The 144179-nt window shown below is 46.3% G+C and overlaps 1 protein-coding gene across 1 annotated transcript; it reads left to right on the forward strand.

The window, feature by feature from the left end:
* Nucleotides 1–25652: 25652 nt before the first annotated feature.
* Nucleotides 25653–106883, forward strand: DOHH (deoxyhypusine hydroxylase). The gene is made up of 4 exons (XM_069649450.1): nucleotides 25653–26018; nucleotides 46607–46683; nucleotides 71003–71240; nucleotides 106328–106883. The coding sequence occupies exons 1-4, from the start codon at nucleotides 25739–25741 to the stop codon at nucleotides 106633–106635; spliced, it is 903 nt and encodes a 300-aa protein (XP_069505551.1). The 5' UTR covers nucleotides 25653–25738; the 3' UTR covers nucleotides 106636–106883.
* The last annotated feature ends 37296 nt before the right edge of the window (nucleotides 106884–144179 follow it).

Consider the following 144179-nt stretch of genomic DNA (forward strand, 5'->3'; position numbering starts at 1 on the left):
GAATGCCCCAATCACGGAAAATGATATAATGAATGCCATTGCAGCACTACCCACCTCAAAAGTCCTCGTATCGGATGGCCAACCATCAAATGGAAATAAGGCAGTCCTAGTGGGATTGTGTCAAATGAAAAAGGGCCTATACTAAGAAACTTATTGCCAAGCCTTCCTACTAATAGAAAAAGGGTGTGATAGTTTTCAAAAAAAGAAAGAAGTTTTCACAAATAATATGTCAAGATATGGTAGCATGGGTCTTCCTTCCCAACGTTTTGAGTACAGGGTATGGTGTGATCTTGGAGCACAGCACACTCTCGAGCTCTCCCAGCACGAGACGACAGTTCTGTTTTAGCTTATCAGGAGCCTCGATGACCAAGTCTCTTTTATCTTCAAAAAGTCTCTTGCCTTCTAGGGTGAGTAAAATAACAAGCACAAAGTTCCTTTTCAGGTACCAATCGCTTTCCACAAATCATATATACAGTCCCCTTTCAGTGAGTCTTGGTGGATGACTTCCACCCCGGGAACCCCATCTTCTGGGCTTGGATCCTAAAACAGTTCCTATCGATAGTTGAGTCTTCTGTTTCCGAGGACCTGATAGGTTTACAAAAATGACTAACAAATGCAAAGTTCTGTTCTACGTATTCCTCGGGGGATGGCTTCACTCCTGGGTCCCCCTCTTCCGGGCGCAGACCCCTATTTGCTTTCAGCCTCCCTCCACCGGGTTCACTATGGCTTTCTCTTGGTTCCCAAATCTTAATATCTTTTCTAACAGTTCATAGTGGACATCCCTCTACCAGGTTCACGTTTGTCAAAGCACTGTTTCTTGGGACTTTAGACTTTGTCCCCTTTTAGTCAGCATCACTCTTCCGGGTTCACTCTGGCCAACTTCACATTCACATTTACTTTCAATGTTTGCAGGATTTCTCCAGCATGGGGTCTGGCATGGATTCTTTTTTTCTTGCTTTCTTATAGTCCTTAGGTCAAAGGCTTTCGACTGTACAGGGATTTTGCTTGACCTCCTGTATGATCACTTTGAGCTATTTCGACGGCTCTCCTACGGCCTTCTGGTATCTGTAGTTTCACTCAGACGGGGATCAATCTGAGTCGACCAGCGTTTCTCGAAGCAGCACCCACGTGCTGCTGGTCCCCTTCTGCAGTTGGTCTCTCCTTTACAATTTTTCTTTGAACTTCTTTTACTTTGCCACTTTGCAACTTTCATTCCCCACAGCCCGGTTCTTATCAGTTTTCCCTTCGACTCACTGGCTGTGATGAACCGCTTGGTTTTCTTCGCAACTGGAGTCAAGGCAGGTACCATGGTAGCAGGAGTCTCCCTCGACCCAGCTTATCAGTGTCAATACGCTCGGTGTACCTTTGACATCTGCTGCAGGACACTTGGTCTATTGTCCTCGGTTTTACGATTCCTTTTGCAGAGGTTTCACTGGGTTTTGTCAAGAAGGGCAGGGTCGTGTATCTCCTCATCTGCCTCTCGATGTTTGTCGCCTTTCTCCTCCTCTTGAACTGCTTGGTCTTGATAGCTGTCTCATTGTGTGGTCTGCCTCGCTCGTACTGTGCTCTCTGTGCTCTCTTGCTCCCCTTTTTTATCCGTCTGGGGAAGGGAAAGGGCCGTAGGTGTGTGTGATTCTGATAAATTGCCTGACCCTGGTATTTGGCCAAGTCAGGTAAACGGCTCTGGTGTTAGTCCATTGTCTTTTATGTTGTGCAAAAGTGTTTGTGTCGGAAAAGGGGGGGGCAGTGTTTATGAATGTCCTACGGAAGAGGATGGGGAAAAGGTGTTGAAGGAAGGGGGATACCACGTCTCACCCGTCAGTGTCCCACTCCCCGAGGACACCCCATCCAGGTGATCCTCCCTCACTAGTCCACCCACAGGTCCAATAGCGATGGCCATGTCCTGGCCACCTGGATGACAGATCTCCGGGATTTAGCCAGGGTGACACCTTCAGGTTTCTCGCAGCGGGTAAACAGGCATAGGGTAGGGTGCAAGCTTTAATCGGCCACTGAGTGACTACTGTATGTTTTTTATGTTGAAGGGAAAGTGTGAAAGGGAATTGTATCTGGGCAATCACAAACAATGGAGGCTCTGCCAAAACTAGGGTGAGTTGGCAGTTAGTTGACAAGTTGTCCCACTGAGCTTGATCATAACTCTGGGGAGTGGCTTCCTCTGAGGGTTTGACAGCTGAGAACTAGGCCTGCCTCCCATCACAGTCTTCAGCTACAACCCAAACAGACTCGTTTTTGGGACACTGAGAATGCTAGGATCCCTCGCGATTGTTTCAATGTGTCCCTCCTCAGCACTCGAGTGAAGCGACTACATACCCCATGCACAGCCCCCACCCACTCACACAAATACTAGAGCAGCGATTTCTGATTCTAGAATAGGTCTGTGAAGTACAGGCAAGTTCCAGTTCGGTCCAGAACCTTGCTACGTCCCACCTCAGCAAGCTCTACCCCATGAGGCAGATGGGCGGCTGTAAGCCCGGTCTGCCGCAGGGCGTCCCTCTGTATATTGTGGGTGATAGGGCACTGCTGCCATACCTGCTCAGGGAAGCCTTCCGGAAGCTACCCTGTACTGGTGTAGCAGCAACGTCCTATTTAAATGAAAAGTTCCAAGCTGCTGTGTAGGAGCGGAGAGCTTATCACTTAAATAGTGCACCACTGCCACACCAGCATGGGCAGTCTTTCAAAGCTTGTCCCATTCTAGTGTAGCAGCAGTGCCCTATATAAATGAAAAAAGTCCCGCTCACGTGCTGGAGCACCCAGAAGAAGGGACATTTGTTTTTATGAGGAGCAAATCATGATATATTTTTCAGTTTTTCAGGGGTGGGCTGCAGGGGCCACAGTTCTTCCATTGTTTAGAATGGTAGGTATGTGCAGTGCATGTAACAGACAAACGGGCCGATTCATGAAATAAATGTGCACCGAAAAGGGGAGCGGAAGCGTGAAAATCGCAGCGCACGCGTGTCAAAGCTGCGCACATCGATTCATGGAATTCAGTGCGTGTGTAAATCCTGGGATGTGCGCTAAAATTGTGGGTGGCGCACGCGGGCGCACACGTCATTAAACGGCGTGCGCTACGCGCACAGAGAAAGCACACATAGTGCAGCGCACACAACAAAAGTGGGTGGAACACGGGGCGTAACACGCGGAATGGGGAACAACACGTGAAAATGTGGGCGTTACGGGGGGAAGTACAGGAGGTAAATGCTCGCAACGCCCACACGCGTGCCAACAACACATATTCATGGAATCGAACAAGGGAAAGGCGTGCGCCAAAAAAGACGCGCTAATCCGGAAACACGTACGCCAGCAGGAAGCAGGTGTAAGCGGCCCCGCGCAGCATAAAAGTGTGCGCAAACAACAAACAAGATCAAACGCTACGATGAATATACCGTTCCACGCAGCAGTGGTTGTGGGACACCGCAGGAGGAGGATAGCCAGGCCCTGCATTTTCTTTCACCCAGGACCGGCCTTTTTGGGATGCCTGATGACCAGGTGTATGGGAGGTACAGGTTTCCACCACACATAATCCTAGACCTGGTGAGGGAGTGGGAGGATGACCTCACATCACCCACCCTGTGCTCGCAAGCACTGAGCCCCTTGGAAAAGGTGGTCAATGTACTGCACTTCTTGGCTACTGGTTCATTTCAGCGGACAAGTGCCATGGTGGGGGTTGGGGGGGGGTGTCACAGGCCATGCAGCCACGCTGTCTACACCAGGTGTTGGCCATCATGACTGCACGCCCCTAAGTCCGCAGGCACATATACATGCCCAGAACACCTGCAGAAAGGCAGGCTGTTGTCCAGCAATTTTACGGGGTGGCACACTTCCCCAAAGTCCTAGGTGCCATTGATTGCACCCATGTGGCTCTATGTCCACCCAGGGCCACTGAGCACATCTATCGGAACCGCAAGCACTGGCATTTCATCAACGTGCAGGTTTTATGTGATGCCAAGGGAATCATCACCTCAGTATTTGCCAACTATCCAGCCATGATAGTTTCATATTCAGTATGTCACCCCTAAACCGGGACCTGGAAGTTGGCCGGCATGGCGACACATGGCTAATTGGTGAGTATAAATGCCTCTGCACATGCATGCATGTCAGAAACTGAGAAATGGGAAATCCCCACTAATGACAACCATTATCACCTCCCCAGGGGACAGTGCCTACCTTCCTAGCACCTACATGATGACGCCAATTCGGAACCCCACCACACCACCCGAGGTAAGATACAACACAGCCCATATTGCAACCCGGGGCATAGTGGAGCGCACATTCGGAGTGCTCAAGTCGCGTTTTCCCTCCCTTGACCGCTCTGGTGGCAGCTGCTATACGCTCCCCCAGTATAGTGTGCAGGATCATAGTGGCAGCATGTGTCCTGCACAACGTTGCAACGTGCCGGTGGACATGGTGGTGCCCCCACATCCCCAACCACATGCACGGCCGCTGCGCATGGGAGGTGAAAGGGCACGTGGTGAGGCAGCCCGTACCCAGCTTGTGGCAAATTACTTCACCTAAAATCCCACCCCTGCGGAGTGCACACAGGCCTGGCACATACCAGCTGACAATCAATGGTGATGACAAAAGGGACAGTCAACTGTCACAACCATACCGGCCTGAGATTGTTCACCTGGAAGTGTTACATTGTGTGCATCCCTACCTACTTAAAAACACCCCTTCCAAAATACCACATCAAAATAGTACTATGTCACCCAACCCCTCCCCAACTCAGCTACCCAACACACCATGGCATGGCATGCAATGTGAAAGCAACCAAATGAATGCACAACACATGACACAAGTGCACTGTCCCTAATGTAAACAGGCCACAGACAATATGCGCTCAGCAATCAATAAGAAACAGCACACATGAACAAATACTTACCAGCAACACAAAACATCAGTTCAGGATGAAACTGTGTCAATATATGACAGTAAAAAATTGAAGTACTGCAAGTCTCACTACCTGACCAAGGCAGCACATCGACCCCCTCCAACTGCAGAGTGTTGCTGTCAGGAAAATGTCTCAGTGTACTGCATACACCATGAACTGCATCTGCAAAGGAGACAGCCTTGTGAAGACATGAAGAACCTACATGTATATAAGGAGAAAGTCATGGATGCACAAGCACATATCAATACACCATGCAGTGTACAATCCAACAACAATCCCCACTAGGGATGTACACACAGTTTTGACTACGGACTGCCCACACAACTCATGGGATCCCAATGTCACTGTGTAAGTTACTGTCACTTGGTCACACCCTTTGCAAGCCCATGGAAAGGGGAAGCAGGAGAGGTGTGTGTGTCAGGAAACCAAGCATCTAACCCAAAGACAGGACAAGCCCGCATGTGCCCAGCTAGAATACATAGTGGATGCCCACGCGGGAGCCACACAAAGCAACACACTGTAAAAAAAAATATATTAAAAGAAAAATCAAAAATGGCCTTGTGTGGACCGGAGAGGGGGAGGCCACCCAGGAGGTTCGAGGTACAGGGTGCACCCCAATACCCACATGCGTGGATGTTGAGAAAAAAAATACCTCCATAGGCTCATGGCCTGCACGGCTACGCTACAGTGGGAGAACTGCCGTTACTCTCTTCACCCTCTGCTGCTACATCAAGAGGTGGCCGTGATATGGGAGGCAGCCCACGCAAAGCCCTGGTATGGTCCTCCATGGCAGCAAGCATGCAGGTCTGGAAGGTTTGGTTCTGCAGGATGATGGTACGGAAATCCCCATGCAGCACCTCACGGGTTGCCCGCATTTCTGCCTGCATGGCCTCGCGTGATGCCCGGATCTCTGCACGGGTTGCCTGGAGCTCAGCTGAGAGTGAACGTGTGAGCTGCTCCAGCTGCTGTTCTGACCTAAAATTCCGGGAAGCCTCAAGTTCACCCAGAGTATCTCTGAGGAACCCGTGTTCTAACCGCAGGGCTTCCCTGTGGGCCTGTGATTCTACAGATATGGCTTTGCCCAGATGCTCCAGTTCAGCGCGTCGGTCCCTGTTGGACGCCAACATGTCCTCCCTGTGTGAGTGGCAAATGGAGTCTGTTCCCTGCTGCTGGAGCTCCATCTGCCTTTCAGGGCGGAGAATGGAAGTGGCCACCCTATCCATTGCCTGAGCCATCATTTCACATGATGCTCCCTGTTGTGCTGCAATACTGTACATGGAGTTCTCCCACACTGTATTGCCTGGTGGCGCACGGCCACCGCATTGACGGGCACCACACCTGTTTGGGGCAAGGCGATCTGCACCTTGCTGTGCTGGCACTGCCTGAGGCTGCAGGACCGCATTCCTCCTTTTATCTGCTGGCCCAGGAACAGGAGCAAATATTGTGGAGTGTGACCCTGCATCCGTAACCGCCAAGGGCGGACTTACGAACACTAAAATCCCCATAGAGGGGTCTACCCCCGGTGCAGGTGGGTTGGACAGAACAGCATCCCTGCCAGAAACACACACCTGCGACGGCACATATGTCTCACTGTCCGATTCAGCACCTGATTCATAGAGGTCTGCAGAGGTGTACCCAGAGACACCCCTGGACAGCATGGTTTGTAGGACAAATGGGTTTTCACCCACCACCCCACGTCCTCCAGTGGTGCCCGGTTGTGGCTGTGATTCCTCCTGGGTCTGCACCATCTCCTCCTCCTCAACAGCATCAAGTGCCACATCACCTGCAAAAACATGAAAGATAACAAATGGAAACAGGCCTGACAAGGAAGAGATACAGTACATAAATTACACATGCCCCACATGACTATAACCATGGCATGCATGCACTGTCAATGAGTTGGAAGGGGAGGCAAGAAGCAGACACTGAGGACTCCAAGATGGAAAAGCAACACATGTGCTGCATGCTGGATAGCACTGGCATCACACATTAGCCTGTGAGTGGCATGTCCAATACAGATACATGACACATGCCAGCACACAGATGGCACGTAGCATAGCCATTGTACATTTGACAAGTACAGCCATATGGTAGGAAATAAGTACTGTCACCCATCCATGTGAGATGGACATCATGAGATACAACATGCAAAATAGTGCGACAAAACACGCATGTGTCACACGCTGCAACAGATCCAGTGTTCAATTATACAGTGATGGCAGGCAGATGGATCAATCAGCCTGAATGGTTAAATCATTCCCATAACAAGGTAATAAATGTGGCCCATTGTGGGGTGTAATCTATGACAGACGCATGTCACATTTGTGGCAGTAGGGCAGAAAAATGCGTCGTAAAAATGGCAAGGATTGAAACAATCAGGCTGAAGGAACAGGAAAGCATTATGAACAATGTTGTTGCAAGATGACAGTTGAAGGGCAACTGCAGTAATCTGGTGCAAATTGGCTACTGTGGTCAGAAGGGATACTGTCATACCCAAACCTAAGGCCGGGGAATGGTTTCGAGGAACCACATGGGTGACCCATACCAGTCATGACTACACAGCCTCACCTGGCACTCAATCAGAACACATCACCCAAGCAACATACACATGGATTGCACACACATGCATGGGCACTCACTGGACAATGCTTCAAGATCTGGTAGGTCTCCCACGCCTCAGATCTGTTCCTCTGTGACGAAGGTTCCAGCGACGGACTCATGTTCAGTGAGTTGGTCGTCCTCTGGTGGAGACCCACCGCCAGTCACCAGAGTAGAGGCATGATTCGAAGCCAGCTTGTTCTTTGCTCTGCGTTTCAGGTCATTCCACCGCTTGTAGCAATCATCAGCTGTGCGCCTCACAAATCCAAAGGCACTAATGTGGTCCGCGATGGTCTGCCAGTTGGCCCTACGTTGAGCAGGCATAGTCTTGCACCCTGCAGTCACCACCATTTTGCGGCTATGTGCCAACACATAGGCCACAAGTGCATCTAGTTCGGCGTCATTGAAGCTAGGCTTCCTTGACGTGCCGGAGTGTGTAGCCGTGTCTGGGGTCCCAGCCTGTAGTGCAAGAGCTTCTTCTTGGAAGGTGGTGCGGATCCTGAGTGGCTTACGCCGCTCTAGTTGGTAGGAGCAGAAGCGCAGGTGGACTGGGTACTGTAAGTTTGCGAAGGCACAATGACCAAAGGTCTCGGTGCAGGCATTGGCTGCAGGGTGATGTTGGCAGGACCAACCTCGGTGTGATGGACTTGGACCGACACTGTCCCGGCTGGGAGACTCGGAGCTGGGGTGGATTGAGCTGCAGCTGCCCCGGCAGCCTCCTCACCCTGGCTACTTGGGGGAGCAGATGACATTGCTGCCCCAGATCCACGTGGCCTGGTGACAGCAACTTTCACCGTCACACGTGGCTTAGACTTGGTGACCTGGAAGTCAGCCTGGGAGTCATCCTGTGCCGGTTCAGTTGACAATATGGCCCAGTTTAACAAGGGCTGAGCTGGGATGGTGTCAGCTACATTTCCCACAACCATTTGGAGGGGATGGGGGCATAGGTGGCCCCGATTGGTCCTCCACACACTGCCCGCTTGGGCCACCCTGCCCATCCTGGCCACGTCCCCTACCGCGCACACCTTTTGGAGGTCAGTGTCACACCGCTTCCTACTAAGTCAAGGACACGCCCCTCTGCGTCTACCTCTATCCGCACTCCCCGGCACACACGCTCAGATTCATGTACTTCGTTTCCCACTCACGTTTCACACAACAGGGCACGACATGGCATGTTTGGCGGAGCTGGCGTTTATCGCCCTTCACGGCTGTGGCAAACCAAGTGGAGACTCCTTCACTCCAGGAACTCGCATCCTTCGCGGAGACCGGCGCTGCCCGGCGCGTCACGGATCACGTGACTCTTAGTCGCCTAGCAACGCTACAACGCTTTCGGTTCACTTCTCACGTGATACTGTCACGTGCGTCCCTTCCAGGGTAAAAGGAGTTCGAAAACCGAAGGCGTTGCTTCCCAGCTGTTTCAACTAGGATCACTTGACGCTCTCTCTTCGTTCAAGGACCTGTTCTATTCTGACCTACGCTTGCTCCACGGATCGTCTTTGCTTAACCCTTCACTGACTCTGGAACTTTGGATTGCCTATTGCCGACTTACGCTTGCTCCACGGATCGTTTTTGCTTAACCCTTCACTGACTCTGGAACTTGGATTGCCTATTGCCGACTTACGCTTGTTACACGGATTGTCCTTGCTTAACCCTTCATTGGCTCTGGAACATTGAATCATCTGTTTTCTGACCTCGGACTGCCTGGAGTTCTCTACGGATCACGTGTTTCATTAGGACCTCGGTCCTACAATAGGTGGTTACCTGCTCTACCTTACAGCCTTGTCCAGCCACAGTCTGGAGGTTCACGCCTCTTTCAGCCTTGGGAAAGACACAAGTCCTCACAGGTATTCCAGTGTTTTGGTATTTGCATTTGGGAAGATTGTGTCCTGCTTTCCTACTTACATAACCATTGTACCTTGCCTTACAGCGCTCAAGGGGTTCTTCCGGCTGTCCCGCGTCCTGGCTTGGGGACTTCCACCTGTGGCCTTAATAATCACGCTGACAGTATTTCTGGTGTTGTCAGGGTGTTTCTTGGGGACAGAGGGGTTGTTCATACTCTACACGACCAACGAACTTCGTAACAGACTGTGAAGCCTTTTTGGTCGTCCAGAGTATGAATCCCTCCGCCGGGGATCCAGTGACCGCTTTGTTGCAGGCAGTGGCGGCCCTCAGGACCGACATGGCTACCGCCACGACAGCCATACATCACCGTCTGGACGCCCTATAAAGCACACGTTTCCCATTACCCACGGATGCCGATTTCGAGGACACAGTTCCCCCAGCCCAACCAGCACCTGTCACGGCCCCTGCACCCACTCCTGTATTGCTTCCTACACCTGTCCCTCTTGCTGCGCCAGAACGCTACCAGGGGGACCCTCGGAAGTATTGTACTTTCGTTAATCAATGCAAATTACATTTCTTGTGCAGGCCCTTAGCGTTTCCCGATTCTGTTACAAAGGCCGCGTTTCTTCTGTCCCATTTGTCTGGGGTGGCAGCCACCTGGGCGAACCCAATGCTGGAGAACGATCATCCCGCTCTATATGATTTTGATCTTCTTGTATCAGAAATGGCCAAAGTCTTCGATACACGCTATAAGGCCCAATCAAGGGATCTCGAACTCCTGGATCTAACACAAGGTAAACAATCATTGATAGAATACATTACTAGGTATAACCAACTCGCTGCTGAAACATCCTGGCCAGAGGAGAAAAAGGCAATCGTATTCTATCGTGGTCTATGCAACACCATGAAGGATGCACTCTCAGTGGTTCCTGCCCTTCCCTCGGTATTTTCGGATCTGGTGGATCTTGCTTTACAAGTTGACGCAAGGAGATCCGAGAGAAGGGCCGAAACAACGTTCACTAGTCAATCTGGACATTCCGTTTCTACCACCCCTGCTGAACCCATGCAAGTAGGCGGTATCCGTAGTCCGATAACACCATCCGAACGAGAACGTCGGAGAAACGATAATGCCCGTTTTTATTGCGGGTTAAACGGACACTTTGTAAGGGAATGCCCCCGACGCCCCAAGAACAAAACCTCGGGTTTTCAGAAGGCTCGCCTATGATACAGGGGGCACCGGCGAGCCTGTCTATGACCCCCTCTGAACCCGCCTTCGGGCCTGTCAGACCAGTGGTAGTTCATGCCCTACTGAAGCCCACTAGGGAGATCGCACACATAGTTCATATTGTATTTCATTCTGGGGCCACTGGTTGTTTCATCGATATTCCCTTGGCCCATCGTCTCAATCTGCCCCTGGTCAGGAAAGAACACCCGGAACCTGTACACGCCGTGGACGGCACTTCCCTGTCTTCCGGCCAAATCAGGTTCCAGACTGCTCCGATGGAAGTGGTGATACAAAACATCCATAGGGAAACCATGTCGTTTGATCTTATCAATACACCACAGTTCGGCATCATATTGGGAATACCCTGGTTACGGCAACATAACCCGTTGATCAATTGGGGAAACTGACAAGTCACGTTCGAATCCGAGGTGTGTCAACAGTTTTGTCTCATCGAAGCTGACCCGCTGTCCACTCCTGCCACGATCCTTGGTGCCATGGCTGCCACCCATATCGATGACATTGTTCCAGACCCTGTGCTTTCGCACGCCGTGGGGGCCGTTACAGCTAACATACCCGTTGCCTACCACGATTTCCATATGGTTTTTGATAAAGCCACTGCTGAGGGTCTACCCCCACATAGACCATACGATTGTCCGATTGACCTGGTTCCGGAGGCTCCCATTCCCAGGGGTAGGGTCTATTCGTTGTCACAGTCAGAGGAGCAAGCCCTTAAGGAATACATACATCGGGCTTTGAAGTTGGGTCACATACGGCCTTCTTGTTCTCCAGCTGCCAGTCCGATCTTCTTTGTGCCAAAGAAGGAGGGCGATCTTCGTCCATGTGTGGACTACAAACGGTTAAATTCCATCACCGTAAAAAACAGGTACCCGCTTCCGCTCATATCCACGCTGCTGGACAGGTTGACTAAGGCTTCTGTCTTCACCAAGCTGGACCTAAGAGGAGCGTACAACCTGATTCGTATGCGGCTTGGGGATGAGTGGAAGACGGCGTTCTGCTCCCGACAGGGTTTATTCGAATATACAGTAATGCCCTTTGGGCTTTGTAATGCTCCCGCGACGTTCCAACGATTCATCAACGACGTATTCTCGGACATCCTGGATACGTTCGTGGTGGTATATCTGGATGATATTTTGATCTACTCATCCTCCCTGGAGGAACACGTCGGTCATGTTAGAGAGGTACTCTCTCGCCTCAAGGCAAACGCCTTGTTCGCCAAACCTGAAAAATGTTTATTCCATTCAAAGGAAGTGGAGTTTCTGGGTTTTCACATCTCCCCTGGGGGCTTGTCCATGAACCTGTCTAAGGTTCATGCTGTCACTGAATGGCCAACTCCCGTTAACATCAAACAACTCCTGTTCTTTCTCGGCTTCGCTAATTTTTACCGGCGATTCATCACCGGCTTCTCTTCTATCGTTTCTCCTCTGACCGCTTTGACCAGCCCTCTTGTCCCGTTCTCTTGGACCCCTACACATCAGAAGGCTTTCGAGGCACTCAAGGCCAGGTTCGATTCTGTCCCTGTTTTGCAACACCCCGATCCCGATCTCCCCTACATTCTGGAGGCAGATGCCTCCTCGTTTGCTCTAGGTGCGGTACTGTCTCAGCCTTGCCCAACCACGGGTTGTTTGCATCCGGTAGCCTATCACTCACGAAAATTCTCGGCAGCCGAATCACACTATACTGTAACCGAGAAAGAGTTATTGGCCATCAAGGACGCTCTACAAGCGTGGCGACATCATCTCATGGGGGCAAAGTATCAGACGGTGGTATATACAGGCCACAAAAACTTACAAGACTTGGCCTCCCTGAAATGTGCAAACAGCAGGCAGGTGCGTTGGCATTTGTTCTTTGCCGCCTTTGATTTTGTAGTCAAACACAGACCAGGTCGCATCCATGGCAAGGCTGATGCTTTATCCCGTTCTCTTCCCCGACACACTATTAGGAAAAGGCCATATCGTCTGTATGTGTACGCCATCTCCCACCATGCTTACCGACATTAGACAATGGGTTTCCCAAAATCCTCATGCACTCACCGAATGGGACGTTGCCCTTCACGAGGGGTTACCATTCATCCAAGGCAAATTGTTCCTCCCTACATGCGATGTACGCAACCAGGCACTAGCCTGGTCACATGATGCTGCTATAAACGGCCATCCAGGGCAACAACGCACTTTAGACTTGTTACAACGTTGGTGCTGGTGGCCCTCCATGAGGAAAGACATTGAACATTATGTTAACACGTGCTCCATATGTGCTCAATGCAAACCACGCAGGGGACGGCCTTTAGGGCTACTCTTACCGTTACCGGTACCTCCCAGGCCTTGGCACACCATCTCTATGGATCTCACCACCGACCTGCCCCGCAGACAAGGCTACGATACCATATGGGTTATCGTCGATTCGTACACCAAAATGGCCCGCTTTATCCCCTGCACAGGCATACCGTCTGCCCCAACCCTGGCTCGCTTGTTCTTTATAACTATCTTCTGTCTCTTTGGTTTACCGCAGGTCATCATCTCAGACCGTGGATCGCAGTTCACGTCCTGTTTCTGGCGCGCTCTCACCAAACTCCTGGGTATAGATGCTCGCTTCTCTTCGGCTTATCACCCTGAAAGCGACGGGCAGACCGAGAGGGTGAATCAGGCTCTAGAGCAGTACTTGCGGTGCCTGTCCCTTCAGTACCAAGACTCCTGGTCCAAACTTTTATACCTCGCTGAATTTGCGTATAACAACTCCCATCATTCGACCACTGGTTCCTCCCCCTTTTATGCTCTGTATGGACAACATCCGCGCACCCTGATTTCCCCTCTGCCACTCCTGCTGCTAATGCCTGTGTGCGCGATCTGGCCGGTGTGCATGCCCAGACACTGGTCCATCTCCGTGAAGCCCAAGCGGTGATGAAGACTAAGGCTGACCGCAAGCGGGCGAAGGCTCCGGAGTATCAGGTGGGCGACCGGGTGTGGCTGTCGACCAGACATTTGCGGATCCCTGGTTGTCGCAAACTGTTGCCCCGTTTTGTGGGCCCTTACCGGATTACCAAGGTCTTGAATCCCGTGGCTCTCAAACTCTCTGTTCCCCTTTCCTGGCGGATCCACCCGGTGTTCCATACCTCTCTCCTCAAACCGTACCTTGCTCCCACTCGTGTCCTTGTCCCGCCTGCCCCTGTGTCTTCCCAGGATGTTTTTGAGGTTAGTGCTATCCTTGGTTCCCGTTACCATCGGGGTCGCCTTCAATATCTGGTGGACTGGCTGGGCTATGGTCCCGAGGATCGTTCCTGGGTTCCCTCCCGGGATGTCCGGGCTCCGCTTCTGGTGTCGCGGTTTAATAGGGACAACCCTGCTAGCCCACGTGGTCATGGGCCTTTGAGGGGGGATTCTGTCACACCGCTTCCTACTAAGTCAAGGACACGCCCCTCCGCGTCTACCTCTATCTGCGCTCCCCGGCACACACGCTCAGATTCATGTACTTCGTTTCCCACTCACGTTTCACACAACAGGGCACGACATGGCATGTTTGGCGGAGCTGGCGTTTATCGCCCTTCACGGCTGTGGCAAACCACCAAGTGGAGACTCCTTCACTCCAGGAACTCACATCCTTCGCGGAGACCGGCGCTGCCCGGCGCGTCACGGATCACGTGACTCTTAGTCACCTAGCAACGCTACAACGCTTTCGGTTCACTTCTCACGCGATACTGTCACGTGCGTCCCTTCCAGGGATAAAAGGAGTTCGAAAACCAAAGGCGTTGCTTCACAGCTGTTTCAACTAGGATCACGTGACGCTATTCTGACCTACGCTTGCTCCACGGATCGTCTTTGCTTAACCCTTCACTGACTCTGGAACTTTGGATTGCCTATTGCCGACTTACGCTTGCTCCACGGATCGTTTTTGCTTAACCCTTCACTGACTCTGGAACATTGAATCATCTGTTTTCTGACCTCTGACTGCCTGGAGTTCTCTACGGATCACGTGTTTCATTAGGACCTCGGTCCTACAATAGGTGGTTACCTGCTCTACCTTACAGCCTTGTCCAGCCACAGTCTGGAGGTTCACGCCTCTTTCAGCCTTGGGAAAGACACAAGTCCTCACAGGTATTCCAGTGTTTTGGTATTTGCATTTGGGAAGATTGTGTCCTGCTTTCCTACTTACATAACCATTGTACCTTGCCTTACAGCGCTCAAGGGGTTCTTCCGGCTGTCCCGCGTCCTGGCTTGGGGACTTCCACCTGTGGCCTTAATAATCACGCTGACAGTATTTCTGGTGTTGTCAGGGTGTTTCTTGGGGACAGAGGGGTTGTTCATACTCTACACGACCAACGAACTTCGTAACAGTCAGCCACCTTTGTCTCCCTTACTGCTTGGTCACCTCCAACTATGGCACTGATGTTGTTGTGCGTATGGGAGTTGCAGTAAACAATTGTCCTGGACAATTGGGGTGAAAGGGGTAGGGTACTAGATGGTATTCATACTCTAGTGCTCTAGCAAGGCTGTCTGTGACCCCTGGGGGAGGATGACGGGTCACGCAATGCACAGGCACCCCGAAAACAATATCAAACGTGCACGCAACCCCTGATAGACAACGTGCGTGGAAAAATGAACCCGCACTACACTGTGGCACCCAGAAACACAAAAATAAGCGTACGTGTGATACACGCAGCCTACAATGACCTCTGAAGGGGTACGCGACACAAGGGGGCAACCACAGTTGGAAAATACATGCGCGACTCACCGTCTGCCTGGAAAAAGAATGTGAAAGACGCGTGTGTGCGCGTTGGCAACACCCCCGCCAAAAGAAGAAATGAACGCAGTTGAGGAAACAGGGAGTACGAACTGGAACCGTTGTGAAGCAATCGCGTGTGAACCGCCAAGAAGTACAAAAATCACCACTCGCTCTCCACAAAAAGCACGTACAAGAAAATGACGTCCTACACGTGCCTTTTAAGCCAGCCCACATGTGCGACGTCACTTAGGCACCTATGCGCTAAGGGCCTTTCCTCCAATCACACGCAGTGACACCCGGACATGCAGTTTTTTCAGGTGTACAATAAACATGCACCCGTGTTGTGGGAAACGCCCGCGTGCGTAACATCACAGCCGCGCTAAGGGCCTTTCCTCGTATTTCACGCTGACGTGCACTTTTTTCATGTGCCAAATTACCTCGTATCAAGCTGGCCACGCGACAACACACGGAAGACCGCGCTCCTGCCCAGAAGGCCATTTACCCCCAGAGCCCCGAGCAGGCTCCCACCTGCCATCTGCTGCTGCCTGCTGGCCACGTGCCCTGCTATTTGGTTCCTGCACGTCAGCCATCTGCAGGGGTGCAGTTGCTGTGACCACCCCTGCTGGAACCGAAGACTCCCCACTGGGATACCATCGCTCCACAGCCCAGCCCCAGGACCCAGTTGCCCACCCACACCTGCCTCTGGGGTTGCCATGTCGGACACAACACCATCAGGCACCACTGGCAACCCCCAGCCAGAGAGGTAGAGGGCTACCAGCTTCAGTGCCAGTGAAGTTGGTATCCTGGTGGAGCAAGTCCTGGGGCAGTATGATGCCCTCTTTGGAAGTTCGCGCGCCGACAATGAAGGACGGAAGAGGATCTGGATGGACATCGTGACTGCCATCAACGAGGAGGGGGTGGCAGTCCGCGACATTCAACACGTCGGGAGGACTTCAGGTCCAGGACCCTGAACAAGGCCCAGCGCCTCTTGAAGGCAGCGGATGCCAAGGGGTGCTGGGTCCGCCTAACCAAGAACCAAATGAGGGTCCTGGAACGTATACACCCAGCGCTCCACGTCCAGGTCCTTGAGAGGCAGACCCGTCTGGAGTCGAGCGGTACTGATTGGACACTGTGCGTGTGGCAGGAGTGTGCAGGTTGCACATATGTCATTGTAGGGCCATGTATGGATGCGTATGTACAGGGACATGAACCATGTGATTCCTCTCATGTGTGAGACACATCGATGGTGTATGTGTTGGTAAGCATGCTGGCCAAATGCATGTGTGGGTGCACACATGTAAAAAATGTATGTGTATGTACTGTGGCATGGTTGTGGTGTCACACATGGATGCTGGTTCCTGCTGCATGTATCTGCACTATGTACATGTACATGTGCATGTGTGTGTATTTGACAAGTGTGCAACTGTGATGCAACATGGATGCATGTGACACTGACATGTAGGAGGCTGATTGACAGATGTGTCATGGATGGCGGTTATCACTGCTACAGGTGGTGGAGATGTACAGATGCATGTAAGTCTGGTGGCATGTGTGCATGTGTTGTGCACTCCCCGTGTTGCATGTGACACCAGGCTCACCTTCGGCTGCTCATGCTGTTTGTGTATGGATGGTGCTGCCTGGTGCACCATTCCTGTTGATTTGCTCATGTGTGTGAGTTGAAATGACGTGTGTTGGGGAGTGTGATGCCATGTCTGAAGTTTGACACTGCCACTCATGTACAAATGTCATGTGTGTATCAGTCCATTGTACAGTGCCCTGATGCCTGTGTTCTATCTCTCCCTGTCTGCAGCGTCAACTGATGAAGAGGGCGGAGAGGGTGCTGTGGAGCAAAGCGGCAGCGATGGCACCGCCAGCCGGAGACGCAAGGCCCAGCTCCCCTCCCATGTTGTCATCTCGTTGGGGAGTGAGGAGTCTGGTGCCGCGTCCCTGGCCACAGCTGCCGAGGGTAGGTCCAAGAGGCGGGGGTCGGAGCTGGACTCCACGGCAGCAGAAGGGGCAGCTGAGACCCCACAGGGTCCAACGGAGGAAGATGGCACGGAGTCATCCAGGTTGGTGGTGGGTTTGGTCGAGGAGGAGGCTGTGGAAGGGACACACACTGGTGCTAGTGGTGCAGTCCAGGGGCAGGGACAGGAGGCAGCACAGGCCGCCGCGGAGGTGCCCGTGTGTAATCCTGTCCCTGATCCTGCCTGTGACTGCATCATCCCGCACCAGCAGGGATGCCTACGTCCAGACCCGTTTTCAGGGGGGGATGAGCGCACAACAACTGGCCTGCCTCTCCCTGCGGACGTGGCAATCCGGGACCGGGTTTAGCCTGTCCTGTCTGGGTTGGCGTTGCGTCAACGGGGCATGCAAGCTGACCTGCAGTGTTTTCGTGAAGACACTGCATGTCATCTCGGATGCCTCTTTGACTGCGTTGACCTACTAGGACGGGTCACCAGTGCTGGATTCCTCCGTGTGCTGGACCTTCTTCCGACCCCCTCCTCACCTGAACCCCCTTTGCGCAAGTCGTCCGCCATGCCATCTTCCCACCCATGTATCACCTGGGTACCGTGTGGAGCTGCCTCTGACCCAGTGGCCAGGCTGGTGGAGGACACATTCCTGCCACAGTCAGGAGTCGGACGTCCAGCAGGGGTGGCCATCACAACAACTGCACCCCAGCCGGAGGAGGACGTGCAGGCAGCAAGAGGCAGGGCACAAGCACAGCAGCAGGCACAAGGTGGGAGCGATGATGGCTCGGACCATCAACATCAGAGGGGCAGGAGGACCCTGGATTGGGAGTGTCTTCTGTGTGGCAGCGGTTGGGCCAGGCCATAGATGTGGAGCGGCGGCGAGCGGAAGAGGCACGGCTCACAATGGTCAGGGCGGAGAACTCCATGGCAGGGCGCTGAGGCGGGCCGAGTGCCTCGAGGCAATTCGCAGGGAGTTGGAGTTGAACATGGCATCGTCCCTGCGAAACCTCGGGGCCATGGCAGAGGCCGGCCTCCAGGACATAGACCAGGAGTTGGATGATGCCCTGGCCCGGGAAATCAAAAAGTGAGCCATCAGACTAGCCCGCCCCCATTGTATATAGTTTCTAGTATTAGGTTTCATTTTTGTTTTGCTTTATTTTGGGGTGCTTGGACAATGCCCCACCCTTTTGTATATAGTTATTTGTTAGGTATTGTTTTCATAGGTTTCATTTCGTTTGTTGGACTCATGGACCCTGGATTGAATAGATGTACATAGTTGAACTGTGGATTTCTGAAAACAACTTTTTTTTAAAATCACCATGGATCAATGGATTTTCACATTTACGTTTCCTTTGGATTTGCTTTGGTGGACGGAGAGTTTGGACGAACTTTCTTTTGGATTACTTTGGATTGAGATTTCATTTTTTTAATTCATTTTTGGACAAGCATTTATTTTCTTGTTTTAAATATTTTTCATGTTTTCATTCCATTGCCTTAATTTTGTTGAAAATACATTTTGATTTATTACTTCCATGTGTGGTATTTGCTCATTGGTTTACTGCATGTCACAATGTGGGTTTACACAATCACTGGCCCCCAGTGTATGTGTGTGACGGACATGTGTTGATGTACATAGTTGACTTTTGGTTTGTGTCATGTAATAGGCCTTACAGTGTAGGGTGGATGGGAAACTTGATTGGGTCTCAAGACTGGGGTGGCGTGCAGTGGGATTTTGGTGGACATGAGGCCCATGAATGTGCATCTTTATGACATGTTGGGGGGGGGACATGAGTCAAGGCCTGCTGGCAGGTGCCCTTCACTGCTGGGTTGGGGGTGTGCAGGGGGACATGAGTCGGGCCTGCTGGCAGGTGCCCGTCACTGCTGGGTGGGAGGGTGCAGGGGGACATGAGTCGGGGCCTATCGCGTGTGCAACTTTCTGTGCACCCCAGAAAGACACGTACCCCGCTCGCCCAAGGCATATCGCGTGTGAAACTTCCCGCGCACCCCAGGAATACACGTACCCCGCTCGCCCAAGGCCTATCGCGTGTGAAACTTCCCGTGCACCCCTGAAATACACGTACCCCACTCGCCCAAGGCCTATCGCGTGTGCAACTTCCCACGCACCCCAGAAATACACGTACCCCGCTCGCCCAAGGCCTATCGCGTGTGAATCTTCACGCGCACCCTAGAAAGACATGTACCCTGCTCGCCCAAGGCCTATCGCGTGTGAAACTTCCCGCGCACCCCTGAAATACACGTACCCCGCTCGCCCAAGGCCTATCGCGTGTGAAACTTCCCACGCACCCCAGGAATACACGTACCCCACTCGCCCGAGGCCTATCGCGTGTGAAACTTCCTGCGCACCCCAGAAAGACACGTACCCCGCTCGCCCAAGGCCTATCGCGTGTGCAACTTCCCGCGCACCCCAGAAATACACATACACCGCTCGCCCAAGACCTATCGCGTGTGAAACTTCCCACGCACCCCAGAAAGACACTTACTCCGCTTGCCCAAGGCCTATCGCATGTGAAACTTCCCACGAACCCCCGAAATACACGTTTCCCGCTCGCCCAAGGCCTTTCACGTGTGAAACTTCCCGCGAACCCCCGAAATACACGTTCCCCGCTCGCGCGATTGCAGTGTAGCGGCCCTGTTAGCTGGTCCAGGGTTAGCGCTGCCCTTTGCGCTGCATGGGGGATTTCAATGGCTTTTCCTTGCGCAAGGGGCGTTCTTGGGGGCGTAACTGGCGCTGCAGGATGTTCTCTGCACCAGCGTTCAAAATTGCTTGGTAATTCCATTAATACGTGGTGCGCCAGAATGCTGTTTGGCGCACATGGCTGGCGCACGCTCCCTCTCTGCGCTGCTCGCGTGCGCTGAAATCTATGAATTACCCCGAAATTAGAGCAGGCATATTAACCCTTTGTGCAATCTAACTGGGAATGGGAAATTCGGACCCGTAGGATACAAGTATATCTCTGCAACAGAGACATTAACACCCCTGGCTATAGTACAGGGACTCAAACTTACTTTAATCTCTTATTTGATTAATTTTTAATTTGACTTTTTATTTTAGTAGGATTATTTGAGTACTGATTACATTTGAATTTTTAAGTTTTGGCTCCATGGGGTGGTGGTTTAGTTCCCCTCTGCAAATGAGCCAAAATGAATGCCCTAAATGATGACTAGGAGTTAAGGTGTCAGGTTCAGTCTTTACCTCTTTGCTTCTGGACTCCTTTGCTGGGAAGAGGTAAGGCCTGACCTTGCAGGTAGCCACCATGCAACCCGATTACAGGATAACAGGTAAGCACTACGGCTACCCCGAGAGCCAGGTCCCAGGGGGAAGAAAACCTTGAGTGGGAAAAAAAACAAGGTGCTGAGAAGACGTTCCAGGTAAGTTTTTTATGCCGGGAATTTGTCTTTACAGGAACCAGGAACAAGTAGAAAACACAATGTTGCAAGGCAAACTAGCGTTCCGCAATACAAAACACTCGCAATGCGAGAAGCCTTCTGAATTACCTCTTTTTATTTCCGGGTATCAGATGTTGCCGAGCACGTGAACGCGATGATATCACCGCATGGCAAGAGAGTCTGGGCGCCATCTTGTATCGGGACGCAATTTGAAAGCATTTCCAAAATGAAACCTGATCAGATAAGCGCCAAGTAGGCGAAAGCATGACATAAGGGTTAGCAGAGGCAGATATAGAATCTGGCTTTTGTTTGGCTGGACTGTCTTTTGTCTTTGTTATCTGCAGTTAAAAGGTTTTGCATTTTGCATTATTCATATTACCAAATGTTTTTTAGTATCAGACAGCAGGCGACCATTGCCAAACACAGTTGGCCATTGCTGACTTTCGCCAGCGTCCAAACCAACCACGGTTGCCTATCCCCAAGTCAATCATTGCCAACCATGGCCCATCATCCCCAATCATAGCTAACCATTGCCAAGCATCTCCAATCATGGTCAAGTCTTGCCGATCATGGACAGCGATTGTGGACCATGGCCGACTATAGCCATCTGTTGAGCCAGTAAGGTTATTCTGTGGGTTGAGTTCCCACCACACAGATCTGAAGATCATCTCTAGACTGCACCTTTTATACTTTCAGGGTCTATCCAAGACCTTGAAATTATATGAGGTTAATGGTCAAGGTGTATTATTGAAGTGGCAAGAGTACATTTAGTTTATCGAGGGTGTTTTGTCAATGATTGTGTGAGAGAGACAGGTAGAGAGAGATAAAGACAAACACTTACCATTCCAGCACCCAATATAGCATCGTGAAAATAATCATGGAAGGGATAAACACATGTTATAAATATAATCCCCACCTGTGGAACAAAAACAATCACTAGGGCACCCTTGAACGGCTTTAATATGCATGCCAATTAATCTGTTTTTACATACTGCCTGCAACAGCTGTATGCATCTCCTTCTTAACAAATGTATGATATACACAGCCTTTAAGATAGCTAGACTGGTAATATTGCTGTGGAGAGGATTAATACACTTGCTACCGTGATCTCCATGTCAGAAGGAGTAGGGACAATTTTTATTTTATTTATTTCAAATATTTTCGTGGTTAAACATATTCTAATGAGCCCACACAGCGTTGACAACATTGGCAGCTTCCACGGCCGCAAGGTTGATGAAATAGGAATAGCTCCACTTTCTAAGAGTATCATCTGGTATGGCAGACCTTGCTAAACCAGGGGATTACACCAAGAACTGCACTAGAAGCAGCGAATATGCTTTAACAAGCTTGTGGCAGTGGGTTTTGAAAGGGAAGGCTGTATTAATCCTACTCACTGACAAATAATCCGGCAGGGCTTCTGTATTGATCTTCACAAAAGAGGAATACATCAGTACAGTACTCCACTCATGCACATCTTCTGAACTAAGGACGTGAGACCAAAGGACATGCAGGAGAGAATAGGTGGCACTTTGCAGCAGCACAACATCTCACTTACCTCCTGACTCAGGGTCTGAGCCCAGGCCATTGTAAAAGAGAGACAACATAATGCGTGCCTGCTGCACCCATGCACCAAAGCAGTATCCCACTTGTGTTCGGAATTGAAGGCTTCTTACCTGCAGATGATGTAAGGGGTGAGAAGCACAACGTGTATGCCTACTGTGTTGATGTTTCTGCACAGCATACTGTGTTGCCCGCATCACTCTGACCCAAGCCACAAGGGCACGCCGCTCGTGGTCGAGGAGGCGTGTGAGGGTGTCACAGGGCTCTGCACAGAAAAGCACAGAGCTGCAGGCAGAGAGGTTGCTCCCATGGGACTCTCCTGCTTGTGGAGCGAACTACACTATGCACACCAGCCGGGTGTGATAGCAGCATAGGTACTTTATGAAGAATAATGGTTAATACCGTTAATAATGGTTTTGGTGCTGCAGTGAAACTCTGCGGGCGGGACAGCACCTGCCCACAGAGTCGTACTGTGCCGGTCCGGTAACAACAGTGCCGGTAGGCTTACCGGCACCGCTGTTACCAGGCCGGCACAGTCGTAAGTCAACTTTATGTGTAGAAATGCTCATTTCTACACATTTCTCTCAGGCATATTACCTCCATGTTCCTCTTACTTGTCCCAGTACCTACTTTTAAGGTATCAGCCTCTTTGACAGAAACCCTTTAGGTGTCGGCATATGAGGAGGTCCACACAGCTTGTAGATGTTGTTTGACACCCAGCTTGCAGACTTAATTACTGCTGTAAACAAGCTACTGGTGTAATATAAATGCTGAAGCCAGGTCTGCATTCAGCCACTTGATTTATAAGCACTCGTGTTTATTTCATTGAAGTCATGTTAAGCACAAGCATTGGCAAAGCCAACAGTTTTGGCTTGTGTATAATATTAGGAACTTGCCAGGTACTGCTTAGATGCCCAGGAACTGACACCATTTTGCACCTGCAACTACCAATGGGCAGTTAATACCAATATGACTGTGCCTGACAAGTGCCTTTGCCATGCCTACAAAAAACTGTTTGCATTGCTAATGCTTGTTGTATCAGTGTGCTCCGTCTTGTCGATGTTCCTGTCTGTCACAGACACACCTTGTACCCACCGACTTTCCTTATGTATTGCTGTTTGTGGTTGTTTTTATTAGTGCCTCTTTGATGGAAAATTGTATTCGAAAGGTTACATTTCTTGATTTATGTAAGGAATCTGTGGCGATATATGATGAGGATGTATCACTTTGTTGAAATTACTGTTCACGCTCTTTCTTGAATATAACATTTTGACAAAAAAAGTGTAGAACCTAATGGAGGAAGTCTTATGTGGTGTGTTAAAGCCCTTCAATCAGGAGGATGGGTGAAATGTACAAGGGTGGTTCATGAACTCATAGATGTGGCACCAGGGACTGTAAAGCTTCACATCTTGATCGGCTGGAAAACACCTGGACACAGTGGCGTACCGAGCGAGGGCTGGGAGGGGCACGCTGCCACCCCACAGGCTCTTTTGAGAGCCTGACCCGGACTTTCGTCAGTGGGCCGCCTCTCTTGTTCGGCACCTCAATGAGGGTGCCCAACGGGAAAGGTGTCCCCCTGGCAGGACTGATGGGAGGGAGGGTGGACTATTAGCAGGGACTTTTGTCCCTTTAGAAAAGTGCATGGTAGGGGGTGATCAGGTGTGAGATGGTTGCATAATGCTGCAGGCTTTATGAAATAATGAGTATGGCTTTACCCGAGGGGGATTTGTTAGGCTCACATTAATCTGCATGATGCTATTGTGACTTTGCATGCAGGATGGGGACAATAAAACTAAATCCATCCTCTTATTGCTCAACATATTTTTATAATGATGTGTAGTTAAAGTTAATAATGAAAGGGTAGTTTCTTATGTAATGTGCTTTGCTTCCAAGGCATTGCTATAAATAAAGTATTATTTAAGCACATGAAATGCAAAGGGAAACATTAATAAATATCTATATAAACTAAAACTGTGAAGATGTGCTCAGTTGTTTAAATTGTCCACATCCCGGTTTCACTATTTAACCAAAGTGTGTGATCCTGGGCAGATCATGTAATCAGACTGTGGGCCTCATTACACGGTAGGCGGTAAGGGTTTACCGGTACCGGTAAGGGCATCGGTACCGGTAAACCCTTACTGCCTTACTATGAGGTCCCTTTGCGGGACCCAACCTTAACGGCTGGTGTAGACCAGCCGTTAAAGTTGGGACCCGCAAAGGCTTGGTGCTAATTACGGTACGTAATTAGGCCCTTCCCCATTCCCATTGAGCCTTATGGGGCAGAATTGGGAATGGGGAAGGGCCATGGAGAAAGGGGGAATTACCGCCCCGCCAACCTTGAAATAGGGTGGTAATTCCCCTTTCCTCCATGGTGGTACCGGTATGGTACCAGCGGCAACCATGGTGCTAATAGCACCATGGTTTACCGCCTACCGTGTAATGAGGCCCTGTGTCTTATCTGCAGCTCTGTTAGTGATTCACTTCAAAGCTTTAACATATCATGCTGTTATTTAAAAATAAAAGCCAGATTTACTCCATATAGAACAGTGCAATTTAGGTATTTTGCACCACAAAATTATTTGCCACTTGGCTTATGACAACTTATTGTAAAGTCAGTTGCATGGTGCCTCCAAGTATCAAAGACTGATGATGCTCCTTGCGATGTGCTTTCTGTGAAGTAATATCTGTTGGTGCAATCCATAGGCAAATTAGGAGATGTGCATGTATTTTGCCCCAGAGCGCCTGGACAGACCTCTAATAGATGAGTTCCCTGCATCTGTAATGATTCTGCAGTTTTTTTTTGTTGTGTTAAAATGCGAGATGCAACTAGTAATGTTACCAAAAAAATAGATTGGGGCAGGGGTGGCAGGTTTGAGAGTGCGAATGAGACAACCTGGAATTGCCCCCCACCACATCTTGCAACGTTGGATACTCCACTGACAGGACAATATAGGGATGCTTTTCATAAAATGTAACTTGTTATTACCACAAAGCGCAGCTCGACATTTCATGAACTGTAACAGTCATTAATGGCTTCAGTCGAAGCCTCGTATTTTAATGACAAGTTAAAGTTTATGTAATGCCGAGCTTTGTTCCGTTGTAGGTATAGATAAATCACTGTTTATTAGAGAAAGCTTTAAATCAGCGGCTTCCTCAGACAGCCTAAGACCAGGGGATACCGGATCGGTAAGGGATACCAAATATTACAGAACACCGACCCTGTCCGGCTTGTACCATTTTGAACGAGGGGGGTAGCTGTGTGATAACCTTTACAATAAAGATGGTTTCCAACAAGTATCATTGTAAATTCTTCGTCGATGAAATACATAAGAATACGTTTCTCTATTTTTATGTTAACTCTTTCTTTACGCACTATAGCTCAGTTTTCGTGGGTAACGTTTTTGGTTTGCCCCAGTTGAGCTGTCATACCGCTCTTAAGATGGCGGCCCCCGTTGCTTAGGGTAAGCGTTAACATCGTAAATCGGTCCAGTAGACATGAAGATGGTACCTGCGGAGGAGATTCGGCGACTCGGACGAGAGCTGGCTGACCAAAGCCTGCTCCTAAGTATACGTTTCCGGGCACTCTTCACCCTGCGTGCCATAGGTGGAGCTGAAGCCATCTCGGGCATTTGCGGAGCGTTTGATGACCCGTCCGCGCTGCTCAAGCATGAAGCAGCCTACTGTCTAGGGCAGATGATGGACCGCCAGGCAGAGCCCGCCTTGAAGGCCGTACTGAAGGACCGGGGACAGGAGCCAATGGTTCGGCATGAGGCGGGTAAGACACCCTAAAACGATGCGTCCTCCATGATTGAAGTAGCGTCCACGCCATGACTTGACATGCGCCCTTAACGTATTCGACACCTACAACCATTCAGCGCTCTTTGCTCAACAGTGCTTTGCATGCTGGGGTTTGTAGTCCCTTATCTGTAATGTGGAAGCGAATCTAGAGTTCCCACAACGGAAAGTGTTGACCGAAATGCAGCGGCCTCTGTAAAGTATTTTCTTCGACTTGTGAGAAGGGGGCCGGATGGTAATGCTTAGCTCTTATTTCTTTTTTCTATACCTATATACCGTATAGGTGTGTATATATACCTATATACCGTATAGGTGTGTATATACCGTATAGGTGTGCATATACCTATATACCGTATAGAGGTGTATATATACCTATATACCTACATTCTTGATCACCTATATACCGTATATATAGGTATATATCACCTATATACCTATATATCGCTGATTGGACCAGCATACCATTGCCATAGGCTTGAGGATGGTGGAAACCAGGGACATTCAAGGGTGACCTCCCGCTCATGTGCCCCAGGTTCTAATCCGTACTCCTTTTCTCTAGGTTGTGCTGATCGAATTATCCGCAAGCAATGGGCATCTTCGTGCCTAAAATGACACTCCCGCTCCCCCACAGATTTTTTATTTGAAGACCTGGACTCACAAGTCCTTTTGTTTAAGGTCCCTCAGTGCCAAAACACTCCCTTTTGAGCTTTGTGTGACAAGATCTCAACTCTGTTCCCTCAGGCTCTGTTTTGGTGGCTGGAAGGAATTTACACCTTCTCCACCAGCGTTGTTCAGAGAATGGTTTGCTAGCAAAGTATAAGTGAATAATTCAGCGTTAAGTTGGGGTCCTGGCCAAGCATAACACTGACACCAGTGTAGGAACAGGAAACATCTTTACTAAGTTCCAGCTCCCGATACAAGGTACAGGAATACATTTAGTTCACATCAGACAAATTACATGGACAGACATCCACCGGCATCCTCTCTGTCAACCCATCTTCTCAACTGACATTCACAGAACCATCAAGAGCATAACATTCTCAGCATTCCATGTATACAGTGCATGGAAAGAAGAGTCTCAACAAACATATTTTTGTTCTTTTTTTCTCAGGCCCCCTTTAACACCAGGTTAAACAAGGTTAAGTTTTGGTACACATACACTAGGCCAGTGGTCAAGCATCCCAATCGTTTGATTCACTGATTGTGCTGTATGTAGGGGCATTCCCGTGTGTTTTCGGCGGGTTGTAGTGTTGTTTTTTATTTTTTGTCAATCTGGATAAATATGGTGGCACTTGCGTGTACATCACCACCAAAGAAAGTGGATACCAGTGGGGTGCTGCTTTCAGATGTGCACCCTACCTGGCCCCACAGTGATCTGCATCACATCACCAATAGCGTTCACATAGCTGGTCCTAAGTACGTTATCATCTTAAAGGATCTCACTTTCCCCAGACTGCAAAGCTAAGACCCTCATTGGTATACTCTCATTCAGCTGCAGTGGGCAGTGTACAGAGCCCACGCAAAACAAACCTCTGGCATGGCTTCAGGCCTGACTAATCTCCCTCTCCACGCCCTAATCTGCCAAGGGATTTCTGGGCCCCGTCAGAGTTAAAAATAATATTACACAGTGGAGTTGGTGGCTAACTCGCCACTCCCTGAGATAGTCAGCAACAAATAAAAAAGTTGACTGACTCTGGTTCACCATCCCTCCTTGAGCTGTTTGCTAACCCTGGGTACACTGGGAAACATGCCTGTGGGTGTGAGTTCGAAATTGAGGGGGAGCTAGGAGCTATTTAACTCCTGCTTCTAGCATAGTAGAGCCTTGTTAGTTTGAAACTAATCGCTACCAGGAGCTTCTTTTGGCTCCCAGGGCCAACTGATGCCTTGAAAACATAGTGTCACATTAACTTTGAGTATTTGAGAACGTCAATAAAGACGAATTGGAACACATCTAATACACAATAAATAGTTAATATAAAATGGACAAAAAGTTAAAGGCACATCTTTGCTAGCTTCTAGTCGACCGACACTAGAGGATGGCTTGCTGTACTTTTGATTCACTGTATAGACTCATGCCAGTCTTACTCTATTACTAAGGGATTTCTCTGTACAATATGGACTAGATCTCATTTGGCTGCCTAAACTGTGTCTGAATGCCTAGTTGCATCAGTTTGATTACTCATTCAATGCAATGCTTCTTAAAAGAAGTTATAAAGGAAGTGCACTGTCCACCACCTGGTGTGCCCACCCCTCCTCCTGATAGTCTGGCTATTGCTTTGTCAATGTCCAGTCTTCAAAGAGGTTGACAAGCTCTGATGGCTGTTACATTACAATAGAACCAGTAAAAGATCTTCCATGCACTGAAGTTGTTTTGCTATGTCTCTGTGTACACACACATCTGCACACACTAGACATGACCCTGGCTTCCCCCAAGCACCCTTAACTGAATCGCAGCCCATCATATATGAAATATCACAGTATTCATGAGTCGCTGCACCTGGCATGTACGGTAAGAGGTAAAGTGCACTCACAGTAGGCTGATATACAATCACCACCATTGCATCGAACAGATTGGGATGCACTGCAGGAGGAATTTTCAAGGGAGGATGTGTACCACGGCCATATCTCACCCAAGTAGGCCAGATGGGGGTCCCCTGTGCATTACTGCAGGTCTTCCCGCACTCCCAAGCACTTTAGAGTTAGGCAAGGCTTCTTTTGACTTCTTTTAGGCACTATAATGGGGGGAGGAGTGGCACTGGGGAGGTTTTTTCATGCAAATATAATTACATACACAGACATGGGGAGATATTGAAGAAGAAGGCAGTTATTGTTTAAATATAAGGCGCAATTAACTATTAGCTGAATACATTTGTAATGACAGATCCTAGGCAAATGTAAATCTTGGAGTGCTATAGAGGAGTCGAGCTCCGTCCCCCAGAAGGAATGTGGCCTGCGCTAAAAATGGATCTCGGTGTTGCGTCATTAAGGCTAGCACTCCTGTCGACTGTCCGTCAAGAGCCCATGCAGGCTGAATGCTGATTTGCATGCTCTTTGGGACAAACTGCAGAATCACGAAAATAAGGTTTCAAGGAAAGATCACAGGACCAGCTAAAAACATGAGTGCAATGAGTGAAATATGGAGAGAATGACAGGAAAATGGTTTTATATTTGAAATGTTCGTAGGTAGCAAAACGAAGAAAAGCATGAGCTGCAGTGTATTCTTGCATTAGCTAGAAAAATGTAGTGTAGCATAACGGAAACCGCTGACAATAAAGAAAGGAAGACTTTGGGGCATCCCTTGTATGGAAGCAGGACGGTTTGGGTTGGAGCCATGGCCTGTATCCAGTGATGCAGCTATAGCAAGATAGGCTTATATAACCTCCTGCATGGCATCACTGTGGCCGGAGAAAGGAACGGATGAGGGACAGACGAAGACCGTTCAGGGAGAAGAGTTCTTTGCTACCATCCTCCTTTTCTGCAAGATTAAACTGGTTATCCTTACAAGATAGACTCTTGGCCTTATTTCCCTAGAAGGGTGTATTTATTCTGGTGTGAGCGTAATTAGGGACAACCTTACAATTGGGGACACCCTTACAAATGGTGACATTCCCAACGTGATCTCAGTCTTTCCCCCGTACTTTGTGAAGATCCAGGCCTAGTCACCAGGAAGGAGTCACGCCCATCTATAGCCACCAGTCCCCTAAATCAAAAAACATGTGTTCCTGAAACGGTTTTAGTAGGAGCCACTTTAATAGAAATCCTCTCTGCTCACTAAAGTGGGGTATGGCTCTCGAAAGAAAGACAGGCCAGTATTGGGACTTCGTTACTGAGGAAAACTCGAGTGAACACGCACATGTGACTATAATCTTGTAAGAGATAACGCAAGGGGACGTGTATGTATGAAAAAAAGGTCCATCTTTTTAGCAGCAAAATAAAGGGGGGGGGGGGTGGAATTCCAAAAAAGAGATTCTATATCTCTGGCGATTATTCAAGGGTATGGAAGATCAGGAAGATGAAAAAGCTATCCAATGTAAGGGGGTATACCCTGTAATGCCTAAACTTGCAGTAGGGTATACAAATCCAGTCTATAAGCCTCCAGTGGTAGAGAGAGTGTCGTCAACAGAATTTGCCAACTGGGGTGGGGGGCGGTACTCGAGCTTTTGCACCTCCACCTCCATATAACCCATCCACAAGTGCTGACCTACCTTCAGCATCAGTGTACTCAGGTGGGTGGGGGGGGTTCACAAGCCAGTTAAGAGCATTGCGCAAAGGTTAGTTAGGTTACAAGAAGCTGAAGAAGTGCCACCAGAAATAAGGGTACTGGTGCAGAAAATAGGGGAGTGGAAGTCAGGAGATTTTTTGGTTAGACTCAACCCTCAGGCAATAAGAAATGTTTATGTCGAAAAAGATGATGGGGCAGGGTATGGACGGTCCTGGGACAAGAAGTAGAACAAGCAAGGGGAACATAAATGGGAAGATCAAAGGGCAGAAAGAATGAAGAGGCAGTGCAAGAAGGAGATAAAGGACAGGAGGCCTCGAGAAACCCATCCCCGCCACAAGAGGCAGTGAGAAGGAATAGACCAAGAAATAGACCAGATTTAATGGTGGTAGTACAAGATCAGAAGAATACTAAAAAAAGGGGTAGAAAACAAAATGGACATATAGATGCCTCTTGTACATAAAGGAGTAGGGATAAGTGATAACGCAGTATGTGCCATGGCCTCAAATCGACAAAAATAATTTGATTTAAAGCTCTGCCCGCCCCACCCCCCACAGCCCCCTGCCCTCCACCTTACAGCCAGAGCCAGTAAATGGATCTATGAATTTGAAAAGCAAACAGCAGGGGTAGCTTTAGCACTAGGAGACCTTAAGAGTTTACTGGTCGCCATAGTTGGGGACCAGGCTGGGGACATGTGGACAAGGGCTGGGTGCCCTGGGGTAAGTCTTGCAGATCATGAACATGATTGAGCAGCCTTTAATGAAGTTGGGACAAGGGTATGCAATGCCCTACGAAAGATGCACCCAGATACCCCTGATTTACATTCTTTAATTCAGTGCACGATGGGTGATGAGGACCCAGGTTAGGTTTATTCTTAAATTACAGGAAATCTGGAGAGTTGAGACAGGAGGGCAATGGGACCACTCTTTACCATTTTATCGTAAAGAGGGGACTACCAAAAGAGGTCCCGAAGGCACTAGATAAAATTGTGTGAGTTGAAGCCAAAGTGTGGACAGAGATGCATTTTATTTATTTATTTGCATTTGTATAGCGCACTTACAGCCTGGAGGCATCGAGGCGCTGTTACATGAAGTTGTAAGTAGACTTATTCAGTGGTTACAAATGACAGTGGTCAACCGGTATTATTACTTGATTACAGAAACATAGGTCACAGGCTTGATTATAGAAACCTAGGAGAGAAGACAACAGTGACGCTGAGTTACATGGAAGGCATATGTTTAGGAAGAGTAGTATTCCTGTATGCAGGCATTCTGAGAAGCTGCTATCACCAGCCACAGTGCAGGCAGATGTAGGGAGTGCACATAGCACCATTAGACACAAAGCGTAGTTTTAATAGCTTAGCGGAATGCTAAGTGGGAGTCAATCATGCGTAGGTGATTGGGAAGAGCATTCCACTGTGATGCGGTCATAGTGGGTAAGCTCAAACCCCCAGCACGGACTCTTCGTGTCTTAGGCATGGCGATCAGGTTGGTGTAGTCTTTTCTTAGGGGGCTGGAGGAGGTATGCTTGGAGATTCTTTGGGCCAGTTATGGGGGTGCCAAATCGTGGAAACATTTGTGCGTTAGGGATAGGTTTTTAAAGAGCATTCTCTCTTTGACAGGGAGCCAGTGAGCCTGCCTTCTCACTTCAGAAATGTGGTCTTTTCTCGAGGTTCCTGTTGCCGCCCTGAGAGCGTTATTATGAACAAGTTGAAGGTTAGTCAAGTTTTTACTGGCGATCCCTACAAGGAGGGCATTGCAGTAGTCAAGTCTTGATCCGATTATTGTCCTAGTAATGGTGAGGCAGTTTTGTCGAGATAAGAAGGGCCTAGCTGCATTAAGAACTTTGGAGTAGTAGGCCGATAAGGAGGCAATGGCGTTGACCTGTCTGTCCATAGTGAGGTTCGAGTCGAGGTAGATGCCGAGGGTCTTGACATTATTAGATACTGTGATGGGTATATTGTCAGTGGTTAAGGACATGTATAATTTGTCAAGATTGCTCAGGGTGGTGGGTGATCCGATTAACAGAAGTTCGGTTTTGTAGCTGTTGAGGCATAACCAGTTATCTGCCATCCAGGACTGGATTGTGGAGTAAATAGTGGTGAGGGTGTTCATGTCAGCATGTTAGTCACCTGTGAGTGGGATAAGCACCTGTGTCTTCTGCGTAATTCGTATATGAAATACACAGGGAGTCAAGAATGCTGAACAGGGGCCTAGTGAACAAGTTGTATAGCTCACCGTTGTAAGAGAATCAAGTAGCGGGACAGGAAGACAGCCCAGAAGCGGCAAATGGAGGAGGCAAAACGAGTGGAAAAGAAACTAAATAAGGTTGTTGTCCAAGCACCAGTGCCGGCACCGGCTCAGGGGGAAAGGTCAGGAGAAACTCAACAAATTGTGAATGCCACGCTTGTGGCACTATGGGGCGAAGGAGGACGGGGACAATGGGGTGGGGGACAGTACCCCAACCCACAGTGTCGGTATGAAGGAGCACCAAGTACCAGGATTTCGAGGAGCAAGAGCAGGAGGCTTTGGTGGGGATAGGCCCCTGGGGTGGAGGAATGGGAACATCACAGAGCTGGTATTGTGGGAGATGGGGGCATTTCGCAAGAGAATGCAGTAACAGGCCTGGGATGGGATTTCATTATGGGCCATCACCGCCAGGGCAGGTATTCCAAGGGCCTCGAGGAATGGGACAAAGGCAATTTGGGTGAGGGGGTAAAAATCAGTTCCCTTATGGGGCTGACCTGCAAGGGCAATGTGGGCAACAACCGCAGCAGGGTGAGGGAACACAGTTTAACAGGGGGAACAGGCGCCCACAATGGCGGGGGCGGCCCTTTTTTATTCCCCAGGACAAATACATATTCTGATTCGGACAGCCCACAGAGAGCACTTGTGTGTCCAATCCTATTGACAACCGCACTCCCTAAAGATGAGCCCTTGGTGGAGGCGGAAATGGGAAAGGAGCAATTTATATTTATGGTAGATTCAGGTACAACTAAATAATTTATTATGGAGGGGACTTTCCATTATTAGGTAAAACTCTTGACACGCAGGGATTCTCTGGTGCTATTTCTAAGGTTCCATACACTAAGGAGCTGGATATAAAAGTGGAAGGGAAGGTAGTAAGAGCCCGCTTGTTATATTCAGAGAGTTCCCCTGTTAACTTGTTGGGTAGGGATCTGCTCAGTAAACTAAATGTAACTATATCATTCGCAGATCAAGGTCTAGTGTGTAGCTTGAGCAATGGTAATAATCAATGCAATGGCAAGGAGTCAGTAGTCCGTGGGGTTCCTGTGCTCCCGGATATATTTGTCTATGGTATCAAGGTACTTGCAAAAGCAGTGCCTCAAATTGCCACAAAATGTTGGCGATTGCCCACAGGTTTTATTTTCCGACCCATGGTGCCACCCGAGATGGTGGCAGGGACAATATTGTCATTTAGATTTGCAAGAACTAGTAGTGTCAGACAAAGGAGTAGTCCTGATTGGAACAGACCAAGACGGGTGCGAGTGGCGCACAGTACTATGTGTAGACCAGACAGTACAATTGAAGGAAATTACTTATTGAGGACACTGAGCAAAATGGGGAGATCACTTTTGAAATCTGCACTCCCTGTGATATCATGGTGCAGTATAGGAAGGTACAGTGCCCCCTGATGGCAGTGGTGACCCTGTCTTTATTTTTTTAGGAGGACATGCGATATGTGCCAGCACAATTATGGACTGTTAATCCACATGATGTTGGGTTACTGAGAGATGTGACCCCAGTACAGATTACATTGAGGTTAGGAGCAGTACTCCCGAGGGTGTGGCAGTACCCGTTGGGAAGTAGAGGCAGCGATAAAAGGCTCTATTAGAGCAAGGGATCATTGTGCCATCCACATCCCCATGTAATACGGCCATATACCCAGTCAAGAAAGCAAGAGGGGGTGGTTGGAAGATTATCCAGGATCTACGTTCTCTTAATGATGTGATGCAGAAGGAGTTTCCGGTAGGTACAAATCCGGCAGCAATTCTATGTAGCATCCCAAGACGGTGTCCTACTTCACAGTGGTGGATCTAAAGAATGCGTTCTTCTCAATCCCCCTTCACCCTGATTCATGGTATCTCACTGCATTACGCATGGTCAACGACGCTTTGAGCACACAACATTGCCTCAAGGGTAAGTCCAAGTATTTTCAATAGAGTACTGCATGCCGACTTGGTAAATATTCAGGTGCCTATAGCACAATCATCCAGTATGTGGATGATATGGTATGTAGTGAAAATGATCAGTGCAGGAAGGTTTATATTGCATTATTGCGATTGCTGGCTTACAAAGCAGATAAAAAGAAGATACAATACTGCCAACAGGAGATACTATACTTGGGGCAACTTATTTCTACAAATGGAGAACAAAATATTACCAGATAGCGCGGCAGCAGTATGTGGGACACCCCTAGGCCCAGTACTGTCAAGGAAAAGAAGCAGTTATTGGGCTTATGTAATTATTGTAGGGCATGGATCCTAGACTACGCAGCCTACAGAAGGCCGCTGTTACAAAGTCTCAGAGAAGGGCAGAAGACCAAAAATGGTAAATTGGAATGGATTAAAGAAATGAATAGACACTTTGAGGACTTAAAAGAAGCTATTTGTACGGCCCCTGTTTTATCAACTATGGATTATGCACATGAGTTTTATTTATCCGAGCTCCCCTTCCTCTGTGCTTGCCCAGGTGAGTGCTGCCCTGCTGTTAGACTCCGTTGCACCCACATTTTTTGAAAAATATCCCCTGCTCTGTCCGCCCGCCCGCACCCCTTCGTTCCCCGCTTCCTGATCTTCGTTCATCCCGCCTCCCCAGCCCGGCCCGTGACATGATTTGTCCTTCTGGAGGAACATTACTGACCATTGCAGGGCAGCCCACCGGCAGCTAAGTGCCCCAAGGCAAAGGGCGGCTCCAACAGATGTGGCTCCAGAGGGTGTCCGCAGGGGAAGCCAGTGGCCAGCCGTCAACCAGCAACGACCAGTAAGGTAAGAGTGGCCTAGGTGGGAATAAAGCAATAACTCTACCCTGCAAACCTAGCCCACTTATCAAATATATCCTAAAACACCTTAGTATTAAATAACACCTTGTCAGCCTTCCTTACTTTCACACTATTAAGAATAGTGATGTCTCTTATACCACCCATTTGAACGGTCAGGCATAGGACTCCCTCAAGTTAGAATTGGACTCCGTCACCTGTTAGGCATAGGCCTCCCTCCCACCATACAGGACTCTCAAAACTAGCTGGTATTGGGTAATAAAATTGCGGCAAAAATGTTGCAGGTAAAAAAAATTCTGGCACAAATGCAGTGGGTGGGCCCCCGCTTCCCTTAAATGGTATAATAGGTCCGGGGTGTCCCCTGCATCCTTTACATGATTGTGGCGGCAAAACTACAGCATTTTTGCAACCATATTTTGTATACACTGCCATTTTTGGTCGTGATTTTAAGACGTGGAACCAACTAGCTGTGTTTAGACTTGTACTCTTTCACCTGTTAGGCATAGGCCTCTCTCCCACTATACATGACTCTCAAATTGAGCTGTGTTTAGAATTTTACTCCTTCATCTGTTGGGCGTGGGCCTCTCTCCCACTGTGCAGTACTCTCGAGTCTGGAAGTGTTTAGAGGTCTTTAGATTTGTAATTCGTCACCTGTGTTTAGGACTGTAATCTTTTACCGATTGGCCGTAGCCCTTTCTCCCACCGTGCGGGGCTCTCAAATCTAGCTGTTGGCATTGAAATCATTAGTTCATTTGTGTAGTAACAAGATACCCTTCCAACCCCACATAATGAACCTTGTCCAGGGAGCCTCATGTTAAGGGCAGCCAACGTTAACCCAACGATACAATACTAACTAACTTCCCTACCTTACTAAAAACACAGACTAAACAATTTGGTAATACCAGCTGCTGACCACCAACCGACCGCACCCAAACCTATAGCGGATTATTCCCCTCACCCAGTACTACATCACAAGACAGCCAAAGCAAAACAAACAAATAAAGACCAAAACAGCTCTCAACCCCAGAATGCCACGCAAACGACCTGTACTGAGTGGAAGAAAAAGAGCAGAAAGAACAAATGCACCGGAACAACAACAAAGACGCGCAACTGCAGAAAATACTTGCAGGAACTACAGTCTAACCAACGCTGAGAGAAGAGAAAAATCCCTGTACTTCACTCCATACCTCGCAAAACAACCAGTCACCAGAATGAACCAACCCAGCGCGAGAATCGGCAACAGCAGACAACCATACACAACCGTGCAGAAGATTAGACAATGCTAGAAATAAAAACATAATCGACACAATAACACCCTACATCACCAAATCAAGAGTAACCTCCACTCGGCACCCACAATTTGTGGAAGAAGAACCTGAGGAAAACAAATACCTAAGACTGAACCAAGAAGAACTCTTCGACGACACCGACGCACCTGTACCAACACCTCAACTAGAGATCGACCTTAAAGGAAACACCCCAACACCGACCTTCTCGCATTGACATCCTATTCATCACAAATATGGCTGGATGTCGACTACAAAATCATACTCCAAAGCTGCCTCCCCAGCCAGCTTCAAATGCCTCCAAATAAACAGGAAAAATAAAAATGCAGGAGGTCTGGCGATGGCATTCAAAGAGCACCTAAAAATAAAAACAGACAACCCTCTGAACATCATCAACTGCAAAACCATGATCATTATCGGCGAACCCAAAAACCAACGTCGCCTTCATCCTGGTGTACAGACCACCGTCCTATGATGCAACCTTTGTTGATAACTTCATAGAAGCCATCACCAACATAGCCATCACCAGCATAGCCATCAATCACAAACATCTAATTTATCCTGGGGGATTTCAACATCTGGTTTGAAGTAAGTCACACCAACTCCCAAAACTAACTGATCGGACAACTTACAACCATGAAACTACGACCGCTGGTCAAAGGAGCAACACACTCGGCAGGACACACCCTCGACGCAATCTTTGCCCAGGAAAAATGTATCACATACTGTGGAGCAACCATCTCATCACCCCTTTCATCATCAGACTACCAACTCCACTCTGCATCCAGGCCCCCAAATTCACCACCACAAAAAGTAACTGGAAAACCGTCAAAAACAAGCAACCTGTTCGAACAACTGGAGACCACCAAACTCTCAATTACAGAACTAGAGCTGGCTGACCTAGAGGGGAAAGCGGAGCTGCTACACAAATGGATCGCTGATACAATCGAAAATATCGCCCCAGAAAAAACCATTCACCCCATCAAAAAAAAAATGGCAAAATAGTTCACCCCACTACTAAGCGCCATGAAAAAGGACAACAAGAAAATTGAGCTGGAATGGAGGAAAGAATACAACCCAGAGAAAAAAAAAACTGTTCCAGAAACAAATCCGAGCATATAAGGAGGAAATACAAAAGGCGCAGAGAAGGCATTATGACGACAGAATCACCAATGCGACAAACTCACAAAAAGAAATGTTCAACATCATTAAAGAAATGAGAAACCCACCAGGCTGCCACAACACCCCAACCCCCTCAGAGAAACTTTTGCAACGACCTGGCAGACCACTTCAAGAACAAAATCAACAACATCTGACAAATAACACAAAACAGACCAACCAACCGAACCTAACGCAGAACCACAACACAAACTTCAAAACTTTCCCCTAATATCAGCAGAGGCGTTCGTCTTGCTGGTGAAACACAGCAAGAAATCTGGTTCAACCATGGATCCGTGCCTGCCTGACATCTACAAATAAATCCTCGCACAAGGAACACCATAAGAATATTACAGAAACCTCCTAAATATCTCACTAGCAACAGGAACAATACCAAAAACATTCAAATCAGCATATATCAAACCACTCTTAAAAAACACAAGTGGCGACGTAGAAGACCTCTCCATCTGCAGGCTGATCTCAAACATTCCCTACCCAGCAAAACTCCTGGAAGCCTACGTATACAAATTAACCCAAGAACACGTAGAAAAGCACCACCTCTTGGACCAAGCACAAGTTGGCTTCAGACCCATAAGAGGAACAGAAACAGCACTACTATCCATCTGGGACGACCTAAAAACAAACACGGACTTCGACACAACCTCAGCCCTGATTCTGCTCGACCTCTCTGCAGCCTTTTGACACAGTTAGCTATGAGACCCTAACCAAAAGACTAGAAGACATAGGCATAACGGACACGGCACTACTCTGGGTTAAATCTTTCCTAGCAGACCGAACAGAAACAGTTTGGTTTAAGCCCTTTAAATCCACACCACGAGTCAACGACTGTGGAGTACCACAAGGGTCCTCACTATCACCACTTTATTTCAACATCTACCAAACTGCACTAATCGGAATCTTCAAAAAATAGAAAATTACATGCTACAACTACGCAGATGACGCTGAAATCATCTACAAAATTGAAGACACTCAAGCCGATCACTCAACCCTAATTGAGTGTCTAAAAGAATTCTTTAATTGGATGAATGCCAACAACTTGAAAATCAACCCAGGAAAAGAAAAAAATCATGATTATATCCAAAAATCAAGAGAACACCTATATTCTATGGCCAACGGAAATGGGAACAGCACCAATTCCATGTAAGGTAGTAAAAAATCTGGGGGTCCTGATGGACAACACCCTAACCTTAGAACCACAAATAAATGCAATAATCAAGAAATGCTTCTTCCTCCTTCACACGGCAAGAAGAATCTTACCTTTCCTCTCCTTCACTCACAATAGTAGCCCTCATCGTGTCAAGAATCGACTATGCAAACAGCCTCTATCTCGGGATACCAGAATACCTCCTGAAGAAACTACAATAGATCCAAAATGCAGCAGCCAGACTCCTCCTCAAACTATCCAGAAGAGACCACATCACTCCAGTCCTAAAAGCACTGCACTGGCTCCAACATCGCATCACATTCAAAACAATGTGCATAACACACAGGGCAATCAGCGGACAAGGAGCTGAATTCCTGCAAAAGAAATTAACAATCTACAAGCCAACGAGACTCCTCGGATCACGCAACGAAATCTGTCTGGAAGAAAAAGCTTGGAGGCTCCTCCTTCTCCCACTTAGCCGCAAAAACTTGGAACCATATCCCGAAAGAAACACCAAAGACCACCTACAATTCAGAAAATTACTAAAAACTTGTCTCTTCAACATCACAGATTCAAACTGAAAAACCAAACCACCAAACGAGAATCGCAATGAAAAGGATGACAAATCTAGGACGACAATGACAACCTCTAGAACCGAATAAAGAAACTCTCACTACAACAAGAGAGACGACACGACACTATGTCGAACAGGACACAAGCGACACCCATGAGGACAGAATCTAGCATCCCCAGCCAACTCCCAGCGTACACCCTTCACCCACTTGATAAATGCTACTATATATCATACCTGTATAAAGTTGGGTGAACGTTAGCACTTGTCACAGTAACTAAGCTGTGGATATTTACAGGGGCATGGACCGAAGAGAGTTGTGAATGAAGGCAGACGCCGCGCCTGGACATAATTGCAAGCATCAGCATTGCCACATTCCAAAGGGGGTAGGAGCGGTAACATGAATGAGCAACCGAATAAGATGATGAATGCCGAGCAGCCCCAACACATGGAGGGAGTAAACCCAGGCTTACCAATGCCGCCCTCCTACTAGACTAGAATGGGAATGCTTTCTGGGCTAGACTGCAAGGGACACACAAACGCCTGCCCGCCCTGCATACAAACAGGGGCTACATAGGCGGCGGGTACCCAACTTGGGCAAGGTTATGCATATGATCGGATGCCATATGGGAAAGGGACCGTGAGTGTTGTACAGCCCCTGATCTGGACATAGACACAGAGACGCCCACACACCGAACCTAATAAGAAATGCAGAAATTTTGCGCCTCACTTCAAGACGGCAATGCAAATTAACCAACACACTAACAACTTCACCCTCTGCATACACCTCTCAAATTCGAACCAACCTACAACACAACAATCCGCACAAACATCACACTGCAACAACAAAACAAAGCACACATGGACCCGCACAACAGCACACAACGTCTTCCGACAGTATAACACCCCAAGCGCAGCCAACAGATTTCCGGGCTGAGGCCGCCAACAGCACATCACTGCTCTCTTGCACTTCTCCAGCTCATCCCACTAACTCCCCCACCCCTCCCTTTTTTTTCTTTTCTTTCAGAGCGCCAGGGGACCACTCCGGTGGTGATAGTGCACGGTACAAATATCCTTTAATATTTACTCTGATGGACGGCTGATGATGGCAGTATTGACCCAAAAGAGCACAATGGGCCACAAGCCGTTCAGGATCTTTTACTTGGTGAGGCCATTGACAAAGAAATGGGAAGAATTGTCGGCACATAGACGGCCCCTGAGAAAGCGCAAACGTCCATTAAAAAGGTTTTCCCCACAAGTGTTTTTTTATTATTCTTTTTTTTCCTGTGACCGGTCACAGCAGAGGCTGTGCGTCCGGTCCTTAGAGAGCCTTAGAATGCACGAGCATATTATTGGCAGACCCGTTAACAAGACTTCTTCCCAGCGCGTTGGTGCAGCAATTGTGGGCGCAGAGGACTAGGATATTGCCGTCACCCAGGAGCAGAAGAGCAAGGGCGCAATAGAATTCTGCAACCAAGCAGAAACCTCCACAGGAGAGAGAAAATAAAGCCGGTTCTCAACTTAAAGGACCTCAATGGGTGGCTGGGTTACAGGCACTTCAAGGCGGAGGGAGTGCAGTTCGTTCGGGACATCCTCTGGAAGGGAGACTGGCTAGTGCGGTTGGATCTGAAGGATGCCTATCTGACTATTCCGATTGCCAGGGAAAACCGCAGGTGCCTCAGCTTTCTGTAGGACGACCAGATATGGCAATTTAAATGCCTTCCGTTCGGTCTCACCTCGGCTCCCTGGGCCTTCACGAAAGTCATGAGCCCAGTAGCAGTTGCCATGAGGGAAAGAGGTAGCTGCATGATTTTTTTACTTGGACGATATCCTCATGCTAGTGAACAAAAACCAGATGCAGTGGGCATCCCAGTTGATTTCATCCCTAGGATTCCTGGTAAATCGGGAGAAATCCGAGCTAGTCCCCAGATGGCGCTTGGAATTCCTGGGGTTTATAATAGACACAAGGGGGTGCTCTGGAGCTACCAGCTCCCAAAATTAGAGTGATGTGTTGAGTGCGGCGTTTGCGAAGTCCATATCTCTGAGCTCTGGCGAGGATTGTTGGGCTGCTTGCTGCCTCCATCCGAGCCATCTTTCCGGGCCCCCTGCGTTACAGAGCCCTTCAGAGGCTGATGATCCGTCATCTACTAGCAGGTCTTGAGTATCATTAGCTGGTACCTCCTATATCGGGAAGGGAGATTAGAGCTAGAATTGTGGCTCCAGAGCATGGAACCCTGGAACGGGCGGGCCATCTTCGAAGACGTCTGGGTACTCATCAGAGTCTGATGCCAGCAGAGCAGGCTGGGAAGTAAGGTGCGGCCACTTGGAAATGGGCGGCAGATGGTCGCGGGAGGAAATGTCCCTCCGCATCAATTGCTTAGAACTGCTTGCAGGCTCTTTTGCGATAAAATCTTTTATGAAGGGCAAAGCGGAGTGTTGCATCTGCTCAGGCTGGACAACATATCTGCAGTCCGATGCATCAACCACCTAGGCGGCACTCTGTTGTGAATGCTAGTGGAGCGAACAAAGGACTTCTGGCATTACTGCCTTGATCAGAAGATCTCTGTGATGGCAGATGCAGAGTATCTCCCAGGTGCGCAGAACGTCGTGGCAGACCAACTGTTGCTACTGGCACGACTCCAGCGACTGGATGCTGCACCCAGAGGTGTTCATGCGGGTAGTTTCCCCTAAACACAGACCTATTCACGTCCAGGTTGAACAGTTACCAATGTTTTTCAGCTGTATACTGGGCCTGGAAGCACAAGGGGCAGACACCTTTCTTCAAGCGTGGTGGGCACAGAACACTATGCCTCTTCATTCCCTCACCCCTCCCCCCCACCCCTCATCCTGATAGTCAGGGTTTTGACCAAGATCAGGAGAGCGAAGGCGGAAGCCATTACAGTAGACCCGAACTGGAAGTCGCAAGCGTGGTTTGCAGTTCTGATGGAACCCACAAGTGCTTTCTCTTGGGAGAATCTCCTGTCGGACTAGTCAAGGAATTGATAACCCTCTGAAGACAGGGTAACCACCTCTGATAGCGTGAAGGTTATCGGGAGCAGATAACCTTCAGGACCAGCTGCAGATTTTACCAACAATCTTTGGCCCCCTCTATGCTCAGGAGTTACGAGGCAGCTTGGTGGAAATGGTGCTGTCGGCGCGACCATCCTCCTGTTTCAGCCCCATCTATTGCGTGTACTCAATTTTCTAGTGCTAGCCAGAGGGGGAAAAGCACCACGAACAGTAGGAGGCTACAGACCAGCAATCTCAGCTGGGCATGGTCCGTTGGGTTGGGGCCCTACGGGAAAGCATCCTGCAGTAGTTGGACTAATGCGGGGCATCAAACTAAGTACGCCTCATATCCCCACATAGACACAATTATGGGATGTCGACGCCGTCTCGCGGTTGTTCATAAACTGGCCATGGAACAGGGATTTGTCAGACCGACAGCTTTTTGGGTAAATTAGCGATTGTTATTTCTAGTGTCCTGTAGAAGAGGATCTGATGTGAAGGCTCTCGAGGTTGACAGGAAGACCTTCTGTCCGGATGGTGTGACCTGACCCATTGCGAAAAGAACCAAGTGCCACTCGTTGGTTATTTCATATCCCTATTTTGTGGAACAGCCTCAGTTGTGTGTAGCCAACTGTATCATGAAATGAGACAAGGGCAGACTGAGACCGGCAGGAGTGTCTCCGCTGCACATCGTGCACAGGAAGCCATTTAAATCGATGACAGCAGCGACTATAGCCCGATGGGTGCGAGAAGTCATGTCCCTGGCAGGCATAGATGTGATGCGTTTCGGGGCGCTTTCAGTTAAGGGTGCTATGGTGTCTAAAGCTTTTGCGGTCGGAGCAACATCTGGAAGGCAGCAGATTAGTGCAGCGATGCCACATTTGAGACCTTTTTACTTTAAGCCAATAGCATGTGTGGCAGTGGCAGTAGTAAATAGCTTTGAACAAGCATAATGCTCGCCACCGGTCTTGACCTAGAATGAAGATTACCCCTGCTGTAGCGCTGGGGGTCTTGATTCTATTCAAGACACGGAGGCAAGCGTTATCCCTGCCCAGCGACGCAAAAGCATTGTGTATCTGTTCTGATGATGCACGTCATTTGTAAAGATACATTGCGTCGTGATTGGGTGAGAGGCTGGGGAAATGTCGCGTACAGTGAGTTATCCACGAGAAGACCCCTTGTCGGGAGAGTACCGTTTTTGGCACAGCCAAGAACAGTGAGTCCGTTGTCTGAGAGTTTTTGGGTGTTTCGACGGATGCGAGATGGAAGGCATCATAGAAGAGGAAGGGCCCTAGGCAGGTAGTGGCTCATGGGTCCCAGAGACAGGATATAGACGTAGGACTACCAGAAACACTGGGATTGTGTGTGTGTGTGTGTGTGTGTGTGTGTGTGTGTGTGTGTGTTTTTTAAATTATTTATTTTTGAGGGGGATATTTTTCTGTTTTGAAGTTAAAAATAACTTAAACATGTGTTTATTAAAGAAATGTGAGTAATTAAATCTGCTGGAACAGTAGAAATAAAAGAAATTGAAACATAATGCTCGCCTCCGTGTCTTTATAGAATTCAGACTCCCTGTGCTACAGCAGGGCAATCTGCTTTTGGTGCATGTTCTGTACTACATAATGCTTCAAATTCAACTATTTCACATTTCATCTTCTTTTTGTTAATATTGGCCTGTAAGGGAGCAGAATCCAGTGTGGCACACGGAAGGTGGCAATCTATAGGGAATGGACCTCTTTGGTGCTAACCAAGGAAGGGGAGGCAATCTTAAGGGACTGAAGACCTTATTTTTACAGATAGTCTGAAGCGGGGGTGGGATAACAAATTCAAGGTACTAGTCAGCCATTAAGTCCCTGTCCTCCTCAGTTCTTCACATAAACACATCACTCCATTTCCTGGAAGAATCGGGAGACCTGCGTCTACAGAGGACATTTTTCTGTAGAGGTTAAGCTGAGGATGATTGTATGGGGGTAAATGGGTATTCAGTAAATGGCAGGGTTAGAAAATCAGATTCGAGGAGCAGTAAACCAGCTCCTGGGTAGTGGGTTTCGCCCAGTAGGCAGGTGCTACCACTGCGTAACCAGGAGCCAGTCCCAGCGCAAACCTAACTTCCACATGAGGGGCCCACTTTAACTTTTCAAGGGATTTGCATCCCGCTTTTACACGTCATCATGACTTGCAGAGTACAGACTTGTGCACATGCGCTGAAAAGTAGTGTCTGCACCACACAGCCCCATTGGCTGGACAGATACATATAGTACCTACCAGCATCCTCAACCTTCACCCTCAACCTTCACCGCCAACTGGTCGTACTATTGAAAGCATCACTAGGTCAACTGGCCAGGTAAGTGAAACAGCAGAGGCTGTATTGAAACTCCAGATTTACTGACTGCACTGGGTCCTAGATAGAATGGGTAATCCAATGCAATTCACCTTCAGTGAGCTCACAAATTGACAACCGCCCAAGAAAATATGGATTTACATTGGGGTTAAACCTCCAATGTCCAAAACAGTATCCAGCCTCCACACCATTCATGGAGAATGAATATGGGCTTAATTAGCAGAGTTGCACCAGAAATAATGGGCACACCTCCTTGAACCAGTACTGTGCCTTTCATGCAACTATATACAACCACTGGTGCCCCAACATCGTTGACAGCCATTGTCCACTTTACAAATACCGTACAGGAGGAACAGCCCCATCAGTGATTAAGTGAGAAAACTGCACATCTATTGGCCCCAAGTAGGAAGGACTAACAAGGTCACCCCTCATTACGCAGCAGGCACTCCCAGATCGTCCCAGTCCCTCACCATGAACATGGTGTGAGCCCACCAGCCTCATCCTCCAACCAAGGATAGATGTAAACTGCTCAGCCCCACCATGCACTAGGGCTCTGCCCCACCACAACCACTAATCCCAATCCACTCTCTTATCTTCAGATTCAATGCACCGCCCGGCTGACATCCAAACAACCCAACGGGACTAACCGTGAAAGCTGCCTGTCTATACCAACCAGCCAAACTGTCTGTGAACACACATACTAGGTAAGGCCTTCCGTGTCAGGCCAAACTTGGCCTACAATTTGAGGCTCGACAAGTGTTAAAACACTAACACAAGGTTATATTAACAATGTAGCCTCCCTCCTTCTCGACCGCTTATAAATAATTGGGAAATTATGCCATTGTAAATGTAATGTTCATGCTTTTATGCACATGTTAAACTATACCGACCACTGGATATGTTAACCATTGACAAAATGTGTTGCACAATTGTTCAAAATGTTTTAATTCAGCTTTGATTCAAACCTTGAGAGGTCGGAAAACGTTTCGGCTGACCACCCAAATCTCCGTTAATAAAATGCACACAACCCACTGCAAACAATAATGTAAAGAGTAAATCCTTTTTGAAGCACATGCTATCCGGGTATACATACCTTCTAATCCTGTGGGCAACACCTCCCCGACATGTAACCTCGCAACCAACTAGCCCAATCGCACCCAAATCACCAAGTGCAGTGCAAGTTGATTCAAAGCCCTAGTGCCCAAACGTCTCTACTAACACTTTGTACTTTTTACCCATAATATATGCTCCATTATATTTAGATGTGTATGTGTCCTCATTTTCTATTTATTTGTATTCTCAGACATTCAAATTAAACGTCACATATGCATATTTGTAATGCACCACTTGGTCTGTGGAGCAAAAGTAGCTCCTGGTAATTGTTGTTTTAAAGTAACCAGGCTCATCTAAGAGAGACGCAAGCGCTTAATAGCTCCTGGCAATTTCAAACCATGTAGGTCAGTACTTATAGGGGCTCTGTATCTCTAGGAGGCATCCATAGTCGTCTGCGAGGTCACTCTGTATATGGGTAATAGGCACATTCATGTGGCCCATGGCACAGTATTTCCAGTTTAGGAATGATGGAAGGTTCCATTAGAATAACAACTAAAAGCAGCGTGCAGATGTTTCTTCTTTTTGCTTATGGCAATACATATCCATACCGCCATGTAACGCTCAATAGAATCTGCTCGTACAGCAAAACGGTCTCAACAGCCTGCTTTATAGAGGTATTGGAGTAGTTTAAGATGTCTGTGCTCATTGTGAATGGGTTAAAACTACTCTCCCGTTCTTTGCTTCCAGGAGAGGCTTTGGGAGCCATTGGGAGTCCTGAATCTCTGGATCTCCTGAAAGAATATGCTAAAGATCCTGTGATTGAGGTAAACATGTCTGTATGTATGCATCTATGTATCTTTCACATTTTGTATAGCGGTAGATCGCATCAGATCGCTATACAAGGAAGTTGGGATCGGTTAAAATATGGTACAAGCTTTTTAGGAGGGCGCAGAAGCGGGTGCATAGAAGCGGAGTCAGGGATCGAAGCACTGGAAGGAATGTTTATTGGGGGAGGGTGGCACAACAGGACTATGTTACATTGTTATCCCACATCTGTAGAGTGCAGGTCTCTTCCAAGGAGGTCACACTGCTATATGAAGAAATCCTAATGTGGTCACTTTGAGGCTTGACACTATCAGCAGGTGTCAAAATGTGCACTCTTCGCTTGATATTGGCTAGTAATAATTGACTCTTGGCAAGCAGGAAATTTTGCACGGTTTGTACATGGAGAATTGTTTGGGCGAGAGAAATTTCAGGCATTGCTGATTGCTTGAAGCTTGACATTTTTATGCATGCTGTCTGGTTGTCTATTGAATAAAGATTTATTTTGTGTTCCCATTCTTCAACGGGCGTTCTTAGAATAGTTGGCAAAGCGTTACACAGTTTGTTTGGGGTAGAGGAACAAGCGCGACTGACCAGTCTCACTGAATGTTCGGATGAGCAAAGATTGGTGTTTTCCAAATGTCGGGCTGGCACTGCTTGATTCTTTTGTCGGTTACAAAATCTGGTACATGACTTAATCTGTGCCATGCTCAGTGATTTTAAATATTTGCACTGTGTCCTCTTGTTATACCAGGAACTGAGGACTATTCAATATAAACAATTTGTGTTCTGCAATTTTCAATCACTTAAAAAATTCATACAAACCTACTTAAATATGGACTAGATGTGGGGGGGGGGCAGGTGCTCGGTTATAAACCCTCATTTTCCTGAGCCTAGGTCAGTGCTAGTAGCCAATCTTCTTCCTTGTTTATTTTTTAATCTTTCAATCTCAGCAGGATAGTTCTTTTAGCAATCGTGCATCCCATATTTAAGAATGCCCGGTGGCTTTTACATTTGAATATCCAACCACATACTAAACAGTGCTCCAAGTGGATTCGGTTTAGCGAGGAGCTCGCCATGTCTGACCAGGTATGTATAATTTTATCCCAGAAATCGAACTAGGGTCACTACCAGAGCATGTGCAGGTGATCAGCTGGTGAATGTTGTCATCTGGGGCAGCCCTCTTCCGCGGGTTAGAACATCTTAGCCTGGCAGGTGTTCTGTGTAGTACTTTATATTGCATGAACTTAAACCTGAAATTCAGGGATACTATCCTAATGTGAGTGCACATGTATAGCCACTGGCTATCAGTGAGATCTATCGCCATTTCTTCGGACCATCAATCACGCGCTTGTGTAGTGGGGGGGGGGACTATTTTGTTCAATACCGTTTTATAGAGAGTGGAGATGTCTGTAGTCCCCTGAGTTGGCTATATACGCCAGCATAGGCGTTTTTGGGGGGGGGGGTTCACAGAGGTATTCGGGCCACCTGGTTGACAGTCAAACGGATCCTTTAGTATTGGAGCAGCTGCCCACCAGTCCTCACATGCCCAGGTTTCCAAGTAGTCGGAGTGATGAATTTCCCGTCGGGAAACGAGTCCGCCAGTGATCTATAGCCCAGTCACTCCCAATTCCCCAGGACTGCTCTATCCCAAGTAGGTCTTAGCTCTGGGCACTTCCATAGTGGGAGCCATCGGTAGTATGGGTGATCGGCCTCTGTCAGGGTAAATATTGACCGCCACGCTCTCAACGTGGAGACGACGGGGTCGTATGGGCAATCATCTTTATATTGTGGGTCCAATAATGATGTCTTGAGGTCCGTGCATCCTGCTGCCAATATTTGTAACTTGACGTGGGGGTGGGTGCTGCTCCAGAAATGTGGCGAATTGTGCTTGGGCGGCTATCCAATATAGTTCTAAGTGTGTTGCCGAGAACCCCGCCTTTCTCATATTGGAAAGTCATCTCTACCCATTTCTTTCGGACTGTTCAGGCATGCCACTAGAATTGTGCGAGGAGACCATGCAGCTTGGCAAAGTTTCCCTGGCCATATCGGGACGTTGACAAATACATCTTGAGTAATAGCGTCATTTGAATCGAAGTCTAGCAGTGGCATAAAGCGGGAGGTATTTCCATCTGATGAGTCTGTTTTCCAAGTGAGACCTGATTCTGTCATAATTGTCATGAAATAAGCAGGTGTGTTCTGGACACCATCATCCCCAGATATTTAATGTGGTCAGGGGACCATCGTAGAGGGAAGTTACGGTTGCTATTGTGGGTATTATCTGTAAGCGGGAATATCTCAGATTTGGAAAAAAATGTGAAACCAGAGAATTTGTTTAATGTCCAGTAGAATGGGGTCTAGGTTAATATAGGGGTCTCTGACATATAACATCACATTGTCGGCATATAGGGAGATTATCTCCAGGGGGCCAGCCAGCCGGACACTGCATCGTCTGTGTTGCTCTCTGATGTAGTCTGTTACACAAGAAAGTAGGGTAGCCCCTGAAGTGTCAGTGTGGATTTAGGGCAATATATAAATGTAAGACAAAAAAAGGGGGGGTCCACACAGAGGTCAGTCTGAGTTACTGTCCTTATTTTGTTTTTCTTCAACAAAAAATATTCTGTGCTCATATACAGAGTCACAGATAAGAAATACCAAGGATATGTCTGAAAAACAGTTGACCATTTATTAGTGATAAAACAAAATATTCAAAAATAGGAAAAACAAATTTTAACAATGAACAGAAAGAGAATACATTTTTTGGACATAAAGGACCAATTCAATGAAATTGTTACATTGTACAGTAAATGTCAAAGAAACAAAGAAAAAATAGAATAACGTGTACAATTAAAATGATAGTAGACACATCCAATTGTTACTCTAAAGTGGACTCAATAACTAGTAATACATTTTAGTAGAGCTATCTATTCCTAGAGGGTTCCTAGTTGTGTGTCATGACCATTGTATGATCATGTTTTGTGATCTGCCAACGTGCAAGATTTTAAGCAAAAAGATTTGTATCAGTGCTGCTGATCATAATGTTCAAATGTATGAGTACTGAAGGCACGTTTCGGCTGTTGCCATTATATAGGGCATGGATTCAAAGCCTTCATCAGGGCAAGACGGACCGCAAAGGAGACCTGAAACGGAGGGAGGCAGATGCATAGAATTGTCAATTTGGTGTTTTCCAGCATATACAGAAATATTTTACCAAGAACATATTTTGAGTAAACTGGTACTGCTTATTTAAATAAAAAATCTACATGGTACTCACCCTGTGTATTAAACAGGGGTATGTGGACTAAGGAACCTTATATTGCTGGCGACAGGTTGTCCGTCTGGGAGTGCGAGGCTGAGTCTTGCAATTATAAAGTACATGGATCAATGGTCCAAGATCATGGGACTGAAAGAGCAGAGAAGTATGTGCATCAGGCAAGGGGGTGAAACGTATTTATAAAAAGCCTCAAAGGTGGTGAACAGTGTGCTGGTAATTCACAAATCAAGACCTTGGTGCCTTAAGGAGAAATTCCTTAAAGAAGCGGTTTCCTGATGGGTGGGGTTGTTTTTCTTCTTATTCCCATCAGTCAAGACAAAATTTGGGATGTAGGCTTCAAGAAGGAAGCGTCTTATCTTGATGGCTGGCTTGAAGTCTGTGGAGCATAATGAACCGTGATAGAAAAAGGAGAGAAAAGAGGAGGCTGGGGGGAGGAAAAAAGAAAGAAAGAGAAGGGGAGAAGAGGAGAAAGCAGGTGGAGAAATCATTCCTGAGTTGCACAAATTGTGTTGGGAAAAAACAAATTAACCGGCTAATAGAAAAGGGGGTGCTAGAGCAGAGGAAGGAGATGGAGGGAGGGGGGAAGGGAAGAAAGGGGAATGAAACGGAGAGCGAGCCATACCGTCCACTGTGTTTTCAGCTCTCCTCAAGTGAGATCGAAGACAGAGTAGTATTTTTGGACCGGAGGGGTGGAAGAAGGCGCTCTGCGGTCATGAAATGGATAGGAGCACCGTGCGTGATGTAATACACGGTGCAGGAACCAGCCTATAAGCAAAGGCAGGCATAAAGGTTATATTATGACTCTTCCTGTCGTCAACCAAGCGCTAGGCAAACTTACTAGGTGAAAAGTGTTACGGTCAGGGATCGCGGGATGGCCGCTCTATCTAGTGTCCGTGTGAGGACGCTGAATGAAGGCGTCTGGTAGTCATGGTGACGTGTTTTCGCGTATCCCATGATTCCACGAGGCAGGCGGTACCATAGATGCAGCTAGGGGAGATATGAGGCTTGTGTATAGAAACGGGAGCGGCTACGTCGTTAGCCATATGGGATCAGTGACAAGAAATAGACATTCCATAGTGTGATTGAAGCAGGGAGAGAAAGAACGGAGAAGTGCGAGGTGTGGGGTATCTGCGGAAAAGAATGGTATGCTCGGAATGGGGAGTAACCATTAGTAAAGGGACAGACATTTGGATACTCCATTCCCAAGGTAACCAAAGCAGAAGTGGAAAATGAAAAATGAATAAAGAATGAAAGAAGGCACGGGCGCTGGGCATGACTGGTGAGATAACACATGAGTGGGAGATACATAAGTGGCTTGCTCTGCACAAATTGAACAACACGCTGCATGCGTGTGTTGACATATATATGTGAAGGATGCACAAGTCACTAAACTGAAGAACATGGTATGTACCGTTGCTGAGAGAAATAAAGACCGTTGACTGGGAAGTCACGGAACGCGGTCTGCCATGGGCTCAATGGTTAGAGCAAACGGAATAGCAATTGAAACTGTTCAGATACTAGCACTCTGGCCAGTGGTTGTGTATACAATAATTGTATCCTGGTCGAACCCACCCCCATCTTTTCCAGTGTTACCCTCAAGAATTCACCCGATAGCATAATGAAGGCTTCCTCCAGGGTCGATCCTGGTCATGATATCGTAGCAAACAGTTGTCTAATGTTTAGCGTTGTGGATCTTTGGAAAATGAATACAGCTTGATTGGGGTGGACCAGGTGTGGCATCGTAGGAAGGAGGCGATTGGCCAGGACCTTAGCATAGATTTTGGTGTCGCAGTTCGAGGGATGGAGGCCTATAGGAGCTGCGTTCATTGCTAGGCTTATCTGGTTTAAGCAGTACCGTGATTCCCAGCTTCCTGTAGTGACTCCGGGAGCAGCGAGTTCCACAGAGATTCCTCCCATGCACAAAGGAGATTTGGGGCCACTATTGTTGCATATTCCTGTTAGAACTCTGCAGTGAGGCCATCTGAACCTGGAGCTTTCCCTTTAGGTAAGTTGGCAATGACCGTCATAACTTTTTCTAATGTGACGGGCCTCTTTAGATTTTCCCTGGACTGGGCATTATGGCGTGACAATGGGATGCCTTCTAACAATTAATGTATGGCCTGCTCCCTGCGTGTTTGTTCTGCGGTATATAAAGCTAGATAAGTCTCGGACTATACCAACCACTTCAGTGTCTGACCACTTAGTGTTACCATGCTCATCTAGAATACAATCTACCTTGGACCGCCCTCTACCTGACTGAACCAGCCTCGCCAATGTGCTCCCCGGTCTGTCCCCTTCTCCATATCTCCTGGTCGCCTGTGGGTGGGAGAAGTACCGAACCTCTGTCAGAGCATGTGCTTCGAATGTCTCCAGTTCGTTACATATGTGTAATAACACCTGGGGCTCAGGGGACCGGGAATACTGTTTCAGGTCTTTTAAGGGTAGCTCCGGATTTCTCCAGGTCACTCCTTATGCTTATAAGAACCCCAGCCTCCCTTGATATCGTCATACCACCTAATATAGACCTTAAAGGCATGCCATCCGGTGCTGTGGGATGTGGAGCCAGCCATATTGCAGGTAAACGTCTCAATGTCGGCCTTCATATCCGCTCGGAGCACTGTCTTTCAAGGCACCTGGCTTAAACCTTGGGTGCAACCCGTGTGTCTGCTACCCACTTTCAGTGATAATGTCACCGGGGAGTGGTCTGAGAATGTGCGAGGTCCAATGTCCACTTAAAGTACTTTCCCCATTAATAAGCCTAATATCAGGAACATGTAAATCTGGTAAGATATATTGTGCACTGAAGAATAAAAGGTGTAGTCCCTTGCCTGTGGGTGTGTTATGCCCCATACGTCACACAGATCAAGTGATTGGATGAGGGACTGCAGTCGTCGGGCTGGGGGTCTAGATGATGCATCTGTTCTGTCAAGTGATCAATCTAGGATCAGATTCATATCTCACTCCCCACCCCCATAATGGGGGTAATATACAGTACACAGCCATGATCCCTCCAATGAAGTCAAACTCGGGGGAGTCAATGTTAAGACAATATGTGTTTACAAGAACCAGTTCAGTTCCTTCCAGGATACCATGGACCACTATGTACCTTCCCTCAGGGTCGATGTGTGCGCCGCCCCACCCCCCACACAAATTTTAGGGTCTTGTGTATGAGTATCAAGACTCTAGGCTGCAAGGAGTAGGAGGTGAAATACTGGTTCCACCACCCACGTATAGCACATTTGCTCTATGTCTTTGTACATAGGACATTACCTTGCGTGTTTTAGTAAAAGCCCTGGATATTCCAACTTAGTGTTTTTTGGCTGTTCTGTCATACCACATATATACAATCACATTATGTACAGAATGTTCACTGATAGTCCGGCTTGCTATGTAACATAGAACCAAAAGGTCAGAGTTCTCAGTTGCCAAGCTTTGAACTGTTTTCTCCCAATTTTTCCCCTGAAGTGCGCAACAGGAGCTCAAACACTTTCCGGTCCACATCTTGGCACCAAGGCCCAGCTCCCTTCTACTGCCCCCCCCTCTGACCCCCTCCACTGCCTCCCCCACCCCTGCAGTGAATTTAGCCCTCTCTCCCCTGCCACCCCCCAACTGCCCTCTTGTTCCAACTTGGCCCGAGGCGGGGGGGGGTATTTTCCTCAATTCACACAAAGCCACTGCAATTGGGCTCGATGTTGCTGCACAGCATTTAACATTGTACTTGGGGATATCAAATCCAATATATAAAGTGACAAGATGGCAGATTCATAGTATATACTACTATCAACTCGCGTTAAACCTGGGATCATTGATCATGAGACTGGGTAGTAGGAATTATTAGTCGGCTATATTTTCTTCAGGCGGGACAGCAATAGGATCGTTCAAAGGGATCTGTGCTTCAATAAACTTCACAGCCTGACTCGGGACCATGAAAAAGTAAAGTTTCCCCTGGAACTAGAGCTTTAGTCGCACCGGGAACAGCATAGCGTATTGGATGTTGTGCTCCCGAAGCTGCTTCATTACCCCTCTAAATTGTCGGCCCTCCTGTTGTGCTGGGTTGGAGAAGTCGGGGAATATACAGATGGTTTGGGAGCTCAGTCTCAGTTCTTTCCTCTCACGGGCCAAGTGAAGCAGGTGAGCTCTGTCCCTATAACTCGTATTTTCGCAATGATTGGTCTGGGGAAATCTCCAGGTTTGGGCCTGGGGCCAAGAGCGCGGTGGGTGCGCTCCTCAGCAAAGAACGGGGAAGTTCTGGGTGCCCCAAAAGGTCTTTGCGCAGGTTTTCAATAGCCAGTTCCATGTTTCCAGTTAGGGCATCCTCCGGGACCCCGATTATTCAATTATTCCTTCGAGATCATCACATTTGTTTTTGACCTATTTCATGTCTCTGGTGAGATTACACTGCATCCTGAAGTGCATGCACATTATCATCAGTAATTCCAATTCTGGTCTCCACCTCGGTGATCCGCGCTCCCTCACGAGCCAGTTGGGACCGCATGGACGCCACATTCGCCGTAATATCATCGAGCTTGTCATGCATGGCCGTGAATCCTTTCACCATTGCTTCCATCATGATCATCGGATCAGGTGTGGATGAGGGACCCGGGGCTGGCAGGGTTGGATCTAACTGGGCCTAACCCGATGTTCCCCTGCTCACTCCTGGGAGCAGACCTTGCAAATGCATACATAGACCTAGACTTTTTCCCTGCGCCAGATCCTTTAGTCCTAGTGAATTACAGTGGTCTTGTTCCGGGGGCTCCAGGCATCCCTTTAAGCAGGGCCCAGGCCAAACTGAAGGTTGCGGGGACCATATTTTTACCCACACAGGGTAGGGGTCAGTCGGCTGTACCTGGTGTTTAATGGGACGTCGCGGGGCTCCCGGAGGCAGGAAACCCCCACGTTCAGTGGACCCTCAGTTGTATTTCCTGGCTTCCCACCTTTTTAGTATGGGCTTACACAGTCGGGGCCCAGTGATGCACATGGGGGCAACCAGCGTGTTGCTTGCACCAGTTAACAGTCTGATATATGATGATATTTTATTTATATCGTGCTCGTACACATGTTAGTGCGACCAGGCCAAAGGGGGGAGGGGGGGAACAGGGGAGAACACAAATAACAATCTTACTAGGCTCAATGACATTGAGAATGCCATGTGCATGGGAAATGTAAAGGGGGGGGGAAATGGCAGAAACAGAGGAGAGATCAGAAAAGTAAATAAGTGAAATAAATAAAGGTGGTAAGTGCTAGGTTAAATAGATGGGGTATATTTCATAAGTGCAGAAGATAAGTGGGTGGGGGACTGTATGGGTACAGATACAGACCACAGTGAAAGGGGTTGTCCGGAGGCAATGCAGGAGGGTGGCAGTGTGGGCAGGTACATGGGCCCGAAGGACAGAGGGTGGCCAGGTGCACAGTGCAGAGAGAGAAAACAGATCAGCAAGGGAGAAGAGGGGCAAAGGCAGAAGCGAAGAGGAAGATCTTGGAGGTGCTTCCGGTACCGGAGATGGTTAGTTTCAAGATGGCAGAGAGGCTGTTCCAGAGGGAGGCCCAAGACGGAGATCTACCCCCAGTTTGTTTCTATGAAAAACGACTGACCCTGAGGGAGTTGGAAGTAGAGGAGCGAAGGGCTTGAGAGGGGCGGTAATTACGGAGGGATAAGATATTTTGGACCCAGGCCCCAGAAAGCCTTGTGGACAAGGTTTTTTAATTTAATCCTTGCATCCACTGGGAGCCATTGAAGGGATTTCCGAGCTGGAGAGCTACAATCCCAGGGTTTGAGGCCAAGGACAAGCCTTGCAGTCTTGTTCTGGATTCGTTGTAAAGGGCGGTGGGTGGCGGCAGGTAGATTTAGAAAGAGGCTATTGCAATAGTCCAACCTAGAGAGAACCAGAGCTTCTGAGGGAAGGAGAGGAACTCTGAGGAGGTGCAGTAAGAAGTTTGACTTTTTAGTGATGTCGGAGATGTGTGAGGAAAAGAAAAGTGTAAGGATGACCACCAAGGTTCTTGGCCTCACGGGTCGGAGGAGGGCCAAGGGAGGCCAGCCGGGTAGAGGGTGAGGGGAAAGTCTGGTGAAGGTGTACCATTGAGGAGGATCTCGGTCTTGTTGGCATTTAGACAGAGATTGTGGCGGCACACCAAATTTGAATGGCGATTAGGCAATCAGAGATGAGGGAAGCAGAGGAGGTGGCTGAAGGAAGCCTGAAAATGAGTTTGGTGTCATCAGCATAGCACTGGAAATTAGAACAGAAAATGGAAATGCAGTAGACGGGTGTTGCCAGGTATTGGTTGAAAAGCCAGAGTTAGACCCCTGGGGAACACCACAGTTAGAAAGGAAGATAAGAATGACTCAAGTTGTACCTGGGAGGGTTGATCAGAGAGGAATGAGGTCAGCCAGGCCAGAGCCTGATCGGTTATGCCCAGGTTGTCATGGAGACGGTTGAGCAGGGTGGTATGGTTGACCGTGTCGCAAGCAGAGGAGAGATCAAGTAGGGTGAGGACAGAGGGAATGTTAGAGTCAAGGTTGGAGAGCAGATCTTCACGGATGTTCAGGAGAGCAGTTTCCGTGCTTCTGGCCGCTCTGAAGCCAGATTGGTGATCATGGAGAGAACCAACAGAATGGAATGAGGGTTAAGCTGAGAAATGGCCAGCTTTTCCAGGAGTTTACCCAAAAAGGAGAAATGGAAATTGGGCGATAGTTAGCTGGACAAGAAGAATCGGCTGTGGGGTTCTTAAGGAGAGGATGCACAAGGGAGTGCTTCACAGGGGAGGGGAAAGATGCAGAGTCAAAGGAGAGGTTGCAGAAATCGGCAAGGGCTGGACAAGTGTATCGCTATGGTCCTTAATGGTTTTAGAGGAACAGGGATGACCTGTTTTGATGAGGCGTTCATAGATCGGACTTGTCTAGCAACCTCATCAAGGGAGAAACGATGAAAGGAGGAGAAAGATGGTGGGGGGTAGGTGAAGGAGGGTCAGCAGGCAAAGAAGTAGGGGCGAGAAGAGAGGGAGCAGAGCAGAGGAGAGGGTGGACTAGATGTTCTGGGTTTTAAAGGTAAAGTGAGGGGCAAGGGCATTGCAAAGAGCCTGGGAGGTGAGAGGAGAAGTGGAGACTGCAGCAGGGTTGGCCAGCTCCTTGCAGATTTTAAAGAGTTCAGCCAAGTTGTTAGATGCCGCAGAGACACAGGCTTGAATGTGTACTCTTCTTGGTCCGGACAGTCAGTATTGCCTTTGGAGCAAGCGGCAGGCCAGTTTGTCAGAGGATGAACAAGAAGTACTCCATTTCCTCTCAGCCGCCCTACACTTACGTTTAAGTGTAGCTAGGTCAGAGTCATACCAAGAATTGCACTTGGATTTGGACTTCAAGTGGATCCTCATGACTGGGGCAAGAGCATCAAGGGTAGCAGAAATCGAGGAGTAGGGCAGGGACAGGGCTGTGTCAGGGTGTGAGTCAGCCTGGGGTGGAGGGTGGAGGGTGGGGGGGGGAGAAGGTGGCGGCAAAAGCTTCAACTGACACACGCTTCATGGGCCAGATGTCCGAGAAGGTGGGTGGCAGTCTTGGGGTAGGCTTGGCTTGAGGGGAGGAGATGGAAAGATGAGAGGAGAGGAGGCAGTGATCGCTCCAGGAGAGAGGAGTGGTGAGGGGAATAAAGAGGGGGAGGCCAGAGGAGATCAAGACATCCGGTGTGTGACCAGCAGAGTGAGTCAGGCCAGAGGGGAGGATGGAGCGGGAGAGTGAATCGCAGATGTCGCGAAAGAGCTCCAATGCGGAGCAGGGAGAATCCAAATGGATGTTGAGGTCACCAAGTGGGAGGAGTTGAGTGGTGGAGACCAGGAGGGAGGAGGAGAGGTCTGCCCACCTGGAGAGAAAAAGGTGATTTGACTAGGGGGCTGGTAGAGAGTAGCAAGAGTAAGCGAGTGGCTAGGAGAGAGAGGGACTGCAGAGAAGGCATTCGAAAGAGGAGTAAGTCTGAGTGGGGATGATGGAGGCAGGAATCCACTCGGGGGAGATCAGGGTTACACGTCCTCTGGTCGGGGTGCATCTGGGGGCGGAGAGGATCTTGTAGCCATCGGGGAGGAGAGTTTCAAAGCTCGTGACAGAGCTGGCCGTGAACCATGTCTCGGTAAGACCAAGGACATCAAGGTCCAGTTCTTCAAGAAGGAGTGTATGACTGCAGAGCGAGAGTTGAGGCTGGCAAGACGAAGAAGGTTGCAAGCCTTAAAGACCTTCCGGGAAGGGTACAAATCAGGGGTACGCCCTGCAGAGATGTGGACGGAGCTTGAGGTAGGGCAGAGGAGGAAGGAAAACTGGGCAAGGTAGCCAAGGGAGGAGAGTAGGGGACAGCTGGAGATGAGAGAAAGTGGATGAGGCGAGGGAATCGCCTATCAAAGAGGAGGATATTGGCCTGAGGGGCTTGCATGATGACAGTGCTGTTTAAGTAGACATTAATGATGACTCTGGAGGTGTCGAAGGAAGAATCCATAAGGACTTCCCAGCTGGTGCCACCATTAATGGGAGAGGAGGAGTCTGGACAGAGCACTGAGATCATATGAGGGGTCCAGAGATCTGGCGAAGGAACGACAAAGAGGATGTCGGTGAGGATTTGTCTGGCAGAGGCGCTGGAATAGGTATCAGCAAAGGGGAGAACTTTGTTGGAGGCCAGGATATCCTTTTTAAATCTCTTCTTACTAGACTTAGTGAGAAGGAAGGACAGTTGATAGCGAAGCAGTGGAGTAGATGGGAGAAACCGAACGCCATGGGCAGGTAAGGGGAGGGGGCAGTAGGAGAAATATGCAAGTAGAGCGATAAGGAGCAGTCACTGGGCTAGAGTGTTACAATTAAGCTCCAGTTAAATGAAAAGCTCAACCCATATTGACTTCCCGAAAACGCACCCCAATTTGACTTCTCAAAAGCAAATGCTAAGGCGCAATAGGTAAAAGAAATGAGGTCTGAGTTAGAGGTGAGACGAGGAACGAGAGAATTAGAGAACATAACAGGGAGACCAGGGGAGACTGAAGGACCATGAAGGCAAAAGAAAGGGCAAATGGAAGGAGGGCCCTTACCCATGGAGAGGGAGGTAAGTCTTGATAGTTCATTTTCGTTGCTGAGTGAGCTCTGATGCAGTATCCTGTGCCTGCGTGGGGCTGGTGATTGCTGTCCCCCACCTACATGGGTACAACCACTCTTCACCCAGGCACCACACAATGTCCATGTATCACATTGGGGCAATGATCTATAGGGGAGGGAGGGGAGGGAAGACCAGCGGGCCTGCAGTCCCAAGGACCTCCCCTGCAGTGTTTCCTGCTAATGGATGGCCGGGGCTCCAGCGGCCTGTTAAGCGACGCTGGGTCGGTCTAGGGGCACACGCCGTATGGCGGGGGAGGGTGATGGTGCTCCTCACCTATATTCGCTGTAATGTGTGATTTGCCTCTTCCCACTCATTGACGCTGAAGTCAGCGACCCTGCTGTGAGGTGGCTCTCTCTCACCTCAGGGACCCAGCATCAGGCCGGTGTCCCTCACTCCCGGGCCTCTGCCGCAACCCGCCTAAGGGACGGGTAGGCCAGTCATGGTATCTCTGGTCCAGGGATCTGCACCGGAGAAAGGAGCCCCAGAGCCAAAGTGCCGACCCAAAGCAATGCACGAGGGACAGCCTCGGGGGCTGCTTCATATCGGCATCGGATAAAAGGCAGGTCGGGGTGCTTGTGTCTTCTGCTCAATGCCGCTAGTCCTATCTCCGCCACCCGGGCTGCTAGGATCCTTTGTTGCGAGCCGATGGTGCTCCAGTATCTTATCTTCTTTGCTGTGTAGTAGCAGTGCCGTATCTTCACGGATAATGCCGCCTCATTACTAAATATCCGTGTGAATATGCAGAGCCCTCTGCATCCCTTGCTCTTGGCTGCTCAAAACGCCCCATGAGAAATTGATTTAATAGTACCAGATGTTTATAAATCGCAGAACACTAAAAGTACTTATTTTCATCAGTCACCTTCTGTTTATTTTTTGGGGTAAACAAATTGAATGTGCTTCTTTGTGTTTTACCAGCCAATCGTCGCCAGTAATTCAGGTATGAAGTGGTAATGGCACACATCTAGACGAATCTTTATATTATTGAAACTTCTATTAAGCAGAGGTATGTGTATTTAGCCTATGTATCCACTGTGCTTCATCGTGGAGTAATGAATTCTCTACATTACTGTATTGATTATCCACCAGAATAGGTCATCTTAAGTGCTGAAACATAGGTGCACCAATTATCTTGCATCTGATACTTGATCGATGTTCGGCAATCCTAACCTGGGCCTCTCTTGTTGTTTGGCCAATGTACATTTCTCACAGAAGACTCTTATTTGTTCTCCAGTTTGTCATTGTTCTAAGTTTCCAATCTTTTGTGTGAATTTTAAATGAAACCACACCTATAAATGAGCATACCCCACCAAATGGCCTGGATTCCACAAGTTTTGGCATTTGGGCAGTAATGAGTGTCTTGCATGTACTAATTGGTATTCGCTTTTTTAAGGCGAATAGGGGTACATCTACCATCAGTCTTAACTGAATGAGAGGCTTGTTTTATATGCACTGTTTTGGGACAACAAATACAGACACCTGTTATTTTGGGCTTCAGCATCGAACCACAACCTGCCACTATTGATCTATATGGGAGATTTTACATATTCTTATGGATTTCTGGGAGGTTTTTGCAAATTTTCTTGACTGAGAAAGTCACTCATTCTTGTTAATCCACCAGTAGTGGCATCAAAGATTAGTGCTTGAGTTTCTTTTTAATTTTTTTTTTGTGTAGAATTTTGTAACTCATCTCAACCTTTAGCAAATTATGTACCATCTCTTTGTATTTATTTACATCCATTACAACGGTAGCTCCTCCCTTAATGGCAGTTTTTACTATTATTGTATTGTTGGTCTCTAGGGATTGTAATGCTAAGGCTTCTTCACTCCTGAGATTATGTATCTTTTTGGGTTTGTTTTCCAAGGATCTGATCTCCTAGAACACATAACTCATTTGGTGTCAGGTAGTCAACTGGTGTAAATGAAGATTTAGGGCGCACACCTGTTCCCAACTTTAGCTTAGCACTGTTACACAAACGATGCAATGCATTTCACACTCTGTTCATGACTCATGTAATGTCCATATTTGTGTATGTTTGTATGAATTTAATAAATGAATGAACATTGTCAAAAACACACATTTTCTTTTGAAGTGATTTATAAATGCCACTCTTGCCACAACGGGTAGCCGGTGCCAAGATGCAAGTGTGGGTGTGTTTTGGTCTGTTTTCCTGGTTCTACTTCACATCCGTGCCATTCTTTTTCTGTATCCTCTCCTGATGTTCTGGCAGATTCTTGTGTAACCACAAATAAACACTATTTGCATAGCTGTGGGTCAACATAACTAATTGCACTCTGCAGAGGAAAGTCAGTAATGGAAATATTTTGCCTTTTTTCATTTTCATAAGAAGGACACATATTTTGCTACTACACACACCTTGGTAAACATGGATTTGCAGGATCTACCAAAATGTAACGGTTTTTGACGTTTTGTGGGCAGGAGGCATAAAGCCAACTGTTTTGGACAAATGTTTCCAAAGGGATTGGTACAACAGGGCCGCAATCCGTAGGGTCTCGATCACCGAAAGGTTTCAAATTGTTAATGCCCATCAAGAATGTATACATACTTGCTCTGATTATTCATATTACACTATAAAAAAATGTCATCCTCAGAGAGCACTTCCATTAATGTGTATATATGGAAAGAATTCTGCAAGAACTTGGCAACATACGTACCTCAATCTCTTCACTGGATACACGTTCATCTTCTATACAACATGAATTAAAAGACTTTAAGAATGACATCAAACTGTTTACTGGTAGGCTTGATGATGCTGAAGAGAGAATTGAGTACAGTGGAAGACAGAATTGAAGGATTGGAATGTATGCAAACATAAATATTGCATTTAGAAGGGGAAATTACTGAATTGGAAGACAGGAATCGCAGAAATAACCTCAGTTTTTAAGTCCGGAGATGATTCCATCAACTTCTTAATAAATTGGATCCCCTCCATTCTTGGAATCTCATTCTCGCCCTCACTTGAGAGCCAACATGCCCATAGAATCAGATCCAAGTTTGCCAGAACAGATTCCTCACCTAGACCCATGATTGCTTGTTTTCTTTGAAATCAGCAAACCAGACAAATTCTACAAGCTGTCAAGAATAAATCCACTATTCTCTTTGAAAACAAAAAATATTAATGTCATCTGACTATTCCAGTCCTACTCAAACAAAAAGGAAGGTTTCTGAACATGAGACCTATACTCCAATCACTTGACATCAGATATGGCCTACTTGGTCCTGAAAAGATGATTATCACAATTCCAGATGGTCCAACCAAAGAGTTTACAAATCCTGACGACTTATATGGTCTCCTACAAGCCCTACAAACTACCGCGATGGACGCATCACCATCTAAACCGGTTAAGAATTCCTCATCAGAGTCTCCAACTCCTGCATTGTCCTTTAAGGCCCCTAAAATATCAACATCTAAAAATAACTCCTAAACGCAGTATGTCAACATCTTCTATTTGCCTAGAGGTACCGTTTACTTCTATTCATCAGAGAGGCAAAACTCGATCTCCCAATAAAAAAAGTTGAACCTCCTTTCACCACTTGATTACAGAACGCATAAACACACCGATTGTGTATAGTCATTTGTGATGTTTAATAGCACATGTATTTTTCCATATTTGAATCTATTATTTATTATTTCCTCCTAGCGTTTCGGACTTTCTGATATACTTAAACATTTCTCTAACTTAATACTCTCTTTTCTCCATCTCTCTGTTGTGCTTTTTCCATCTTCACACCTGACATCCCCTATAAGACTTATCTTTATTATTTTCTTCTGATTCTGACAACTACTATTCAGCTTTATCTATACGTAACTTCTGCTACACTACGTCTTTCATTTCGATGCTCTCGTTTTTTTTTCTTATGTTGTCTTCCCCTCCCTTTGTTCTTCCCTTCATGTACAATTTCAGCAATATCTATTCCAATTTACATTTAATTTCTCTTACAATTGTATAAATTGTTTCTAGAATACTTTTTGTCTTATTTTTGCGAACTCTTTCAAGAAACATAATTTCATTGACTACAGATGTCTATTAAGATTAGTACGTGGAATGTTAAGGGACTAGGACATCCTATTAAATGCAGCAAGGTTCTCTCTTTAATTACTAAACAAAAATTTGATATAATTTGTCAGCAAGAAACTCATTAGTTCAGATGAAGAAAATGTGAAGATCAAAGTCTCCTGGGCAAGTCATACATTATTTGCTAATGCTGTTGACAAAAAAAAAGCAGGAGTATCTGTTTTAATCAATAAACGGTTGAACTTCACCCTAATAAATGTGGAGAATTATCCAGAAGACAGGTGGATTATAGTTGAATGTATTGTACATAATCTTCCTGCTACTATCATCAATGTGTATGGCCCAAATGCACCCAATTCATCCTTTTGGTCATTATTACTCACTAAACTTTCGTTACAATCTTTTGATATTATTATTTTTAGTGGGAATATGAATCAGATTGTGGATTTCGCTTTAGACAGGAAATCAAATTCTAATTTTATGAACTCTAAATCCTGCAACAGCTTCCTAAACTTAACACCTAAATCTATTAGATACTTGGTGTTTCTGCCATTCCCAAACAATAGACTTTTCTTTCTACTACCCACCAATAATATTTTTGTAAATCCGTCCTTTGCTCCAGCTATCTTAACCTCAGAATTGGTTCACATAACTATTTCTGACCATGTAATAGTCTCTACGGAACTTGAATGGACCCCCTCTAACAAACTCTCTGAGATGAAATTCATTCCTTCTAAAAGATCAAACTTTCATTGAAAAAAACAATCTATTTATTAAAGAATTCTTTTAACAACCTTCCTCAACATGCATCCGTACATAATAATTGGGACGCATTTAAAGCCTCCTTAGAGGGTTTTATCATACAATTTGTAGCCATTAAAAAACCAAGCAGAACTAGTTCACAAATCTTCGTTGGCTTCTATAAAAGATCTTGAATAATCATATTACGCAAATCCAGACCCAAATATACTTAAAACCCTTACTAAACGCCTAGAATTCAATAACAAAGCTGCCAACTCTATCCTTGGATCCAAAACCAAAATATATAATAACTCCAATAAAGCGGGCAAAATGTTAGCTTCATATCTCAAGAGAAAGAATGACAATTCAATTATAACCATATTACATCTCCTGAAGGCATTAGATTATCCAATCCAAAAGATATCAGCAATGCTTTTACCCACTTTTATTCTGATTTATACTCTGATGATTCTTCCATTAACTCTGAAAATATAATTCTTTTTTCCAATCTGTTAAGAAAACTGAAGCAAATGATAGCTCTTCTCTTAATTCTCCCATTACTATATTGGAAATCAAACAAGCCATAAATGATCTTAAACCCAATAAAGCCTCTGGTCCAGATGGTTTTCATGTAGATTTTTACAAAACACTTCTTGATTCAATTGCTTCTAAATTCTTAGAATTGTATTCCCACTTTATTAATTTTGGACGAAGTCCTGGATCGTTTGGTGAAGCCCTTCTTATTCTTTTCCCCAAATAAGATAAAGATCCCTGAAATGTCAAGAATTATCGTCCCGTTTCGCTTATTAATTCAGACTCAAAAATGTATGCCAAAATACTTGCTAAACGCTTGGAATCTCTGCTTCCAAATCTTATTCATCGCAATAATTCGGGATTCATTAACCCCTTAAGTGCCAAGGACGAAATATCTCGTCATTGGAATTGCATGTGCAGTGCCAAGGACGAGATAGCTTGTCCTTTTTGGCACCTTGTTTTGAGCCAGGGGGGCTGGATTACCTTCAGTTTCACGTCGGCGTGCGTAAAGCACATCGGCATTAAACTGAAAGTAAAATCACTGCAGCAGCCATTTTCGGCTGCTGCAGTGAAGAAAGAAGGTGAGTGCCCTTATTTGTCAGCCTCGATCTCCGGCTGTATTTCAAGCCGGAGATCAAGGTGGGTGTCGTTCCGTGAGCAGCAATGTCACAGGATCAATAGAGATCCGTTTGTGGGGGAGGAGGAGTCTGCTTACTAGGTAAGCAGACGTCCCCTACCCCCGTGGACCCAAAGCATGGGGCCACAGCGCTGGAGACCCCTGGGGGCAGATGATCACTGCCCCCAGGGGTGAAAAGGGGGGGTAAAAAAGGCGAGGGGAGGTGGGAGGGGGTTTGGGGCCCTCAGGCCCACTAGGCCACCAGGGATATAGGAGAAAGTGGTGTCCTTGGAAAGGGGAGATTCTCCCCTTTCCAAGGACACCACGTATATGACGCATTGCTGGTCACGGATCATCGCAGAGCGCTCGATCCGTGACCAGCAACCCACTGGACCACCATGGAAATGTTTGTGGACGTGGGGGGAGGGGGGCTGCTTCAAGTAAGCAGCCTTCTCTTCCCCCCCGGCCCTCAAAGCATGGGGGCACATATGTGCACAACCCTGGGGGCAGATGGCTGATCATCTGCCCCCAGGGAAGGGGGGCAAAAATAAAAAATAAATAAATAGAACGGGGGTGAAGGACCTGGGATTTTTTTTTGCCCCATGAAATGGTGGTGGCCCTCCCCCTCCCACACCAAGTGGAAAGGGGGGGCACCCCTTGTAGCTCTCCCAGGGGGCAGATTTATGGCCCCAGGCAGGAGTACATGAGGTGGCCCCCCCATCCAATTGGGGGGTGCGGTGAGGGCTACCAGGAATTAGTGTGCAGGCCCCTCAAACGGTGGGGCCTGCAGGTTAGGCCCCTTCCCTGGGGGCAGATGGGTGGGCAAAAAAAAATGAAAATAAGAGAATTTTGGGTGGGATGAGGGGGTCCACTAGCCCTCAGGGATATATTTTACAGAAATGGGGGGTGGCCCTCTCCCCCTCACCCCAAGGGTAAATGGGGGCACCCCTTGTAGCCCTCCCTGGGGGCAGATATCTGCTCCTAGGAAGGGGCATCTGACACCAGGGAGGGCTGAATGAGGTGCCCCTCAGCCTGCCCTAAAGTGTAGTGTACCTTTTCCATTTTTCTTTTGTTTACGAAACTTGCCATGGCGTAGAGGGGCACATTGGGGCGCGGGGTGCCCAAACCTTAGTGTCCCACCCACTGGGGGCCCTGTCCCACCATTTTCGGGGGCCCTCTCCCCCCCACCCCAAATGGAGGGTGGGGGGTGTACCTCACGCAGCCGTTTGTAGGGAGGCCAACATGCGGTGCCCCCGCCACCCATTTGGGGTGAGGGGAAGAGGGCCCCCAAAAAATGGTGGGATAGGCCCCCTCAGTGGGTGGTACAGTAAGGTTTGGGCACCCCAGGGCCAGATTGGCACACCAATGTGCCTCTCTGCACCAAGGGGAGTTGGGTTACCAAAGGGAAAAAAAAAGAAAATTGTGGAACACTTTTTAGGGGGGGCTGTGGGGCACCCGAAAGGGCCGGGGAATTTTGTAATGGGACGGGGTGGTGACCCTGTCTCCCCCACCTGCAATGGAGTGGGTGCCATGTCATGCAGCCCTCCCTGGGACCAGATATCTGCTCTCAGGGAGGAGTGCAGGACAACCCCCCCCTTATCTGCCCCTGGGGAGGGCTACATGAGATGGGCAGCCCCTCCAATTTGGCCATGTGTGGATTCCCACGGTTGTCCTCTTTTGGGAAATGCATGGGGTTCCCTGTTTTCCTTGCTGGCTTAGACACTCTAGGCCCAAATCTGTAGGTTGCCCACATGAACAAAATGGTCAGTGGCGAAAGGCTTGGGGTTACCAGTGGGTTACCCTTTTCCTTTTGCGCCCCCGGTAGGTGCACCCACACATGTGAGGTACCTACAGATTTGGGCTTCTGCGTAATAAATTCTGGGCCGATTTACGCAAATCATACCTCTGCGAATTCCCACGGGTGTCCTCTTTTCGGAAATGCATGGGGTTCCGCGTTTTTCTTGGTGGCTTGGACACCCGAGGCCCATATCTGCATGTTGTGCTTGTCTGGAGAAAGTGTCAAATTCAGGTGTGGAAACAGACTTGGGGTTACCTGTGTTTTAGGCTTTCCCCTTGGCGCCCAGGTAGGTGCACCCACACATGTGAGGTACCGTTTTCATCGGGACACCTGTGGGAATGCGGGACGGTAGGCCATGTGTTGTTGGCGGCGTGTTTTGATGGGTGCGCCGAGTGAAATGTGCGGAAAATGCATTTTATTCCCACATTTCGGACTTTGCGGCGGTGTCTGGGTAATAAATTCTGGGCCGATTTGCGCAAATCATACCTCTGCGGATTCCCACGGGTGTCCTCTTTTAGGAAATGCATGGGGTTCCCTGTTTTCCTTGGTGGCTTGGACACCCGAGGCCCATATCTGCATGTTGTGCTTGTCTGGAGAAAGTGTCAAATTCAGGTGTGGAAACAGACTTGGGGTTACCTGTGTTTTAGGCTTTCCCCTTGGCGCCCAGGTAGGTGCACGCACACATGTGAGGTACCGTTTACATCGGGACACCTGTGGGAACACAGGAAGGTATAACATTTGTCGTGTTTGTGTGGTTTTCATAATGTTTTGACCCATTTGCTGGTGCCCTTTGTCACACAACCCTTTCATTTCCTGAATGTGACCTACATTTAGTCGCTGCTTTAGGCACCATACACTTTTGTAACCTGCACAAGTCACCTACCCTTGAAAAGGTCTGCCTGTGCCCTTTCAAATAATGGATGTTTGCTGTTCCTCACCACTTTGGTTTTCCCGATTTACACATGCTAAGTGCGTCTGTTCAGGCCATGAGCATAAAACTCCTGTGTACCATTGCTCAGTGTTTGGCTTGTGGTATTGCTTGTTTTGTAAAACACTACAAAAAATGTGTGCTTTCCTAACTGCAAGAGTCGGAGGAATGTAGTGGAGCATTGCTTTTCTCAAAATTCATAGAAGCCATTGCCGTACCAAGCCAACCATGTCCAACACATACCTTTTTTTTCTGTCATTTTCCCGCTTTTCCCCCAATCTATGGCATTTTCCCCTACCTAGTTGTTGCCTGATCTATGCAAATCACCCCTTCCTAAACTTGGAATTTTGTCTACTTTTCAGAAATATATGCCTTTCTGTCCTCCAATTCGGCTTTCCTACCCTTTTCTTCCCCTCCGTCCATGCATGTCCAATTGGCAAAAATGGCCAAAATCGCCTACCTCTCACAAAACAGTTGATAACCACATCAAAATATTTTTTTTTGCTTCCATTCAACCTGTTCTTGAAAGCCAGGAAATTGGGGAACTCAGCACAGCAAACCATTTGTTCCTAGCTCTTACAAGGAAAATACCACAGGCTTCTTTGTACATCATTTTATTGGCATTTTTTGAAAAAACCCACATTTTTCGTCCTTTTTGCTTATTTTCTCTCACCCCCCTACAGCAACCTAGGATTCCTGGGTGGCATTACGACCGCCTACATGTGGTAGAAAAAGGAGCCAAATTTGGCCAAGATATCTCGTGTAACAAAAAGGTTACGAGGCATTGAATGGCCACATACCGAAATCGCCAAAAAAGGCCCTGGCACTGAGGGGAAATACCCATGGCACTTAAAGGGTTAAATGACGGCATTTTTAGCTCATTTCCCAAAACTCATCTACCTCCAGATCTCAAAGCTCTTGGTGCATGCGAAAGCATTTGACCTTGTTTCATGGTCCCTTTTTATTCCAATCTCTAGTATGGAATGGACTTCCTCCTTATTTTATTAACCTCGTTACATTATTCTACCTAACACCCACTACTCGTATTTTAATGAATAACTCTCTCTTCCCCATTTCGAATTGAGAGGGGTACCCGTCAAGGTTGTCCTCTTTCTCCTTTTATTATTTAACTTCGCATTAGAACCCCTTCTTCAATATATTTGAGTAAACCCTGGTATTAACGGTATTGCTCTGAACAATATGGAAGCAAAACCTTTGGCTTATGCAGACGACATCCTTGTTTATCTTTCTCACCCTGCTTCTTCTATACCACACCTAATCTCTACTATTAGGGATTACTCATAGTTTCAGGGTACAAATTAAATTTCGACAAATCAGAGATTATGCCCTGTACATATTCTTGTAACAGATCCAACACTTTTATCTGGATTATCATGGCAACCATCCCATATTAAATATGTAGGTCTTTGTTAACTAAAAGATATACTTTCCAACATTAACCTTAATACTAGCTACATTATGAAAAAAGTTACTGAATTAACTGAGAAATGGTCGCCTCTCTTTTGTTGTGGTGGGGTCGTTTAGACACAATTAAGATGATGATTACCCCTATTGTCTTCTACTGTCCATCTATGATCCCTATCACAATACATTCCTCTTTCTTTAAAAAGCTTGATTCTTTACTTTTAAAATTTCTCTGGAACAATACAACTCCTCGTATTGCGTCTAACAAATTGAAACTGTCAAAATCCCTGAGTGGAGTAATATTTCCGAACTTTCGACTTTATCATAAAGCTTTCACTATGAAACAACTCTATAATTTTATTCATCATGAATCTTTCCTGAGTAACACTCCCCCTCTCTGGTGTGAAATTGAAGCTAGCTTTCTCTCTCCTTCTCCCTCTCCCTCTCCCTCTCCCCTCCCCCTGCACCCCCCCCCTCTTCCCCTCTCCGTCTCACTTTCTTGTAACATCTTTGTGGCCAAATATTACCTCTTACCCTTCTCTCCACTTCAAGATTATTTGGAATAAATTACTGGATGATTCGTTTAATAGAATTGAACCGGATGAAGCTTTCTTATGGTTTTAACAAACCAAATTCCACTAAATCTAATCTGACCATCATACATAGATGGTATTCGTCAGGAATTAAATATAAACAATTATTCCAAAATGGAAATTTAGTCCCTTTTTTAAATATTTGTACACAATATAACATTCCTGCCTCTGATCTCTTTTCATACCTCATGAATCTAATCAATCACTAAGATTTTTCCCACTCTTTCACCGAAAACCCTTTCTCCCTTTAAATCTCCTAATTAATAATCCGTCTAACAGGGCTGCGAAATTGTACTCGTTTATGAATGACCTCTATCCCTTCCAATACACTTAGAATTAATATTAATAGTCACTGGGAAATTGATTGGGAGTTTCAACCTTCTTTAGATTTATGGGTTAAAATATGGAAGATATGTCCCTCCACATCATCTGCTGCTAATCTTACACAAACATATTATTTTATTTTGCATAGGGCCTTTCTTACTCCACTACGTATAGCTAAAGGTTTAGTTGGTGCTTCCAATAGATGTTGGTCATGTAATCACCCTAATGCTGATTTTATAAATTTGATTTTCAAATGCACTTTTGTTCATTCTTTTTGGTCTGGAGTTTGGAGCCAGATGCAAGTAATATTTTCTTTTACGAAGCCCTTAACACTAATTTGTTGATTGGTTCCGTGGTTAACCCGGTTATTAGTCAATCTGATTATGCAGATCTGTTTAACCTATTTGTTATAATCGCTTTTCATAATATTTCTAGTAATTGGAAAAATGCTACCAATCTCTCTTATAATTTATGGTGGAACTCAATTTGTTCAATTCATCGAATAGATCGTTGTCATGTTTCATTGAATGACTCTTTACATAATTTCAATACGAAATGGAATAGATTCTTACAATACTTGAATAATAGTACATAATTAACATAAATGTATAACTGTTACCCAATTTCCTCTTTCCTTTTGTCTCTTGTTTGTATTCTCGTATTTTTATATGTACCACCCCTTGCTTTACATTAGTCGTCTTTTATCTCATTTCTCTTTTCAATATGTAACATGAATTGACTGTTATTTCAGGTTTCAAATATATTTCAGTCAAGTTGAACAATTTTTAAAGTACTGAGTATTTACAGTTATATGAAAATAATGTTAACCTTGTTTGTTAATTTCTGGCTTCACGTTTTAATAAACATTATTCAAATTTCTTTTTAAAAAGATCCATTTTCTATGTGATATCAATGTGCTGTTTGATCTTCTTAGGTAGCAGAGACCTGTCAGTTGGCTGTGAAGAGGATACAGTGGCTGCAGAAGAACAAGGATAACCCAGACGTGAACCCGTACCAGTCTGTGGATCCGGCTCCCCCACTTGAGGAGAAAGATGTGGTGAAGCTTAGGGAATCGCTGCTGGATGAGTCCCTGCCACTCTTTGACCGGTACCGGGCCATGTTCTCACTCCGTAATCTTGGTGGGAAAGCTGCTGTTCTTGCATTGACAGATGGTAAGCAATACATCCAGCTGATTTCATGGTGGTTACCCTTGTAATCTACTCCTCTGCCTTTCCCGTTTCTATTATTCTAGTCTCTGTTCTGATCAGAAGGCACATGAACATCATGCAGATGGTCTTCTTTCTCTGAGAGTGTTCATACAATCTAGTATGTTCATGTGGACATTTTTACAGGTATGTAGGAGCCATGCCGCCAAGCTGAAATGTAGTAGGTGGTGGGAGTATGCGCTGCATTGATGGGGGCTGCAAATCTATGCAGCAATCTTTGATGGGAGAACTGAATCTACATAACATTATCTAATGTGGCTCATTTAACAGGTAGACATCTGACATTTCAGATCCATCATTGCTGCCTTCTTCCATTTCATTTTAATATCCATTTAAGGAGAGGTGTCCATGGAGGGAAGACATGTTAGTTTTTCGTTTTTAAATGGAGCAACAGCTGCTGTTTTCTTGGTGCTTTGGGACCTGCAAGAGGACTCTCCAATCTGCTAATACCTTCCAAAAATCAGGGACATTTTCGGTTAATGGGAGTAGCAGGAGGAGTGGAATATGTTTTGCTGTTGTGATCATGAGTGCAGTTCATAAGGAAATTAGATAGGTGTAGTGTAAGGATTCTGGGTGTTCAGGAGGGTCGAGTACAGCCATATGGTCTTGTGTCCTTTTAAAATGTTTGTACTAATTGCACTTTTTGCAGCTGCCCTGTAGATGGCATCAGTGCACCAGGTTAATCCCAATTGCCTGGAAGTCCTTCTGCGATAGTCTGCTGCCATACAAGCCTATTGGTGAAGGCAGTCTTGGAGTGGGGAGATATGATATGAGGTTTGGACTCTAGTGGAAGTGTACTGAAAACCAAAATGAGCCTGGCTGGGCATCAGCCTGCTTCTTCTAGGAAGAGATCACAGAATAGAGGTTACTAGGACCTGTACGTAGTTGGCACACAACATATTCTAGTGGCCTATAACTGGTGTGGTACAGTAAATACACTTCTACCAAAATAAATCTTGTCTGTAACATAGTTTAATGGCGTTCTGATGGTGGGTCATGGATCTGAGAGAGACAGACACTCTGGATGAGCCATGGGCAGCGTAGCAGGATGTGTCCATTGAGGACAAAGGCTTGCTGTATATGGCCTCTGGTGCCATAGAGAACCATGCAACACCTCACTGATGAGGCACAACAAGGGCGAAACAGGTCTAGGGTTGCTTGTGTTTCCATGCAGAGGGGACCTGGCCTAGCAGTTTGGGCTGGGTTTCTCTCATTGGTGGCAGTACCTGACTGATTTGCATATGAATAGGCCCCTTGTGCAATGGTGCAGACAGGCTAAAGAACAGTGTTGTGGCAGACGGCCCAGAGGTTCAGATTTATTCCAAACATTACACCCATCACTTTTGTGGGTACATAGCCTCTAGCAGCAGTCTAGGTGTACACACCATACCCTCGGTGAGGCATAGAGTGAAAATCTGAACATCCTAGGTTTTAACCTCCGCTGCTTCACCAGCTAGCATTGGACCGACCACTACAGGTTCGTTATGGGGAGCTAGGAGCTAGAATGGAGGCTAGCTGAGCTTCACATTGGAATTACTGCATCAGTGAGAATATAAGTGATCTGAGGCAGTGCTTAGGGTGTTTTAACTTTAACACTGACTTCGTATGTTCTCTTACAGGACATATCAGAAGTAACTTGCTGGGTTGGAGTGGCTGCTGTACTGTAATGGCCCTGCTCACCCGTTTTCATGTTCACATATTGAGCAAACAATATTTTACGGGCTATAGTCACCACTGGTATGCTTTAAGATGCAGATCATTGGTGAGTGGCTCAATTTTAGGTTACAAAGGGTTAGCTCTATAAATGGACACATGCACTCTTGCGCAAATATAGTATATTTCTACATCAGTTTGCACCCAACCATATTCTTTCTGTTATCATCTTGTGCTATTTAGGGTTGATTTTCTTGTTGAAGTCAAACACTACCTCTCACTCTAACCCAATCCTATACTTCTGCTGCTCACTTGTGTATGGGATTATTTGTCTTAACTCTAGCCCAAATTATAACTTTTAGATTTTGTTTTTCTAGTGCGAACCGCAAGCTATTGCAAACTCTACTTCTGTTGCCCCAAATGTAATCCTCACGTTATCCTTGTCTAATGGTACTTCATATGTGGGTGATCCTGTGCGCTCTGCGGCTTGTAGGATATTATGTTCTCCAGCATTGGATCAATCATGGATTCACATGCTTTGAATATTCCCAACCGACAGGCTTGGAATCCTCGTTAACATTTTATTATTGCTTATGATGGAACTTTTTGGCTCACTTTACTAGCCCATCCTTTGCCTTTTTGGGTGCATTCTTCCTCCGCTAATGGGACGTCGAGTAATAAGCCTCACCCAGGAGGCCATCTTCAGATTCGAACCGCACATCATGCTGAGGAGTCCTCAGGGCTTTCTCTCCTGGAGACATAAGGCCAGATACCATGGGCTGTTTGTGGGCTATACGAATGTAAAAAATAAACACATTTCCTTGAAAACTCAACTCTTTCTTCAAAAACAGATAAGTGTGTTTACCTTTCAAATATGGAAGAAAAACATAACTCTCTTTTCAAAGCATGCCAATCATGTGGAATTAAACATGTATATTCGTGAGACGGGCATTCTTAATGCATTTACTGTCTATATCCAAATCACATCCAGGGGGATTGTGAAGTTTGTATCACTTAGCACAAAAACCCCTTATGATAGAAAAAGGAGACTAGCCCTTTTGGTTGAATGGTTTCGAAGTGTGTGGAGGACAAGTCTCCGAGGCAGAAAACTCATAAAATGTATTTATTTGTATTTAGTTCCAATAGAACTTTAAAAAAATATAAAAATCTCAATTTCACATATACATATAAAAAAATAGTTTCCAAGTTCAGAGTCCTCGGGGTAAACATGAAATATGGAGACCAAAAAAGCATACAATCCTGTACACTTGGACGTAGCTAATGACTATCTTTGTTTGCTGTTTGGCCATGCCCAATAGCCTTTACATTAAAATCTGAATCTCACAGCCTTACATTTGTGTGTATTATAAAAGAAATCACCTATGACCATCTAAAATTAACTATCTACAATCGAGTGTTACTTACATGTTCGTAGCAGTCCAGTTATTACACGGTACAGATGAATTATACAGGTCATAAATCAGCATAAAACAGTGTAAAACATTAAATCATAAAGTACAATTTCCTAAGGCCATTCAAATAAAATTCGAATAAAATAACCCTCATTAATCAATTGCCATTGGACAGGCATTTTTTAAATAATACACCATAGTTGATACAGTGCAATGTGTACGCTTTCGGTCTCTGTATTGAGGCAATAGTTTCAAAATGCATCTTCCCTTATCGGCTCATAACAATGTACCATACTACCCAAGATAGTCATGTATTTGGAGCCCAAAGCTGCACATTCAGTAAAGGGATGTTTTGCCATCTCCACTTTTCCAGGACTTTTAGAAATGCTGCAGCCCCTATCATTAACTGGAATCCCCAGGTATGCTCCAAGGAAAACTCATATTGGCAACTGGTTTATAAGCAGCCTCAAATTAACAATTCTGTGCCGAAGGGTTCGGGCACTGTCTCAAATATCTCTGGGGTTGGCGATACTTGTGCACTACCCCTGAGACATGAGAATAAGTACGAAATGAGGCCAAGTGCGCATAGTTATTAATCCAGTCCCACTCTTAACTTTGCATTTAAAAATGTGATTTTTAAATGCCATAGTTTGTTCCTCTGGGGAAGTCTGGGCACCATCCAATGCTCTTATAAAGGTTAGCAGTTAACCTGTCAAATCTCTTCCCTACTGCCATACGACGGATTTACCCCCTGCCTCAGCAACGAGAGCAGTTGACATTTAGGTTTTATATTAATTTTCATATGTAATAGTCCTATTCTGATAAGCAGCTCGCCTAGCATTTCCGTGCTGGGCTGCCCTTGTGGATGGGACAAAGACTGATATGCAAATGGATATTCCTCCTTTGTGAAAAGTACAGTGAGCAAAATGCGATGGCTGCAGACTTTTAAAGTGGGAATAAACCACAGAACAGGTTATCATGCCATGTTCGTTCTAGAGAGGGGCGCCTGCTAACTTGTTTTTTTTTTGTTTGTTTTTTTTTTGTGTATTTTAGCAGCTCTTTTAAGGGAGACCAGTCCAAACTCTAGCAGGATGTATTCAATTGTAGTTGAAGCGCTTGGCCTCAAAATAAGCTTCCAGAAGAATCCCTCAGTAACGTCCAGCCAGTGCAAATGCCCCATGGCCAACGCCTCCAACCCATATAGAAACATGGGGCAGAAGCACTTTCTGTCCAAGATAATAATCCCCTCCAGGGAAAACCCAGCAGTATTTTTCAAAAAGTTACCAATCTGTTGGATCATGCGAAGAGCCTTGGCCTTCTTGGTGACCACTATATACGTATAGGTTCTACTACTACTCGTATCCAAACCTAGGTAAGCGTATGATACGACATAGTCCACCTTTCCAAGACGAGTAATGCAACTGGGGCACTTCACCTTTTTCGAAGAGACTACCAAAAAACATGTTGATACTCCACCACTCATTTTCTGCTGCATAATTACGATATCAAACATCGATTTAGCTCCGCTATAGGTATAATTTAGCATGACTAAATCATAAGCATAAAGCATGCAGGGGATAGTCCCCCCCGCCCCCCTATTTTTGGCCAGCAACCAATATCTGGTGTAAGACGGGCCGGAAGATCGGCCAGGTATAGATTATACAACAATGGTGCGATCATACAGCCCTGCTTCTACCCCTCTACCGATCCCAACTAGGGCTGACACTCTGCCTCTTTGTTCAGAGGAACATAAGCTTGGGTATTCAAGTGTAGGCCTTTCAACACATTTACAAGCACTTGGGGCACCGCCAGGATAGAAATTCACCCCACAATTTCACGCGGTTGACCTCATCGAATGCTGCTCTAAAATCAACAAAGGTAACATATAATGTGGGCCCACCAGGCTCCAATGTCCCTCCCCAATCAGAGTAAAAAAATCCTAAGGTTATGCGACGTGCTGCAGCCGGGGCGGAATCCCATCTGCATAAATTGCAGTACTTGGGACTCCTCCACCCAGTGCTGAAGCGCCTTCAGAACAAGGTTTGAGAAAATGTTCCCGGTTACATCTAATAATGACAGCAGCCTGTAATTCTCCGGCAATAAGCAATCTCCTTTCTTATATACCGGGACAAGAAATGACTGCTGCAAAGATACTGGGATACTTTGTGTCACACATACCTTATCAAAAATAATTTTTAATATGTTGGACCACTAAGCAGGGTTCTGCTTCAGTACCACATTGGCCAAACCATTGGGGCCAGGGGCCCTAGTGTTTTTAAGTTTCAGGATTGCGTTTCATATGTCAGCTTCGTCGAAGGTCAAGGACCACCCTCTGATCATATATTCCAGCGGGTGGGGGGGCCACAATGTTACCACCACTGTGTCTTTTCACATGCCCCAACCATTTCAATTCCTGTATATAATACAACATTTGTTTGTTTACAGTCTCCCTTGGCCTTGGCCAACATGCCCCAGATTTTCCTATAGGCTTATCACTTCTAGGTGCCACAATACATTTCTGCCAACTCTCATTATGCATGGGCAACCTTCATTTCTTAAGCCACCTTTTGATAGTTTTACTTAATGCACCTTATACCAGAGGCCAATGTGTGGGTCGATAGTCCCCATCTACATGCTATCCGTATCTCTCTACACATTTCTCTTGGCCTCCCGTATGGCCCCATCAAATGCATGCAAAGATTTACTACCTAGCACCCGAGGGGCTTGACTACCAACACCAATTTGAGAGGTCAAGGTATCTCATTACGGCTCATAGAGCCCATAGCATCAATGTCCTCATATCAGAGACCAGAAATCCTTGTATCACTCTTGTGTAGGTGCTTTGCCGTCAAGCGAATGCAATTGCCAGCTTTATTGGTACGTATGTTGGTGCAACCACTCTCTCTAAGCCTAGTTTGTTGCAAATTGATAGCGAGTGGCAAAATATTATGGTTGCTATACTCAATGGGAATGACCTTTTAGCTCTTCGGTCGTCAGTAGGCAGGCATTTGGTAGCTTCACAATCCTTCTCACCCCAAGTAAAGTTTCCTGGGTTGTCTCCCTCGGTCCTGCCATTCAGCATATATAAATCCCATTGTCTCAGAAAAGCAACCCAGAGTCTACCCTTAGTATTGCAAATCCCTTGCGTCATCACACTCTTTTGTGTAAGTTTACTAACCTGTCGTCCATGCACCTAGCATTTAAGTCCCCACCTAAAATAATCGAATCCGCAACTGATTTCTCTTCACATAACGGGATGTTTTCAATGTTGGAATGTGTCCCATTCAGAACTTTGGTACTAGGGGGTACATATACATTTATGACCAGTATTTTCCACTTGTTGACACTTTCCTCCTGCCACACCTCCACAGCCATCACATTTTCCTTGACAGAGGGGAGGGGTCACCACCCGACTGGAGAAAAAGTTAGGTAGGCCCCCGAATGGTCTACCTCTAGGGCCCTTTTTGTCCAAGGTCTGATGGAACGTGGTACCCCTCTACCTAGAGAGGACAGTCCAGCCATGTCTCTTGTAGCATAAAAATAATAAAGGTTGTCAGGAGGGGCATAGAGCCCTGTACCTGCAGTAGGTGGCTATGCCCACGTGTATTCCAACTGGCAATCGTAACCAGTGGGTGGGCTTGCTCACCTGGGTATGAGATACCATCTGCAATGGGCAACTGTCCCCATGACATTGCTTTGTACTCTGGGTACCCACCGCCAAGTGCATGAGCACTGGTCGATTTTTCCCAGGGATAGCCACCCTGCCTTACATCATCTATAAACGCAAAAAAACGCGCCACAAGCCACTCGCTGAACTTGCCCATACGGACGACTAGATGCTGGCCGTTCATGATAAACTGTAAACTTCAAACCCAATTTGAGTACTGTGTTGGTGTTTGCACACAGTAATGACAGAACTGCACAGGATACAAAAAGAATCGGCGCCCAATTAGAAGGACTTCCCTCCACTTCGGGAGCGTTATCTGTAACATTTCCCCAGTGTTAATAGTTGACAACCAAGGGACGGAGGCCCATAGCTGCAATAAGGCTGTTCTATTTAAAATAAAAAGGGCTAATATCTGAGGTATGGATCTCCTCTAACCTTACTGAGGAGCCCAGCCTCCGTTGCCCCACCACCCTACTGCCAGTGGGGACCAGAATCCTACATAGCTTTAGATGTGTGAGGCGGATGCACTCTGAAGGCCATTTCAGCCCGACTAGGTGGGAGAGTGAGAGAGGCTCTAACCGGACCCGGGCATTTCACCATTGTCACCCTGTTAGCATGCTTATCTTGCAAATCGTACTCCATGGTCCATGTGGGTTGGGGCGGGGGGGGGGGGGGTTCTAGAGTGATCCTTGATTGGCTTTGATGCACCCTCACGGGACCCACCAACCCCTTTACCCTGAGGCAGATTCGAGGCAGTAATGTCAACTCCCATTTTAGACCATGTTTGGGAAGGAGGACTGTTGCCCATGAAGAAATCTTTTCCGAACTGGCATTAAAAGGCCACCTAGAGAAAAAATGTAAAGCACCCAGCGGAGGTGTCCCCAAAATGCCTTGGATCCCAACGGACCCCCCCGACTCAGTGGCAGTGGGCAGAAAATCGAATACACAATGCCAAAAAATGTGCAGTTCCGCCCGACAATGACAGCAGGAAACGAGATGGATTTGGCAAGAAAATTCATGACGGTCGAAGTGGCAAATTCACTAGCAATACTCGAGAAACGACCGTGAGATGTGGAACTGGACTGCCTCGATATTAGAGTACTTGCCAGAAGATAGAAGAAAGCAGGCCCTAGACCCGTAACACCGCAGACAGACGGGCCTCTCCAAGCATTCTAGAGCAAAACCTTAAGACTGACTGGTCTACACCAATGAAGAATCACAGGTTAAAAGTAGCTCACAAATAAGCCTTTGGAATCTGCCGCCTGTTAATGGACAATGGTTCCATGTGATATTTTCGCCGCAAAAATATCGCGATGCAAAAATATTGCCAAATTTTTGCGGCAAAAATGACACATGCACCCTGCGGGGGTGCGGGGGACACCCCTGCACCTAATATTTTCGCCACCAAAAATATCGCCATATGTACGGCGATATTTTTGCTGGCAAAAATATTACCTGATACCTGGACAATCCCTTCTTGTTAAACTCTCATTTCCTCCGACATTCTCCCACAGCTTCCTAATCATTTACAGGCCTCCTGGTTACAACAGACATTTCACAATCCACCTCTGACTAATAAATGCCCCTCCCTAACTCTTCTAGGAGGCTTCAACATCTGGTTGTACATTCCCACCAACCCCATCACCCATTCACTCATCGACAGTCTTGATGCGCTCAACCTCTCCCTTCATATGAACGGTCCAACCCACTCTAAAGGGCACACCCTAGATGCCTGCCATCTTCAGTTCCCATGACCTGATGCATCTAGCCCCCCCCCTTACCGCTCATCTGGTCCGACCACTTTATAGTCCCCTTTCCCATCCTCTCCCCTGCCCCTCTCCCTATCCTCCCTTCACACCTCCCCCAACCACTGCAAATTGATTGTTCCTGACCTTGCCGGAGCCCTTCTTCTTAGACCACCTGCAACGCTCCCCCCTGACAGATCCGTAACCATCGACTCCTTCGACTCATGGCTTAATGAATCACTAATTCCTCTCACCCCCTCGCGCCCCTCCTCCTCACGCTCCGGTCCATTTCCTAAATGTTTTACTCCAGAACTGAAGAATGCCAAAAAACTAAATAAATCTCTGGAACGCAAATGGCGCGCAGAAAAAAACCAGTCTCAGCAGATCCGCTTTCGCCTTGCACCATCGCAACTACAAAGCAGAAATACAGAAAGCCAAAAAAAGCCAACTACAACAATCGGATTCTCAACTGTGGAAACCGCAGCAAAGAACGCCACAGAATCCTATCTGAATTCGTCAAACCCACTTGCACCTCTTCCCAATCTGCCCGATCACCATCACTCTGTGACTCTCTCCCTCCACTTCTACACCACCGCTCTTGATAGGACGTCTTGCCTTAACAACAAACTGTCTCCCCCCCTCCCCCCACACACCTACCGACCATTCCAACAACCCCCCTGCCGTCCCATCCCCACCTTTGACTCCTTCAAACCGATCTCCAGAGAAGAATTTCTTGACCTTCTGTCTGCTAGCCAACCATCTCGCTCCCCCCTAAACCCCTGCCCTGCCTCAGTCCTCAAAGAAATCTTCTCGTCCACCTGCGCAGGAGAACATGCAAGAACCATTCTAAATAACTCCCTCAGCTCTGGAAGCTTTCCTGATGCCTTCACAATTGCACTTGTCAAGCCTTCTTAAAAAACCATCCCTTGACACCAAAAACTACAGACCTCTCGAACACCAGATTCCTTGCAAAACTCATCGACCGAACAGCATACTCCCAACTAAACGACTTTGTTGAATCCAACAACCTCCTCGACACTGCTCAATCAGGCTTCAGACCGCAACATGGAACCAAAACCACTCTGGCCTCAATCTGGGACGATTTTAAGAACACTGCAGACACTGCAGGATGCGCTGCACTCATTCTCCTCGACCTGTCTGTGTCCTTCGACACAATTAAACACTCAATCCTCCTTGACCATCTCCACTCGTTGGAATCCGTGGAACCGCTCTCAAATGGATCGCCTCCTTCCTTAACAGGAAACAAATGACCCTCCTCTCCCCTTTCGTCTCAGCTGCTCGCTCAGTTAATACGGGAGTCCCGCAAGGCGCATGCCTATCTGCTCTCCTATTCAACCTCTATATGTCCACCCTCCCTGGAATCCTCCGCCTGCACAATATCCTGTGCTACAACTACGCTGACGATACCCAAATCATCCTTAAAATCCACAACTCTGACTCAAACCCCCAGCCCGATCTCGTGGCCTGCCTCCTAGATGTCGACCATGGGATGAATTCAAACCACCTCCTCTTAAACCCCACTAAAACCGAAATCCTGGTATGCGGCAACACTGAGCTTCCACCTCATCCACTTCCTTGGGCCACTTGTTTGGGCCAACCCTGCCACCCCCTCCGTCACAGTAAAAAACCTTGGGTGCACCATGGACTCTGGCACAACCCTCTCCCGACAGGTCAACAACGTCTCTAAAAGTTGTCACCACCACCTCAAAATCCTCAGACGCATCTTTCCCTACCTCTCCTTCCCAAATAGACTTGCTGCTGTTATGTCCATTGTAATGTCGAGACTGGACTAACGGGTGCCAAACGCTGAGGCTAAACTGCTCCTCGCACTGGGACCAAGAGACCACAGCTCTCAGAACCCTCCATAGGCTCCCAGTCGGAAGAAGAGCCACCTTCAAGACCCTGTATCGCTCATCGTGCAGTGCACAAAACCGGCACACTATGCCTGCAAGATAAGTGAAAACCTTACCTCCCACCCTGCACCCAATCAAATACTGCCTTCTTTAGTGATCCCAACCACCAACTGCACCAGGATTGGAGGATCCTCCTTTCTCAGCATTGGCACCGACTCTGTGGCACTCGCTTCCACCACACATCCGACACACCCAATTCTGCAAATTACTAAAAACATGACTCTTTCCATAAGGCCAAAACAACCGTTATGATGCGTCTGAACTCCCAACGACCTAATGACTAAATACATATTGTGACTCCCTCCTTCTCTTCAATGAATACACCTACTGATTGGGAATAGATGGAATATATTTATATGGTACCGGGATGGGATGGGATGGGATGGGATGGGATGGGACGGGGTGGAATGCATGGGATGAAATGCATGATACGGATGGACTGGGTGGCATAGATGCATATGGAATGTATGTATATGGAATTGATGGATGGAATCGATGGAATGTATGTTGATGGAATGGTTGGAGTGGATGGAATTGATGGATGATGGAATGGTTGGAGTGGATGGAATTTATGTATGGAAGGAATGGAATGGATGGAACGAAAGTGATGAAATGATGCAGGACATCGGATTGACGGAACAAATGGATGGACGGAATGAATAGATGGATGCGTAGATAGAATGGATAGATTGAATGTATAGATGGATGAAATGGAAGTAGATGATGTATGGATTAATGTAATGGATGGATGGAACGAATGGCCGATGGAAAGGGAAGAAGTGGATTGATTAATCGACGGTATGGCTGGATGGAATGAATGAATGAATGAATGAATGAAGAAATGGATGGACGCTTTGATGTAATGGCTGGATGGACTGATTGAATGGATGCAATTACCCTACCCTCTAGTGTGTCCCCACCGTGCCTCTGTGTAACCTGCTCTCTTGTGCCCAGCCCCTGTCATTGTGTCCCTAGGCCCCCTGCCATCCTGTTCCCGTGATGTCGCTTTGTATTCCAATCTATTACCCAACCATCTCACCACCATATGTGCCCACCGTGGGTAGCGATAATGCTCTGGATAGAGCTGATGGGTGGTCCTCCGGAGTCAGGGTGCCACTGGGGCTGGATAGCCAATTCTGGTGCCGAGTCGGCGTTTCAGCGCCAAGACATTTCGGTTAACCGAAATGTCTTGGAGGACAACCCATCGGCTCTATCCAGAGCATTATCGCTACTCCATTGGCCCTGAAAAAGATTTAGGTCGAAACGCGCGTCGGCTGTGTGCACTTCCTATGTTGACCAAAACTGGCAATTTCTGTCCAACTTAATGTTTGAAATTGTGCTGGTATTGGTTCTTTTACAACAATAATAAAACATTAAATGACTAAGACAACCAAGACTCCTCGGACCTGATGATGAACCTAAATCTCTAGCAAATCAGCTATATTCATGGATCTTTGAATCCTCCCAGCGCCCGAAATTATCCATAGGTTTGCCTTCTCATCAATTCAATCAGCCTTGGGAACCCCAGAGTTGGTCCCCAGACAAACCAGGAGTAAGGCTGCGGGCCAACATACAATTACCTCAAAAACAAGGTGCGCGGTAGACTGGGAGTCCCGACCCAGATAACTCCACATAGTTGTAACCTTCATGCAAGACGATAGCCATATGTTTGTTGCAGACGCAGAATAAGCAGGTAATGAATTTCTCGATTTCTCTCCTTTGCTGTCCTGAGAAACATGAATCGAGCTGCTCTAGTGTGTAATTCGTGCAACGGATAATGTGAGAACACACTTAGGAGATAGGCAACCCGAGCTCTGTCAATGTCTGTGTCAGGACCTACCAACATGAAACGGAAGGATAGTTGCAACCGCAAACGGCCATCTGCTAGTTGGACTTCCTTAAAATATTCAATCGTAGAATTTAACGTGTACTGTTGCTTTACTTCACATTGACAACAGTATGAACAATATCTTCCTCTTTTATTTAGAGGAGTCGCCTCGGAGTGATTGGCAACACCCCGTTAGGAAATAATTATTTTTCTGCAGCAGCAAAACTAATTTGTACTTTGCTATCGACGTTACCAGGTACAATTAAGATACATGTTTGGAGAATATGGTGCTTAACTAAAATAGGCCTTGAGCAAAGGCCAGTGGGTAATAGGGAACATGTTGCCCATTTTCACCCTTCTCTGCAGCATTCATCAGAGAATGAACAAAGGCAAACCACTGAATTGGTGACAGTGTAATATCAATCAGCCCAAGATACTAATCCTAGGTGGGTAGCAAACCACAGCCTCTAGAGATCAATTTAATGTTCTTTCATTGATCAGTTTTAGAGATGCATGTTCAAGCATCAACACTTATTTTCACTATATTTAATTTGTTTTTAACATAGAGTTGGGGCATCTCCTCGTTGACCTTGAGTCTAGAAATATACCACATTGTGTTAAGCCGTAGTGTCTTGAAAAAAGCTCGGAGGGAACAATGCAAATGCAAACTGGAATTAATGTCAGTTGACCTCTGAGCTGGAAACACGAGTGTCGACCAATGTAGTGCACTTATGATCAATATGCACCAAAATCTAATCAGTTACTAACAACACTATTCTTGTGCTGTACTTACGATAGATTGTGTGAGAATTACATTAAGCATATGAGTTGTGCTATAATATGTATGATTTTGTGTTTTAATATTTGTTTTGTAATACTAATGGTTAATACATTTTGTTTTATTTAGTTTTTGATTGCGTTCTGATGAAAACGACAGGGGGGGGATTTGTACACCAGGCTGGCTGTTTGCTACTATCCGTACCATACTGTGGAAGGGTGGGGTAGCCTGTACTCAATTGTGTGTATGATATTTCACTAGTCCCTCAAAAAAGAGGGCTATACCCACCTTTGTGTTTGACCATGCTAGACCTCAGACTCATGTTTTCACATTCAAATCCGCAAAAGGCACAGAAAATTCCTAAGGTTTGTTGTGGGCACAAATCGCTATCAATTCAAAGTACTCCTGTTTGGTCTTCGCTCGGCCCCAAGAACATTCCCAAAATGACTAGCCCCAATAGCCAGGTCATTCAGAAGAAAAGGATGTCATGTGTATCCATATCTCAACGATTGGTTAGTATGAGCTCCAACGCGCCTAGCAGCGGAAACGGCGATCCGACAACCTCTTAGGCTTCGGCTAGTGTTCCTAGGGGCACAGTTCAGCACCGAGGGGCGGGTTCGCCCATCCATGGAGAGGGCAGCGTCCATACCCCGCCTAGTCATGAAATGTATCCCGGGATCCAGGACCGTCGTGCAACTCTTAGGCACCATGTCTTCCTGCATTCCCCTAATCCAACACTGCAGGTTGCAAATGAGACCGCTACAAGAATTCCTAGCGGATCAGTGGCCCCAACTAATGGGAATGCGGCGCGACAAGATGGGTCACTCGCGGACAGCTTGCGGTGGTGGTCCCAAACCAGCCCACATCACCAAAGGAGTTTAGTTCAGGGACCTCTCATTCTAGGAAACCCTAATCACGGATGTCTCGCTTACAGGATGGGGCGTGCACGCAATGTCTGTTGGTCCCCGACCGAGATGCAACTGAACATCAGCATACTGGAGCTAAAGGCAGTAGCACACGCTCTTTGTTAATTCTAACCAGTGCTCAAGGGGAAAGTGGCACCCATCCAGTGCTCAAGGGGATGTGGCACAAGTGTTCACATACAACACAACAGGGAGGCAGAAGATCAGGGGCACCTTCAGGGAAGCCCAACAGTTGTGGCATTGGGCCATCGGAAACCACATACAACTGTAAGCATTTCACCTTCCAGGAAAGGAAAACAAAACTGCAGATTGACTCTGCAGAGCCAAAGACCAGTCCCACTGATGGCAACTCGCGGATAGGAAGCTCTAACAAACCTTCAACCAGTGTGGAGCACCGACCATCTATTTGTTTGCCACATGGGAGAACAAAAATGCCTGCTGTTCACAAGCGGGTATCCGCACCATCAATGCCTCGGCGATGCATTCGCAGTGTCCTGGGAATGTTCGCCTATGCCTTTTGCCCTAACGCCAGTGATGCGCAAAGTCTTGCAAATGATTGCAACATACAAGTGCGCAGTCATTCTCAAAGCTCCAACTATGTGCAACCAACAGGCGAGACACCACACCCAGGGTTACTCAACTTAAAGGCTTGGCTTTTGACTTCAATAGTTCGGGGACGTCTTGCTCAGGCAAGAGTACAGAAACATCCTAAAGGATGCCAGAGCGGAGTCCACCAACAAGTCATGTGCACAAGTGGAATCAGTTTTGCACTTGGTGCTCCCAACAATTGGATTTGTTGGATGTGGAGCCTCACCAAATCCTACATTACCTTTTACAATTGGCAAAAGACAGATGGTCTCACTCATCCATCAAAGTTCATTTGGTGGCAATCTCTAGATACACCAGAAGGCAAGGAGAAGCTTCCATTTCCGGAGCCCGCATCATTAAGCACTTCATGTGGGGTCTATTCCGCACTTATCCCCTTCAAAGGAAAATGCCACCTCAGTGGAGCTTAAATACTGTGCTGTCAGCCCCCATTTGAACCCATAGCTACCACGGACATTATGTTTGTTGCCTGGAAGACCGCTTTTCTAGTAGCAATCAAGTCCTTCCGACGAGTGTCGGAACTACATGTACTATCCGTTAGACCTCCATATCTACAGTTTGAGAAAAACATGTTAATCTTAAAAACAAAGCCTAAGTTTGTTCCCAAGATTTTGTCCAGCTTCTACCTGCACACTGGTAACCCTACCGGTCTTCTTCGCACATCCGTCCACACCAGCCGAAGACAAAAAATGACCAAAAACTCTCAGCAAACATCTCAACTGCTTGTGGCTTTCAGCTCTCCTAACCGAGGTCTGCCAATTTCAAAGCAAGGTTTTGCCGGATGGGTTTCCAGTGCAATTTCCACAGTGCATGCCCAGGCCTGGCGACCACTGCAAGGACCCGTTCGTGCTCATTCCACTAGGCCAGTGAGCTCTTCGGCAGCTCCATGGACAGGGGTACCCCTGTCGGACATATGCCACGTAGCAACCTGAGCAGTTACGCCTGTTGCAAAAGGTGGGAAAGAGCCGTCCTAAATCGCTTCATTCAATAAGGTATGCCTTCTCCCTTCACCCCCTATTACAAATTAACTGCTGTGGCAATCTTTTCTAAACATGAATCCATGAAGGATCCAATGCTGGAGAAGGAGTATGTTGGTAACTCCTGTTCTCCAGCATTGGTATCTTGCATGGATTCACATGCGCCCACCAACCACCCCTAGGGAACAAGGCTAGATTGCGCCAACTCTCATCCCAATGGGGTCAGAATCTGAAGATGGTCTCCTGTGTGGGGCTCGTCACTTGATGTCCCATTGGCTGAGGCATACTGCACCCAAAAGGTGTGGATGGGTTACTAAAATGGGCCTAAAAGTGCTATAATAAAATGTTAGAGGATTCCCAGCCTGTCGGCGTGGAATATTCAAAGCACGTGATATCAGTTATGGTGCAAGTACTAGGTTGCAGATTGGGGACCAAATCTCCAACAAGAGCATCATATCATGGGATGCAGTCAAAGGAGCGAAGAAACACAGGATGTCGTAAAATTGTACAGCAATAAATCAATTGGAGCGAACATGTAGGGACAGCAAGCAAAGGCGCCAGACATCAATGAGAGGCTCGGTGTGGTGCATAAGCAAATGAGAGAACTGGGATTCATTGTGCGATCAGAGCAAAATGGTGCAAATGAGCATACGCAGTATGCCACTGTGCACTTAGACCTGGCAATGCAAATCGAAGAAATTGACTTTTGGTGTAAAACACCAGAAGTGCAGTATTGCAATGCAAACAAAAGCACAGCTCGGCAAGGGGATCTGCTTCCAGTTTCTGAAGGGGTAGCCCCAAGATGTGCGTTATTTCATCCTAATTGCCTTTACTTTGGTGTCTGGTTTAGGATACATAGGTGCTAAGTCGTGGCATTTTGCATTGTTTGGTTTGCAGAAAAGGTCCTTATGAGATCTGCAACATTTGGTGGAAATGTTGCCCTTGTGGCAAAAAAGTTCATTGGGCGAATGGTCAGGCAAAGATGCTTACCTGTTGGAAGGAGTGTAAATCGTGCAGAATTTACTACGACAATTCATTGCTTGGAGTAACCTGGCATTGCACAAACTCCAGCTTGGAGTTGCTTCAAACTGCACCTAGAGCTGCAACTTTAGAATTTATAAATGGACCAGTCTTTTGATTTCAATTAAGAGGATTTTGGTAGTGTATAATCCACGATGCATGATTTTATTAATCGTTATACCCAGATTGTTTCAGTCAACATTTTTTTTTTTTATCGATTATGGTCTGCAAGGCAGCTACAACAGTGGTTGTTCTTCTTTAAACTGACCCTTAAAAGCAGAGCTCAAAACTTGCACTCTGCATTGGTTAGTGATAATTGACTCTTGGCAAGTAGGACATCCTGGGAAATGTTTTAAGTGTAGAAGGTGGCAGGTGACTTTTTATGGCTGGCTAGTAGCTTTCAACTTGTCATTTTACCCCTGGTTAAAGTACATTTCGCCTCTGTAAAGAGAATTTAACACTAGGTCAGGGGTGAAAATTAAGTTGTAAGCTAACCAAGTATTGTTTTATTTTTATTTTTTTACAGTCACTCGCCACCTCAATTCTACACATATCCACAACACACCATTTCTTACTCTCGAAGATCAATAAACAATGGTTAATGCACATTTTGAGCCCTGATTATCTAAAGCACACCATATGCTGCAGGGATTTTTAGATACCGGACTGTGCTCTTGCACCGTCTCTTGTGCTAGATGGAATTACCAATAAAGATCTTGGACCAAATAACCGCACAGACTCCAGGCATATGGCAAAGTACTACTTTATTCTCAATTTAATAAAGCGGTGGCCATCTGGCAGACATTGGGCTGATGCTTGCACATTCGAACACAAACTTGATTACACAGGTGTCGTATACCCCAATATGCGTCAACTATGACGTCATCCTACGTGGCAAAACATAAAACTTGTAAGCGGGTGGGATTGGTTAGAGGAACAGGTCTAATTTTAGAATACATGTGGGTAGTAATTCATTGGCTGTTTCTGATCTGTAGGACAAACCTCGAACTACCTCTAAATACCTATGATACTGATTATAGCGAATACAATGGCAGTGGAATCGTCTATGCAACATTGTATAGCAGGTTGCCCCATAGACCCACTTATTGGTTGGCATTATCACACAACCTTGGACTTTCGACTCGGCTAGCAGCATGTAAGGAAACCGAAACCCAGGTGCTTGAATCACATCCGATTACTCTCTACTTTCCCAATTAGTCCATCTCTCATCAGACTGGCCATTAGACAAAGTTTCCCGTCTGTAGTTGACCTTTTAGCCTGTTCTAGGACATTCAAGGGAATGAAAGCACATAATGCGGGCTTAATGAATAGCCCTTTTTTTCTACTTTTGAGTCGGATGTGAAGAATGTGTCCATGTCAGCCTCTTATCTACTGCTATTTTATTTAATTATGCTGGGTGTTGTTGCGCCTCTTGGCCTCCAGAGACTTGCTCACTCTACCTTGTATAGCCTTTATACACTTTTAATTGTCCAATACTTGGCTCTCGTAAATGTTTTTTTCTTCTTTAATGTTAGAGAAATAGGTCTTGCGTTCATGTCTTATCTGTCTGCCTCCGTTTGTGCTTTACAACTATTCCTTTAAAAATGGCATCCTTGATCCCAAGCCAACATAGACTCCTCTTTATTTTGCACACAAAGCTGTTCTTCCAGCGTCTTCTGACTCTGCAACCCTGATCGGCGTCTGAGGTAGTTGAATTGATTATTTACATGAGCCAGCATTTATTTTCCAACTATGTCCGTCCTTGCCACGTTAATGTATTCCTCAATAGCAAGCTTCTATGTATCTTTTCTACCTTGCGTTACTGCGTATTTACACTTATTGGTCAGCAAGTTACTTTGTCTTCTTTTACATTCATGATTACTTTATTGTTTTGTACATGTTTTTCTTATCCCTTCAATTACATCGTCACTCTTCAGTATTTTCACATAGTTGCAGCATGGCTTCATACATCTTCTCCATGGCATCGCTCTGTCCACGTTAGATTTCACTCAGCGCTCCATGAGTCCAATGGTGCATACTGCCATCCTTCCATACGGCATCCTTCCACAATTTCAGTGCAAGGCTACATTTGATATGGTTGTCTGAGTGCATATCGTCTCTCTTACACTCAATGAGGTATAGGTGTGACACATGGGTTCTCACACAGGGCCTTTCTCCTGCTGTCCAGTATGACGGTGCTGAGGGGGCGGGAGCTATGGAAAACGCATTCAACTGCTCCTCTACAAGACACTTGAACTTGTAGAGTAGTCGGGTATTTCCCTTGAGGGGGCGAATAGGAGGGTTAGAGGGATGGGGATAGTCAATTAGGGAGCAGGGTTATTGGAAAATACAGTAAGGGAAGGAACAAACAATATATTGTGAAAGTATACTAGTGTATATAGTTAAAATTTAAAGGAAAACCACTTTGGAGGTAGATACAGAGTTTCAGAACCCTGTCTTCCTGCAGGAGTTAATGAAATATTCTTGAGTCAAAAATAAGTTCGGCTAGCACCTTACTCGAACTTGCTCGGGTGCTGTTCCAATTGGGTCTGATGGTATTTTGGCTCAACAGGGCATGCATGTCAGACAATTTGGTCTTGGGCCAGAATCCTGGTCTCTTCTCCCAGAAATCTATGTCTTTGTAAACAGTCCGCAAACCCCTTCAACAAAGCACATGCTGCCGCAGCGCAAATGTGCCCTGACCACACCACCCTGACCCCACTTGCCTAACTTCATTTCATAATGTTACTCAAATCCTCCAGTATTTTCTTTCGCATGGTGGTCAATAAGATGAGTAGGAAAGCTGAAGGGTAGAGAGAATGACTCCAGTTTCTTGAAGGGTGTGGCGTCACTGCTGCACTAGTACCATGCTAAGAGCTATGTGCGATCTTGGCCATCCCCACCAAAATCCTTACTAAAGCGGCATCTTAATTTTTAATTCTTTTCTATCTCTCGATATATGTTCCGGGCCTGGGGCGAGGCTGAAATTCACAGCTCCAATACGTGTAGTTTTTGAAGGTACCATGTGCTAACCAATTGCCCTACTGGAGTGTGACTGATTTGGTTGTTAATCCCAGTGTTGAGGGATCAAGCCCACTTGGGAATTTTCTCCATTATTTTATGGCAAACACAAAATTGCATTTTCATTTGTGCTTTTATCTTTGGGAATAATTAATTCCTTAACAATTCCCTGTAAAGCACTCCTGATAAGTGAAATACAGACTGCCACAACTTACTGCTGTTAGGCCATGTTATTGCAGAGGGTGAGGCCTGGCCTCCAAATGTATTTGTACTCGCCACCAGTGCTCCAGGTAAGATATGGAAGCAGGAGTATTTTGCCTACAATTTTTTTGTTTTGTTTTGTTTTGTTTTTATTTTTATTTTTTTTTATTTTTTTAGGGAGTAAAAATGTAAGTCCAATTCCCAATGAGAGCATTTAATACGTTATAACTGAAACTGTATTTTAAAAAAAAATGTTTTGTAATCTTGTTTTCTTTGCACCTAGTTATTCGTGCACATTAAAAGATACAGGGCCTCATTACAACTCAGGCGGTAAGGGGTTTACGGCAGCGTTAACAGCGCCGACCCTTACCGCCTGATTACGAGGTCCCCTAGCGCCATGGTGCTTTTAACACCTGCTTTTAGCAGGTGTTAAAATCCATGCCGCTAAGGGACCATGGAGTTAATTACGCCACCGTAATTTACGGTGGCGTAATTAACGCCTTCCCCACTCCCATTATGCCCTATGGGGCAAAAATGGGAATGTGGAAGGGTAAATGGGGATTGGGGACTTACCGCCCCGCCAAGGTCGGAATGGGGCGGTAAGTCCGCCAACCACCATGGCGTAAACGTAGTTTACGCCATGGTGGTAAAGTCACGGCCCAGGCGGTAACTTACCGCCTGGGTCGTAATGAGGCCCACAGGCTCACTTCTTCCAATCAGGCAGTTAAAATAGTTTCTTCCTATTCAGATGTGCACTACTGTCTACATCTTTTTCCTTTTTTTTTCATTGGGAGTATTTTTACTCCCTATTTTTATTTTTAGGAGTATTTGCCAATTTTTAAGGGGTAAAACTGGCCGATACACCCCTTATCTGTAGGGCTGATCGCCACTAACCATTGGTTTGTGATGGTTGCCTCATGCAGAGTAGGAAATTGTTATTTGTGTATTTGGAGGCTCGAGGGGGCGTGTTACTTTTTATGCCTCGTTAGCAGCTTGCAACTTGCGATTGGTTGTTCCTGGGTGGGAGATTAAGGGCTGTGTTTAGTGCTGGAAATTGACCAAATGTACTCGAGTACCAAGCGGCCATCAAGCAGTTTCAAATGCAGTAGCTCTGCGCAGTTAAGGCAGCGTTTGGCGGCGTTGGTTATGGCGTGCAACCGGATGTGTTCAAGGTTTGGTTATACCCACTGGGAAGGGACAATGAGTGACACTTAAGTGGTTCGAGTTGGTGGGTGCGATTTGTTCCTGTTGCTCCAATGTGCAATTCGGCGAGGAGGCACTTGGAGAACTGGTTGCGGCGTAACCCCTGGTTCAAGTGGGCCAGTGACTCCAGCGGTTTGAGTTTGGTCCCAATGACGAGCGGTTGACAGAAGCCGAACAGGTAACTGGCTCAGCAATGGCATGGTACAGCATAGAGCAGGTGCTTTCCTTTTTTGAAGGTTTGCAGGAGTGCCGAAAAGCAACGCGACTCAACGTTGGTTTGACCAGCATCGAGGCAGCAGTTTGAGGAACTGGTCTGGTCCTCCAGATGCTGTGAGACCCACTTCAGTTGCTCGAGGACCAGATGTGCTCTTTCAGGGTCTGCTCTCCCAGCCTTAGGAGATTTCTCTTGAAGTGTGGCAAGTTCTGGTCCACAGCAACAGTTATCTCTAATGTTGTTAGAGGGCAGAGCTTGCTTTTGCCTTTGACAGTTGTTTCCGCACCTCGTTGGTTGAGGGCCTTGGAAAGTACAACCCTCCCAAAAGAGGTCCAATGAATCCTCAGGTGTTGGGAAGAGTCCTGGCTTAGTGTAGACTGGGGGACGTCTGTACAGATGAAGGAAGAGTCCACCATCATGTTTCTCTCTGCCTCCATCTCACCTGCCTGTCCCCTTTACTTCCTTTAGCTCAAAGCTCACTTACATTAATAGTAGCAATTGGACCCTAAAGTAGGCTAGATTTAGTCCCATCACCTGTGGTCCTTTACAGAAGTACCTTGCTCCACTAATTCATTTCACCTTCCCAATAGGATCAAAGCCATTTGAAATGCAGCACCCTGGTGAGGCCAAGGTTTTTGTGTGAATGGGTGTGCCCTTAGCTTTGGTTTTCCAGGCCAGCTTCCTGTGGATTGGCTGTCTTTTCTGAAGGATATTACTTACCTTTACAAAATAAGAGGGGCAATCCCCCAAGGCTGCAGTCCTGCCAGGAGTGGCAAGGTTCAACCTATCTGGGGGAAAAGATTCACATAATCCTTCCACAGCAGAGCATGGGCTTGCAGGGCTGATGTGTGATATCAAATTACTCTAGTAATTCTAAGAATAGCATACCATAACTCTGATGTGGCTTATGTTTCAGAATGATTCTGCCACCCTGAGTTAGACTACTAATTCAAGGTTTTTGGAACGATCGTGCGTGTCTTTAATGCAGCCTTTGCTCTGCAGAGAGTTTGCTGTCAGTGCAGCTGTTGAATGGCCAACTGTGGCCTCTGAACCTGCTCTATGCCACTGGTAGAGCAGATGCTGCATATCATCCTACTGATGCAGCAGGGCACACCTACACACTTTGCTTTTGGCATGGAGTTTATGAAAGGGTAATCTGATCGGCAGATTACCCTTTCAGAAATGGAATTGCCTGCATTTTAAAAAAAAATTAAAAAGCCAGGGTTCCTACACCTTTTCCAAATTGCAATCCATCACAATGATTCACACAACTCCTTTAGCATATTCACATCCTCATATCATTCTGACTCCATCAGTTCATCTCTTTAAATACACTATCCCCAATGGAATGTCCCTGCATAAATGGGAATAATTGTTTATTAATAGAACAGGAGCAGTTCACACTGTTTTTGTAACGTGATTGATTGTGTCAGCAGGTTACAAAAACAAGGAGTCCTGGGAGTCACTTTGCCAGGCATTAGTCCTGGTTACGAGAGACTTACCCAGAGTCTTTAGCTCACTAACTTTCACAGAGAAGAAATATCTAAACCCAATCAGTCTTTGTCCTGCCTTAGGGCAGTCCAGCACCGAAATGCTAAGCAATTCTCCTCTGAACAAGAGTACCAACCGCAACCCCAGACACGTGTTTCGGTCTGGTTGGACCTCATCAGTAGGGTGGAGCCGTGCCTCTCAAAGAATACTGAGCAAGAGGTCCACTTCTGGATTCCCCTAGTCACTTAGGGTGAGACCCAAAGTTACTTAAATATCCAAACCCTAATGATCAAGGACCCAGGTCTTCGTCAGAGATTCAAAGTTTATTACTTTCTCTGTACAATGTGAGACTGTTAATTACGTAGAAGTTGCACACTGATTATCCAGCTGACATCACTAAAATCAAATGCATGTATATCCCGATTCCACCTTGTTGCAGAGGAATGGCCCGATGGGATCTGAGGATCTGGTACTTCTTCAAAGTAGAGTTATGCCAAGACTGAAGTGCAATTACCCCACATCCAGTAAGTGAACAGTAGTTTCCTAAAGTGTGATCAACAGATTGAAACACTGTAGTCCTGGACTAGGACCAAACACTAGGGCAGTTTTCTTTGGAAAAGCCCTTTTTCATAGTCTTCAAGTCCACCTACGTATAATGGACAGGGTGAACAATCCTTTGAAGCATCTCAGAAGACTGTCAATCTCTACTTACTTTTTCGAGGGTCTGAAGCTCATTGGAGAGCAGCTGGAGATGTTGCACAAGGAGAAGCAGCAGGGGTCCTGCACTGCTGAGACCTGATCTCCCCAGTGCCCAAGCCACCCCCAGCACCACTCTTCCAGAGCCCAAAACACAGGAGCCCATGTGTAGCCCTGTTTCAGAGGAAGATGGCGGACGCTCACTTGGTAGAGCTGGACGCCTGAACCATCTAGGTATTCTCATTGCTCACTGGCCGATCTCCATCCGGTGAGGGGAATACTTGGGCTCCTCTCCCATTAATGGTCCCAATACGTATCCGACACCTGTGTCCTGGACATCCTAATTCAAGGATATGCCATAGACCTATCCTTCTCCCCTTCTGGCACAAAAGCAATGAGCATGCCATGGCCCCAGAATCAGGAAATGCTTCAAAAGACCTCTATCCAGCCTGTCCATTCGACGGCCAGTGCGTCAGGGCTGTTAGTCCACAATCTTCCATGCCCACCGGTGGTTACAGGCTGGTGCTGGATTTAAAGGGAGTGAACCGGCATGACTTGAACACCAAGTTTAACATGGAGACTGTGACAAATCATAAGTATTTGTACCTTCGAGGGTAGGAAGGTGAGCCTGCTTTGCAAGACCCTCTCTAGGGGTATGGGCAAGTGGGACCTCACTAAGAGAGACTCGCCCTTATGGGACAAGGACTCCGGTTCTTGTGAGGAATCTCTGAGCCGCACAATATAGTATGATACATGGGACTATCTGCTGTGAAGGCTATTGTAACGTGCATATTTGGGTGAAGGCAATGCTGGAACCAACTAGCCCAGAGAAGGAGAGGAGACTCCTGCTTAACTGAGACGAGTGGAGAAATCTGGACACCAACGCCATAACTGACCACACACTACACATCCCATCTCGCAAAGCCACAACTGCCTGGACAACTTTCCAGAAACTAACTGTAGAAGACCTCACTGCTACCTTTGCATCCGTCAAGGCCACATCGTATGCGGATGGCATCCTCCCTACTCAAGACCCTTGACTGAAACGCTCCTCCCTTACCTGACTATCAACTGCTCCCTAACTCAAGACACTTCCGCCTTACCCTCATCCAGCCAAATCCTCCCACTTCTTAAACCAACACTGGATCCTGATGATATCAGCAACTACTGGCCCGTTACCCATCTTACCTTTCTAGATGAGATCCTTGAGACAGCACATTGAAGCCAATAACCTCTTTCAGTCCTAGACCCAAATGCAGCACAGAAATAGCTACCGTCCAGGTGATATACTATTCCATTACAATCCTCTTTTGGCCATCCTTGCCTTTTAATTGCCCTTGACCTCTCAGCAGCATTTGACACAGTAGACCACCAGACACTCACCGACAATCTACATCGCTGCATGGGGATCAGCGAGATAGGCCTCTGCTGGTTTATACCCTACCATGCGAATCGTCAACAGTTTGTACAAATGGATTCTTCCAGAACACCAACTCTACTCATCACGACTGGAGTCCCACAAGGATCCATCCTGTCCCGTGTGATCGTCAATCTATACTCTGAACCCTCCTCACTCCACACAACATCCACATTCACAATATGCAGACAGCACGCAGATCTACATCAAGATATCCTCAATCGAAGACATTCTCCGGCCTGCCTTACATTGATGCAGTCTTGGATGTCCAGTATTTAACTGAAGCTCAACCCCCTCCAAAACTGAATTCCTACTGCTGTCCAACAACACTGAGCACCTTGACATCTGGACCTGCCTCTCTGCTGTGACACTCGAGGGATTTGTACCCCAACTGTCCACCTGTGTGAAGTCCCCTCATGTTCAAACCGCTTATAGTAAGCAGGACACAAACGGCCTTGTACCAACTTTCTCTACTGTGGAAAATCAAGCCTTTCATCCCAGAAAACAACTTCAGATTCGCTGGTCAAGCCTTGGTCCTCTCCAACCTGGATGGAGGAAGCACCCTTTTGGAAGCTCTTTCGGCGACTACCCTGGCACCCCAGAAATGTGTCTTGCATGCTGCAGCAAGATTCATTAAAGGGCTCTGCAAATTCGATCACATCACCCTGACCCTCATCGAACTGCACTGTCTCCCACTTCATGCTTATATCCTCTTCATATCCTACTGCATCATCTACAAGGCTGTCCTCCCACAGTCCCCATCCTCCTTGCACTTAACCAGAGCCGTGCTTCCCTAGCTGCACTTACTTGGAGCAATGCTGCCCTGATAGCACTCCCCCCCCACCCCCCTACACACCACCTTCCTCTCACGGGCACTCCCCCTCCCTTCCCCCTGCACTTTACGTCGTAGCACTTGCAAGATCGGAATGACACATGGCCTAGTAAGATCGTTGTCTTGTCTTCCCTTGCTTGTCTTGTCGCACCTATAAGCACTTGTACAGGTGTGTTATAAATGACATATAGCAGATAATATCCTGAAGTCCCCAACCTACATCAATGAGAAACTCAGCATCTCTGGAGGCCTGCGATCCACCAGGTCCACACACCCTGCACTCCCCACCCTACCCGAGACTCTGATCTTCTCCCCACTGTCTCCTCCCTTGCTGCCAATTGCCCACTCTCGCCCGTTGGGTCTCTGCTCCTTTTTGTTTCCTCTGCTTTCCTCACTGTGTTCTCCCCACCCCCTATTATTGTAAAGTGCTCTGTTGTTTCCCAAAGCTAGTTTCACGCTCAATAAATACCATAATATTAATAAAAAAGCAGAGGGTACTATGCACAGGGGATGCCCCCCCTGATGTGAGCATACCTTGGAGAGGCAGACCGTAGATGAGCCGTGGAGCCTGCAGTTTTTGAAGAGCTGCAGATCACCAGAGTGAGATGCTGGAGACCTGCTGTATCCAACAACTGACACTGTTGTGAAACAGGAAAGCAGATTATTGGTGGTGGCAAGACCACATCCATAATGTGGTGGGCAGGACACCTGATGAAACACGCAGAGACCACCAGAGGAGGCAAGTGGGAGCGCAAACCGCTTGCCAGCATTAACCTCTGTATATGGCAGAAGGGAAACCGAGAATGGGAGCGCGACGAGACCAAGGAACTAGAGGCAGTATCCTAGAAAATTACCCGAGCGAATGCCACAGTCTGCAATGGTCCCCGACATGCAGACCGTGGGCTCTTCCTTTCATCTCTACCCAATCTGCCAATAATTCTGCAAAAAGCGCTCTTCAACACGCACAGCCCTTAACTTGGCAGAAGATTTACTTAACTGCCCCTACGCTCGCCACACAGAGTTCTACAATCAGACCCACTCCGAGTGGATCTCGCCGGCGACCCTCCAAGACGGCCGCCTGATGCCCCCAACTCGCCTGCTTCCCGTTGTGGCACACCCAGGCCACTCTGCTGACCCCATTGGCTGGCTAGCACGTTTTTCTGGCCAATCCTGCAAGCCGGTAGGCGTAGCTGGCCTCCAGCATGAAGGCCTGCACTAAGGCCTTTCTCCTGTCCCAGCCTGTCCATGCCTTTCCAGCCGACGGCCGGATACTCCGCTCGACGGACCTCTCCCGGAGAACTCATTACAAGGTACACTTCATGCCACCAAGGCATACCACCAACCCCAACGTGTGCCCATCCCAGGCTCTCATTACGTTGTACGTTCATCTGAGCACACATTATCTGTAGCCTATGCACCATTGCCGCTGTATAACCATGCTGTACCTTACCGCCGGGCCTCCGCCCTCTGCGCACCACCACAGGGCTTAAGGCTATCATCATCTTAGCCACCTGCTTACCAACACCTGCACGGCTAGGGTCTATACACTGTACTCGCTCACTACTACTGCTCTGCAAATCTTCATGAAGTACTTGCACACAACCCTATCACAGGCCACTCACAGTCATTTCACCCAAGCGATCCATTACTATATCCACTCTGATACTGTCATGCTGACATTTTCACTTGAAACTATCCATATAGTGGTAACTGAAACAAGGCAAAACTTGAAAGTATTCCCCGCCTCTATTTGCCAATAACTGCACATAACTGTCAGGATTTAGCATTTTTTGCCTTCACTGTGAATCTCGAACCTAGGCAAGCATGAAAGTCTTATCCGCTCTATTGCCTATACCGGCACACTGTCAGCATTTAGAATTTTTCTGCCCTTACTGTGAACGTCGATTCTGGGCAAGTATGAAAGTATTCTCCACCTCTGTTGCCAAATAACTGTACCTGCCTGTCAGGACTTAGCATCTTGCCCAAATGGTAGAAACTGCTCATAGGCATACTCTGGAAATGACCTGAACTAATAATTTCTGCCCTACTCAGACACCTAAACCCGCCCTTACCACTGAAAGAAAATCTGACCACCTATAAAATCAGCCTCCTCCTACTACAAATCGATAAGTGACCACTATCCAACCCAATATGAGTTTAAATCAGAAGACCTTGATCACCCTATTCTCACTTGGTCTGATTATCATCATGGCCTTCGCTACCTTCCTAACATGCCCACCCAAGGACAGAAATACAAGGCTTAGGGCAAGACTGCCCTGCCTTTATGAACGCAAAACCAATAAAACAAATGGGCGTACTAGACCTATCACAAACTACTCTAATGAGCCTCTACCTAAGCGAGCTCAGGCAACTAAAACAAACACCCCAAAATCCATTCACGCTTCCACCTTAATAAACTGCAGAAGCCAAAATACCCACACAACCAAACTCCCACCCTCACCCAAACTCAATAGCACTGTGACGTTGACCGGTTTGCTTATCAACGCCAGATCTATGGTAGCCCATGCTACTGAAATGGTGGACATCCTAGTCAATGATAATCTGGACTCGCTTGCCATAACTGAGACCTGAATCCATGAGGCAGCCAGGACCTACCCATATGATAGCTGTCCCCAACAGCTACCAGATACTCAGAGCAGATAGGCATAATGCTAGAGGTAGTGGACAAGCCATCATCTCCAAAACCACCCTCCCCATTAGGCTTGCCACCTCACCACCATGCTCATCTTGTGAAATACTCGCAGCTAAACTGATATCTAATAACCGCATGCTTACCATCCACTTGGTGTACAGGCCACCGGGACCACTAGGACATTTTGAAGATGACCCAACCAGTCTCTTAGCCAATAATACAAAAGACCACTCACAAATTCTGCTGATGGGTGACTTTAACCTTGGCTTTAATGATACAGCTAATAAACACGCTCACTCTATAACAACCTTACTAACTGATCACGGATTCACTCAAAAAGTCCTCGCTCCTACCCACATCGAAGGAAGGACCCTGGACTGGGTATCCGATCTAAACTGCAATATCGCCATTACTGGTATTGCCCCACAACCCTGGACGGATCACTTCCTTATCAGATTCTCTGCCACACTTGATCTCCTCAGCCCCAAAACCATCAGCATGATACCTCCCCTCCCGACCCAAAGTAACAAGGACATCTCGGCGGAAAAACTAACCCCCCCCCCACCTCCTCCCTGTCATCAACGGGCTGGAAAGTGATGCCGATCCTGACACACTAGTAAATACCTTCAACAACGCCATGACCAAGGCATTGGACACAATCGCACCAGTCAAACTGCTCAGAGGCAATTAGGAATCCCATCTGAATACCTGGTTCACACCCCAACTAAAAGAGCTAAGACTGCAAAAAAGAAATCTCCAAGCGATTTGGCTCAGATATACCACCGACTTCAACAAAGATAAACTAACTGAACTATCTAAACTCTACAAAAAAGAAATAATCAACACTAAAAAGAATATATTCAATGACATAATTGCAATAGCCAAATCCAACACTAAGACTCTCTTCTCCATCCTACGGGAAAAGGAGTCTTCAATCCAAGTGATAGATAATACACCCAAGGACAAGACATGGTGGACCAACATACAAAATGCAACGAATAAAATATCCTCTCTCCAACTCAAAATAGCCAACAAAACGGCTTCACTGCCCCTCTTTGATCAACAACCTCCACCCTTCAGTTTCAAGACCATCTCCACTATCGACACAGAAAAAGTCATACTTTCCCTCAAACCATCTAACTGCAAAGGCGACAGCTTCCCAGCGCAAATAATAAAGGATGTAGCCAGGTACCTAGCCCCCTTTATTTCCAAGCTCATGAGCTCCATCTTGAAATCAAACACAGTGCCCACTTACCTGAAAGAATCTTGGGTCCTCCCCCTGCCTAAAAAACAAACACTTGAGCCTACCATACTAACTACAGACCCATCACCACTGTGCCTTTCCTACTTAATATCATTGATAGAGTAGCTTACTTACAAATTCAGGATTAGCTAGAAAACAACCATCTACTAGGCCCACGACAATCTGGCTTCCGCTGCCTCCATGGCACTGAAACGGCCTTGCTAGACCTCAAGACTCAAATGGAGGAGCTAAAGGATAACTGGAAAACAGCTCTGCTACTTCTATTGTACTGGTCCGCAGCCTTTGACTTGGTGGATCATGCAGTCATATGCAACCATTTTAGGCTTGCAGCCAACTTCTCGGGGGAGGCCATAGCATGGGTCCAATCCTAGGCCAACCGCACTATGAGAATCTTCTCCCCATCAGCCTCCGCCGATCCTATCCAAATATCCTGCAAAGTCCCACAAGGATCCTGTGTTTCCCCCACCATGTAGAACATCTTCACCAAACCACTGTTCGACAAGTTGGATAGACTGGGCGTCACCTACACTAATTATGCAGATGACACCCAGATCCTCATACCCCTTTTGGGCAACTTCGAAGCGGACTTGGCCTTGGTGAACGAGATATACACCCTCATTCTCATTCATATACACCCTCATTCATTCATTCATTTGGAGGGGGAGGCTCTCCCCCCTCCCAATCCGCTCTTCCACTACCCTCACCTCATTTCGCACTTCCCTCAAATTCCTCCTCCTCCATTCCCCACCGTGAAGCCCCCCCTGCCCTTCCTAATGACATTTACCACCAGGGTAAATATCTACTTCCCACCCCTGGTTTTCCCCTCTTTAATTCCCCTCTCCCATTACACTCTCTCTCCCTTCCTTCTACACTTATTCAATCCTTCTCCTGCCCCCCCTCTACACTTCGTTTCCCACTCCACCCACCCCCTCTCAGTTAATTGCTCTTTGCAATGTTTTGTGGAAGGATTCAAGTTGTAATTTCTGCTCACAATGTTAATTGCTGTTATTTCTATGTATTTGTTGTTCCATTGTACAGCGCTTTGGTGTAAAGCGCTCAATAAATAAATAAATAATTCAGGCGTGGATGGCATTACACGGCCTCTGCCTGAATGACGACAAAACTGGGATGCTGATCCTTGGCTCTGAATCCAACCTCAAAAAACGAAGCCCAAACTATGCATCCTTCAACATTGATAATAACATTATCAAGGTGATGCCCGTGGTCAAAACCCTAGAATTCTACTTGGATTCCTCTCACCCTTAAGAAGCAAGCCAACTCCCTTGCTTCCTCAACAGCTTACACTTGCAAACTCATCCGAGCCGCTAGACCGTACCTCTCTAGCACCAGCTGCATCACCCTGGCCAATGCTCTCATAATGTCCAGATTAAACTACTGTAACACCCTGTACTCGGGAGCCAACAAGTATGTCACAGATCAACTACAAAGACTGTAAAACAATGCCCTGAGAGCAGCATTGAATATCCCCCACAGAGAGCACATTACCAAATTCAGAATAAAGGCACACTGGCTAAAAATAAAGGACAGCATTTTCCTCAAAACAGTTTCTCTCACGTCCAAATGCCTGAACAACCTAGCACCTCCCTACCTTTCAGAATAAATCACTAGGAGAACAGCCACCCGCCCCACGAGATCTGCCAACGCATCCATTCCCCAGATCCCTAGATTCAAACGATTTACGGCCGGAGGAACCAGCTTCCCAGTCAAAGCTGCGCAATCTTGGAATATGCTCCCTCCTGACCTTAGATTGGAACAACCTTACCCTAAATTTAGACCTAATGTACTCAAATGGCTTTGCACTAATGACTCATAATTGGATCCTCCCTCTTGCTACTCTTCTCTTCCTTGCATGACCACCGCACCTCTCGCATCTGCCTAAACTTCTCCGGACACAACTACCACACCTGTTGCATCTATCTAGGCGTCAACCAACATGTAATTACTTGCCGCCACCATGCTGTAACCACTGGCGCTAGTACTATATCTTGCCTGGATGCTTTTATGCACGTGAGTATGTATATAGATGTATGTATATGCAATATGCTCTGTAACTAAGCTTTAAGACTACTTGTACTGCTGCGGCCAGCTACCTAAGGGTAATCAAATTTAATAAACAGAGAGGTAACTGGGAGAAGCAGGAGGCTGCTGGGGCAGTAGAAGACTGGGAGAGAAACTTGTCCCAGTACTCATGACTATTTACTTAATATAAACCTGTGTAATTGGAACTGTGTAAAGCTGATGGAGGAGACTGAATAAGCTTGTGTGGGAATTGTATGAAGAATCCAAACAAAGACCAGATAAAGGAGGGAAGTTACTATTTGAGCATTATTGCTGCCCGATTCAAGGCCAGTGAGGAAAGAGTCCTCCTCTCTGAGACAAGGAGCATGTGCGTCAGGGAGCTCTTTCACCTTTGCCTGCTAACGGCCATATCCCAGAAATGGTTGAGGATACAGGATGTGCTGTCATCCTAAGTCTTCATTGTGACATCTCTATCCATGCCCCATGTTAGCTAGTCACTGGACACACTCTGTCCCTATCTTGGCTCAAATCAGATCTGTCTATCAGGGGTGGCTCGAGTTTGTGAACCTTAAGGAGTTTCCTCAACATTCATTTTACATTACAGCAGTGATAGCCAATGTGAGCGGGAGGGGATGAGGAGCATTTCTATCAACCACAAATCTGCAAGGAATCTCTGACTTCTAAGTAGAAGGAGTTGGAGGTCATCGGGGGGGGGGGGTCCATTCTATTTACAAATTATCAGAGACTGAGTGGCCAGAGAACAGACCGATTGGTGGTTGCCTTCTTAAATCGCCAGGGGGGCACCGACTCTGCCAAGGTTCTGATGGAGGGCGATTGGAGAGAAGGGTGGAGAGAAGGGCCACAGAGGAACCTACTATCACTGAAGGCTTTTCGCATCTGGTGGAATACATTGCAGCAGAATCCATCAACAGGATATTTCCTATGTTGCAAAGATGGTCATCAACCTTTAGGTAGATTCCTCTTCACTTCAAACTTTCAGAGATCGGCTTACTTGCCTCGCAGTGAACTCCTCCACCCTTCTTCTGCTCCAGGGTCCTGCATGAAGGTAGCTTGCAAAGACTGATGCTCTCCCTTACCATCCTTCCCCCTCCTCCTTATCCCCATGGTCTTGAACTGGACCGGGAGTAGTGGTGTAATTTCTTTATCGCATCTTACTGGGCCAGGTGGTGGTGGTTAATCCTCCTACAGCAGTTTGACTATCCTTGCTCCCCTTCCTGCCACCATCACACACCCTTTGCTGCTCACACCCAGAGATCTGTGTTTGATCCTGCTCCCGGGGGACTTCAAGCCGATAAACTACTGATGTCGGGAGGCTGGTCACTGATATGATATGATATGATCTGATAGATTATTTATATAGCGCCTATACACAGTGTTTCAAAGCTCTTCAAGGCAAGGGAGGGAACAAGGGAAAGTACAATGACATTCTTACAGGCCATGAACAATAAGAATGTGAAATTAACTATCGTACTCGGCCTGGCTACATTTCAGATAGTGTAAGAGCTAAGACATAGATGAGGAAGGAGGGGGAGAGTGGGAAGGAAATGAAAACACGGGCAACTACTGTACTAGGCCTGACAACATTTCTGGTAGAGCTGGAGATTAACTAAAGGTGAGGGAGAGGGGTGCAGAAAGGGAGGGGAGGAGCAAAACAAGTGACTAACGTACTAGGCCTGACGACATTTCAGATGGTGCTGAAGGGGCGAGGGGGAGAGAAAACGAATAGGGGAGGGGGAGGAGACAAACCAGGTTGCTATCGTACTAAGTCAAGGACAATTCTGATAGAGTAAGTGCATAGAATAAAGTAAGGGTAGGAGATAGGAAAAGGGAGAGGAGGAGAGAACCGAGAGAGAGTTAGCAGTGAGAAAGTTAGCGATCGCTAAGAAAGTAGTTCCTCAAAGTTCTATTGCCGTTCTCTCATATTGGCAGACTCTTGTCTCTTGGTGCAGAGGAAAGTCAATCCTTCCTATGGATTGGGATTCCCCTGACTTTGCTGGTTTTCTGCAAGAAGATCACAATTTAGGGCTGTTCGATTCCTTGCTCATGTCTCAGTGAGCAGCTTCTGGGCTTTCGGAGGGTTCTTGAGTTTGGTCTGATCATGTTTATAACCTAATTTCCAGGCTCCACCAGAGCTGTGATTCCCACCCAGCAGCGCCACTCCACCGTGGGACTTTCCCTCGGTGCTCAGGGATTTACAAGACTCCTGCCCCATGGCCACGCCTCTCTTCCTGGTGGATTTGAAGTATCTGACCTTAAAAACCTCTTGTTCTGGTTGCAGTAACTTCTGTCACGAGGATCAGAGTGATGGGACCTGTACTCTGCATCCTCCTTATTTGGTGGCCCAATCGGTGATCACTCTCCAATGCACCAAACATTTGGCGCAAAGTGGTCTCCACATTTCGTATGTCGCAGGATATGGTTCTAGCTTCCCTCCTGGCAAACCTTATGGGAGGATTGGGAGCTGCTGCGTTTCTGTAGACATTCAGTCTGTTCTCCTCTTCAGGACCCTGCACAATCTTTGGTCAGGCTAACCTGTCACAAGACGTCATCACTTTCTTTTGGTGATTGGCTCAAGGGAACCATCTTGTTCGCTTTTTGGAACAGCAAGTGGGCATTCCTTTTGCCGCCCTATCCAGAATGCTCTCAGGAAGAGCTAAATCCACTGAGCGCAGTGGCTCTGGACATGTGCAGGGCTGCAGCCTGGGCTTCTCCCTGCATGCTCACACCTCATTACTGGCTTCGTCTCCCCCGTTTGTCTGATCATGAGTTCATCAGGGATCCTCCATGCTGCTATCCCATTATGGCCCAATTCTGCTTCTCTAGATGATGCAGATTCACAGGGTTTCGCTGTGCGTATTATTTTTTTTCATTTTCATGGGTCAGAAGGGTGTTGAGTGGCATTTAGTACACTTGATTAGCATGGATTAGGATGGGGGTTGGAGGTTGTGGGTGTATTACCATTAATCTAGTCCTTTTTTGTCACTCCTATGGTATTGAACAGGGCGATTGGTGGGTAGGCTGGAAGCTTTATACCTTGGTGGGTGTAGGCGGAGGCATAGAAAACAAATTAAAAGGTTCTATTTTTTTAGAAGAAAGTCTGGGGGGAGTTTGACTGCTTTCATGAGCATGGACTGGGACGAGCAGGATTATAATGTAGTTGACTGGTAAGTAAACCATACATTACTTAGCATGTATCCTTGAGTACAAATATTGTCTCACTCGCTATTGGAAGCAACTGGTTGTAGACATGCAAAACAGCACCAGACTGAATTATTTGTATCCCTTATAACTGCTTTGAATGTTAATGATCACTGTAATGTTTGACAAGCTCCTATTTGATTACCTTTCTCTACTATGGTAGTTGTCCTGTCATTTTAACGTGGGAACGATTTTGTAAATTCCTCTTAACAGCCCCACTGTTTCTGCATCCCCTGCAGGTCTCAAGTGCGGCAGTGCGCTCTTCCGACATGAGATTGGCTATGTCCTGGGTCAGATGCAGCATGAAGCCAGCATTCCACAGCTGAAGGCAGCCCTTGAATGTGCGGAAGAAAACCCCATGGTGCGCCATGAGTGTGCGGAAGCGCTGGGGTCCATAGCTAAAGACTCGTGTCTGGAAACACTGCAGGCATATGCCCGGGACGACGAGCGTGTTGTGCGGGAGAGCTGTGAGGTTGCACTGGACATGTTTGAGTATGAGAACAGTGGCCAGTTTCAGTACGCTGATGGGCTGAGTAGACCTGAGTAGGCCTTCTACGCCACCATTCTTCACGCAGATACCTGATTTGGCAGCAAGCAGTTGGCCAGTGGTGTGAGAAACTAATTTGGATAGAAACGAACAGTCACTTTGAATTCTACTAAACAAGTCTTCTGTCTTTCATCTCGTCATTCAACACAATGACACATGGCTTGTCATCACTGCCTTAATTGTTAACCTCACACCTTGAACGTTAGTATCCAGTTTGGATTTAATAAAAGCCAATCCACTGAAATGTCCTTCTGAACCTTAACCTTTTTTTTTAATGGCTTATTTTTTAAATGGCTTATTTGTATCACTTAATCTAGAGTTGAGCCCCCTCCCACCTATTCTGACGCTCTCAAGTTTGGTTCAGGCCACCCACCTTACTAGACCAGTGGTATCGATCCTAAAATGTGTGTAGCAGTGCACCCAACTGCAGACAAATGTATAATTTGTGATATTCGAAATTTGCGAAAAACTGTCAACTTCTCACACTTCAAAAGTAAGTTAGTTATGCTTTTTACTTATACAGTGTTCAATACTCAATGTAAATGTGTGGGCCCAACAAAGGCACGCCGTGAGAGTTGTGAACATTTTCAGACCGTATGGTCCACAGGTCACAAACCAGGTAGGGAAAACTCAGTCCTTCTTCCGCAATTAAGAAATTGATTACTGTGAGTTTGATAATCATTTGGAACCCAGCATGAAGCACCATATACATGTTATCATTTAAGTATATAAACTATCGAATGGTTCCTTGTGATCGGGACTGTCTCATTGTAGCTCCCTTTCGAATCATTCATTGCTTTAAAGAGTAAAAACCATGCAAATGATAAATGTGGCTTTTGAATGTGAGCCTGAACCCTCCACATCTACTGATGTTTTGAATCCTTTGTTTCATGGGGGAGGTACTCTACGGGTTCATGTGGTTGAACTTTCCCCACTATGTTTTGTTCAATGTGATTGTAACAGGTCCCTGCCTTCAAATTACGACTTGGTGCAAAATGAGCTCTGCTGTGGGGAGTTGTGGAGTGGTAAGGATGGCGTGCAATATGTCTAGAAAAGGAAATCAAAAGGGTGCTGTTTTTTGCCAATGTTTGGGAACATCTCAGATGTTCTGGGAAATGGCTGTGATGTTTTCAGACTTGGCAAATGTTTGAGGTCATTCATGCACATGTATTGCACAGTCGGCGATAGCGATCCTGTAGTTATGGTACATTTGCTTTCTCATTGGAAAAGCACTTTTTGAGCAGCTTAAAAATGTGGTGCTGTATGATTAATCCATATTCAACTTTCAAGAGAAATCTAAAAATATATACAACCAACTATGAGCCATTTTGGAAGGTTTGTTGTGGTTTCATGAGAGGGGGAAGGTTTGGTGTGGTTTCATGAAAGGTTCAAAGTTAGAGGGGGGGTACCAACATTTTCAAAATATGAATTGACTTGAATGGGAAAAATATTGCTTGCACCTACAGACCAAACCACTGGACACATTTTCTCCAAACGCAGAGTGAGGCCTGGTCGTGAAAGCATGGTTTTGAGAAAGTGGTGTTAATATTTTTAGCAGATTTATTTTTAACATGGCCACAAAGTAAGCCAAAAGAGTTGTGTTCTATCGGTTTGGTCATGGACCCACTTCCTGATTCGGAGTCTGTGGTTGTGTATAGACCGCGTAAATGAGTCGCATAATGTTCTCGGACGTAGCACAATGGCACCGATTGACTGAGAAATGTGAGGAATATTGAAACATTTTGAAATGGACACCATGTTGAATTCACAAACTGTAGCCGTTGCCGCCGAACAGCGTGGTAAGAAAATATTCAAAATACATTACACTTAAGCTATGTAAAAAAACACTCTTTGTAAGTGAGGGGTCGGTAGTGTGCATGGATATCCCATGTAGGTATTTATCTACTGCACCCCCTAGAACTCTGCACAGTAAATCACCTTTTCTCATTTTCCTTTGGTCCCTTATAGCATAGGACAAGGCCAGGTCTTCCTGCTACGTTAGTGTGCACCATCATTCTCTCTCCCGCCCCCTGCCACAGGATGCTATCAGAGTATGGCTCCAGGCGGGGGAGATTTGTTTGCGGTTTCGTCCTTTTTGTGTCCTCCAACTATTCTTTAAGTACACAGCCAACTCTTGGTTCTGACACCTCTATCAGTGGGCTTAGTAGCACCAGGTGTCCTAAGGACTACCTATAAGGGACACAATACAAATAGTTGGTCTCTAAGCATCCACAATATCCAGGAACTCTTGAGCACATCTCAATGCCATCATACAGTCATACAATTATTTATAATTAATCCTACAACACACTGCAATCCTATCTGACAAGATAATTGATTGTTCCATTAAGGACATCTCCTTATTCCTTTTTCATGACCCTTTAGTCAACCCATACCAATTTACATTAATCCCAGCTAATGCTACCACTCAGTCCTCATGTTAGCCTCCCCTGGTCACCTTTGTCTTCTGGTGTATCTCTGACTTTCTCCCGCTGTTGCCAATTGCCACTTACTTTATCCTCATGTCTTCCTCACCCCACAGACCACGGTCTGCTAGGCACACTGGGTCCGGAGGGGTCACAGTTCACCCACACAGTTTTGGAACTCTAAGACCACTAAAGTGGTGAGGTGCGCAGTATAAAAGCTAACTAACTTAACAGAAGGAACTTGTATGACTAGTGGCAATCTGTGCTAAATATTGCTTTCTGTGAATCACTATTTCAGCTAAGTATTTTTACAGTACACCCATTTTAGACCTAATACTAAGGTCTCTAAAAACTTTCAATTTCTGATCATTTGCTTGAATGCTCAAGATATTTACCGTTCTTCAGTCCATTTTTTTTAAATCTTTGTAAATGCTCAGTCCTGCAAAGAGTTCAGAGCGATTTCCCAATTCGAGTCTAGAACAACTATACAAGAGCAAATCCTGCACGAAAGCTGACCAATGTGTATTCTTTCCATGATCATGTTTATGCTTGAATGTCATTCCTTAACAATGTGTGGTTCAATCTATTCTACGGCTACTTAATTTTTCCCCGACAACTGTTTTACCTAGGTTCTCCATGGTCCAGCAGATAATCTAGTGGGTTGACTCATTCAAGCTCCAGAATTGCTCTTAATGTACTCTTTGAATGTTTTTTGCAGGGGGGCTAATTTCACTTAACTCAGCAACCATGGTGTGGCCACACAAGCCTACAAAAACAGCCACTACTATACAAAATCGCTTCTTTCCCTTGACACGGATGGCTCGAGTAATTCCACCAACTCAGGAAAACAGTTCAGGTTTTTATTTTATTTTAATCTGGCTGCAGGGTGGTTCGACTAAGGGAGATCGTCCAACTAGACCCTCAATGGGCTCCCTCCGCCATAGACCAGGATTCCCTAGTTCCAACAGTTATCGAATGCAACTATTAATCTGGGAGGGGGTTTTAAGGAATGTCTTCTCCCTCTCCCAACTCACACACCCTGCCTTTAGGGGTAAGATTGATCAGTCAAATGCTTACACCCTGCAAACTGAGAGAAGGACGTCAGCCAACATAGTCCAGACAGGGCTGAGGCCATATGCATATCACCTCCACTATCGGCAACATCACCTCTGCATGTGTAGTACCTCAAGGATCCATCCCGTCACCACTGCTTTTCAATGTCGACATGCCCCACTCCTCTCTGGGAATTAATCGGCAACTCTGGCCTCATCTGTTCCAACACCTTTACTTGGGAGATTGATTAAACCCAGGCAATAATTTTACCTTGGCAGTTGTCGCTCACTTAGACTGATGCTTGGCTACGTTGACGAACTCCCTTTATGATCTGCAGTGCCATAAACCCCACCACACAATTTCTTGGACAAAAAAATGGCAACCGGTCAAAGACCAATTGGAAACCTCCGATTCGTCATGCCTTTCTCAAACCCAGAGCTAAAATGTTTAGTGAGAGGCTGCTTCTTTTAATTTGGATCCATCCCGTGTGCCATGCCATTTATGACATTACCACACAATATCATGGCAGTTAATGCCCTACCACTCAACGGGCTCGAGTAAGCCAGATTATCTGTTAAACTGGCTGCAAAGGGTTTAAAACACAGTAGCTAAATGCTACCTAAGACTGGAAAGATGGGGGAACACTCCACCGACTCTTAATCAAATGCAGAATCCAGTTTAAAAGCCTCTTTTTGCCCACTGTGCATTTCTCAGCCAAGTCCTTGAATCCACCAAGATGAAAAGGATCAACACACCTGTTGGAATGCTTTGATTTAGCAATGTGTTGCTGCCCTGATCAGGCACGTGCTTCAGCTGGAAGGTAACACTAAAAATCAAGTTTGAAACTCAATGTTCGGGTGACCTTACACAATGGAAGACCCACAAACCATCAGAGTTCATGGAAAACCTGGAGTTATGCAGTATCCCAAGCCTTGGCCCAATGCACTAACCATTGTGGACTCCAGGCCTACATGAGCACACTTGAGACCAGACCCATTCTGTTGAGCCCTGCCCACATATTCAAGGGCCATCTGAACATAACGTTGCAATCAAGAATTACCCAATTGCGTCAGACTTTTTATTGTCCCCCGAAAAGGCCTAGATCATCACTGTCCTCTGTCATAAAAGACCACAACCATTGCACAGATACTGCCGGATGCTACTCTTGTCATGCACCCGCCATAATCCGGCACAGGCATCTTGGCCATGTCTTCCACCGTAACATTTTTCTCATACAGCTATCTGAAACCTTCCTAAGTTGGTCTAACTCCATCCCAGTTTACAGTAATTCATCAGTGACTAGATGGTAGTTTGGGAGGGTTGTACGGAATTCTATCTATCACCCAAGCATCATAAATGTGAAACCAACAACCCGTTTTCCTGATGGATGTTAACCGTTCTAATTGATGCTAACTGTTCATGACTTTTACCTGCAGGCTGACTAGAACCCTAGTGAGCTAGTGTAGTGGATCTAGTCCAGCAACCATGACTCCTGAAGAGCCGCATGAACTACCGGCTGTGCTGTACACTCCTCCCCCCCCCCTTTCTGCTGAAAGTATTCCCCTTTTTAATCTCTTACCACCTCAACACTACATACAAAAACCCCCATGCACTGAAACTTGATGTCTACTACTACCGCCTAAGCCACTATAGAGCCATGGAGTGATTTCTAGTCATCGCACAACTCGTTTGCCTTCATTACCTACTGCCTTCCTTCTCTACTCACCTAGTGGCTCTCCCAATATCAAAAGGCTGGTAGTTAGTTAGGCTTCGGTTCACCCCCTCAGGATGAATCTGCTTTCTGGTGTCACTGCCACAAGCCGCACAGAGACCTACTGCCACATATGGAACTCTGGTATTTTCTGCTTGCCCTGAATTCCTGCAGGTCATCCCCTGCCTCTCTTCTCTCAGTACCGGCCTCCGCTTTCCACAACAATGTACCAAGAGGCTCCCAAAATGGCAGAAGTGCACAATAAAATCCCTGGTTACGTTTCATTGGTCTTGTCTGTCACAAATCCAATATAACCATTCTGTCTTGCTCTTTCTCTTTGGTTTGCAATGCCCTTGGAAGCGGTTAGGTGAAGAAGCTACGTTTTGGGGGAGGGGGGGGGTTTGTTTTAATTTTTGTCTGCGTATTCAACACAGCTGTTCTACTGCATGGAACTGCCGTGGCATCTCATGTTCCAGTACTGGAACGTACATGTTTGCACCTCGCTTTTGTTATGGCACTCTCTGCCACTCCAGTACTGAATCTATGCCACTACCAGTGCACTTCCTCTTCTTGAGACTTGTAGAACTCTTGTATGGTTTTTAGTTTTGAGAGTTCAGTACTGTGATCTACTATCAAAGCACTGGACTCCTGTAACCAGTCTTTAATGCTAACTTCACCTACAATACCGTAAATGAGTGTACGTTGCACGAGCAAAAAACGAACTGGTGAGAACTGATTTTTATTGTACAATTAGTCTTTTTAAGTTCAGAAACATTAAATCAGTACCAACAAATGTAACTTGAAGTAGGGCAGGACATGCTAAATTCCCTCTAGTAGCACCCTCTGCACGGATTAGTGCTGTTCTGCACATCATCTCTCATTCTGGGACTGTGGTCGCTAGTAATATAAACTATTCCTGCATAGCACTAGCCACTATTAAAATACTGGGGCACATGTAGATCTACTCAAGGTTTAATTTATTTGGTGCAGAATAATTGTTTAACATGAGGTGCATCTTGGCTCTGGAAGCGCAGTATCTATTTTTGTATAGCCCAATTTGGCCAACGTGCTTTTACCAATGTGTGATTTTCTTGTATTTGGATGTATACAAGGCTAGAAACATTTTCTTCCTGCAGCACCTTTCCACTACTGGGCCCCTTTCAGCTCTAGCAATAGATCATGTTCCTGCGGTATCAGTGCATGTTGTTACTATTGGCACAGGAAAGGCACATGGCACGAGACGGCTGCATCTGCATTGTGCACTATATACGAGCTCAACCTACTGACAGAGCCCACTGGAAATCCCTCGGAAGATACTTGTGTATATAGGTTACACGTTTTTCCACAGTAGAGCACCCCGCTTCTGAAGACCTGCTACCCTTACTCTAGTTATGCATCCACCACCTTGATTACTAAGCACGGTTAAAGAGGAATGATGGTTTATGAAAAAACTGTACGAAGATCTTCTATGGTGATTGCATTGGTGTGTTCTGATTAGTACAGTTGTGGGTGAGTTCCAGAACCCAAAATAACTGCAGAAACTCCTCTGCAAGGAGCTCCTACTACTCTAGTACTGGGCCCTGTGCAGCTACGTTAGTTTTTACTTCACTTCTATGGCACCTGCCTGCCGATGCACCTGTCATTTGGTTACTGCATCTTCAATCGGTTGCCAGTGCTCCTCGTTTGTTCCAGAAGCACCCTATGGCATTGAAATTCCCGACTTGTCTGATTCTAACACATCACACACCCCTGCTGAACCTCATGCCATTACATTGCTTGTGCCTGCACACCTCTGCCAATGTACTTCATTGGTTGAACTTGCCAGTCGAGAATTGGCATCTCACAGTTCTACTAGTGGACTATAGTCTGTAACTTCTCCCATTCCACCGCTTATACCTACACAGCTGCATAAATGCAACCTAATCACATCCCATTATTGTAGTATTGGGTACCCACTTTGCTCTCCTGTACTTGCTGTCGTTTTAGCAATGGGAACTTAACAGCTCTGCCAGTGCATCTTACTACATCAAATTCAGCCATCCAGCACTTGGTGTGAGGAAGAAAGTCCCCAAATGTACATCTCGTGAGAGGTCTTCGACTAGTTGCTGATTCCTGACTGATTTACCAACCTTTTCTCCCAAATAAATTCTTGTTCGGGGCCTTATCTAGGATGTAACTCTTTCGTGTCCCAAAAAAAGAAAATAAACCTGTACGAGTAGCTTCTCACTGTTGGCGTTTTCTCCACTCTTCGGTACCAGACATTTACCAATTTGGAATACGTATGGGATTTTTTGCAAGGGAACTAGAGCTAGGTCTGCAAACTTTCTTTCCAGATGTCTTGGTCTGCAATTCCCATCAGCCTATTCTGCCACCTAGCAAGCCAGCTAGTCTATTGGGAAGGATCATGGAAGTTTTAGTCTACATCTGAAGTGCCTTAGGTTGTGTATCACTAGGGAATACCCACATGGTAAAATATGGAACAAACTCTCACAGCAAAATGTATTTAACTGAAGAAGTATTAAAATTGCTGAACTGTCTCTGTTGTATTACTCTGTGCAATTCTAAAAACGTATAGGCAGAGAGTTGAAAAGTCATGTGGAAGCGATTTTCTTGTCCTTGGGATTGGTTTGGTTAATTGTATTTTATTCATGTTTTCTTCTGTTCTGTTTTTAATACATTTTGAATATATAACATCACATGCTCTGAGGGAACGCTTCTCAGCAGGCTTTAGCTGCCAAAGGGATGGTTTCCCTTTGACAGTTTTACTTCCCCAGTGCACATGCCCAATGGACCATATACAGCCCATTGGGGTTGTGGGCTGGCAAGATGCAGGTCTAAATGTGCATAGGGATCCCTCCTGGGTATTCTGCACGTTTATGTCTCCCTGGGTGGTGTAATGGAGGTACCCTGCCTCCACCGATATACAGGCACAAGGAAGTGCTCCCTCCTCTGGTGCACGGGAGCCAGAGGCCTTTCGGAGCAGACAGTCTGAAGTCGGGACTCTGCCTTCAGGTCAGACAAATGTACATGTAAGGGTTTGTATCTAAGTGTGTATGTGTGTGCGCGTATGAATGACAAAGTGTATATTGTAGGTGTGAATTGGAGGGTGATCGTGTAAAGATGCTTTATGGGTGCTTTGTTGAATGTGAGTGTATGAATGCTTGTGTGCCAGGCAGTGGGCCTCTTCTTGTGTGGGGGCTGGTGAATGGGGTCTTATTTGTGCAACGGCAGATGGGACGTTTCCTTACTGTGGCATGGCATTTTCACTGGGCAACAAGTTTGAAGCCAGCACAATGAGGTTTCTTACATGGCCATACTGGTTTGCATTGGTGCGACAATTCTGGATATATTGTCTTACTGTGGCATGGCATGATTTACTGGCATCAAGAGTAAAGCAAACCTGTTCTTAAATTGTCATACTGGCTTACATTGATGTAGCCAATCTGGACATGTTTTCTTACTGTGGCGTGGCAATTTTTCCCCTGGCTAAGTGAACACAGAGTATGTTTTTACATGGTAATACTGGTGCAGCTGACGGGTATACATATGGGCACATACTGCATTCAAATGTTTTATAGTGACTTTTTGTGTGCCCAAAGGCATCAGTGAAATGTGTTAGAAAATGCTCCTGTGCACTGTATGTGACTTGATTCTAGGGCATAGAGAACCTATTGCGATCTATGGCTTTTTACCCAATCTGTCACAAAGTGTGCTGTAAAATGCTCCATTTTAACTTTTGGTTAAATTGGGTCATTCTTTTCTGGAAAGAACATTTATCAGCAGAGTAATATTCAAAGACTTCAATCTGCCAAAGATGATAAACAAGAATTGGGTATTATCGTACAGAGACAATGTGATCCTCTGTTAGCAGGGAAGAACAAAAGATGCTGGCAGCACGCTTTGCTTTGCAGTAATGCTTTGCAGTAAAAGGCCATTTTGTAAGAAAATGATGTGTTCGGGCTCCCTCGCCATGCTTGTTTACCCCCGCGTATTCATGGGAAACATCAACGCGCCAACTAAAATAAATTCACCAGCAGCCACTGCATATATGAGCCTGATAGTTGCCTGCCTCAGAAGAGTGAGGGTAGGAGAGACCAGAGCAGATCTAGTGGTTTACCTGAATGGTGTCTGGATTCCTAAATCCACATAGTGAGTGAAAGCGTTGGATGTGGTGACGACCAGTGTTTGGGTGGGCGCCAGAATGTTGATGGACTCTTTCAATCGGAAGCTAAGCCTGCTCTCGGCTACTACTTTTGTTTCTATTTAAACTGAGTCATCGTCACTTTGTTGACGTTGGAACATGGAAATTTGAAAGGCCGCTCTTCCAGACGGTTCAGGACGTTGTGAAGAGGCCTGTGCAGACGGTCTGCTGCGTCTTGCCAAGACCATCTGACTCTGGCTGCAGAGAGTAGACTCCTCCATGACCAGAGGGAATGGAGTCACGGGAGCGCCCTTCCCCGGCAGGCAGTCTGGTTGCAAGCTTCAAGAATCCCGTCTCTGGAGACTGCTTTATGGTTCGTACATGTAATGACTGGATAATGGGGTTGGATTATCGGACATCCCGAGTAATGCATAATGCCAGAGGCCTTTGCTACAAAAGCTAAACACCCATTGGGACTTAAGGAGTCCAAGTTTGTTTCTAAAGTGCAATAATGAACAGCTTCAAGGTGCTGGGAAACGCACCTTTACAGTAGCATACAAATACATTAAAGGCACCATTTCAATCTGTATCACAAAGCCAGTGTTTAGTATTGTCCCACCATAAATGCAGTTAATCCAGGTAGTTAGTTAGCCTGCAATAAAATAACGTGTGCACACGCCTCAATCAACATACAATGGTCTTTATACCACTGTGCCACGAAGATCAAGCACATTCTGGGTGCCATTGGTGTACATTTGGCACTGTGAACTCCTGGATTAGCTAGTCAACGGAAGCCTGTAGCTATTAAAAAGGAGAGGGGACTATGCTGAGACTTGAGACACCCCATATCTCAAAGGAAGTGACGTGACCCAGTCTTCTGACCTACTGGCCTCTGTCCATGACAAAGGGTTGGAGCCAGACCTCTAAACCCTTCCCTTTGAACTGCATGATTCTGGAGAATTATGTAGTCTTTGGTGTCATTTTGAAAACCATAACCTTTCTTTGATATCCTTCTGGCGGTCTAGCTGCCTCTGAGGAAACAGAAACCACATTGGGCTTCGGCAAGAAGGAGAGCCTTCTCCAGGTGATGATGCAGTTGGAAAGTGATCTCTACCTCTGCAATCTTGTGATGGACGGTGTTCTAGATTTGGGCCTAAAATTGCTCTGAAGGCTCAAGGTTAACTTTTTTAATACTGGGATTGGGAGGGTTTAAGAGCCAATTACTAGAGACCTCTTTGAAGCAGAGCATTAATGAAAATAGTAAGATCTGGCAAGAATCGTGGTAAAAACGCCTGAAGGCGCCATGCAGTGAATGAATCGGAATTCGAACCTGATGGTTTTAATGTCCCGAGCCCTTAAAAATATTGGAATGGGAAGAAAGCAACGCAAATTGAGAGAACACATTAGGAGACCTAGTACCACCATAGACAGGAAGTGTGGAGCCCTTATTAGTGCTACCAAGAATAACTAGTATCTTATTATTTAACCGATCGACACTTCCAGAGTGGGGACAGCAGTCCTCGAATGTATCATTTTTGATTGTCAACTCTTTGTATGCTTTAAACCGTTCTGGACTATTATTTTTGTCAGGAAAAATGCGAACTGAAAAAAGTTATTTTGTAAAAAAGTAGGCATTCCTATGCATCACAGGATGTCTTTACATGCCAAAATGTCAGCTCGCCATCACTCTTTTGCCCGACTTTCTAATGCACAACTTTGTCGTTTTAAAGTTTAAAAGTAAGCAGTCGTGGGTAAAACTGCACATCTCCATTGTGATTCTGCAAACAACCCTTTTCTCTGGTGAAGAAACTAAAAGGTGAAGAGTATTTTTGATTTTATCCAAAAAAAGAAAGTAGCAGGTGGCGCAGTAGTAATCCAAAGGTTCCTAAAGGCCATAGATCTATGAAAAGGAACAAGAGGATAGCAATTTAAAATTCTTAAATCTAACTTTCAATAATACGTTTATTAATTGTCAAATCTGTAGCAAAAGTGATCAACATATCTGATCAGTCTCACCTCAACCGGAGCCGCTGACCCCAAATGCGCCCTGTCTTCTTTACTGGAAGTGTGCACATGTCAACCCCCACAGTTTGCCTCCTCCAGAATAGTGCCCGCTCTGTTGTATGCCCTCTTAGTGGGTTTTATACTGCGCTTTGCAGCTAGTTGCATGCTCATGCTACTAAGGCAAGGGGTGCGCAGTTTGGTTAGTGGGGTAACCCAGTGGTGGAAATGGAAAAAATGTGGTGGGGGATCCCACAACACAAGGGCCGGGGTGGGGGAGGAGTTTGGGGTGGTGGTGCCCGTGGGGGCGGGGCTCGTAGTGGACATCCAGCAATGCTGGAATACGTTAAAACATTTTTTTTAAAACGTAGCACGCATTCTGTATACAAACCAGTGCCAAAGTCGCAGTAAAAGGCAATGCTGCTGTCGTGTGCGCTTTTTTTTTGTCTTTTTTTTTTTTACTATTCCAGTGCGGTTCATGGTCTTTGGTGGCTGACTCTGGCCGGATCCCGAGATCCGGCTCCATATCTGGTGGTGGATCTTGGATCCGCCGAGAGCCGGCCCAATGACCAGCACTGGGGTAACCGTGACAATGCAAGATCGCTTTGCTGTTGTGTTGACACATACATTTTGGAAGTGCCCGAGTTGCGTGTGTGTGTGGGTCTTTTTCTAGGTGTTTTTTAAAACATTTTTAAATATCCTTCATTTAGTACTTGGCATTACATAGCATTTCTAAGATTGATAGTTCAGTGGACATAGTATATGTTACAATTCTGATGTAGAACTTTATACACCTTGCTGTTAAACTATGGTTATATCAAGTACAAACCGATATAGCAATGCACACTTCGGGCCTGCTCTGTGGCTGCCGTGTTGCGGAGCAGGTGTACCTTAAAGGTCGATTGGTGACAGGGTTGTCAAAGTCTTCTTCATAATGTTAGCCCCCATGATCCAGTGTTCTTTCCTTAGGCTTCCATGATGTGTCCAGCGTTGTAATATGCCTCTTTTAGCTAACATATAAACATAGCAAATACATATTGCTCAATTACAGCCTGTTTTCTTCTCTTTACACAATCAAAAAGCATCCAATGCAAGCTTTAACCACCAGTAGCAGCCTGTATTCCACGCTTCTTTGTTCTTCTAAATGTCCAGTCCTCCAGCTAATCAGCAAGCTTGGAATCCTTCCACTAATCTCCTGTAAAAGGCTGCATTCCCAGCTTCCCCATCTGATATGACAACACTGGGCAAGGAGAAATGCACACACTGTCACACAAAGCACCAGTTGAGGCTCCCCTTTTTTACTCCCTGTAAACATTCTAATAGTGCTTAGAGCCCTCATCACCGGACTATATTGTGTGTGTGTGTGTGTGTGTATGTATGTATATATATATATATATATATATATATCATGATCAACAGTGAGCATAAAGACTCCTGTCCTGCAAAAAACAAATACAAAAAATAAAACCTGAAATATTTACATCTTAAGTGTGATGTTTTGGAGCATACCAAGGGTGGGTGCTCCAGAGTCTCAATTGTGTCCCCTTCTGCAGAAAATCTACATTTCTGGTTCTCTTGTCACGTTTGTCCTAGACCCCTCCCCTTCCTATGTCGGGGGTAGGTTCAATCTTTGGAAGTCAGGATCCTATGCTACCATTAGCATATCATTGGCAGACTTGTCACCAAATGAATAATAAATCCGATATTAGGTTTATAGGTATTCAGCATGTAACCTTGAACAAGAGAGGGGGTGATAGAATAAAAGCTCTACATCAGGCTGAAGCACGTATAATGTGCCTCCTAAATACGACAGTGACCGGTCTTAACAGTGATAACTAGATGTCATCATTCCTGTAGGTGTTTGAAACTAACGTTAGTTATTAGTTTATGGTAACATAGCCGCTCACTGTAGCATCAAATTATTTACTCCCTGTTATAAGGCAGAGGAAGAGAAAGGAGATCAGAGCCAAGTCGGGTCCCTTCCTTGTAAGCAGCTATTCAGTCAGAGGGTATATGGGTGATGTCATGAGAGATGAAGCTGCCATTGTGTGACACGCATCTCTCTGCTCCAATCAGAATGCTTGGAACTCTGTATACTTGTGCATGGTAGGGTGCTTTATTCTATTACTGATGAGTTTTCCTGATCTCCGTTTCTTTTTAAATATATGCCGTACAGGAACTGACGGCTCAAGAAGACGAGCCGCTGTATAATTGGGCATATTAAGAAGGTTGGAGGCCCGTAAGAGAAAGGGATCGTTATGAGTTGCACCTGTTGTGCATACATGTGCGGAAGCTGTTGGCCGTGTTGGAGCCGAAGTTAATGAAACCATTTTAAAGTAAAAGAAGAGGGTAAAGTGCTCGGAGCGACGGCCTGAAGTCAGTCGGCAGCCGTCAGACGATCCACCACTGCGGCTTTGCTGGCGGGTTCACTCCTGGCCCCCACCTCTCGGGAGGACGAGCCGTCGCAGCGGAGCTTTTCTCCGTGTTACGAGGCAGCGAGGCACTGAGAGAGGTGGGGCCCGTGCGGCCTATCGGGTGCCATCAGCTGACACTGAAGGCGTAACAGCTGATCACCGTCGATTGAATGAGGAGGAGGGGCCCTGGTAAGTCTACACAGCGTGAAGGAGCGTAATAGAGACTAACGAATAAAGTAAGTGGAGTGAAAGTTAATGAACAGTGTGAGGCATGAACTGCGAACAGAACGTTCATTAACGCTGATCCCAGAAGCATGTGTAGTAAAGCACGGAGGGAGAAAGAGAGACTATAACCTTCCTAACAAATAACAAAGTAATTGAAAGGAAATAAACTTGCTGTAAACCTACGATAAACCTCCCTAAATGAGAGAAAGCAAAAGAAGAGTAATTAGAACGTTCAAGTTCTGTTATAAGACTCTGAGTAGAGAAAGATTCAGAATTGGAGTTGCCGACGAATTAGTTGGGGGGGGGGGGTGGGGGGAGAACATTTAACAATCTGTGAGACTATAGAAGTTGAACGAAGTCTCTGCATGTTAACTACTACTCGCCCACGCATAGTCCTAGGTAGAAGAGAGTGAAAACCAGAACAAGAGATTTCGTCAATTTTCCTCCAAAGACTTTTTATGTTTGTTGAAAAGCTACCACTGAGTGCATTAAATACTCTGAAACTTCATAAGTCTGTCTAGTGGTCTGATTCCCACCTTGAAGTTGTGACACTTCCTTAAAAGAATAAATGCTCTCCGGACTCACTCACTCCTGAATAAGCCGAATCATGCTATTGCAGGGAATGGCAGCTGATTGATATACTCAGGAATTGAATTTAGTGAAACCAGCAAACACTGACTTAATTGGGAGATTTGAGTTTTCATTGCACCAAATATGCTGAATAGGTAACCTATGTGACTTTTTGTAACAACTAAATCCATTAGTATACCAACTAAAGGTGTATTCTTGTGACACTCACTCTTGAAATCTTATCACTTGCCCATGCAAATGAATACCCATCAAATTATAAACCATTGGTGATTTTACTAGCAAGCACATCGGGCACCACACGCCCTGCGGTTACATATTACGCCCATGTACTAGTCACGGGTTCAGTGTTATTTTACAGCCTATTGTCAAATAATTCTTCTTTTTGAAAAATCTCTTTTACATCTGAGTGCTTTATAATTGTCCATCTAGCCTCTTAGAATCGTGTATACGAGCCCTGTGCTTTGGTAATTATCAAGCACACAGCTCCACCTACTCTGGGGCTATACACGTTACTAGTCGCCACGGTAAGATGGCACCCAGTGTTTAGGATCCCAATCCTTCTTGAGGAAGTGAGCTTCTGCACCATATGGACAACGTTGCCATGGTTAAGATATAACAACACTTGACTTAAAATGGCACTGGCTCATGATTTGCCGTGCTAGCCAACGCAAGAGACGGAACCCGCATGGTAAGCGTCTCTGTCATCTAATTATCTTGATTTAGGTAACAGGCATATGATGGTATGAATCCTTATCTGTCATTAAGAATACGTTAAGAGCAATCAGAATGTTCTGTATTTTTTGCTAGTGGCTATACACTATGCGCACTGGCAGAAAAGAGGATTAAGCACTCAGTCCTGTATATAGCAATTCCACGGGCAAACGAGGGAGAGCATGATAGTGAATAGATAACACACCAACAATTAGGCTACATCGCTCTGAGTTAGAACATGTATTAATGACTGAAGGCAAAGATTTGCATGTATTGTGGCTAAATTCAATATTTTTCTTTACAGGGATATGGACATTGGGATCAGGCCCATTAACAACCCTTACAATTAACTACCATACGGACTTTTCCTTTTAAAGTAATTTCGGGTAAGAAACCCCTCTGCTGTAGGGGGTGCAAATATGAGTTTGGCATACACCAGACTATATAAGAAGAAACTAGATATAACCGAATCCCAATTTGACTAACGAAACTCTGTTATTTGTTCCTTTTTTTTCCTTCTCGTTTTTGTTTTGAAATATGATTTTTGATATGTTCTCTATGGTTTCCTGTTGTTTTTTTGTATTTTCTTTCCCCTTGCAATCCTCCCCATTACCAACCCGGAATCTCTGTCATTGAACATTAACTTCTTAATGTGTTTTTTGCTCTTGGGAATTGTGGATTTATGATTTATGATTGACAGATGGATTTTTACTTTGGTTTGAATTGTTTGATTTCGGGCAACATGTGAAAAAATGATTTAAAATATATTCATGTTTTTGTGTGCACTTACAGCCCTGATTTGATAAAGGCTCAGCGAGCCGAAACGCATGTAATCGAGAAAAGGGCACATTTATTACATTTTTTGTTTTTGAAGAACAATTATTAAAAGCACAATCAACATCTAATGGCGCAGAGTCCTGGAGTTTTTGCTCTAATGTCAAACCATGCATTGATGGTTTAGGCTTATTACCGTTGCACTCCGGTGAACTGGGACACATAATTATACACGGTCCTACTCTAATTCAACTCTTGAGAGGAAACTAAGGATTGTCAGGAGTCGCCTGGCAGATCAACTTTTAAAACCTTATTAATGATTGGTAGGTTCAATCGAAGTCTAAGGAAGGACATCCTCTGTTTGGGATAGGGGAATTTCTTAATGTAGGTCTTGTGATGAATCATGGGACTATGTTGCTTCTCCCCCATGGGGATGAGAGGATATCCCTTACCTTTGAGGCTAGAGATGATTGGCGCCTACCCAATGTTCCCACTATGGGTGATAAAAAGCAGGAGGCCCTCACAGTTAGGTCATTTCATCATGGAATGGGAGTCCACATACCCGCGAGGGAAATCCCTAACCCGTTTGTCCTTGAGATCTCCACAAGTCCCAGCTAAACCGCCTGAGAGTACCATTATGTATTTTAGTACTCCCTCTTGTACTCAGTCTGACCAAAACATGACCAGGAAAAGACCAGAGCATTTGCATACGTTTTCTCCAAGTATAGAACAAAGGAGTGATGCTGATTACTCCCTCTGCAAAGCTAGACAGTACTGAGAAGAGGAGGCCCCACCGAGACATGAAGATCGCCCCATGGAAATCAGAGAAATACTTTGACAGTCTGCTGTGAAGGCAACAGTTACAGAATATACAGAAAGAGAAAGGACTATGGAAGAGGAGAAGCCAGTCAGAATTCTGGAATGAGTAGTTAAAACCTGGGAGTGGAGAAACAAGCTGCAGATGTCGGTCTTTGGTTGGAGGGGCTCTCTACAGAAGGCAGGAGTGGCAAGGTAACCAGCAGCTGGAAGAATATAGTCAGTGGCGTGACCTTAAGGCGGGCTGTTCGGTCCACCAACTGTGCTGAAAACAAAAGGACCCTGCAGGACCAGTGTAGAGTGGCGGCGAGTGGAGAACAGTGGAGATGGAACGGCCAAGCAGAGCTCAGGAAGAACTGGTGATGTGGTTGCTCCAGCAGGAAGGTAACTGTAGCCACGGTAGCCCCAGTGAAGATTGCATCTGGAGTCCTCTCCCTCATCACAGTAGCCACCCTAAAGCAACTGACCCTGAAGAATGCAGCAGGAGTTCTCTCCCTCTTCACAGTAGCCACTAGCCACCCGAAGTCTACTGACCCTAAAGAGTGCAGGGGGAGTCATCTCGTTCGTCACAGTAGCCACTCTAAATTTACTGACCCATAAAAGTGCATCAGAAGTCATCTCCCTCGTCACAGTAATCGAAGGAAGAGCGCATCCAGAGCCATCTCCCTCATTTCAGTGGTTATCGGAGAAGCAATACTGATCAGGGGAGAACTAAAGACATAGTAACAGCCTGTGGAGCAATCTCCCCGGCTTTAGTGACTCTAAGGTTTGCAATCCAAGTGCCTGGAGGAGAGCTTGGAAGAAGTTGCTGGAACTCTTAGGGAAGGTCACAAGAACTGTGTAAAACGTTGGACACCAGGAGAAGGGAGCCATTCACCTGGTTGATAAATCTGACTCTTGTCTCGTCGGACCAATGGGTTAAGCCTGAAAGGAACCCATTTGTTATTCCGGGACTGTCAACACTGCTGAAGGCCAGTGAAATAACCGAATAAGGGAGCCATTTTTCTGGTTCGCTTTGAACTTCTGCCTTTGGGTCACAAAGCGACGACTGGTTCCTATAATGAACCAGGAGGAGGGAGTCATCCTCCTGGATAACATTAGTTGGTTATGTTTTAGTGGTAGGGCTGGATCAGAGGAGAATTCTGGACAGGGGATGGTTATTTTGTGTTGGACTATCATCTGGACGACGAGCACCCGAGTTTCTTTAGTTAGGGAATACTCTTTTAGAATAGGGAGAGTTGGGTTTCTTTCCGTATTGTCTAATAAAGGTGCATAACCAACATTCCACCTCTGTGTCAGTCTCCTTACTCCAGCATGATCCAGTCTCCACTCAATGGAGGCACTTCTCTTGGCGAGTCAGGTTACGATACAGAGAATATTTGTTTATTGCCTCTCTTGTTGAACACCAGTCCTGATCCATCAATGCTTTCTTTACTTTGCAAGGGTGGAGGATGAGAGTCTCTCCTTTCCGATTAATTGAAGTGCAGAGAGCTTCATTCTTTCACCCAAATAGAAAAGTAAGTGGAACTTCTGTTTTCATTAACACGTTCAATTTGGTGAGAAAAGATGTTTTGGTTGGATGCAAGATTTTTTTGTAGAATGAGAGGGTTCTCAATTTAATCGTGTATGAGTAGACTAAATTTGTACCGTATGATAGGAACCCAAAAACAGATTAACCCCTCCAATTTCTGTGACTCCTGATCATTAGTATTAAAAAGTATCTCAGTATAATAGAGCGGGGCAGGAATTACTTTGCGTTCTAATATTTAATAATGAACAGGAGGGAAAAGCGGCCACACTTAGAATGTATCTTTTTCATCTGGGCTGTAAAGGCCCCACTTTTCTTTTTAAGCTTCTCGAAATCTAAAGCTGTCTGGGGGAGCATGTAAGATCTATATTGTCTAGCCAAGATAGACGTACTGGTCTACTATCTCCATCAACTCCACATTAATCTTCCAGTTGTACTGTAATTTCCTCTTTCTTTTAGTACAAATCATCAAATCAGATTTGTGGGTGTTGATATCCAATGTGTGCTTCCTCCTATAGAGGGCTGGGGCATCCAAGCTGGGCTGAAAACCTATAGGTTTCCGATCTAAGATGACCAATTCATCAGCATAGGTAAGGCAGTGAATGGCGAAGGCTCCTATGCGAGGGGGGAACGGGCTGGCCTGTTTTATGTATCCCCTAGAACAGACATGTATAGATTGGAAAGTGCCAGGGACAGGATGACAGCTCTGTTGAAGACCCCACTTTGTATTCACAGCCTGGATATGTGTCCATTCCCATCTAGCTGGACTCTTCATTGGTGTCTGTGTGAATAGCAATTAAGATTTCAAAGATACTATCTGGGGCTTTCCACTCCTTCATTTTACTCCAGAGAATATCTTGATTTGCCCTATCAAAGGCTGAGGAGAGGTCGATGTATAAAGAGCTCTTCTTGGCCTTCCTGATCTTAACCAGTAAAGAGAGAAGGTTTCCGTTAAGTTGGGCACCCAAACCCTGTCGGAATCCGGATTGGAGGAAAATCAATCTATTCATCCAAACGGACAATGCCTTAAGTTCCCTCAAAATTACTGAGAAGAACATGTTGCTTCTCACGTCAAGATGGGCTATCGGGTGGTAATTATGTGGTTGCATCCTATTGGCCTTCTTGACTATTGGAATCAGAAAGGACCTTTTCCAAGATTCCGGTATACCCTACAGGGTAGATGGTATACTAGCCCATGGATTGATATCCCCCTTAGGGACCTACTTCGTTAAACTGTCGAGGTACACTGCCCTCGACAGATTAGCCTTTTGGATCAGGTTTTCAATGTCCTCTACGTCCATCTTTTAAATCCCATATTTCACTGCTAGTTTGGAGTACAAACCTGGCTATATCGTTCAACACACTGTATAGTTCCAATAAAAGTTTTACCCAAATGCGCTCTTGAATGGTATTTAGTGGTTTAATTTCTTGGTCACCAGGATCCTCATTCATGAGCTTCAAAAGACTTGTTATTTGATATATGCATCTTAAGCATTGTGTCTTTGTCCGATTAGTCTAGCCTTGCTTTGTAACCCTTCAGCCAGTTTTGATGGGCCTGTTTTTAAGGCCTTCCTTTTATGCCAATTTCCTGGGTGATCTCTATTTCTTTTGAGGGCTTGTAGTTGATGTTTCGAGTCGTTTTCCTGTACTCTGTTGTCAAAATTATGCTTTCTTCCTATTAAACCATGGAATTGATGTTTCTCTGTACACTTAATCTATAAAGAAGGTGGAGAATAATGGGACAGAAAATGGCTGTACTTTCTCTTCCATGATGAGGGTCCCACAGAGTTTTGGAAGTTGAAAGCGTCAACTGTCTTGGGTCTTCAAATTAGGCAATTACTTGTGTTGTTTACCACCATTTTGTTAGCCAGCACTCCCCTCTCACCCCCCCACCAGCCCCTGAGGTCTGCTTACCCTGTAAAGGAACTGCCTTGGAGAAGGTGATCGCTTTGGGCAGTTGCCAAAATTTGAAACCCCCAACAAATGTCCAACATAGATTGTGTAGAAAACATATAGTCAAGTGTCACGGTCATAGTATCTCTTTTCCATTAATACTCTGATGATATCCCTAGCAAACTCCACTTTTAGACAGAAAGTCCCACTGAGCATACGGTTCGCCCATCTAAGACCATTGCTATTTGGAGAGAGATCCTACCCTTTATTAATGTGGAGTTTGGAACTCATACATTTGCTGCAATCACAATTTAGGTTACCTAGAATTGTTACATTCTCTGGGCCACTATACCACTTTCCCAACAACTCTGCGATACTAGCGGCCATGTCGATTGCATAGGAAGCCTGGGGGTTACGTTCCAATATGTATTTATGATAAATAGGTCCCCCTTGATACCAAACTTGTTTACATTTCATGATATTGCCTCAGCAGGGATACCCGGATGGGTAGACTCCCATTGTTTGCAGCCCACACCAAGCTTGTTCTTAATAACTGTAATGAGGCGACCATACGGTCTCGCCCTTGTAGTGCAGGTTGACTAAATGTGGCATATCCGTCTTTGAGGGGAGGCTTCTTTAGCCAGACCTCCTGTAAATTATGACTTTTTTAAAAATCTAAATTTTTTCCTATCCTGAAGAGGTGGTTGTGACCTTGCATATTCCACAAGGCTATGCGAAGGGAGTGATCCCATGGTCTAGATCTGATTTCCGCCCTCCTATTTCCCATGGTGGTTTGAGTAGGCAATTTTGCAAGGACCTCCTCTGGTTGGATCCCTCCAAAGGTTCTCACCATGGCCCCCAACCCTGGGGGTCATCATGCCTGTTTATATTGTCAAATGTGAACATATCATAGGCCAGGGATAGCCGGGCCACCTCTTCCAAGAGCAGAAGATCATATGCACCAATACATTGTCAGTCCTTGGGTCTGAAAATCCAATTAGTTCTAAGTCACTTGAGTATGAGTACATGTTTCAGAGAATTGGGACATTCTGAAAAAATTCCAGTATGTTTGCACTATTGAGTACGATGTTATGATTAAAAAGAATGAATTCATAAAATAAAATTCTAAGCCCACTACGCCATAAGCCCAGTCATGGTTCACAACTACTGAGGCCACACCCTTGTGCCGGTCTCTGGTCCTGGGACCGATGCTCTCTCTCTTGGCCAGGGACTAGCCTGCTGGTCTGGATGCACCGCTAAAGCTTTTTGAACAGTTGGAGGTTTCAATAGTATGGCAGCCATGTCCAATCCTCCTTCTAGCATGTCGGAGGTGTCTAGACTCACAGCTGCAAGTTGTTGTGAGAGTCTGAGAAGCTGGGACGTCGTGATCGTGGATTGAGAGGTTTTCCAACTCCTGCAGAGTCCTGTGTGCTAACCCTTTGAAGACAGGGTAGAATATTCGCCTCCTTTGTTTTGCGGCTGTGTTCCTGTCCCAGTATGCACATGCTTTGCACTTTTTCTTTTTCTTTGGTGCACTGTTGGTAGGGACCTACTCTTCCAGACATGTAACATCGGGGGCAGGGCTCAATATTTGATTCTGAGATTACTCTGACATTTTCTTGAACCTCTGTTTTTTTTTTAAAGTGCTCTTTTTTTCTTCTTCTTGTTTTTACCTTTCAGATTGATCTTCCGAGAAGCAGGGGGAACTTGGGAATTTGAAGATGCAGCCTCTTTGCCTACAGGGAAAAAGTCACTGTTGTTAATGGGGCTCGTTGTGCCCAGATTCACTTGATCATCATCCAGTTGAGATGTATTCGATACAAGATCCATTAATGTGCTGGAATCAGCTACCTTGTATTCTATGTCAACTGGCCGGTTACCACATCTACTGAGGTTTTTTTCTAAATTGGTCTGGGGTATCAACAATGGTGCTTGAGGGCGTGCACTAAACCGCTGGCCTCTGACTCCCTTGGTACTGTTTTGATCAGTGATGCAGCCTTCAATGAAGGTAATTTTTGTACTCATTGTTTTTAGCTGAGCCTTTTTGTCTTTCGTATCATAATTGATGTTCTTGTAGACCCTTAACAGTGAATTTAGCATAAGGTTTAAGGCTGAGATCGTTGACCCTGCTGGTAAGTCTGGAGGAGTGCTATTTGTATTCCTTAAATTAGAACTAGAAATTGGTAATTGGTATTGGGGGCTATTATTTCATTGAGTTATCTACCTGTTATTTGAAAGTCTGAACTCTCACTATTGAATCTAATCTATATAATTATAATGGGTTAGTCAGCATCAGCCATAAACAGTGTCTCAATTTTAAACACAGAAATGCTTTCAACAAGAAAACCAAACGCTAATCAATTTTCTGTCTATATTTTCTTTACTGGATTGCCAACACGTGTTTCGACCTTAAAACTAAGGTCTTTTTCAGGGCATTTGGTAAATAGGGTATCATGCCAAGTTCTCTCTGGAGAGGAGCGCCTGCTACCTTTTGTGAAATATGTATAAGGAACTTGGGGTTGGTCACCCTAAGTTACCTGGGGGCAACCAGACGTGGTCTCCCTGCTCACTGTGCTCAGAGAGGCACAGCTTCACCTCACTGATGAGGCCCAAAAAGGCTGAAACACGTGTATGGGGTTGCTGTCGGTACTCTTGTTCAGAGAGGAATTGCCATAGCATTTCGGTGCTGGACTGCCCATGTGGGCGGGACAAAGACTGGTGTGCAAATGGATATTTCCCATCTGTGAAAGGTACAGTGAGCAAAAAGCGTGTGCTGCAAACTCTCACCTCAGAACAGGTTATCATGCCAAGTTTTCTCTGGAGAGGAGCGCCTGCTACCTTTTGTGAAACATTTGCTAAATATAGTTTGTCATTCTTGACAGATTTGACAAACAAAAATTGGTTTTAATTGATAATCAAGGTTCTTAATTTCCTCAAACCCCCTTAAACTTTTAGTCCAAAGAAGAATGCAAAATGTACAAAAAATGTGAATGTTCTAATATTCCTGGTTTAATCTCAACTCAAAAAATACCCCATGTGCACACTGCACGTGATCTGTGTGTTGGGGTGGTATTTGTTAGTTTCCTCTGCTTTGGTCGGTGGGTGGTGTAGAGATTAAGGAGGTACTTCCCAAGTGCACAAGTACGCTCTCCTGCTGCAAGCCACGAGTACATTCCTGGAATAAAAGCTTCAAGGGGGCCCAGCCAAAAATAGCAGAGCACCTTCTTCTGCCACAACACTGCCACAACTACACAGAGTGTACCTCGCCGGTATGAGTGCATTCCCATAAACCTAAAACTACCTGCAAACATGGCCTCTATAGACATAGAAACAGTGTGCGTTTTTCTTATTCTATGGTGACTGTGACGGTGAAAGATAGTTGCCAGAGATGTCTCCAAGAATCTTAATTTGATGAGGGGCTGCATATTATGGGCCATAACACTTTATTTTTTGTTTCCAGCAAGCTGTGTAAAACCCTCATCATACAATCACTGATCTGTTCATAACCCAGACTCAATCAGCTTCACACATGCCAGTATAAAAAACACATTTGGATCTATCTGATGGAAGCAATTACAAGGCTTGAGATGTTATTTTTATACCAGCCTATTTGAGGTTGTCAGAGTTGCAACAGTAGTACTTAGAGCAAAACCTATTTAAGATGAAGGCATTATTCTGAGCCCTTGATTGTAAATATTTGCAGGCATTTGTATTTTAAAATGTGCATACCCACATGCCTTGATTTCTGGGATGCATTTCTTACTAATAAAATAGCTGTTATTGTGCCGCTTGGTAGCGGGAAGTATACTTCATAAAACTGATCTTAATATTTGTGGCTAATTGTGTTATTAAAGACAGGAGGGGAAGGAAAGTGGGTGGCGAATAGGTACCAAGTGAAATGTTTCTTCTAACTCCACAGTGAATCATGTCTGGGAGGAGAGCTCAGCAAGTTAAGTGCTCATTGCTGACATGTGAAGGCCTGCTGTACACAAGGCCAAAGGTGAATTGCCCCTCATCCTTCCAAGGTTGATAAAACGAGGACCACTAAATTGTTAAAATAACACCTATTACAGCTCTTAGAAGTTGGAGAAATCCGTCAGGAAGCGCTGTACAGAAAAACCTGGAATGATTGCCAGTTATTCCAGCTGGATGAGGAAAGTCCTGACTAATCGCAACACCAAAACGTGGTATATTTGGAGATGCACAAAATAATAGGTTACAGAAGCCTATAGCACTACAGAGAAGCTCCATGTTTGGTGCATCCAGTCAGTCTTCACTGTACACCCAACCCAGGGACGCCTTTATGGGAAGGCAAAGGGGGCATGTGCCTGGACCCCCCACCTTTTGGGGGCAGGAGTAGGTGTCACATGGCAGCTTGATGCAAAGAAGTAGGGGTCAATTTAAAAAAAATATAGTTTTAACAAAATTTAAATAACACGTGCCAGGATGGTTTATGGTGGGCTTTAAAAACAATGTATTTATTGGCTTTTGTAACCTATATAAAAAAATGTTGCCCCACCCCCTCCCTTCCCAACTCCCCTTGTCCCCACAATCTCCATTCCCCTGCTTTTCTTCCGTTTCAACAAACCAGTCATAACAATTAGGTCCATAATGTCATCGGTTGCTTACAGGCCTCATGTAATGTCCAAAATCCCTATGTTCTGCGGACACAGTTGGATTCGATAATCATCCCTTAGATACCCCAACAAAAAGCCCCAACCTTTCCTAAACGTCTGGTAGTGCCATTGTATATTATAGGTGACCCACTCCATAGTCGATATATCCCAGATCTTAATTAATCATTCATGGTAGGTAGGGGCAATATTTTTCTTCCAATTCCGGGCAACCACTAATAGTGCTGCCAATGTCAAAACCATACATGCCATAAAATGTGCCCTTCTTTGCGGTGCAGTTTCCTTTGTCCACAGCCCCAAAAGATATTCCCATGCCCCCATGAGTGAATCCTCCCCTACCACTTCTTTCACTGTTGTGTGCACTTGTCCCCAAAATGGTTTTAAAGCCAGGCAAGACCACCAAATGTGCGACCAACCCCCCCACCCCTCTACATCCTCTCCAGCATTCCCGGGATATCTCATTTAAGCCTCTCTGGGGTATAATGCCATTGGGTGGGGATTTTATACCATATTTCCCTTAACTGTATAGATTGTGTATGTTTCAGGATATTACCCCATAGAACCTCCCATTCCTCCTCTGACATTTGTTGGTCCAGGGTTCTCTCCCACTTGCCCATATATATCAACTTCTCCCGGATGCCCCCTTAAGATGTTAGTGCATATAATGCTGAGATAAGATGTGTATCCCCTGAGTGAGACGTGATGTATTTTTCAAATGTGGTTGTAGAGGAGCAGCCAACTGCCCCTGCAGAAAGTCCCGCCCCGCCTATATGCTGGAAGCCAGTAATTGTGCCATACTTGACACCAGCAGTTGTGACTATTCTGTGGAGAATCTTCGAGAAATGGTATCCACTAAGAAAACCCTTATTCGATGTATTCCCGAAGAGATGACAATCTCTTGGGGGAGCTCCCTGAAGGAATATAAAAATGAGAGGAAGAGAAGTTGGTGACATCACAAGAAACGAGCATGACACACTGAGGAAGAGAATGTATGGACCTTATAGAAACTGATGACGAAATAAGGAATCGACTAAACCTTCATATGCGAGAGAAGATTGCACGTGCGAAGAGCACTGCAGAAAACGCAAGCCGTTTAATAACTGTATAGATGCAGCAAAGCTAGTAGACTAAGTGATCATGGAAGCTGAATTTACGTAGTGTATAGATTGCAGGCGGTGCCACCATTATATTGAAGCTGGACATCGGTGTCACGATTTTAGTAAGTTCAAGCCCATGAAGAAGGCTGAAGCTGCGTCGCAGCAAGCAAGTAGCTGAGATTGTGGAAGGATTGAGAAGGGCTGTCTAGCGTCAAGGCTGGAAGCTGTCAAGAACTGGTTATCTATCCTTGAAGAACATTGAGCGTGAGACACTGAATCATCCCTTGTTAAGGTGCAAGGAATGAACACCACGAGTGCCAAGTTTATTATTTTAATACAATGAAATACTGTAAAATGGGCTGAATTGCGGTCTCCTGTCACGTGAGCCAAGGATGGAAATAGAAGTTGTGCATGCGCTCCTGAACTATGATAATGTGTGTGCTCACACTCCCTTATATTCTCAGAAGCAAGGATACTTTGCAAGGCCAAGTACAAAGACAATCTTCATGGCCAAAGGCATGGGTGATGAGCGATGATGGGCTAATTGGGTGGGGAGACATGGTCAAGTCCACCTCCTGAAACCTGGGGTATGAGCTTACATGCTGCTAGTGAGCCGAATGTTCCCGAAGGGCACGAGGCTGCCAATCAATCATAGAGTGCCATATAACGAAGACCCTTCTAGTTTGATAGCCAATGATGTACCGTGTATCTAGTAACTGATGAAGATGACTTGCACAAGGGGTGGGCATGAGTTGTCCACATGACTGTAGAGACCCAATTACAACCCGATCCCTTATAGGAAGTATACTTGGATGTTCCCCTTGAGTCAACCACAACCCCTCGTAGGTTTTGCTTATTTGCCACGTAGTATGACATCACGTGTGACACATTTTTACTATAAAAGTATTGTTTTTTATGAAATGCCTCGAGGGAGATAATGCTGTGAGATATACATTGATGGCCGTTGTAACTCCCTGTTTTAGGCAATTTATATTAAAACAGTAAAAGAAATTTGCCATCTTCCCGAGTTGGTTTGATTATTTGGTGTAAGAGTTACTCTGCATCCCATCTACTGCATGACACGCTACCTATTAAGGGCTCTAAGCTCACAGTCTATTGGGGGAAGGGGGGAGTATTGCCCAGTGCTGCAACTGAAAATGGCAGTCTATCCCCTTCTGTAAGGCTAAAGGACTGTTTACACTGCTCAAATGTTTTGACTGCTTGACCATGAGTCAAGTCCTTGAGCCTTAAGCACCCTGCCTTTTTCCATTTCCCACAGGCTCTCGCCTCCATCCCTGGGGTGAACTGGGGGTTCCCAAATAGTGGTGTGAATGGGCCCGGAATTGTTGTGATATGCCCCTGTTTAACCACATCATCCCACACGAGAGCAGATATCTGTGATGCATGCATACTAGTAGGCCGATCATCCTGGGCTACCCACACTACTTCACCCAAGGGAGCCCCCACCACTGCTCTCTCCATGGAAACCTAAGGTTTTTCATTCCCTGAAGGCCATTGTATCAGTACCCGTGATTGGCCTGCTCAAAAATATTGTCTGAAACCTGGAACGGCAGATCTCCCCCTGTTCCTTGGGGCCAAGCTTGCAGCGCTGCGCACAGTCTTTTATTTTGCTATATAAACTCAGATAGGAACCGATTGAGTGACTTAAAGAATTTCTTGGGTAAAGAGACCGGCAGGGCCTGAAAAAAATGAAGAAAACGTGGGAGGGTCACAATTTTAATGGAGCCCATACGCCCCATCCATGATATGTGTAGAGGGCTCCATCGCTGCAAGTCTGCCTTAAGTGTGCCAAGCAATTGGGGATAGTTTGCATCATATAGTGTTGTTATTCAATTTGTAATGTGAATCCCTAAATATGTGATGCTCCTGTCCGCCCACTGGAACTGGGTGCAACCCCTATTTCCTATATCATTTCCATCGGTAGTGTGAGGTTTAGTATTTCGATTTGCATGTATTTATTTTTAGATCCGACACAACACCAAACAATGCCAACTCCGATCCTGTCATCTTATGGGAAGCCGCAGGATCCGAAAGTGCCAACAGAATATCATTGACAAACTCCATTATTTTATGTTTGCGCCCCCTAAAATGGATACCTTTCACTGCCGGTGCTTCTCACAGGCGTTGGATAAGGGGTTGCAAAAAGAGAGCATACAGCAGGGGAGACAGTGGACATCCCTGCTTGGTCCCCCTCTCCAAGTGGATGGGGCCGGAGAGATGTCTATTAATGGACAAGCACAAAATGGGGGTTTGGTAATTAGCTTGTATTCTCCGGAGGTAGCATTCCCCAAACACCATGCACACCATGGTCTGAAACAGAAATGACCACTCCACATGGTCGAATGCCTTTTCAGCATCGAAGGTGAGGAGAGCCGCTGGGATCCCAAGTTTCTTGACCTTCTCAACTAAATGACACACCCTTCTTATGTTATCGAATGTTTGACGTTTAATGAATCCCGCCTGATCAGGGCCTATAAGGGTTGGGAGTCTATCTTCCATTCTGGAAGCCAAAATGTTGGTATATATTTTAGCATCTATATTAATTAGCACTATTGGGTGATGTGAACCACGCTGTGTGAGGTCTTTACCCAGTTTCGGGAATACCACCAATTTGGCCTGATTCATCGAGAATTTAATATTCCCAGTTCTTTCAAAATAATTATATAGTCTCGTTAAGTGGGGAATGAGGGCCGTGCAGTATTTCTTTAGAAAACGTGTCTGTAAAGCCATTGGGGTCCAGAGCCTTGTGCAGGGAGTTTCCCAATAGCTACTTCTAAACTTTCTCCTCCGTGATCTCTTCTTCCAGGTTATCCCTATCTTTGCTTGACAGCATTGGGAGAGTTACAGCTTCCAAGAAAGTGATCTGTGACTTGCCCTGAGGCTTGTCGGAAGAGTGCAGGGCCCTGTAGAAGCGTTTAAAACACCCTATGATTCCATCTGTGTCTACCACGTCCTCCTCTTCCCCCTCCCTAATTCTTAAGATCATTTGGGCTGCTCCCCTCTGTCTCAATTGTCGCGGTATGTGCTTTGCCACTCTATTCCCCTATACGGAGTAATGCTGTTTAGCTCTAAGTAGGCACCTCTCTGCCTTTCTGGCCTGCAGTACCTCAAGCTGTCCACAAATTCCTCTATACATTTTCATTGTGTTCCTCCTTGGATAATTACCCATTTTCGGCATATGTCCTTAAGTTGTGCCTCTAAGTCCCTAGTTTCCTACTCTGCTTTTCCTGTGAGACCTTAAGTGGAATCAATTTCCTGCCTTGAAGGCATCCCATCATACACCGGGGGGAGGTATCCGACATCTCATTCTCTCTAAAATATGTCTGAATCCTCTCTTCTACCACCGCTGACAAGACAGTATCCATTTCGGGAGTACCCATTGCCAGAGCCCCTTCTGCCGATAGTTCATGTTCATCGTTGCGCCCAAGGGTGCATGATCCAAAAGTGCGATTGCACCCAGGGATACCTCCCGTATGTGTCCCACTAATCTGGAGGACACCAAAATATAGTCTATATGAGACTGCGTTCTGTGGACGTGTGAATAGATATCCTGCTTCCATACCGCTGCAAGTGTGCCAGACATCTACTAGCCCCAATTGCCTAAACGTCACTACGTTTACGGGACGATGTGCCCTGTGGCGCATATCCCCCTCTACTTCCATCTGTCACCAGATCACAGGATATATTTAGGCCGCCCGTTAATATAACGTATCCCTCCGCTATATGTTCAAGTGCCACCAGGGTATCCCTAAGAAATCCTTCCTGTCCGGGATTAGGTGCATACACCGTCGCTATTGTAAATACATCTTCCTTATTGCAAAGCTAAACAAAGAGGTATCTTCCTTGCTTATCCTCCATTGTGCCCAGAACCACCATATCCGGATTATTTTTAAATGCTATCAGGACCCCTGCTTTTTAATCTTTCATATTAGCCTGAAAGATCTCGGGGTACCCCTGCAGTCGTTCCCGATTTATCCTTCTTGCATATATGGGTTTCTTGGAGCGTGAGAAGGTCCAGTTTCCCGCGCCTCAAAAAATGATCCAGCTTGCATCACTTTACTAGTGAATTTATCCCTTTTAATATTGAGTGTGGTGATTCTAAAGCACATAGTTGCTCCTCCAATTCCCAGCCCCTTCCCTTGACCCCATATCACTACCCTCCATTGGGGTCCCCCTGTGTTAGCAGAGCTGTCGCCTCTATGGGTGCAAGCAACCTGTTTTCGATTCTTTATCTCTTCTCCTATCTTGCTCTCCAGCCCACTTTGACTTACATGGCCAGCAGCTCCACCTCCCATTAACCCCTTCCCACAACCCTTGCGATAGCCCAGGCCGGCTCATGGGTCCTAGAGCCAACATCGGGGAGATCCCCGACCATGTACCAGTATACTACCTGGATCTAAACAACTGCGGAGATGCAGACTACCCTCTCCCTACGATTCCAGTCAGGTCACCAATCTCAACTCGCCTACCGCAACCTGTCTCCATTACAACTACTGATACTTGAACCACACCCCCCCCAAAGCCCCTCCATATGTGGCTTTATACACTGATTTTTCTTTCTTCTCCCAGCACAGGATCTTCTGTTTTCTCGCATCACTGTGGACCACTCCCATTGCTGCTTCTTCTGGATAGTTTGACCCCAATCATCCTGGGTCCCGGTCCTGTCGCTTTTCTCAGGTGCCACCACATTAAGACCATCACAAGTTGTCACTCTGCACTGCCTGCCTTTCCAGGAGAATAGTGGCCAAATGGAAAAGTCCACTTGTATCAGATCTTCTTCTGGTTAAGTATTATGGTTATGATGACCGGTCCCTTCTGCCTCCTTTTGAGTAGAGTGGCGTACACCAAGTCCTCGAAGAGCTGTACTCCTGCACCATTAATGGCCAATGAGACGCCCGCTCGTGCTGCCCTCAAAACTTCTTTTTGTCCATAGGAAGTCAATTCTGCCAGAACGTTCCTGGATAGGCCCCCTGGTTCTTTTCTTGTCGGCCCCACTCTGTGAATCAGATCTAGATGGATCTCGTCCAAGGGGATCTCCTGGAGAAGGTCGGCATAAAAGGTCTGGATTGATTTCTTAAGCTCTTTGTCCACAATCTCTTCCGCGACAATCTTAACACGAATATTCGAACACCTTGATCTATTCTCAAGATCTTCACACTGGAGTGCGACAAACGTGCTAGTTGTTCCACGGCTTCATAATTTTTCCGAGAGTCCTTGGCCAATTCCCGCAAGTCACGCTCATTCTCGTCCACTTGTTCTCCTAGTTTCTAGAGTTCTCTTTTAATTTCCCGTATTGCTCCTTTTATGTCCGTTTTCAAAGAGGAGATCTTGCTCATGAACCGATTCTTGAAGAGATTCCGTAAGATGTTTCTGGTGGTCCGCTAGGCATTGCAACAGTTCTTACTTGGTGATTGCCACAGTGTCCTGGGGCAATGGTGTCTCCTTATCACAAGCTACTGTTTGTGCTTATTGGGTGATTTTGCCGCTGTCTACCAGCACCTGCTAATTGGGCCCTATGCCCCTGAGCATTTGCCATGATGCCCTTATTCCATCCCCTTCCTCCAGTTTTCGACATGTGCCCCGCTAGAGGGATGCCTTCTTAGTGCTCCCCAGCCCACCGTCACTTAGCCTGGGATCTGTGTATCTTGTTGTATGGCCCAGCCCAGCCCAGCCCTCCTGGGGTCGGAGTGGGTCAGCCCCTGTCTCCGTTGACCTGCTGCTCTTAGCTGGCCCTGATCCAAGTCCCTGCTGCGTTAGCAGTGCCTGCAGCCAAAGAATAAGTAATGTCTGCCCGTTGGGCCAAGGGAGTCCTCTTATGGATGAGGCCTGGACACCAACTCCATATTCTTCCCTTTCACGTTTCACCTAGCAGGGGCACACAGGGACAAACCGCCGCACAGTGCCTCCTATCCCTTACATGGCACCGAACCACCAGGCAGTGTGGGGTATGTCGCTGACTCTGCTCTCCGCTGATCCCACTGTGGTACAGACCTTCCCCCCCTGGTTTTTGGTACCAAAGCGCTCTGTAGGCACTGATACAGGCCCGCCTTCTGTGTCCTTCTTCTTTTGTTAAAGTACTGTACTAGCCGGGTGCCCCCTCGCTCCTCCTCACCTGCAGCTTGTGCCACTGCTGAGCTCATACCCTCCTAGGCCGCACCAGAGCCCTTCACTGTCCTCTTCCTGGCTTTGCCTGCGTTGCTTTGGGCTGCACTATAGACTTGCACTCTTCTAGGCCGCAGCAGGGCCTTTCACTGGCGTCCTCCACTTCTCGTGCGTTGCTTTTGATGGCTTGTTTTTTAATTAGGGGAGGATGGATATCTCCCGCTCTTCAAATTGCAAATGCCATAGACTGCCGCTTCTTGTAAGTGCCAGAGGGGCTCCACCTGCACCATGTTGTGTCTTCGCCAGCTGCCGTAAACACCCGAGCCGCTTCCTCACCCGGGGGGAGACAGCGCCTCCTCCGAGGCTGCACTAATCACTGCTGCAGGTCTCCTCGTTGGTGTCCCTGCGAGGCTCGAGGCATTCCGCTCCTCTTCCCAGCTGGGATCAGTGGAATCACACCCTCCATACCACCACTGCATCCTGCGCCTTCTTCGGTCAGCTGTAGTCTCTGTCACATCATCTGGTGGGCTCTGCTGTTCGGAGCTGCTCCTGCCACAGCTTCCTCGGTGGGGGATTCCCGCTGTCCCGGTGTGCCCGTTCTCTGGGGTGAAGTAGGGGAGGGCCGAAATTAGCTTTTTAAACTCCTTTCAGAGGGGACTGAGGACCAGCCGTGATTAGCACGTCCTCCCCCAGTGAGCGGCCATCTTGGAATGTTATGGTGGGATGTTGAGACTCTAAACCTGCTGCCTGGATGTTGTTGACATGCACGTTCTACTGTGATCAATGATCCTACAGTGCTTTCTCTGTTTGTTGTAGAATGGCTTATTTGCTATAGCAGAACTCCTGTAGCATTGTCAACCTGCTGTGGGGAAAATATTGATCAAGTGCAATCATGAAAGTTTAAAGGCATATTGAAACATTTCAATGGCACGGTTATTCAGAAGATAGCTTAGTGTAATAAGCACTTGTTACAGAGATTTGTGTTCACATGCCAGATCACATGACCAAATTCCAGCAAGGCTGACTCAGTCTTTCCTAGGATTAAAGTTGATAAACTTGCAAGTGCATGTATAAGTTTGTGATAAACAATGTACCTTCACCAGATAGTTCTGGCTATTAAAAGTAAAATGGCTTCAGTATGACGCAGGTCTACAGCTTTGTTCCTCCGAGCAAGGGTTGTAAAAACGTGCAGCCACCTTCCAGGAAGAGAGTGAAGTGGTTAGATGGAAAAGGTGAACATGTAGTCAAATTCAAGACTGTCGAAAGTGTTGGTGCTCATATCCTGGCTTTGTGAGCAGGCAATGCAGTGATCCTGGACAAATCATTGGGCCTCATTACGAACCGCCTGGTTACCGCCGGACTCGTATTACCATTCCGCCTCCATGATTCCCGGAATTACCAGGGCATTACAACCCCGGTTTCCTGGGAATCACGGAGGCGGAGTGGTGTTAATCCCCCATTCCCATTGAGTCCTCTGGGACTCGATGGGGATCATGGAAACACCGGCAGCATCTCGTAATGCTGGCGGTGTTAAACCCGCCAGGTCAGACCTGGTGGGAACATCACCGCCCGTCTGCAGGAGTTGTGATCACCCGGCATGGAAACAACGGTGGCGGCTGGTTTACCGCCACTGTTGTTTCCATACCGGGCGATTTGTAATGAGGCCCATTGTATCTCACTGTGCTGCCTTCTGTGAAAAAGTTTGCCATCTCACGTGCTGTTGGCATTGTTTAGCCCATTTCCTGATCTTTCTTTTTATGTAGGCCATTTAAGTGAAACAAAAGGTGTGATGGCTGGAAGGTTTAGAAAGAATCTTAACCCCTGGCATTGCTCTAGGCAACCCTCCAGAACATCGTTCTTCACCTGCCAAGCCATTCCAGAAGGGGAAAGACCATACGAAGATCAGGCTTGGCCCCACCCCAAAAAGGAGCAGTCCAGCCCCAAATGCTAGGTCACATCCCATTTGCACGAGACCACAAGCATCCCCAAACATGTTTCAGTCTTTTTGGGCCTCATCAGTGAGGAGTAGCTTGGGTCACTAGGCCCAGCAGGCATGGGACCCATGCTTGGGCATACCTGTCACAGTTGGGGTGCCTATAGCAACACAAAAGGTGTAATGGCTGGAAGGTTTAGAATTAATCCTAACCTCTAGCAATACTCTTGGCATCCCTCCAGACCACCGTTCTTCGCCTGCCAAGCTATTACAAAAGGGGAAAGACTATACGCCCAGACGTGGGTCCTGTACCTGCTGGGCCTACGGACCCAAGCTACTCCTCACTAATGAGGCTCAATGAGGTTGAAACGTGTGGGAATGCTTGTGGTCTCGTGCAGAAGGGATGTGACCAAGCAGTTCGGGCTGGACTGCCCCTTTCCTTTTGGGTGGGACCAAGCCTTATTTGCATATGGTCTTTCCCCTTTTGTAATGGCTTGGCAGGTGAAGAATGATGGTCTGAAGGGTTGCCCAGAGCAATGCCAGAGGTTACGATTAATTCTAAACCTTCCTGCCATCACCTCTTTTGTTTTGATTTAAGTGGAAAAGATCCTAGGCAGAATAGAGACTACCAAATACCATAAGGCTCTGGCGAGAATATTTTCAGGTCTGTTCATTTGGCAGAAAAGCAGTTTCAAAGGTACTACTGCACATTATAAATAGCAGCCTGCAAGTTGTTTAAGATCATGTTCTGGTGCATGTATTCTTGCCTTGATGATCAAGAAAATGAAGCTCGAGTTCTTCTCCTTTTGCCCAAAATGCTCCTTTTTAAAGTTTTGTTTTTTAAACATTGTATGGGTGGGTTGTTATGTTATCTGTGTACTTTCCAAATTTGTTCTGCAAAACAGTGTATTATTTTTAGTTCATGAAAGTCAAACATTCATGAATAATCGAACAATGCTTTATGAAAAAAAGTGGGAAACAATTTGGTCACGTGCAGAAATGGCAGAACGGGCTGGGGTTGGTTTTATCCAATATGTGTGATCCTGATCAATTAATCTAATCTTGTAGTGCCTAACCTGTGAAAATTGCCAGTCTCTAAATATTTTAAAATTGTCAATCCATAATAGTGATATAGTTCTGAGGATATGCTCTTCAAAAAAGTCTGTAACAGTGGCCATTGACAGATTGAACACCAAGTAATGTGTTTCTTTGCTCACTAATACCAAATACCACTTGAACCCCCTGGCTCTCGTGGGGGGGGGGGTTATGGGAGTCTCTCTGCCATTAGTCCTGGTTGTGCAAGACTTACCCAGAGTCTTTGGCTCACTATCTTTCACAGAGGAGAAATATCCCAAGCATATCAGTCTTTGTCCTGCCCTGGGACAGTCCAGCACCGAAATGCTAGGCTTATTTTTGTATATACCTTGCAGGCAAGGTGAGGTGAAGAGCAGCCTTCTAGGACATGCCTTACCCTATAAAATCGGCTTTAATCAACTGTAAGAAATGCAGGTAACGTGCTCAGCGCAACCATTTTATTTTCCGTGTTCATTTATCTCGGAAGGCTCTCGCCAGGTACTTCTAGTGCTGCTCGCTGGTTAAACCAACTTCACACTACTCATTTCAGTGATTTACGACACAACGGTACACGAATGCCTTGTGGAGTCTATCTTAACCAACCGAGGCACACAAGAAGAAAACCTCTTCACCTTTCAACATTTCAGGCTTCCTTCCTTTGGTGAGTAATCCTCTCTGCTACACACTGAAAGAAGAACAATGACAGAAAGCCACCTCCAGCTCTTTTCATCTGTCTGCCACATGGACACCGTGGCGTAAGCAGTCTGCCGCAGGGTCGGACTGGGCCATTAAATTGTCTCGGGCACCAATGAAAAAGTGGCCCACAGTTGCAAATGGCAATTCCTTCCTTTTGTTACGCTGTTTGAATAGTACTAAAGGGGGAGGTTTTTGATCAAATGTGATGCAAATTGTGCATTTTAAAGAATATGTATTCAATAACACTGGTCAAAACTACAAGCCACAGAGTGAAGTAACTCATCAAACTGGTCCACATTGGCAAAAAAGTGGCCTAATTCGACCAAAAAACGGGCCCACACCAGCATTTTGTATTTTTGGTCCACCAATGGGCCTATTGCCCAATAAACCAGTTCGAGCCTGGTCTGCAGCGGGTTGCTTCGCAGGTATAACATTTCTGTGACGTTACACCAAGAAAAATAAAGTCCACTTTCGGATAAGCATTAGTTTTAAAAAAGAAGGTTGAAATAGGCGACCAGCTAACAAAAGTAACCAAAAAAGGGAACTCAACAGTCACAAAAAATAAAACTTTCATAACAGGGTAGAGAATTCTGTGGGTGGGCCCGAGCCTCTGGGGGAGATGCTGCAGCGGCCTCTGTTTTATTATACACGACAACTTGGCATAGAACAGGCTATGTTTTCTGATGCCATCACTAACGCCAGCCTCGCGGAATACAGGAACTGCTCTTTTTAATCCCCAGTTATACCATTACCATTTGATTGCCTCCCGTGCAGCGCTGGTCATCGGGCTCAACTTCTTAGCACCCCTTTGTCATTCTAGCACACTAGCTCTTGAAGTATGCCCAGTGTGGTGAGATCTCTTTAAGACCACTGGCACGTGTTGCACCACATGTTTTGCCCTTATAAACGGAACGGGGCGTCGCGCTGGCACTTTCGCAGTTCATGAGTGAAGCCCAAAAGCGAACCGCGCATCCCATGTTGCTTCTTGAAGTGTGTGTGGGTTCCAGCTTGAGTGAGGCCTTGCTGCCTCAGCACACCCTGTATAGCAAGGCTGACCCCTACTGAGGCACAAAACACCTTGTAATACATCACATCTTATCATAAATAGCTTTTTTCAAATAACTTTGACAAACGCCATTATTAGTTAGAAAAATATGAACATATTTTGTGGCGTCATCCTAACGGGCGGTCCTAGCCCTGTTCAAGCCAAAAGTATGCCTGGCCTACAAATACTTTTCCGGGTGGCACTCACTTCGGTTTCTGTTCTTGCCAGAACGGCCCACCTTGGTATCCGACTGCAAGTTCAGTCACTCTCAAAACAGTTCAATTTAAAACTGGTGAGCGTCCTCACTTCGGTTTCCGCTCTTGCAAGAATGGCTCGCACTGGTATCCGACTGCCAGTTCAGTCGCTGCCATATTCTTTCAATGGAGCGAACTGGGCCACTGCATTCAGTTGTTAAGGAGTCCCAACTGTCCCTAGTGGTATCAGTGCCCCTCTCATCCCTTCCTGGCTCATGCAGCCAGCGGGTATAGCTAGCGGCAGGCCCGCAGCGTACCTCCTTCTCTTGGACCACCCATGTAACATGCTTTGGGGGTGACTCCCCGTGACTCCAAATGCCCCCACTAGTTCCTGTCTGCTCACATCTCCTACAGCTAACACCCTCATACCTTTCTAACCTGTCACCACTACTCCCTGTAGGTCT

Source organism: Ambystoma mexicanum, chromosome 1p, assembly GCF_040938575.1.
Source record: "Ambystoma mexicanum isolate Mex_15411 chromosome 1p, UKY_AmexF1_1, whole genome shotgun sequence".
Taxonomy (NCBI): domain Eukaryota; kingdom Metazoa; phylum Chordata; class Amphibia; order Caudata; family Ambystomatidae; genus Ambystoma; species Ambystoma mexicanum.

Coding starts and splice junctions, on each gene's coding strand:
- DOHH (XM_069649450.1), top strand. CDS start 25,739: ATGAAGATGGTACCTGCGGAGGAGATTCGGCGACTCGGACGAGAGCTG. Junction 26,019..46,606: donor AATGGTTCGGCATGAGGCGG/GTAAGACACCCT, acceptor CTTTGCTTCCAG/GAGAGGCTTTGGGAGCCATT. Junction 71,241..106,327: donor TGTTCTTGCATTGACAGATG/GTAAGCAATACA, acceptor CATCCCCTGCAG/GTCTCAAGTGCGGCAGTGCG.